The following is a 144,179-nucleotide window of genomic DNA, read 5'->3' on the forward strand; positions in this document are numbered from 1 at the left end:
GACTGGTCAAACCTCTGAGACGGACTTGAGGCGGGGAGAGAGCTGCTGGCAAAGGCAAGAGGTGGAGACAGACTTACTTGGAGTTCACCTGTTTCTCTTGGTAACTTTTTCCTGGGCCAAGAACCAAGATGCCTCTTTTCTCTTCTCAGGCATTTGTCTAAATAAGGCGTTCTCAAATTTCTTTTTGTGGTGGGAATCCTGAGAAACCTTCCCACCGATCAGCTGCCCACTTTCTACCCGGTTTTGCCCTGGGGCCACAGAAAGGGAGCCGGTGAGTCTCTGCAAGCAGGTTGGCCCGACAGCTGTGAACTGGGCTTTGTACACTCTCCCAGAGCCGGCAGGATTGGTGCTGTTTGCAAAGTTTCCGGGTGGAGGAAGAGAAAGTGGATCTGCAGAGAGTGAGGGGAGAGGGAGAAGCCCCTCTCCCCCACTCTTCCCGGGGCCGCCATGGGTAACCTCTGCCTGAGGCTCCGGCCCTGCCTGGGTCGTTGTCCCCACTGCTGGTCGTCCGAGGAGGCGGACAAGCCCGGGGTGATTGAGAACCCATGGGCTGACAGCCCTCGTGAGCCTCCCCGGCCGCCGGCTCCAGAGCCGGAGAGAAGCCAGGGCCAGTTCTTTGTGGCTCTGTTTGATTACCAGGCTCGGACGGCTGAGGACCTGAGCTTCCACGCGGGTGACAAGCTCCAAGTCCTGGACAAGTCCCACGAGGGCTGGTGGCTGGCCAGGCACTTGGAGAAAAGGGCCGACTGCTCCGGCCAGCAGCTGCAGGGCTACATTCCTTCTAACTACGTGGCTGAAGACAGGAGCCTCCAGGCAGAGCCGTGAGTACTACACAGGCTATTTCTCAACTCTCTGAGGGCGGGTAATGGGTTTTTCTTTCTTACCTAGCTGCAAACCCATTAATTTTCAAAGAGCTACTTAGAAAGTTATGAGGAAGTACTGGAAAAATCCTTCTAATTGAAACACAGCTCCCCTGAGAGGGGAGAGTGAAACTGGAAGGTAATTGTTGAAGTGACTTCCGTTACAGTGGTATACTCCACCTGTCCTAGGTACATTTTCATCAACGTAAACAAATGGTGTATTCAATACTCTCTCTTTTCTTTGGCTGTAAAAGAAGTCCGGGCTTCCCTGATGGCTCAGATGATAAAGAATATGCCTGCAACAATGCAGGAGACCCGGGTTTGATCCCTGGTTGGGGAAGATCCCCTGGAGAAGAGGATGGCAACCCACTCCAGTATTCTTGCCTGGAAAACCCCATGGACAGAGGAGCCTGGCAGGCTCATGGGGTCACAAAAGAGTCGGATACGACTGAGTGAGCACAAAAGAAGTCGTGCCACACATTAACATAGAACTGTGTTTCTTTAGCAGGTGTATCACAGGTCTTCCTTAAACCACACTTGCAAACCTAAAGTCCAGCTCTCTCTTTTTCTAAACTTTTGAAGCATCAGCTCCAGTCCTGATAGACACACAAAGCCTAACTAATGAATTAATAGAAGGTCACATTTAGAAGATGTCACCTTTTCCTAGTAAAATCATGACTGGATATTCTTCTTTGAATCCCATTTGGTTTTTATTATAATTAGAAATTAGCCAGCTACAGATGTTCAAGAGGTTTTAAAAAGGAAAATAATGACAGTATTTCTCCAGAGAAGGGGATAGTCTTTACCCTGATATTTGAATAAATCCTATGACTTATAGTGAAACCAAGGAAGAAAATTTTATGTACTTAGGCACTTATCCATCCATCTGTGCACCTATCCGTCCATCCATGCAAGTGGCAGGTGGAGCAGTGGCATGGGGAGTTGGGGGGAGGGCAACGTTATGCTAATGCTGGTTTGAATAGAAAATAGATAGAGCAAGGTCTTGACAACGGATACTTGGGGTGTGGTGAGTTGAGAAGCAGGCTCTGACTGTTACTTGCCGAAACTGTTTCCACCTCGTTCCAATGAAACCCAAGACTGGGAATGTTTCTCAGGACTCATTTTATAGAGTGGATTCTTTGTAGAGGAACCTCTGGGGACTCACTCATTTTCTTATGTGTTTTCTCTTTTGACGTGAACTGCAGCATTTTTTACTGGCCTGGGGAAAAATATTGTAGGAAGAGCTATGGTGCATTGTTGCTGCTTTCCAAACTCAAATTCAAATACAGAAGAGGGTTAGGGGACTTTGAGATTTTTTTCCAACATCAGGGGTCTATGAATGTTAAGAAGCATCTTATTTTAAACCTAAATAGAAATGAATTGAAATCTAGACTTCTGACAAATGGAATTGATCTGTTCTCAGATAAGAAAATCACTTGTATGAACATTTATTTCTGTGATAATCTATATGAAATGTCTTTATTCACTGAATGCTTAGTTATATGCATTTATAATATGATTTTTTCTACTACATGATTTCCATGTAAGATATGGTATTATATATGTTTTATATTCAGTGTAACATAATATTAATGCTAGTGCTTTGAATTCATAATATACTAGTGTTGAATATATTCAATTCATTTAACTGCTTAGGACTCCGTTTCCTAATCTGTAAGTTCTCTGGGGTCTCCTAGACCTCTAGATTTCTGTTATATAGGAATGTCATGACCTCTTTTGTTTCAAATGTAGTGGTTCAACTACATTCATACTTGACAGAACAATAAATGCTGAAGACAGCAAGTGAATTGAAATAAGCATTTCAAAAGCAATAATGTTTTGGGTAACAGGATCAAACACAGCACCCTTACTTCTTTAGATTCTTTTTGCCTAACAAAGTAAGACAGTTACATTATCGTGGCTATTTTTTGATTCTCAGGGGTTGTCTGTGGCCAAGAATACTTTTTTCCCTCTGTACGTAACTCCTGACCTTTCCTCTTGGAATTAGTTCTCAGCAGTGTTCCCATGTGTCACTACCATCCTGTATCTTTGTGGTAGGTTTTTCTTGGGATCTTCACATCCACCGGCATAAAAAGGTGATGCCCAGGAATAGAGACGCAGATGTAGAGAATGAAGCTGTGGACACAGGGGCAGAAAGAGGGTGGGGCAAACTGAGAGAGTAACATTGACATATATACCCTACCCCCTGTAAAGTAGAAAGCTAGCGGGCAGCTGCTGTGTAGGCAGGGAGTTCAGCTTGGTGCTCTGTGATGACCTAGAGGGGTGGGATGAGAGTGGGTGTGTGGGAGGGAGGCCGGAGAGGGAGGAGATATGTGTATACATATAGCTGATTCACATTGCCATATAGCAGAAACTAACACAACATTGCAAAGCAATTATACTCCAGTTAGAAAATAATTAAAAAAAAAAAAAAAAAAGTTTGATGCTCACATACTGCTCTCAGGCCTCCTGGTCAGCATGAGCCACTTGTTTCCTTTCAAGTGTACACCATGACTTTTTCCTGTGAACCCAGGTTGCTAATGAGGTTCTTGCAACCAAACGGCTAAATTGCTTCAGTGCTTTTTTTGCAGGTGGCTGTAGCCTCTAGAATTTCACCCCATTTCAAGTAGAAGCAATTTTAACTTAGTCTTCTAAGTGAAAGTATCCAAGTGATCCACAGTGCCTTAATACCCGGTGAATTATTATTTTTTTTAAAAGAAGCTTCTTTTAATAACTTTCTTATGTGAGTTTTTAAATTTCTATTACTTATGAATAAATAAACTTCCTCTTTTTCCTTATGAATTCTATGAAAGTTAATGTTTATTTTACAAGGAGCTCAGTATACAGTATTAAGTAAAGATTATTATCTTCACACGTGTGGGATGAGTGGCAGTGGGAATTCAATGAAAGTCATCATCCAGTTCCTTATTAGACTAGTTTAGCGCAATGCATTTTAGTATCTATTGTTAATGTCTTTATCCTTGACTTGCATTAATAAGAAAACAGTGCAAATACTTTTGGAGTAATCAGTGGCAGGGCATGTCAGTTAAGTTTCAGTGTTGGTTTGTTCCTTTGTTTCTTTTAATGTTAGGAAATAAAGATGTTAGAAAAAGAACTAGACTATTATTAAAAGACAAACTAATATAATAATTGATTACTAAATTCCACCTAGAAATGCTTTACCTTTTCTGAATACTTTACATTAGTTGATATAATAAATTCATTCTTAATGATTTATTTTGTTTCTAGGAAGAATCACTGTTTTATCTTCAATTTTAATTCCTAGATCCTTTCATAGATGAGTGTTTTTCTTCTACATCTTCAACATGGAATCCCTCAAAAATCTTACTCTTAGGCTCTGATTACTCGGAACTCACTGCACCCTTTTAAAATTCGATGTTCTTAGAGATATAGGTTAAGTTCTCCCAGAAAATAATGTTATGGAAATTACCTATGAATCTTGGAGCCAAGAACAATGGCTTTAAATTCTATTGCTAAAAAAATTCAAGTGATGAAATAGATTGATGAAAAGCAAAAAGATCAGTAACTGTATAATTTCTACAAAGCATCATTCATCTATGAAGGGTTTACAAGTTGCTTCCATAATTGTTTCTGTGCTTTTGGAGGTTCCCACCTTTGATGTTAAACTGGACTGGACTCACAAGTACTTTGTGAAAAGATTTTCCTACTCTTATTGCCATGTAAAGGTACATTGGACTTCCTTCATGGCTCAGTGGTAAAGAATCTTCCTGCAATGCAGGAGATGGGTTCAATTCCTGGGTTGGAAAGATTCCCTGGAGAAGGAAATGGCAACCTACACCAGTATTCTTGCCGGGGAAACCCCATGGGCAGAGGTGCCTGGTGGGCTACAGTCCATGTGGTTGCAAAAGAGTTGGACATCGATTTAAGGACTAAACAATAACAACAAAAGGTATATTGTTTACAATTCCTCTCTTATTCACCATGATGTAGGCGGCCTTGAAAAAGAGCACAAGAATAAATATTTGTAACTTGTAAATTTATTGTTAGTTTATGCTTGTCAGATAAAAGTGTTAGAATTTTATGAAGTTTTAAGATAATAGAATTTCTATTTGTTTAAGGAATATTTTTCTAATCATGCTCCTCTTTAATATGTCAGACTAAAATTCTGTCAAGATTTTATCTAACGTAAAGTCATTGCTACTGTCTGGCTTGAAGAAAGTAGCATGGGGAAATAAACTAGTATATGCTCAGAAAGAGAATTCTCTTACACCACTATCTAAAAATACAATTGCAACTTTACCACTTGGTTATTTGAGTACTGTTGAATTTAATGATAATTATCCAATATAAGTTGTACACAATGTTCCTAGTTGTTTTCAGCTTAGATGTCAGTAGATGTCTTTCTCTGCTAGGATATGAAGTCTGCATTTGAATCTTAAAGAGAGAGGAGCAATGTGTTTTAAAAATTATTTACCATCAATAAATAAATAAATAAAGAAAAAGGCATCAGGATATTCACAAATCAATCTAGCATGTCTCCTTTGAGTAGTTGAAATCATTAGAAAATCACCGATGGGTAAGCAGTCACATAAATATTCTTAATCCACACCATTTCTTTCTTTTTCTTTGTTTTAGTTTTCAGGGAAGACTAAATGCATATAGGTAGAATTGGAAAATAACATATTTTCAATTTCCCTCCTTGAAGACAAAGTATTCTTAGATCTATAGTTTTAAAAAATAAGCAAAATGTTTATTTTTATATAAAAGTAAAATGCATTATAAGAATACATGTGGCTATTTATCAAATTAAATGTTTTGGATAATCCCAAGATAAGAATTTTCAGACAAACAATTTAAATCAACAAAAGCATACTTCTATGCTGAGATTAACTGGAAAACTCTGTAATTAAATGACTGCATTTCTTATAAAATTATGATGTAATCTTATTTCTTTATCCTTTGATATAAAATAACAGTGTGATAAATTTATTGCTCAAATACTTTGTAAAAATTAAGACCCAGCAAAGCCAGAAATAAATAAATAAAATTTAAATAAAAGAAGTGAAATAAGTACTTTTAAGATTTATTAAAAAAGGGGGGAAGGGGGTTCAGGGTGGGGAACACATGTAAATCCATGGCTGATTCATGTCAATGTATGGCAAAAACCACTACAATATTGTAAAGTAATTAGCCTTCAACTAACAAAAATAACAGGAAAAAAAATTACATTTCAGGTATAGTGTTACATGATTTTTCATATTAATATGATTGTACTACATTTATGTTTATATAACTGTGTTTATGTCCATTATTTAATGCATTATATGTATTTTTTCATCATTTTTAAGAAAAATGATAATTAACTGCTATATTAAATACATTTTATAAGAACAATGGCAAAATTACAGAAATGAGGAAAAGAGAAATCAGCAGAATTTCATTAAAATCAGAGTAAAAGTAAAAGTGTAATTAATAACAGTTTAAAATAGTTGATTAATAGCAGTAAAACTTGATTACATGCATCTCAAAATATTATTCCTTTGAGAAGCAATGAAGTACCGTAGTATGGAATTATTAAAATAAGTCAGAAGTCAGTCATTTAATTGGTAAACTTTATTTGGAAGTTTCAGCTGCAACATGCCATTCAGAACCACTCTCTCTTAATAAAAGTATGGGTTATTTTTTCCTTTTCAGATTTTCAACAAATTTTTAGTGAGGGAAAACATTATATGTGCATGGAGTATTAATAACTCATAAACTACTGTGCTTCAGTCCTAAAGATTAGAACTTAAATTCCAGCTTGATTGAATTCATTCTTTGAGAAAAGAGGAAAGATTCTATTGGTTTGTTTTTTTCCAAATTGGTTTGATTTTGTTCAAGTGAATTTATTTAAAGGTTTGGTTTGTCTCTGTAGATAGATCCTAGTATTACTTTTTCAAGCATTTCACAAAACTGACATAAAAGTAGACACAACCTTCTATATAGTAAAGTAGGACTATTAAGCAACCACTGTGTCCTATGGACTAGGTCCTGAGGCTTCCCAAAGAGAAACAAACAAGACTTTGCCTCAATTAAGTGTCTGATTTTCAGCTCAGAAAACTTTGTATTTCGCAACTGCCTATACCACAGTGAGAATCTATACAGTAAGTAAAAGTCAGAGACATTTTTTAGTTCTTCTGTTGGATATTTTAACTTGGTCCAAATGTTAATGGTATAGAATTTTGATTGAGGTATAATGCTGGTTGCCCTTTTTGATCTGGCCTGTGGTGTGCTTAAAAACCAGGCTATGGGTCCCAAAGATCTGAATTTGAATCTGGCTCTGTCATGACTTTGAGTGACTTACAGTAAATAGGAATAAAAATGACCCCTATCTCATTGGATCAACATGTGACATAAATTAATTAGGTTGTTGTGCAGAAAGCACACACCATAGAGAACCTGACATATAGTCAGGGCTTAAGAAATGTTATCTGTTATTTAGCTGGTCAGCTCTTTCTTTACCTCTGCCTAAATGGATAAGGAAATGGCAACCCACTCCAGTATTGCCTGGAGAATCCCATGGACGGAGGAGCCTGGTGGGCTACAGCCCACGGGGTTGCAAAGAGTCGGACACAACTGAGCGACTACACTTTCAAATGGATAACACTTTGCACACCGCACTCCAGCCTCAACTCACAATATTCTTTCCCTATAGCAGCATTCACATGATGAGCATTTTTCCGTCTTTCTTCCATACACTCCTTTCCCTGTGGTCTTTAGCTTCCTGTGTGTGCCTGCTCAGTCGCTCAGTCGTGTCCGACTCTTTGTGACCCCATGGACTGTGGCCTGTTAGGCTCCTCTGTCCATGGGATTTTCCAGCCAAGAGTACTGGAGTGGGTTGCCATTTCCTTCTGCAGGGGATCTTCCTGACCTATGGATTGAACCTGTGTCTTTTTGCATCTTCTGCCTTCTTTACCCCTGCGCCACCTGGGACACCCCAGGAGTGGGTTATTGCGCTTGCAAACTCTCCCTCTTTTTTTTCCCTGACCAATTCTCATTCATCCCTCAGGTCTTACCTTGTTTGTTCCTCTCTCCCTGAAGGCTTTCCTGACTTTCTAGAAGACATCAGGTCTTCCTGCTCAGAGCCTTTAGTATCAGCTTTCATTATTCTCATTCTTTTCTCTAAGACTCTAAGCTCTGTTTGTGGAAGGTGGGGAGATGAGCTATTGCCTTGGTCTCTGAAACTTTGTGTAGTGCCTGTGCATAATAAACACTCATAAATGTTGGTTGAGTAAATGAATAATTAAATGGTGATTGCTTATCTGTAAATCTCAGGTCTTCTATTGAAATAAGAAGCAGCTGTCTTATGGAAATAAGAACCACCTCTTCGACTTTTTCTGCCTGAGTTGCTTTTTTTTAACCTACCAAGAAAATCTACTGAGTTTCCTCATTTGAGGGATAGACCATTTTGCATTTTTTTCTCAATGAATTGTCCATGCCTCAATTTCTGGTTATACTCATAGTCATAATAGCATAATTTCCAGGCTCCTAGAAATTAGTGGCTTCATTCGGTCCCTAAGGGAAAAATATTTAGGGGGTTATAGACTGATTTGAATATTCTATGTAATGTAGAATGAATACCAAGCCAGGAACTGATTGTGAATTTCACTGAAGTGATATCTAAAAATAGCATATACACATACCTAAACTATACTGTGGTTAATTTAAAGTAAAGGAATCACTGGCCTGAGCTTTTAATGGATGGAAAACCAAAACCCAATTTACAAAATTAATGTTGTGGGACCAGAGTTATAATTTCAGTTTTTATGCTGAACATATACAACTTCAAATTATTATGTGTATGAAATATTTTTCAGTTTGTGCATGCTGAAAGTTTGACTTTTTTTTTTACTGAATATTAGGATTGTCACTATTACCTTCTAAAACATTACCAAACAAAATAATTACATGTTTTTTTTTTTTTTACCAGCTTTCTTACTAATCAGCTGTTAATTTCTCTGCAGCATTCTCTCATTCTCAGTTCTTAGCACATCATAGCACTGGAAGGACTTTCTGGGGAAGGTAGTTGTGCAGATTAATTTCAGCTTCAATAATATTTCAGACCTCCTAAGGCTCTTTTCCTGAAGACTGCAACTTTAGCAGTTAGTCTATGTGAATGTTTCTTTGAAGATGAACATAACAGAAGAATTTTTCTAAAATGCATAGATGCAAATGTAGAACATGTGATCTGTATTACCCAACTTATTGCTCATTTGGCTAATTTCAGATACTATAATAAACTACCCTTGTGTAATACCTTTGTCATGTCATTTTTTTTCCCACAAAGTTTTTCAGTTAGATTTTTTTTTTTATTTAAAAACTGAACTAATTTTAGTGTTAGCCTTTAATTTTTTTTATGTTTTCTTTTTTACTCATATGACATTATATAGCCTTTAAATTCAGAATAAATTTCTCAATTAGAGTTTTTATCCGTTACTTTTGTGCCTTCTTAAGGGTAAAGTGAAAATACAATTCAAGAAATATTATTGCTGAGAACTTTTGAACTTTATGAAAAGTGAAAGTGTTAGTTACTCAGTTATATCTGACTCTGCGACCCATAGACTGTAGACTGCCAGGATTCTCTGTCCATGGAATTTTCCAGGCGAGAATACTGGAGTGGGTAGTCATTCCCTTCTCCAGGGGCTCCTCCTGACCCAAGGATTGAACCTGGGTCTCCTCCATGGCAGGCGGATTTTTTTTTTTTTTAAACCACTGAGCCACTAGGGAAACCCTTGAACTTTATGTTAGGTTTCTAATATGAAGAGCTTCTAGAATCTTACTTTAAAATAAATCTTTCCACAAACACAAATGTTGCATAACACATGGCAGTTGATTTGGATGATTCAGAAAAATCCTATATGTGTGCTCAGTTGTTTAGTCGTGTTGGACTTTTTATGACTCCGTAGACTATAGCCCACCAGGCTCCTCTGTCCATGGAATTCTTCAAGCAAGAATACTGGAGTGGGTTGCCATTTCCATCTCCAGGGCATCTTCTCAACCCAGGGATTGAAACCAGTCTCTGTGTCTCCTGCACTGAAAGGTGGATTCTTTACCACTAATGTCACCTGGGAAGCCTATATAGTTCCAGTGAAAGGCCAGTAATTCGATAGACTCAAGTCACTCCAGTATCACATATATCTTTTAGCCATTTCTAAAAATTAGTTACAACATACCAAGATTCCCATAAGGGAATCTATTGCAAGCTCCAGAATTGTGCTCCTTGCAAAGTCGCTGCCAGAATGTCGTCTCTGGAGGTGCCTGTGTTATTTCTGTGAAGTTGGACTCAGGATACTTTCTGCATATCTTTTCAGCATTTTTAGTCACTGAAGAAGATAGAGTCTACCAGATCCATGTATCCATTCAATACGCTTTTTGTGTATATTTACCATGTCAAAAGCACTGTTTTTTGAACAATGGAAGATAACAAAATGAATAAGACAGTGCTTTTTCTCCAGATAATTTTACAGTTTCTGGAGGTAGGACTATTAAACCAAGAATGTATGTCAATGCCTATTAGACAAAGACTAACAAGAACACACCTTTAGTAGTTTATTATTCATTACAAGGAAAGAGACAGCACCCCATGGACAACAGTGGAGCATCTCAGTAGGAGTATTAGAACACACGAGAGGATTTGGGGCAGTGACTTTGGGGAGATTTTAGGAAGCAAGACTCCTCTGGATGGATTGCTGTCAGGAAGCAGGGTAACTGTATGGTTTTGTATCTTAATTAATTTTATTGAGAAAGAGGGAAGACTAGATCAAGATTAAAGTTATGGTTGGTAAAGAAATAGCAGTCATTTATGTTAACCAAAATAGGTGGATGCTTGGTCATTTTTGTGCTTGGACAATGTCCATTTTTTTGGTGAGTGTTCAGATATGATTAAGAGTGAGCTGATCTTGTTTTTGTCTTGATCCGTCATGGTCACAGAGTGGCCTTGTGTGCTGTTGGTGTTCTGTGAGGTTGTTTATGTTCAACAGGAGAACTCCCAGGCCTAGTCTGAAGTGCCAGGCAAACTCTTGGGTGCCAGAGCTGCTTTTCTCTCTCAGCCAGCATAGGACAGATGCTAATAAATGTCATAGAGTAGCATAACTGTCTGTCATATAGCTTGCACTTAAAAATAGTGTTTTAAAGGATGTTGAAGAAATAAATACATGGATGAATATGTGCAGAGGTAAAGAGATATATTCTGGTTTGGGGAAAATCTCACCTTTCTTTCAGGGTTCTGCTCTCATGACCCCTTTCCAAGAGCTTTTTTCTAACCTTTATAGAAATAATTCATAGTTTGTTTTCCCCATAATTTTGTATATCTTGTTAGTAGAACAGTAATAAATAATGTGCACACTAGGTCTCTTCAGTTGTGTCCAACTCTTTGTGACCCTATGGACTGTAGTTCCCATATACTTTTCTGTCCTTGGGACTCTCCAGGCAAGAATAACGAAGTGGGTTGCCATGCCCTCCTCCAGAATAATAAAAAATAACTGGTATTTATTGAGACTTTATCATTATGCTATTCAAAAAAATACAAAATAATTGCACTTGTATTACCTTATATATTACAACCTGCTGAGGTAGCTACTTTCCCTGATGGCTCAGAAGGTAAAGAACCTGCTGCAATGCAGGAGACCTGAGTTTGATCCCTGGGTCAGGAAGATCCCCTGGAGAAGGGAATGGCAAACTACTCCAGTATTCCTGCCTGGAGAATTCCATGGACAGAGGAGGCCAGCCAGCTATAGTCCATGGCATCGTAAAGAATCGGACATGACTGAGTGAATAGCAATACACTTTACAGATGAGGAAATTGAAGCTAAGAGAATTTAAGCAAATTGCTCAAAGCTACACAGCTGATAAATGATGAAACTGAGATTTGCCTGCCTCCATCGTGCCTCTGGAGTCTCTGCTTTTATCATATAATGGCTAGTTGCGTAACTTCTGTCTTTCATATGTGACTGTGAAGTCTTAGAGGGCAGGATTCTTACATTTCCTGCATCATGACTGGAAAACTGTTTAAGACAATGTCTGTGCTCCAGCCAATTTGTAATCCCAGGAGGTGAGACTCTATTGTGTCCTGAAGTTGCAAATTCCCTGTAGTAGAAGCATTGTCTGATTTAATTTTACTCAATGCTTATCCATGAGACAATTCAGTACAAATTGTTGAACATGGGGGAAGGGAAGTAAAAGTATATCCAGGGAATGGGAAGTTGTGTAATTTAACTGAAGTATTTATGGAGAGAGCTATGAGAAATAAATCTGGAGAAAGAGGTTGGCACAAGGTTTTGGAAAAGACCATGTATGCCAGGTTAAAGAGTTTGGGTTTTGTTTGATAAGAAACAGATGGATAGTCATGCTTTGAAAAGACAGTGATGATGTGGAAATAAAATGGAGAAGAGAGTGGCTAGGTGGTGATAGAGAAGTTGTACCCAATGTCTCCAGCATGAGTTTATCAGGGTTTAATTTCTAATTGTGGTACTGTTAAAAAAGGAAGAGTAGGAATATAACAATTTCATGAATGAAAAATCAAGAGGACTTAGGGGAAGAGAAATAATTAACATTTTAAAGTATCTTTGATGTGCTGAACACACAAAACTGTATACATGAGCTAATTTAATCTTTGTAATAGTCCTGCAAGGCAAGTTTTCTTATCACTGCTTTTAGGACAAGAAAACTGAAACTCATATTTAAATAAATGCAAGATAAAATAAATGCAAAATATCTGGTAAATACTAGAGGCAAAACTAATTAGATGTCGAAGAAGAAAAAGAGAGGATTTAAAAATGTGTTTTTTGAGACCACGTGAAATATTAAGAGAAATATACATTTCATAAATCCTCTTTTTATTGGGGGCATGGTTGAAACAGAAAAAAAGACAATACGTTCACTTTTAAGAATGTCGAATGTGAAGTACTAATGAGTCATCCATCATCAGTGGAAATGTCCAGGAGAAATGCAAAAATACAAAAATATGGGCAAAAAGAGGTCTATCTTATAAAGATAGATTTTTGAAGGCATTCACTCTGAGGTGTTATAGATGTTACAGGAATATGAGAACTGCAGGGCATTGTAGATTTCAGAACTATAGTGTGAGAGGCTAAGAAACATGAGAAGGAGTCAAAGATTAACTCTTTAGAAATGCCCATAGTTTAGGTGAGCAGACGTGGTGAGTAGATTGTAATAATAACTCTGTTGTTCACACCTCCTTGTTACACACTCTTGGGTAATCTCCTCCCATACAGACTCTCAGTTGGCCAAGAAACTTGCTTTGTCCAGTGGAACAATTATAAACGTGACAAAAATAGAGATCGAAAAGGGCTTACACGTTGGGGCTTGTTTTTTTATTGTTCTTGGAGTTCTGCAACTACTATGAAAAAGCTCAAGCAACCTCCTGGAAGATGGAAGATTATGTGAAGAGAGACCCTGTTTGTCCCAGGTGACTCACAAGCTGAGTGAGACTCATGATCAAGCCCAGCTAAGATCAGCTGAACTCACTCCAAATTGCTCACTTTTAGATTCCTGAGTTAACCAAATATAGTCAGCTCTTCATATCTGTAGGTTCTATATCTGTGTATTGGGGTCGCAAAGAGTTGGACACGACTGAGCGACTGAACTGAACTGATTCAACTAAATATGATAGAAAATATTTGGAAAAAAATTTCCAAAAAATGAAACTTGAATTGTCACATGTTGGCAACAGTTTACATAGCATTTATGTTGTATTAGGTATTATAAACAATTAGGTATTATAAACAAACAAGAGATGATTTAAAGTATCTCTAAAGGATATGTGTAGATTGTATGCAAATAATATATGATTTTATAAATATAGGGGACTTGAGCATCCACAGATATTGGTATTCTGGAACCAACCCCCTCTGATAAGGAGGGAAGACTAGCTATTAGAAAGCAAAACCTAACTAATGTAGGGAAGAAGAGCTCCTGAAGGAAACAGTGAAGAATTCAAAAAGAAGAAAAACAAACGGCATCTTATCAAAATGGAGTGTCAAGAGGGAAGTTTTGGGTCAAAGGCTCAACAAAGGTCAGAGTAATGAGGAAGAGGTAAAGACCATTAGATTTACTGGAAGATTACTGGTGACACTAAAAAGCAGTTTTATCATGTAATTATGGATGATATCATGCACTGAAGAGTGTAGGTGAGTTATAACAAGGAACTTCACGCTCTGACTGGGACTCTGCACTGGGAGGTGTAGGCTGGGTTGAGCCATAGTTTTGTATGATAGGGCTCTACTCATTGGACTTGGGTCCATCCTGAGAGTCAGAGCTGAGGACAGACAAAATCAAAAGAGGCAGTGTAACTTAGCTGCCTCCATCTCTGAGCAGAGTATGCAGGGTCTTAAGGACTATGTTTCGTTGGGATTTTCCAAAAGTGTCACCTTCTTTAGGGCATCAGAGTTGGTAGCTTTGCAACATCCTTCGGTGGGTTAGGTATTTGGATTTGGAAGTTAAGGCAGAATGAGGGTAAATAAAGGGTTCAGCTTTAGTGCAGTTTGGGCTTCCCAAAATTGTTGGAAAAATTAAAAAATTTTCTCTTGGGTGCTATAGTCTCAAGTTTTAGGGTCATGTGGAAAGACTAAGCGTAGTTCAAGGTCTTAAAGTAGAAGCAGCAAATATGTAAATAACTTTTAAAGAAGTTTGTCTGTGAAGGAAAAGAAACATATAGGAAAATACAGATGGTCCCTAACTTTCAATGATTTGACTTACGATTTTTCAACTTTATGATGGTGTGAAACCAATCTGCATTCAGCAGAAATCATAATTTGAATTTTGAATTTTGACCTTTTCCTGGGCTAGTGTTACAGGGTCCTATGCTCACTCATGATATTGGACTGTGGCAGTGAGCCTTGGTTCCCAGTCAGCCATGCGATGGTGAGTTTTTAAACAATCCGTACTCTTAAAATCATCCTGTACCCATACTCCCATCCTGTTTTTCACTTTCAGTATATTATTCAATAAATTACATGAGATATTCATCACTATATTATAAAATAGCCTTAGATGGTTTTGCTTAACTGTAGGCTGATGTAAGTGTTGTGAGCACATAAAATGTAGGCTATGCTAAGCTATGATGTTCAGAAGGTTAAGTATAATGAATGAATTTTTGACTTACAATATTTTCAACTTATGGTAAGTTTATTGGGACATAACCTCCATCCTAAGTCTAGGAAGATCTGTATATTAAGTAGGCTTGATGATCAAAACTTACTTGGAAATACTTAGTCACTTTAAAAGTTCTTTGAAAATACTTCATACTTTATTATATATCTTCATCTACATTTTTAATCCTTCTTTTTTATGGTGTAGTTGTAGTACTATTTTACAAAATAAAAAGAATGAACTCAGATACACCTGTTGCAGAATAAAAAAACAAAATGTAGTCCTCCTTTGAATAAAAAGACTAGGTAGTCCTCTTTGCATTTTCTTAGAAGACAAATAAGGAGTCCGTTAGGTAAGCCCTGATTGTCTTCTATTATATACTATAGTTATAGGATACTCCTGGTTTAACTTCAGGGCATTATCATAGAGAGAATAGAATAATATTTCAGATAAAAAGGGTACAAAAGTGATTCAGTTTCTTGTATCTGTGTTATGCAATAGTTTATAGGCACATATTGGTTTTGATGCTGAATCACTCTGAACTCTGTACTATCTCTTATCAAAAACTTTAACAAGCAGTAGTTTAGGACAATGGAAAGTCATGCTATTGATTTTGTAGGTCCTGGTAAAAAGGTAGAAAGTGAAATAGTTACATGAGGATTAACGGACATCCAAGGATCTCAATAGACGATTTTTCTCTTATGATAGTTTTGGTGCTTAGTGAAACCACTGATAGCTCTTAAAGCATCATGGTCCACTTTATGAAAAATTTAATATTACAAAACATTCCAGTTTACCAATGGCTTTTAAAAAGTTCTATTTAAAAAACACATTTTATAAATACAAAAGAATGCGTGAAACTTAAGGTAAGATTTAAAGAATGATGAATAATGAACATCCATTTAACTAGCCAGCTCATGACCTTGACTGTTACTAACAAATAATCTGTGAGTTCTTCCCCTCCCCCTTCTCCATGGTAAATTTAACCTTTTCCTAGGAAATGTAGATAGCAATTCAGTTTCTAATAGTGAAAGACTGGCATCAATCCAAATGTCCATTATAAGAGAGGGGTAAACTGTGGTTTGTTTATCCAATGAAATATTATACATTAATGAAAATGATGAATTGAGTGGCATGCAACAACATGGGTATGTTTTCAAAGTATAATGTTGAGTGGAAAGAAAATTTTAAGAGATTGCATATAATATGAATTTCTTTGCTGAAGTCTACAAATAAAACCAAATAATATATTGTTTGGGCATATATGTTAGTAAACTAAAATAAGGTAAGGGAATGACAAACAGCTGTTGGATTTGTTTATCTGAGTCTTGTAGATTCTATGTTTCTGTTGAACATTTAAAGAAATGAGCAGAAGAGTGATTTTCATGCATCAATCAGGAAAATTAAAGGTAACAAATATGCTGGCCAAAAGGTCAAATGTAGATATTGTGATTAATTTTATATTGTTCATGACTTTGCCTTTCTCACAATATGGTGTTCACTGACTTATTCTTTAATATTGTCCTCCTAATATAAGAAAGACCTAAAAATAGAGCTTTTGCAATTACCATTGTCATTATCCACTATGACTTTTAAGATACTCCTCCAAATTTCGGTGACAATAATTCTTAACCTATAGACTGTGGACTCCTAAAGGTTCCAGAGAGGGGCCTGAGAGAGTTCATGAGCCCTCTGAAATGGCAGATAAAATTTGTGTGATATATATTTGTGCATTTTTTAAGATAAGGTGTTATAGTTTTATCATGTTCTAAAAGGAATCATGTTTTAAAAATATAAGAACCTGCCATTAAATTAGCACACATAGTTTGTTTCTCTTGAGAAATTGATTTACTTCCTTATAGCAGATAGTAAATTCTTAATTTATTACACATCACATTTTTATTCTTAGCTACGAGGAAGCTCAGAGTCCAGTTAAATGTGTGTTCATAACAACTGGATTTGACCTTAAGTCTAGCTTATTTTCTTCCTTCTCTGTCTTTCTGTTTTTGAATTCTTTTTGTATTTCTACCCTCAAGAACATATATTGAGTTTTATAGGGGTCTGTAGAGGTCTAGATATGTTTAATGTTTTAGGATCTTGAATTATAAAGAAAATAATTTTATGTCTTAATCTATTTACTGATTAAAGAGTACTTAAAAAACCTGTCTTTTTTTGAGCTTTGTTGAGAGACTAATTCTAAGCCAAACTAACAGGTTGCTTGATAGAATACAATTAAAGACTTGGCCGAAAACCTCCCTCACTGCTCCCTTACCTTGCTCCATGTTGCTTTTCTGGTTCTAACACTAGTTGGTGCTGTCTCTCCTGCCTCATACTTGTTTGTTTCATTTCTTTTCAATTTCAACTAGGGGCACATATCTTTGTCTGCTGGAGAATTTGATGCAACCTCCTGGCCCTTTCTCCTTGTTTCCAGGATAGCGGTTAGTGTGTTTGTGCACATGTGTAGGATTCATTCTGGTTTTCTCTTGATCCATAGGGCAGGCAGAAAAGTGCCCTCCCTAGAGACTTTAGCCTTCTGTGAGGCCCACATGCGTTAGAGGAGAAACACGCAAAGAGCCAAGAACAAAAGGGAAGGAAGGCACGCAGTGGTTCAAAATGTGAATAAAAAGGCAGATGAATTTTTTTTCTAACTTTTTATTTTACATTGGGGTGTAGCCAATTAACAAACAATGTTGGGACAGTTTTCAGGTCAATAGCAAAGGGACTCAGAAGAAGCGGATGAGTTTTTAATAAACCCCATCAGAAGAAGAGATGTAAGGAACAAACTGAAGATCTCATAAGCTAAAATAAAAGAATATAAATTAAAACTGGTGTTTAAGAAAAACAAAGTGAGAGTATGTGAGGGATTAGAGAGAATGGGAAAGGGAAAGAATTGATGAGTAGACAGACAATAGCATGGCTTGATTTGTAGTTGAGGAAAGACTGGTAAGGATACTTAGCATCTCCATGCTAAGAATGGAAGTCAGACAAATGTGTGTATGCAGGGAAGTCCATAATTCTAGGCTTATAGTATGTTAACTATATTAAAAAATATCCCTGGAGTTTTTGCATTTGTGTTACCTAAGTGTTTATACCAAGGAGACTATAGCCAGATGTAACTTTTCAAAGGCAGGCTTTCTGTTGGGTCCTATAGTGAAGAAAATAAAATGCTAATCATCGTCGCTGAAAGTGAGTTACATCCTTCTCTTCACTCATTCTACTTTTTTCTACCATGCAAATGATATGTTACTTTTTAGTGCTGATCATCTTTCACAATGTAAAAACAAAAGAACCCACAAAAATATTCCTCATACTGAGATGAAACCAAGTGATTGATTCAGTGACCCAAGAATGACTTGACCTCCTGCCTGAACTGTGGGCAGTTTGGGTTAAAGCAACTCCATAGTGATATAAGAAGTCTTTTGCATTCACTGATGGAAAATTGGCTGTATGGGCAAAGTAGTTAAACAGAAGACTTCTGCAGGGACTTAGAGGAATTAATAGCCTTGCTCATTCCCACTGATGGAGAAGGTCTCATAAAGAAAGTCTGACATTCTCCATTTAGGCAAACAAGAAGGATTTGTTTGCTGATTTAATAGTCAAACAAATACTATGTTCATAATAGTAAAACCACTTTTGTTCCGATGACATGTTCACATATAGACGATGAAATCTTTTGAGGATTTAAAAGAATAGACGGTTGAATATTTATCAGGTTAAGTTTACATTAGCTTCTGCACAGTTCCAATGATGATTTTTCACTTTTCATTTACTTTGTTCACCTTATCTATACATTTACATTTGTAGTTAAGAAGACTCATATTTATCTTATAAAGCTATTTCATTTATATAATGGATAAAATAGTATTTTTTTTTCCTTTTTGGAACTTTTTCAGTTTATTTGACTTTGAAATTAACTTAATAGAAGCTAATCGTCAAATGCAAAGGAAGAACATCTCCCAGGAAGTTTTGCTTAACAGTTCTGGGAATATAAAATATTTAGAAAGCATTTTGTTTTAGCATTCTAACTGCATTGTTGCAGCTGATGGAGGTCACTGAACACGCTTACTGATTTAGTTTTGTACAGAGGGTATTGTGAGAAGAGTGATCCCAAGTTGTTTTTCAAACCTATGTACTTATTCATTCGGCATATGTCAGCAACCTGTAGTTGCTATAGTTTTGGGCCATTGTAAAAAAAATATCAGTATCAGTATCAGTTCAGTCGCTAGGTAGTGTCTGACTCTTTGCGACCCCATGAACCACAGCACCCCAGGCCTCCCTGTCCATCACCAACTCCCGGAGTCCACCCAAACCCATGTCCATTGAGTTGGTGATGCTATCCAACCATCTCATTCTCCGTTGTCCCCTTCTCCTCCTGCCCTCAATCTTTCCCAGCATCAGGGTCTTTTCCAATGAGTCCGCTTTTCACATCAGGTGGCCAAAGTATTGAAGTTTCAGCTTCAACATCAGTCCTTCCAATGAACACCCAGGACTGATCTCCTTTAGGATGAACTGGTTGGATCTCCTTGCAGTCCAAGGGACGCTCAAGAGTCTTCTCCAACACCACAGTTCAAAAGCATCAATTCTTCGGCACTCAGCTTTCTTTATAGTCCAACTCTCACATCCATACATGATTAGTAGGAAAACCATAGCCTTGACTAGACGGAACTTTGTTGGCAAAGTAATGTCTCTGCTTTTTAATATGCTATCTAGGTTGGTCATAACTTTCCTTCCAAGGAGTAAGCATCTTTTAATTTCCTGGCTTCAATCACCATCTGCAGTGATTTTGGAGCCCAGAAAAATAAAGTCAGCCACTGTTTCCCCATCTATTTGCCATGAAGTGATGGGACCAGATGCCATGATCTTAGTTTTCTAAATGTTGAGCTTTAAGCCCACTTTTTCACTCTCCTCTTTCACTTTCATCAAGAGGCTCTTTAGTTCTTCTTCACTTCCTGCCATAAGGGTGGTGTCATCTGCATATCTGAGGCTATTGATATTTCTCCCGACAATCTTGGTTCCAGGTTGGGCTTCCTCCAGTCCAGTGTTTCTCATGATGTTTTCTGCATATAAGTTAAATAAGCAGGGTGACAATATACAGCCTTGATGTATTCCTTTTCCTATTTGGAACCAATCTGTTGTTCCATGTCCAGTTCTAACTGTTGCTTCCTGACCTGCATACAGGTTTCTCAAGAGGCAGGTCAGGTGGTCTGTTATTCCCATCTCTTTCAGAATTTTCCACAGTTTATTGTGATTCACACAGTCAAAGGCTTTGGCATAGTCAATAAAGCAGAAATAGATGTTTTTTCTGGAACTCTCTTGCTTTTTCGATGATCCAGCGGATGTTGGCAGTTTGATCTAAAAAAAGATAGGAGTATAAATAACATATGGTTTAGTTTGATCCAGCAGAAAGTAAGTATATTTGCTAAGTGCAACCCAAGTAATTGGCAAGGTTACTGCATTCCTGGAGCTTACCTTATCTGCTGGATCTTAGTCTCTGCTGAAAGAGGGGAGCAAACTAGTCTTATCCCTGGAGGATTTGTCATGAGAGAAGCTTTGTCCAAGCGAAGAAAGTACCTGTTATTACTTCTTAAATTGCAGCTCTATTTTAGAAACCAAGTATTTTGTAAGATAAACTTTTTAAAAAAGGGCAGATGGATCTCCTACGGCATGTCCCTTTTCTTGTACAGACACTTTTCCTGGAATGAAAAATTGAAATCATGTTTAATGGAACCTAGAGGTAGGGGTCATTGAGAAAGAGAGTCAGATGAAGGGAAAGAAAATGGAGTGAAGATAAGATGGAAGAGGTGAAGGAGAGGATAAGAAGGCAATACTTAAATTTCTATGACAGAGGAAAGTAACATGTCAAACAATCACTGTGCATGTTCTTCTCTACTGTAAACAGAAACCATAGAAACAGATATTCACCTGCTCACTATTTATTTGTGAGAAGTTGTTGCAACACAAAAACTCATTACCTGTTAGTTTAGCCACCAATATTGAAAAAAAAGTCAGTACTGTGGAGTATTAAGGAAAATCTTTAATAATAACTCTATTAAGAGGTCAATGAGTTGGAAAGCTTGATTGTAAAGAGTGGCTACACAATTTAAACGACAATTTCTCTTGCTTCTACCATTTTTTATTCAGTCATTTGTTACATTTAATTCAAATGAATTAACTATCATGCACAATACTTGGCTAACCAAGTATGTTGGCAGATTATAACTTTGAAACTGAATTTTCAATCATTGTTATTAGGTAGAAGGTTTCTGACCGTATGTTTTTGGTGAATGAATAGGAATGAATAACGGCTGTGGGCATATTGGAAAAGAATTAGCAAGTTTAGAATGTGCTTGAATCTTTAGCATTCTGTAGGTTCAACTGAAATTGAATCTATGGATATTGATTTCTTATAAAAATTCTTGACCTCTCTTAAGTTCACCACTATAATTTACATCCCAGTTAGTAAAGAATTAAATTATCTTTCAGAACTAATTTCCTCTTGGAAAGCCATGCAGCAGCAAGCAAATAAAATCAACATTCTTAAATCTTAAAAACAACCCTTCACTCCTCTCCCCCTCTGGCTATTGCACATTAATCTCCTCTCCTATACAGCAAACTTCTGAAAAAGTTGCCTTTACTTGGAGTCTTTTCTTTTTCTCTCCCTCAACCATGCTCCTCCTTTAAATGTTTTACATAGAAATTTTCAAATATTTACAAAACTATAGAAAACTGTATCCCATGTCTCATCACTCAGCTTCAACAAATTTCTTGAAAATCCTTCTTCCAACTCCTACTCCCACCCTACCAATGGGTTATTTTGAAGCAAATACTAGGCATCAGGGGCTTCCCCAGTGGCCCAAGTGGTAAAGAATCTGTCTACAATGTAGGAGCCACAGGAGACACAGATTCAATCCTTGGGTCAGGAGGATCCACTGGAGGAGGAAATGGCAACCCACTCCAGTATTCTTGCCTGGAGAATCCCATGGACAGAGGAGCCTGGTGGGCTATAGTCTATGGGGTCGCAAAGAGTGGTACATGACTGAAGTGACTTAGCATGCACGCAGTAGGCATCATATAATTCTATCCATAAATTCTTTTGTAGCTATCTCTGAAATATAATTCACAAAATACTTTTAAGAAACAAGAAACCAAACATAGTTACAATATAATGATAACTCCTAAAAATATAAAATAACCTAAAATATAAAATAACCTAAAAATATAAAATAACCTAAAATATAAAATATCATCAACTACCCTGTTAATGTGAAACTTCCCACAGTTTTATAAATGTATTTTTAATACTTTGAATCTAAATTTTTATGGATTTACTTTGTGATTTGTTCATCAATCCATTTAAAGCCCACACATTACAATTGGTTTATCTCTTTTAATATCTCTTAACATGGATTCCTCTTCTATGTCTATTCCTTGCCATGTATTTCTTTTGCTTTCCAAACTGGATTTTGCTGACTGATTCTTTCTTGAACTAACTGCAGTTAGACTTTTATCACTTGGGAAGCTGCTCTTGTTAAAGGTCTCCAAGAAAACTCTGCACATTGGTCCAATTTTCGTCCTCATTTTAGTTATCTTATCAATACTATTTTTAAAAATTAATTTAATTGGAGGTGAATTGCTTTACAATATTGTAGTGGTTTTGCCATACATTGACATGAATCAGCCATGGGTGTACATGTGTTCCCCATCCTGAATCCCCCTCTCACCTCCCTCCCCATTCCATCCCAGGGTCATCCTGGTGCACCAGCCCGAGCACCCTGTCTCATGCATCGAACCTGGACTGGCGACCTATTTCACATATGATAATAGACATGTTTCAACGCTATTCTCTCAAATCATCCCACCCTCGCCTTCTCCCACAGAGTCCAAAAGACTGTTCAATACATCTGTGTTTCTTTTGCTGTCTCGCATACAGGGTTATTGTTACCATCTTTCTAAATTCCATATATATGTGTTAGTATACTGTATTGGTGTTTTTCTTTCTGACTTACTTCACTCTGTATAATAGGCTCCAGTTTCATCCATCTCATTAGAACTGATTCATGTGTATTTTTTTAATGGCTGAGTAATATTCCATTGTGTATATGTACCATAGCTTTCTTATCCATTCATCTGCTGATGGACATCTAGGTTACTTCCATGTCCTGGCTATTATAAACAGTGCTGCAATGAATATTGGGGTACATGTGTCTCTTTCAATTCTGGTTTCCTCAGTGTGTATGCCCAGCAGTGGGGTTGCTGGGTCATATGGCAATTTTATTTCCAGTTTTTTAAGGAATCTCCACTTGTCAAAGAATGAAACTAGAACACTTTCTAACACCATACACAAAAATAAACTCAAAATGGATTAAAGATCTAAACGTAAGACCAGAAACTATAAAATTCCTAGAGAAAAACATAGGCAAAACACTCTGACATAAATCACAGCAGGATCCTCTATGACCCACCTCCCAAAATAATGGAAATAAAAGCAAAAATAAACAAATGGGACCTAATTAAACTTAGAAGCTTTTGCACAACGAAGGAAACTATAAGCAAGGTGAAAAGATAGCCTTCAGAATGGGAGAAAATAATAGCAAATGAAGCAACTGACAAAGAATTAATCTCAAAAAATACATAAGCAACCCCTGCAGCTCAATTCCAGAAAAATAAACGACCCAATCATAAAATGGGCCAAAGAATTAAACAGACACTTCTCCAAAGAAGGCACGCAGATGGCTATCAAATACATGAAAAGACACTCAACATCACTCAATATCAGAGAAATGTAAATCAAAACCACAATGAGGTACCATTTCACACTGGTCAGAATGGCTGCTATCCAAAAGTCTACAAGCAATAAACGCTGAAGAGGGTGTGGAGAAAAGGGAACCTTCTTACACTGTTGGTGGGAATGCAAACTTATCAATGCTATTTAACACACTTGATAATTCCACCGTCCTCGATACACTTCTTTTAATTGATCACAAGGACACCCACTCACCTGGCACCTGGTTTACCCCTGTCACTGCACTGTTTCTTCTCCCTGACCACTAAATATAGGCGTGCTCAGTCCTTTAACTGTGATCCTCTTCTCAATCTGGCCTCATTTTCTGTGTCAGCTCATTCAACCTGATGCGTATATATTCAGTGATCTACTTGACCTCACTATATCCTCATGGGAATTTCCAGATTCCAGGCATTTCCAACATTCCAACATTTCCAAAACTGAGCTCCGTGTTTCTCCTGTGAACCTCTCCCACCATCTTCCCCAGCTCTGTCAATAGCAATCTCTCCATTTACTCAGGCCAAATATCTTGGAATCACTGACTGCCATTTTCCTTTCAGTTCTCACTTCAGTCAGAACGTCTTTATGCCCCCATCCTCAATAAATATCAACAAATCAGTACCTCACCAGCCTCTGCCACGATCTGGTCCAACTCACCTTGATCTTTCAGTCTGGCTTACTGTGATAGCATCCTAACTGGCCTCTTTGATTTGACTGTTGCCTTAGATATAGTCTGTGCCCAACCCAGAAGGCAGAGTGTTAAAATGCCAAGAAGTTTAAATAACTTCTCGGCTTGAAACTCTCCGGCAATTTCCTATCTCACTCAGAGCTAGTGACCCCAAGTCTCCTTGAAGTGAACCCCCCCCCCCCCCATTTCCACCTTTACTTCTCTGACTTCACTCTTCATTTCTCTCCCTTTGCCTTTTACACTTCTGCCACATGATTGTTTTGGGAAGGTGCGGGCAGAGGGAGTGTGGGTCTAACTGAAAATGATTTTGTTAAGTGGTGTTTACGGGCTGGAATTTGAATTAGTATCTCTCATTAAACCTGTAAGAAATAGGGAGAAAAGAAGAACTTTGTAGATGGTCTCACAGATGCAATGTCTTGCTTTACCCTGAAACGTTGATATACAAGGTATGATTAAATTACTCCCAAATTGTTTATTTCGATATTAAGGGAGACGTCTTTCTTGGTCCATGAATATGTACATTCATCCTAAGAATATTGGCGAACATAACCAGTTTCAGTTGTATTAATTCGTGTAGGAAAGATTATTATTTTCGCTTAGATTTTCAGAATTGAAGAGTGGCCTTTTAATTAGCTTGTGCTAATGTTTCATCTGTATTTGGCATTTCAAACTGACTCTTATTAATAAGGGGCAGCCTGTAGGCCATTGTACAGTTTTGAGAGCACAGTCTTTCTTGCCCATGGATGCTGAGGGCAAAAAGGGAAAATCTGGGAGTTGAACAAATTGATCCCTTGTACTTTTAACATCAGTGAAAGGCTGTGTTATTAATAAACGGGTATCTAGATTTCAGTCCTAGGCATTTCAAAACCTTTCATATTGCATTTGCTTTTCTCTTATTTATCTCTTTTATAAGACAATTTTTCTTAATGGATTCAATGCAATGTATGCACATCTAAAAATAGCTCTGAATACAAAAATATTATGAGCAATTCTGTGTTGTCATCATGTAAAATTATCCTGTGCATCTCAAATATGTTTCTCCCTCCGCTAAGAAATTAAACACAGACATGAAATATAAATAAATGTGTGTTTGCTGTAATGCTACTTGACATTTTAGTTGTAATTAACAGGACTTCAAATATTAGCCAACATTAATTAACAATGTAAAATACCTTAAACATGAAGTGTCGTAACAATGCGGAGCACATTAGGCACATTCATCAATATACCTCATGGTTATTAAAGATTTGCTTTTGAGTACTGCATTATTAAACAGGTTTATTATGTCTCCCACATGAATCTTTGGTTTCTGCTGTATTTGTTCTGTAGATATTACTCCTTCCTGAGGCTGTTGTGGTGTTGAGCACACAGGCTCCATGGTCTGAGTATGCAGGGTGAGAGGCTGATTTGAGGTGTGGTCTTGGGAGAGGCAAAGCTGCCTTCTGTATTTGATTTTGGTTATGTTAGTATTTTATTTTTCTTAAGTGTCAAAGTGAGTGGGGCAAGGGAGGGGAGAGCAGAAGGCAGAGAGAATGACCCTTCAGGTGTCCCACAAATGCTATTTCTTTGGGTGTGGTATGCCCGGCCTCTCTATGATATTGTAAACTTACTTCCAGTGAATCCAAGAACTCAGAAAAAAGCATTTCCCAGTTGGTGCTATTTGTGGATTCTGTTCACTCATAATATCGATATCATTAGTTTTCATTCAAGGAGCGCGTGTCTAGAATGGCTTTGTGCCTTAGCCACCCATTGTCTCATGACATTATGTTACACAGTCCCTGCCTTGGACACTTTTTATGAATATTACAGTGATTTTCACTTTTCCTTTCTTGTAGATACTGGCTGGCTTCTCCCTTGAGCCCTGATCCTACTTCTGAATAGTCCTTTTTGATTAGTGTCTCCAACTACCCTGCCTTACTCCTGGGGGTGTGTGTAAGGTGGGGGGGGGGTGTAAAGTTGCTCAGTCGTGTCCAACTCTTTGCAACCCCATGGGCTGTGACCCACCAGGCTCCTCTGTCCTTGGGATTCTCAAGGCAAGAATACTGGAATGGGTTGCCATTTCCTTCTCAAGGGGATTTTCCCAACCCAGGTATGGAACCCAAGTCTCTTCTGTCTCTTGTCCTGGCAGGCAAGTTCTTTACCTCTGCACCCCCTGGGGAGCCCCCTTACTCCTGTACATTAGCATGAAAAAAAATTAAAAAACCTGCAAAGTTCTTGTTTCACTTTGAAGTTTTCTTCTTATTGATCTCAATCTTTTTAATCATTTTTTTTTCTTCTTTAAGCCATTAACATATTTTTGTTTACTGCATCTGCTGTAGACCTATAATACTGTATTAAAAATCTCCTGTTTTCGCTTTTAATTTCAAATAGTTCTTGCTTTATGTTATTTTGATTTATCCTGTTACACATATGAACATATTTTAATTTTTAACTATAATTTTTTATCAATTACAATGACTTTATTTTGATGCTATTAAAAAACTCCAAACTCCTCTTTTTCTAAATTAATGTTTTTTGAGATTAAAAAATTTAAGTGGATAAGCATCTATCTAACATTGACTTTTATTATTTCTAGGTCTTTCTACTTTCTATCTTTGGTGCCCCAAACAATAAATCACACAGTTAGGTTTGGTCTTATAAACAACCTTAAATTCTATGACTTAAAGGACCATTTAGTCTGCTTATATCCATTATTCATTAAATAATATTAATTTGCTTATATAATGTTTATTGTTATAGGTATTGTCACTTATCATTCTGTTTGACACTTTAAAAATTATAACTCCTTTTCTTGAGGGTCTTTATTTGAGACTTTTTATTTTGCTCTATTAATATGATGGATGGACGTTATTTCATCTTAAAGAATAGAAGTGCTTAAACACGGCTAGATGATTTAAATATGTTTTCTCATTAGTCCCTTCATCATGTGAAGTCATTAATACTTATTATCTTCACCACAGCAGTCAGTTTAGAATGTCCCATGGCCAGCTCTTTAAGGCCCGATCCTAACCCTGTTGTAAACATATCACTCTGCATAAGGCAAATATGATGGCCATGTGCAATATGTTTTGAGATTTATTACTCCTTATCACCCCTTCCCTGATCAATACCCTTATTTCTTGCCCCATTTGACACATCTCATCAGGTCCCAAGTCATGCCATCATTTGTTATAGGCTGTGTTTTCCTTTTTCTGGTAAATCAGTTACAAGGATTCTCTCTCTAATAACTCAGCTTTTGTCTTCTGAAAACCTTTTCTTTCCTGATTACTCTTCTAGGAAGAGTAGCCAGCTTTCTCTAACTTAAATCCTTAAGAACTTGGCTCCTTGAAGGATGTATTATTCACATTCTTGACACTTTTTCATTAGTGAAAACAAATCTAATTTTCTATTTATTGATCTATCATCTGTTAATATTACTTTCTTATGCTAACTGATGTTTGACCTACTTTGGCCCCTTTATTGTCTCTGTTATGCTTTTACCATGAATGTGGTAACTATTTAAAGAACAGTAATAACAACACCGAGCTTCCCTGATAGCTCAGTTGGTAAAGAATCCACCTGCAGTGCAGGAGACCCCCGTTCGACTCCTGGGTCAGGAAGATCCCCTGGAGAAGGGATTGGCTACCCACTCCAGTATTCTTGGGCTTCCCTTGTGGTTCAGCTGGTAAAGAACCCACCTGCAGTACAGGAAACCTCAATTTGATCCCTGTGTTGGGAAGACCCCTGGAGAAGGGAAATGCTACCCACTCCAGTATTCTGGCCTGGAGAATTCCATGGGGTGGCAAAGAGTCGGATACAACTGAATGACTTTCACTTTCACTTCATTTTCAATAACGGCAAATTTTGGGACACTATTACTCAAGAATTGCTCTAGGTACATCTCTTCTTCAATCACTTAGAATTTTCTTACTAATCAATAGGTCTTGTTCATCATCTCACTGACTTTAAACATTTAACTGGGAAATTGGAGCCCAGGAATCGGTGCCCTGTGGCTTTTTCCTTGTCATCTTTCTAGAAGTGGATGTTTCTCTTCTCCTGTTTTTTTTCTATATTTTTTTTTTTTGTTCTATCAATATATGTTATTTTTGTTTGCGGTTCCAATTTGGTTCCTTGAGAACAGTAGCAGATCAATTACAATTAATACTAATAATTTGGATACTTTTAAACACAAGACACAGTTTATATTTCAACATCTTGTGCCACAGTAATTTGTAATTGCTACAACTACTCATGCCTGTGGCACAGATGAAATAAACCTGTTTCTTCTATTAATGACTCTTTTATTTATTAAACAATAAAGCACATTGAATTTTAAGCAAGTGAGATAACTGATTCCACTCTGAGTTTTAAGAAACTGGGCAATCTGTAAGCATCAGTTTTTTTTTTTTTAATTTGAAAGACAGTTGATTTACAATGTTGTGCTAATCTCAGTTGTACAGTAAAGTGACTCAGTTTTACACATATACATAGTTTTTAAAAAGTATTATTTTCCATTATGGTTTATTCCAGGGGCTTCCCTGGTGGCTCAAATGGTAAAGAATCTGCCTACAATGCGGGAGACCTGGGTTCAATCCCTGGGCAGGGAAGATCCCCTGGAGAAGGAAATGGCAATCCACTCCAGTGTTGTTTCCTTGAAAATCCCATGGACAGAGGAACTTGGTGGGCTACAGTCCGTGGGGTTGCAAAGAGTCAGACACAACTAAATGACTAACACTGTACTTTTTATGGTTTGTACCAGGAGGTTGGACATAGTTCTGTGTTCTAACACTAGGACTTTATTGTTCATCCATTCTAAATGTACTAGCTGAAAATATCAGCTTTTGAGTTAATCATTTTATTTTGAGAGAATGGTAAGTTCACGTGGAGTGGACAGAAATTATACAGAGATACTTGGCATCTCTTGTGCCCTCTTTTCCCTAATGGTAACATCTTTCAAAACTGTACTGTTGGGATTCCCTGGTGGCTCACTGGTAAAGAATCTGCCTTTACCAATGCAGGAGACACAGGTTCGATCTCTGATCCAGGAAGATCCCATGTACCTCAGAGCAACTAAGCCCATGCGCCTCAACTGTTGAGTCTGTGCTCTAAGCCCGGGAGCTACAACTACTGAGCCCACATGCTGCAACTACTGAAACCCATGCACCCCAGAGCCCATGCTCTACAAGAGATGCCCCTGCAATGAGAAGCTTGCACACCACAATGAATAGTACCTCCACTCACTGCAGCTAGAAAAAAGCCTGCATAGCCAAGGAAGACAGTGCAATAAAAACAAACAAACAAACAAAACAAAAAAAACACAAACACCCAAAAAACTGTACTGTAATGTCAGGACCAAGAAATTGACATGGATGCTGTCAAGATTCAGGCAGTTCCATCACCACAAGAATCCCTCTTCTTATTCTTTTGGGTCAACCACTGCCCTGCTTCTCACCGGTCCCAGCCCTTCCAGCCCCTGGCCCCAACACCTGAAAACTATTAACCCCCATATCCTTAATTTTACTTGAAGAACCTTACATAACTGAAGTTATACATTTTGAGATTGGATTTTTTTCCTGACCAGTGTAGTTGCCCAGCAATTCATGTAGGTTGTTGCAGGTATTAGTAGTTTGTTCTGTTTCATTGCTGAATATTTATTCCATGATGTGGATGCACACAGTTTGTTTAACCATTCATCCACTGAAGGGCATTTGAGTTATTTTCATATTTTGGCTATTATAAGTAAAGCTTCTATAAACATTCTTATTCAGGTTTTTGTGAATATAAATTTTCATTCTTCTAGGATGCATGCCCAAGAGTACAATTGCTAAGCCTATGGTAACTGCATTTTGTTGTTCAGTTGCTAAGTCATGTCTGACCCTTTGCAACCCCATGGACTGCAGCACTCCAGGCCTCCCTGTCCTTCACTGTTTCCTGAAGTTTGCTCTAACTCATGTGCATCGAGTTGGTGATGCCATCCCACCGTCTCATCCTCTATCATCCCCTTCTCCTCCTGCCCTCAATCTTTCCCAGAATCAGGGTCTTTTACAATGAAGCAGTTCCTTGCATCAGATGGCCAAAATATTGGAGCTTCAGCCTTAGCATCAGTCCTTCTAGTGAATATTCAGTATTGATTTCCCTTAGGATTGACTGGTTTGATCTCCTTGCTGTCCAAGCTGCATTTTGGTTTTGTACAAATCAGCCAAACTGTTGTCCAGAATGGCTGTGCCATTTTATGTTCCCACCAGCAATGTATGAGTGATCCAGTTGCTCTGCATCTTCACCAGCATTTAATATTGTCATTATCTTTTATTTTAGTCATTTTGAAAAGTAGTAAGGATATCTTTAGATTTTATTTTGCATTTCCTTAGTGGTTAATGATGTTGAACATCCTTTAATGTGTTTATTTACCCTTTGTATAACCTCTTCCATGAAGTGTCTATGTCTTTTGCTCATTTCCTTAAGGGACCTTTTTCTACTATTGATTTTTAAGAATTCTTTATACATTCTAGACACTAATCTTTTGTCAGACACATGGTTTGCTTATATCACATGTATTTTCTTTTAGTCTGTAAATTGTCTCTTATCTCCTTAATGGGATCTTTCACAGAGCAAGAGTTTTTAATTTTGCTGAGGTTAATTTTATCATGTTTTCCTAATATGTGTCATACTTTTGGTGGAAAGTTTAAGATCACTTTGTGTAGCCCTAAATTCTGAAGATTTTGTTTTTGATTTTACCTTAGTGCATTTTAATTGGAGACTTACTTCCTGCGCTCTTCTGAACTGAAATCAGTAGTCTTGATTCCAAAGTCATAAACTATGTAAATAAATACATGGATGAATTAGCCATAGTCTCTATATTTGCTGGAGTCTTTAAAAAATATTTTTGATGGCTCTAGCATTGTAAAGAAATACAGAGTGCCTCAACTGTAAGTACTGTCATGAAGGAAGAAGAGCATGGAAAGTTAGGACCCTTGCTCTCCGTACCTTATAGAGCTATTGGTAGATTACCAGAATAAGGGACATCCTATAGAAATGCTGAGAAGGAAGCTGAGGTCAGAGGCCATACAGCATGTGAACATATTTATAGGCAGAGATTAAGTGGAAGACTTTGGACTTCAGCATCAATGGAGAACTTTTAGCTTGTTCTCCTAAGAGTGTTTACCATCCTGGATTATGAAATCCATGTAACATGACTCATAGTGTTCACAAAGGATTATGACACATGAAAGGTTAGTAATAGTTGAGAACATTGCTGAGAAATAGACTATCAGAGAAAGATATCATCACATACCTTGAGTGTTTGGGCCTTCTTATAAACCTGGTCTTTCAAAAGGTCAAAATTATAAAGGTGTGGTTTGCAGCTTCATTATTTCTAAAAAGGGCTTGATTATTTTGAAAACATGTTTGTGGTTCAGGCATAAGTTCACAATGACATCATCAGTAGGGGTAGTTTCCTTTTAGAACTGAAATTTAAAGTACTTTTTTTATAGTTAAATAAGCATAGAGTCCATATATAGATTTTAATATGAAACTTATGGTCATTTTTCAAAGAGAGACAGCAAACAGTGTGTTTTTGTTTACTTCCTGGTCTTAATATTTCCTTTCTAAGAAAACTAGCTAATCAGAAGCACAGCTTTGTATGACATATTGAAGATTAGATACCTGCTTTCCTGTCTTCTGGCTTTAAGCCCCAGTTTAGTCCCCTGAAAATGTATATCTATATTGTCATAATCAAAGAAGCAGTGGCAGTCTTATATGATATCATTTGACAGATGTTATGAGGCTGCACTAATCCCAACTTTACTTTACATGGAGCCTGAAATTTTTGCTGTCCTTTGAGTTAAAGCCTTCTTGCCAGAAGATTTTTTTTTTTTTTTACAAAGGAAAATAACTTACCAGGGAAGTAGATATTAATATCTTCAAGAGGTACACTTAGCCATACCCAGCCATTTCCCTGAGAATATGACCCTAAGGAAGCACAAGCCAGGACAGTTATATTCATGTGGGACATCTAAAAAGTGGGGGTTTCTAGAAAGCTGACTGCTGAAGAATTGATGTTATTGAACTGTGGTGTTGGAGAAGACTGTTGAGAGTCCCTTGGACTGCAAGAAGATCCAACCAAGTCCACCCTAAAGGAAATCAGCCCTGAATATTCATTGGAAGGACTGATGCTGAAGCTGAAACCCAATACTTTGGCCACCTGATGTGAAGAACTGTCTCACTATAAAAGACCCTGATGCTGGGAAAGATTGAAGGTGGGAGGAGAAGGGGATGACAGAGGATGAGACGGTTAGATGGCATCACTGACTCAATGGACATGAGTCTGAGTAAGCTCCAGGAGTTGGTGATGGACAGGGAGGCCTGGCGTGCTGCAGTCCATGGGGTTGCAAACTGTCGGACACGACTGAGCAACTGAACTGAACTGAACTGATGGGAGCGCAGGTACATTTTATTAAAGAGAGATTTCTGAGAAGCTCAGACTTTCCAAGTGAATCTTTTTCACAAATGCCAACCTATGTATTTTCAAGTTTAACTAAGCAAGTATTGGCATTATAAAAACTAAATAGTATTGGCTTTTAAAAAAGTAAATTTTATGAAGTACAGAGTACACACCACAAAATGCTCATATCCTAAACTTCAATGAACTTTGATAAATGTGTACTTATGCCTGTAGAAACGACACTGCAGTTAAGATGTGAATGTTCCCATCACCTGAGAAAGACCTCTCATAGTCCTTTTCCAGACACCTCCCTTCTTTTGTCTCTGGACATACACTGTTGTGATTTCTTCATTTTGCTGCCTCTTCTGCTCCTTCACATAAATGGAGCCCTACAACATTTACTTTTTGGGGTCTTGCTTCTTTTGCTCAAGATGATGGTTCTGGGACGCAACCATGTTGTTGCATGTATCATTAGTTTGATTTCTAGCATTAAGTACTAGTTCACTGTATGACTGTACCACAGTTTGCTTTTTCATTCTCTTCTTGATGGATGTTTGGGCTGTTTCCCATCTTTGCCCATTACAAGTAAAACTGCTCTCAGTATGGTCTATTTATGACCATGTTTTCATTTTTCTTAAGTAAACAACCAAGAGTGGAATGGCTGTGTCCTAGGTTTACCCTATGTATATTTAACTTTATAAGATGTTGCCAAATAGGTCTCCAAAGGGTTGTACTCTTTTACACTCTTACAACAACAGATGAAAGATATTTTGTATCTTGCCCGTGTTTGATATTCTTGGTCTTTTTTTAAATTTTAGCCTTTCTACTGGGAATAAATATCTTGTGCTAAGTTGCTTCAGTTGTGTCCGACTCTGTGTGACCCTATGGACTGCAGCCCACCAGGCTCCTCTGTCCACAGAATTCTTCAGGCAAGAATACTGGATTTGGTTGCCATTCCCTTTTCCAGAGGATCTTCCCTACCCAGGGATCAAACCTGGGTCTCCTGCATTGCAGGCAGACTCTACAGTCTGAGCTACAGGGAAGTCCCACTCACTGTGGTTTAAATGCGCATTTCCTTAATGACTAATGATGTTGAGCACATTTTCTTGTGTATGTTGGCCAGTCTTATACCTCCTTTCGTGGAGTGTCTGTTCTTTTCATCCATTTTTTTTAACCCAGTATCTAGGCCTACTTGGAGTTAATTTCTATTGACTGCATTTTTTTTTTCCCTTGAGTGTGAATCATACTTTCCTGTTTCTTTGCAGTATTGCTAACTTTTGAATGAATACGGGACATCCTTGTAGCTACTCTAGATTCTGTCACATTCTTCTGAGAATTCAGTTCAGTTCAGTGACATTCTATTTTAGTAGGTAGCTAAACTGACTGGGCTCTAGAGATAAACTTTGCCTCCTACAAGAAATATAACTGCTTGTATCTTTATTCTGTAAGATATATCTTACTAACACATGGGGTTTATACATAACTACATAACCTAACCTAATATTGAAGTCAGTGGTAAAATCAGAGTCTATGTATCAGTTCAGTTTATCAGTTCAGTCGCTCAGTCGTGTTTGACTCTTTGTGAGCCCATGAACCGCAGCACTCCAGACCTCCCTGTCCATCACCAGCTCCTGGAGTCCACCCAAACCCATGTCTATAGAGTCAGTGATGCCATCCAACCATCTCATCCTCTGTCGTCCCCTTCTCCTCCTGCCCTCAATCTTTCCCAGCATCAGTATATATATATATATATATATATATATATATATATATATATATATATATATGAATATATTCTTGGAATTATTTTACCAATATATTTTAAAGGTCCTGCATCTGAGCTAATGAGAGACATTTTTCTTGAAATGTCTTTGATTTTGATACCAGGTAATTCTGACCTTATAAAATAAATTGGAAAATATTCTTGTATTTTTTGAAAGGGTTTATGTAGAAGATTGATATTATTTCTTCCTTAAATTTTCACAGAATTCACCTGTAAAGCCTTGGGGATAGGGAGTTTTCTTTGTGGGAAGGTTTTAAATTACAAACACAATTTCTTTAATGAATATAAGGTTATTAAGATTTTATGTCTCCTTGTGTTTGTTGTATAAGATGTTTTTTATCAAGGGACATGTCTATTTCATCCAAATTGTCAGATTTTTTGACATATGGTTGTTAACAATATTCCTTTATTGTTATTTTAATGTCTGTGGGAATTTGTGGTGGTTCCTTCTTTAATTATAGATATTGATAATTTGTTTTTGATTGTTTTGTTGAGCGATATTGCTAGAGGCTCATACCTTTTATTAATCTTTTCAAAAAATCAATTTTTGTCTTGTGGATTTTTTCTACTTTTTGTTTTTCCCACCATGGTTTTTATTATTTCTTTCTGACTGTCTCTTAGGTTTAATTTTTTTTCTATTATTTTTAAAGGGACTATTTGGTATGATATAGAAAAGCACTAGAGAGATATGTATATGTATGCTTAGGAAATTTGTTAAACAGTTTTGTAATCTTATTCTTATTATCAGGGATTTCTTTTCAAGTAACCTAATTATTGCTGTAAATTTAATTTTAATTAACTACATATAATAGATACGAATATTTACAATAGAGAAATAATAAGGTATAGAGAAATAATAAGGCAGAAAAGCCTTGTTTTTTGTTTGTCAAATCAAACGCCCAAAAACAGCACTTTAATTTGAAAGTAGAAATATAGTTATGTATTTCAAGCAAGTATACTGCATAGATCTTTGTTCTTTCCACAGTCTCTGCCTTATCAGCCATTATATGTTAAATTTTGTCTGCACCATTGATGTATTGATCATACATGTCACGTTAGGGAGCACTTTCTCACAATACATTTCTTTTAAAATGTATTTCTCCAATTATCTGGCATCACAATGATGTATGATATGGTTAGGCAGCATATATTTTTTGACTGTTTGTCGTTTTATACTGGTATACATGTATGTTTTTCCAATTATAATGTAAACTTGTAAGTAAGCCTAGTCTTAGAGTTCAGTTCAGTTCAGTTGCTCAGTCGTGTCCGACTCTTTGCGACCCCATGAATCACAACATGCCAGGCCCCCCTGTCCATCACCAACTCCCAGGGTTTACTCAAACTCATGCCCATCGAGTTGGTGATGCCATCTAGCCATCTCATCTTCTGTCGCCCCCTTCTCCTCCTGCCCCCAACCCCTCTCAGCATCAGGGTCTTTTCCAATGAATCAACTCTTTGCATGAGGTGGCCAAAGTATTGGAGTTTCAGCTTCAGCATCAGTCCTTCCAATGAACACACAGGACTGATCTCCTTTAGGATGGACTAGTTGGATCTCCTTGCAGTCCAAGGGACTCTCAAGAGTCTTCTCCAACAACACAGTTCAAAAGCATCAATTCTTCAGTGCTCAGCTTTCTTCACAGTCCAACTCTCGCATCCATACATGACGACTGGAAAAACCATAGCCTTGACCAGACAGACCTTTGTTGACAAAGTAATGTCTCTGCTTTTTAATATGCTATCTAGGTTGGTCATAACTTTCCTTCCAAGGAGTAAGCATCTTTTAATTTCATGGCTGCAGTTGCCATCCACAGTGATTTTGGAGCCCAAAAAAATGAAGTCTGACACTGTTTCCACTGTCTCCGCATCTATTTCCCATGAGGTGATGGAACCAGATGCCATGATCTTAGTTTTCTGAATGTTAAGCTTTAAGCCAACTTTTTCACTCTCCTCTTTCACTTTCATCAAGAGGCTTTTTTGTTCCTCGTCACTCTCTGCTGTAAGGGTGGTGTCATCTGCATATCTGAGGTTATTAATATTTCTCCCAGCAATCTTGATTCCAGCTTGGGCTTCTTCCAGCCCAGCATTTCTCATGATGTACTCTGCATATAATTTAAATAAGCAGGGTGACAATATACAGCCTTGACGTACTCCTTTTCCTATTTGGAACCAGTCTGTTGTTCCATGTCCAGTTCTAACTGTTGCTTCCTGACCTGCATACAGGTTTTTCAAGAGGTAGGCCAGGTGGTCTGGTATTCTAATCTCTGTCAGAATTTTCCACAGTTTATTGTGATCCACACAATCGAAGGCTTTCATGTAGTCAATAAAGCAGAAATAGATGTTTTCCTGGAACTCTCTTGCTTTTTTGATGATCCAGTGGATATTGGCAATTTGATCTCTGGTTCCTCAGCCTTTTCTAAAACCAGCTTGAACATCTGGAAGTTCTCGTTTCACGTATTGCTGAAGCCTGGCTTGGAGAATTTTGAGCATTACTTTACTAGCGTGTGAGATGAGTGCAATTGTGCGGTAGTTTGAGCATTCTTTGGCATTGCCTTTCTTTGGGATTGGAGTGAAAACTGATCTTTTCCAGTCCTGTGGCCACTGCTGAGTTTTCCAAATTTGCTGGCATATTGAGTAGGCCTCAGTAAATATTTATTGTAATGTTTTTCATTTTAGAGAATTCTCAACATTTAAAACATTTTAGAATTTACTTGTTTAGTTTCTAAAGAACAAGCAGAATCTGATTTTAAAAGTTAGTGGATCATAAAATATTATTTTTAAAAACTAACATAACACCATTGAAATTTGTGTAGTTATTTTTTTCACTATAATTTTCTCACCAAATTTTGGAAACCATTTGTACTCATATCAGTTAGATATATACAGGCACGTGCTGTACTGTGCTTAGTCGCTCAGTCGTGTCTGACTCTTTGTGACCCCATGGACTGCAGCCCACCAGGCTCCTCTGTCCGTGGGATTCTCCAGGCAAGAATACTGGAGTGGGTTGCCATGGCCTCCTCCAGCGGATCTTCCTGACCCAGGGATTGAACCCAGGTCTCCTGCATTGCAGGCAGATTCTTTACTCACTGAGCCATCAGGGAAGCCCAAGAATACTGGAGTGGGTAGCATTGCAGGCGGATTCTTTACCAGCTGAGCTACCAGGGAAACCCCATATACAGGCATACCTCGTTTAAATTTGCTTTGCTTTATTGCATTTCTCAGATATTGCATTTTTCACAGATTAGAGTAAGTCTGCTAGGGCCATTTTTCCAACACCTTTTGTTCACTGTATGTCTTTGTCACATTTTTGTAATTCATGCTGTATTTCAAACTTTATTTTTATTAATACATTTATTATACTGATCTGTGATCAGTGAGCTTTGATGTTACTATTGTAATTGTTCTGGGGCTCCATGTACCACATACAAAACAGAGAACTTAATTGATAAATGTTGGGTGTGTTCTGACAGCTTTACCAATGGGCTTTCCCCTCATCTTTCTGCCTCTCTTCCAGCAGACATCCTTGTTCCTTGAAACACAACTATAATGAAGTTAGGCCAGTTAATAACCCTACAGTAATCTCTAAGGGTTCAAGTGAAAGGAAGAGGTGTATGTCTCTTGCTTTAAATAAAAAGCTAGAAATGATTAACCTTAGTGAGTAAGGCATGTTGAAAGCCAAGATAAGCTGAAAGCTGGCCCTCTTGTGCTGAACAGTTAGCCAAGCTATGAACAGAAAGAAAAAGTTCTTGAAGGAAATTAAAAATACTGCTTCAGTGAGCACATGAATGATAAGGAAACAAAACGGCCTTACTGTTCATACAGAAAAAGCTCTAGTGGTCTGGTTGGAAGATCAAACGAGCCACAACATTTCCTTAAACCCAAGCCTAATTTAGAGCAATGTGCTAACTCTCTCCACTTCTAGAAGGCTTAAAGAGGTGAGGAAGCTGCAGAAGAAACTTTGAAGCTAGCACACATTAATTCAGGAGGCTTAAGGAAAGAAGTCGTCCATCAGTGTGGCAAAATTTATTGTTGTCTTATTTTAAGAAATTGCCACAACTGTCCCAACCTTCAGTAACCACTGCCCTGATGAGTCAGCAGCCATCAACATCGTGGCAAGACCTTTCACCAGCAAAAAGATTACAACTCACTGAAGGCTCAGATGACAGTTACCATTTTAAAGCAATAAAGTGTTTTTAAATTAAGGAATGTAAATTGTCTTAATTAGGCACAATGCTATCCCATACTTTATTGTTGTTTAGTTGCTAAGTCATGTCCTACTCTTTCAAGACCCCGTGGGCTGCAGCCTGCCAGGCTTCTCTGTCTATAGGATTTCCAAAGCAAAAATACTGGAGTGGGTTGCCATTTCCTTTTCCAAGGGATCTTCCTGACCCAGGAATCGAACCCATGTCTCCTGCATTGCAGCTGGAGTCCTCACCACTGAGCCACTAAGGAAGCCCATCACATACTTAATAGGCTACAGTATGTGTAGACATAATTTTATATGCCCTGGGAAATTAAAAAAATTCATGTGATTCATTTATTATTGTGATGAGTGAGTGAGTGAAAGTCACTCGGTTGTGTCTGACTCTTTGTGACCCCCTGGACTATACAGTCCATGGAATTCTCCAGGCCAGAATACTGGAGTAGGTAGCCTTTCCCTTCTCCAGGGCATCTTCCCAACCCAGGAATTGAACTGGGGTCTCCTGCATTGCGGGCAGATTCTTTATTATTGTGATAGTCACTTTATGTTGATGGTCTGGAACCATCGAGAATGCTCAGTATCTCCAAGGTTTGCCTGCCCTACAAAAAATAAGACTTCAAAAATGTTGATAAAACTAAAGTAAGTTATTAAACTATTCTTTCTACTTTGGAATATGTCTGAAAATTGCTATAATACTAAGCTTAAAAATTTGTTATGAGTATGAAACCATAGGAAATGGGAAGCTTGTGTCTTATTGAGATTTTTTAAAGAAAATATTTCTGAACATGGGTGGATCTAGGTTTCATGAATCTACAGTTTACATAGTCTAGAGGAGGAGGTTCTCTTTAAATAAAGAATTAAAAACTATGTGGACCAAATTTGGTAAGAAGGAGAATATTTATCTAGAAGGTTAAAGCACTGCAAATTATTTAAAGAAGCTGGCAAATAATAAACATAACATCACATTTATTAGATGAACTGCCTTCTCTATGAATTTTTTCCTTCATATTTTGACTTCATTTTCTTTGATTGGTTCTTCATGTGAAAATGATTTTATAATACCATTTTCTATAGAAAGATAAGTAATAATTTAGATTTATTTTTGAAATGTCTAATCAATTTTTTTGGTTGGTAGTGTAGAAAATCTGCTTTAAGCTTCATAACTCATTATCTGCAATATCATCTATAATTTTAGGGATGTTTTGCTTATTTAAATATTTATTTGAATCTTATTTTGCTTTCCATTTTCAAATTTTGATCTTTGTGCAGCAAAAGATCATGATTTTGATCTTTGAACAACAAACAGGAATTAGTGTTTAACTTTTTAAAGGTATATTCTGTTATTCTATGAGAACATTTTTAATAAGTTGATTCACAATAAGTCTAGACTATTGAAATTGAACAGTCCTTTGTGTTGTATGTAGTATTTTTTTTAGGCAGGATGTCAAAGAAAATAAAAAGTAAATATCTTCATGTGATTTTCTTTTTTTGTAGAAAATCAGTGAAGTTGAAGAGAAATGTAAAAAATGAAAAACAAAAATACATGATTTGTTACAATAGTCCAATGTGATGGTTCACTCTGTTTAGCATCCTCTCTGGAAGATAGCATAAGAGATTATTTAAAAAAAAAAAAAAAAAAGAGATTATCTACTCACAATGAAAGGGATGTATCCCTAAATAACCCGTTTTCTACTAAAACCACATTGTGGGGACAGTTTTCTACAAATTTAGGTAAAATTTTTAAAATATCTTTTTATAATATTTTTAATCCCTTTATGCAATCATTTCTTTTTATTTCTGACCCACTCTGTAGAGTAAAATTTTGATTTGTGGACATGTTTCTTACTCCACATTCTGTACAGTGTTAGAGAAATTGCACCGAAGTGCTTTGCACATCTGCCAACACTCTGGCACTGCCTGTTACCTACATGACTTGACCAGGTTACGCTGTTTCTCTTGGCTGTAGTTTCCTCCTCCACACAATGAGGATATTGAAGCACCTGCTTTGACTACCCCAAGCTTTGCCATGAGACTGAGTGTCATGATGTAGGTATGATGACACTGTGACTTGTGGAGCGAAACCCAGGTGCTATCCTTATGGTGATTGTTGTTATTGTCCCCTTATTTGTAGGGCTGTGATCATCTGATTGGCTATGAGAATATTAATGACTGATAAAATCTGACTTACTTTTTTGTTCTCTGTTCCAAACCTTCAGACGATTCTCTCTATATTAATGTCTTATTTTTAAAAGTTATTTGGTCAACTTTAACTTCATAGGACTCATTTTAACTCGATAAGACACATCCCCAAATAATCATTTGTTCATTCATTCATGGTCTTTACTAAGAGTATACTTAACACCAGGTGTTGTGGTAGGCTCTGAGCATTGGAGTGATAAGCAGAAAAATAGGGTTTTACTCTCTTGGCACTTACAAGTATGGTAGGGAAGTGAGAATTAATCAAATAATATTTTTAAAAAAACAACAAGGAAAGGAACATGGTGCTCCTATTCACCTGGCCTGCAGACAAGGATTTCCTAACCTGAGATACTTGAGCTGTAATCCAAAGAAAGAATAGGAATTAACTGGGAACGAGGGGGTCTTATATAATTAATCTACCATCACTCAGCCTGGCAAAAAACTCATGCCTATTGAGAGTCTCAATCTTGAAGCTCTTGAGTGTTCCTGTCCTGTGTTGTCATTCCAACAGCAGGTCTTTTCAAATCTATAAGGTTTAAGAATCTCTTTTCTGTAGCACCGAAACATATACATTACCATATGTAAAATAGTAGGTAGTGGAAAGTTGCTGGATAACACAGGGAGCTCAACCTGGTGTTCTGTGATAATAACTTAGAAGATGGGATGGAGGTTGGGAAGGAGGCTTAAGAGGGAGGGGACATATGTTTACTTACAGCTGACTCACACTGTTGTATGGCAGAAACCAGCACAACATTGTAAGGCAATTATCCTCCAATTAAAAAAAAAATCTCTTGTCTGGGACACAACTGACCAGTTGGAGTTTACTATACTATATATTTCACTGAGTTCTTTAATTAATCCCAGGCTACTAGTGTTTTAGTAGCTGGAAAAGTCTTTGTATCATGAAAAGTATGAAATGAAATCTTACTGAATTACAGTTGGTTAATTAGTAAGGTGGCCATCCATGCAGGGCATAGTTCAGCTTCTTAGAACACATACCAATTTACCAATGTGTGCGTCCTCACTTGTATTGGACTCTGTGACTCCATGGACTATAGCCTGCCCATATTCCTCTGTCCATAGAGTTTTCCAGGCAAGAATACTGGAGTGGGTTGCCATTTCCTTCTTCAGGGGATCTTCCCGACCAAGAGATCTAACCCGAATCTCTTTTATCTCCTACCTTGACAAGTGGACTCTTTAACACTGATGCCACCTGGGAACTTGTATACAAATAGCTTATATGTTATTTATAAATAATATTTACATTGTGTATCATTGGAATGTATCCCCTTATTGTGACACTTTGAGACAGCAAATATTTTAACCTAATTCAAGAAATTCATTATTTTAATAAGATTATATTATTTAAAGGATAATTGTAACTGGAAGAAACTCTGTCCCTTCACCCTTAAGCTTGGGTGTGTCCTTGCCCTTGACACAAGAATATGCATAACTATGTGGCCATGCTCTGATATGGCCAGTGGTGGGAGAGCTGCTTGCCTAAGGATTTGATGTGCTGAAGAAAATTCTATTTTCAAAACTCTCTCTGTTGGTGTTGATAAGAATCAAGACCTGGAGTGCATGGACCTTTACTGAAAGAATAATTTGATGTCTGTTGGAATCTCCAGAAGGAGGCCCAGACCAAATTGCCTTGACTACAGAAGCAGGGGGTATTTCATTGTAAAACTGTAAAAGTAGGGCCCTGGATCTGAGGGAAAAGAAGGTGTTGGCAAGTTTTCTCTTTAGGGGAAAGGATATTAAAATTTTAAGAAAGAGATTTCTGGTTTGTGTGAGCTTGCTTTCTATTCTAGATTGTCCCTAAGTATTTGCTTTCAATTTTTAAATGTATGACTTGTTGGATGGGTTGAAAATAAGAGAGTGAAGTCCAACATGGGGCAGAGTGGGCCAGAGAGAACAAAGGTTTGAGTTCGAAGATACAGATGTAAGAGAAAGGCTGTCTCCTCATATCACAGAGCTGAGCGCCAAGCTGAACTCCCTGTGCTACATAGCAGCTTCCCACTAGCTGCCTATTTCACACGTGTGCATATGTCAAGCTGAAACTCCAATACTTTGGCCACTGATGCGAAGAACTGACGCATTTGAAAAGACCCTGAGTCTGGGAAAGATTGAAGGCAGGAAGAGAAGGGGATGACGGAAGATGAGATGGTTGGATGGCATCACCGACTCAATGGATATGAGTTTGAGTAAACTCGGATTTGGTGAAGGACAGGGAGGCCTGGCGTGCTGGGCTCACAAAAAGTCTGACACCACTAAGCGACTGAAGTGAACTGAACTGATACATATCAATGCTGCTCTCTCAATTTGTCCCCCCCCCCCCCCGCCCCGTCCCCCAATTCCCCATCCCATATCCATAAGTCTGTTCTAAAAAAAAACAAAAACAAACCTAAACAAGGCTGTAATTTTTAGACCCTGGGTACTTGGCTTCCTGCCTCTGAATTGTGTGCTCCGCTTGGGAACTTTCAGCATCCTCAGCTCCACCGCAGGCCTGGGGGCATTCATGTGGGACCCGCTCTGCCTGGCATTCTTATGCAGACTTAGGGGGTTGGAAACTGAGGCCCTGGAGGAAGTTAAGTGGTATTGGTTGATGTGTGTGTGGCAGAGTGGGTGTTGAATGACAGCTTTCCTTCTCTCAGATGGCCTTTCCTCCTAATAGTTCCCAGGAGTGAGGTTTTAATATACTCGTGCAACTGCCTTTTCCTCTAACTCTAAGCAGAAACAAGCAGAGAACCAATTTTCAGGTTCAGAAACATCTCCTAGGGCTGGTGGAGCCTTCCTTTTGTTTCCTGACAAATAGCTTGTTGACACTGAAAACAAAAGGTGTATTTTTTGGCACTGCTTCTGGCTTTCCTTTTGACAAGAACCAGCTGCTCTATGGACTGTTCAGCTTCTAGCATTTCAAAGTCCAGTGGGTGGCATTTATGAAGGTTATAAGCTTCAGTTATTTATGCTAGGGTTATTATTGGTAATTGTTAATTATATCCAATTTTAGTGGGTAGCTGGGTGCACAGGGTCAGATTATGGAAAGAAAAAGGAAAAGCAATGTTTTTTCTGACCTTTACTGAATTCTTTGTCTCACTCCTTGTCTGCCTGGGAACACCTGTTTCATTTAAATCCCTAAAATGGTAGTGCAATTTGTGCACACCTGTGATGGTAGCTGCAGACACATTCCCCTCCCCCCCACATATATTTACACATCCATTTCCACACATACGTGTGTGTCTTTGTGCCATGTATGGGTTAAGATTAGACAGAGATTTTGTTCTTCATTGTATATTTGCCAAATGTGAAAGATAATTTCATTTAAATAGTTTGATTTTATACGGCTTTAAGAGATAACTATGAATGAATCCTACTTTATTTATTCTACTATAATCAGAAATAGTATTTCTATCCTATGTATAGTTATTTTTCATAAAACAGTACTCTTCCCATTAAACAGGTTGCTCACTTTTCTTTGGCTAAAGAGCCACTGCTTCCCAGGAGACCCTTGGAGGATACTTGTAGCTCCTGGTGTTTTGCATTTCATAAATGTCACTGATAAAACATGAGTGAAGTTGATGGGCATTGTTTGTTCTTTAATTAGAAAAAAAATCTGCCTACAGATCTTGGCCAAATTGCAGTTGAAAAATCTGGATATTGGCTTCAATCCTAGAGTAGATTATGATCCTCACTCGTTTACTCCTCTCAAAGATGCAATTCAGTTTTTCTCCACATCTCTATTTATTTTGATTACTTTGAGTTTAGGAACACAAGGCAAAACCCTCTGGAATTCTACCTGCCACATACTGCTGCCTACTAAGAGTGATTCTAAAAATGCAATCTGCCTCTTCCTTCCTTTGCTTCTTTTTCCTTTCTCTTTTGCACATATCACCTTTGAACACACTGTATAATTACTCATGTATTTTGTTTGTTGCTGTCCTTCCCCATTAGTATGCAAGATCCACAGAGGCAGGATTTCTTTTTCCTTCCACTCTCAGCTGTAATTTTACCAGCCTGAACTGTGCATGTACAGAGTAGGTGTTTGAATGAATCCTTGTTGCTCTGTTGAGCGAAAAATGAATGAGTGGATGAATTTTATGCTGGTAGACTGTAGTTATAGCTTTGTCATCAATTCTTGTGTGAACCTGAAAAAAACCACTTAAACTTACTGAGGAAAATGAGTATCTTCTGTCATAGGCATCATTGAGAACTTAAAGAAATGATGGATTCTTGTCCCAGAAAAATGCACATACTCATTAAAACACATTTACAGTGAATGTCAAAGATTTACTCATGGACTCACATAAAAATGTCTTTCCAGCTCTAAACTTCTGATCAACTCTCCTGTGTTCCTCCCACAGAAGAACTCTTTCTTGTTCCCACACTCCATATTGTCATCTCTTAAATTTGTTCATTAAATAATTTTTAAAGTACAAATCAAAATTTTCTGTCAGTTTTGCTGGTGTGCCTCAAACTTAATACTATCTCCCATTTAAAATCTTAAGTGGAATGTCTCATCCTCCCAATGAACTTTTAAAATGTTGCTGATGATCTGCTTCTCCCATTGAGTTAGTAGTTTCCACCTGCAATTACCTGTAAACATCAAAGAACTGGTTTTCTTGCTTCTTCCTTTAATGGTCCCTGCCCCCTCACTGTTGCCAACCAAGTCAACCTGCTCACAGACACCTTGTTGGTTCTTCAGTTGTGCACGTGCCCTTGCCCTTCATTTCTTTGGACTTCTCATCTTTTCCAAACCTGTATTCAAAGTGTGTTTTCTTTAAAAAGGCTTCCATCATTGACTCACTGTTAGTTGTTCATATCTCTGACAGAGATCCCTTGGTGATTAAATGTTCTTTTTGCTTGATCACTTTCTCTTTGAGTTATTACTCAGTTAAAATGACCTTTCGTCTCTGCCTTGATACTCTAAGATTCTCAAAGGATAAGAAATGCACTCTTCCTCTTTTGCTTTTTCATCTGTTCTTCATATACTTAATGAAGTAAATATAACTGATATATTTCAGCATATAAAGCATATAGAAAATTATATCAATATTACCCTGTATGGTAATGAGAAGGTAAAGATACTTTGAAGATGTTTCCTATCTTTTATATGGAGTAAAGATTTCAATGAAAGTGAGGGATGACACAGTGCATCATTTAGAGTTAAAATGATAAGTACCATGGTTGAAAGTTAAACAAGAGCCTCTGGTTTTGCTGGTGTCTGTTCTAATAATCACTCAGTCATGTCCACCTCTTTGAGACCCCATGGACTGTAGCCTACCAGGCTCCTCCCTCTATGGTATTCTCCAGGCAAGAGTACTAGAGTAGGTTGCCATTTCCTTCTCCAGGGGATCTTCCAAACTCAGGGATCGAACCCTGGTCTCCCGCATTCCAGGCAGACACTTTAACCTCTGAGCCACCAGGGAAGCCCATTCTAATAATGGGTACCTGTGCTGTATCAGTCACAAAATATTTTGAATATAATCTCTGATATTTATAAAAAGGATGTAGACGCTCCTTCTTTTTTTCTTTTTGTATGAGAAACTTGTTATCCAGAAAGTTCAGACTGGCCTGCCAAATCCAAAACATGGCTTTATGAACCCATCCAGAGCAGGTGCCCACAGGGACCATCCACTGATTAGACTCAAACCTTTGGTCTTGTTTTTTCCATGAAGATGGTTCTCAAAGAAAAAGTTATTTTGCTGCTTTTTAAAGAATACTCAATGGTTTAAATGAAGTGGGTTGAGATAAATATCATTCATGACACTGGAAATTAAAATTCTATAAAGTTAAGTGAGTTAAAAAGTTCCTTTTAGTTTTCTGTCTTGGAGTGAAAAAGAAAATGATTCATGAAGGAAGGTAACTATTTTTGAGGGGTAGGAAACTAAATCACTCTGAAATTAGTGACCCATATAACCATTAAAAAGAAATGTTAGTACCTTAAAGTTACCTTATTCATGTAAGAAAGAAATGTGAATGAACAGGTGTGGTGTTTTGTGAAGCAGAGCATTTCCCCAGGAATTACCAAATCAGTTTACTTTCTTTGGATGTGACAAAGATAGAAACTATTTAATGTTTAACGCTTTCAACTCTAACCCATATTCCTCTAGTTTCTAGGACAAGCATGATCACAAATGTACAAAAACAGAGTACATAGGTTAAATTTTATACTTTTATTTCAGGCTTGATGAACATCTTATATGTACACATTTTGTTTTTTATTTTAAAAATATTAACTTTTATTTCCTTTTACACTGTTGAAATGGTTGGGAAGGAAAAGCAGTGCCTTGAGACTCACTGCTTGTCTAACCTTTGTTGTATTCTTCCTAAACTTTTTGTGAGGAATTGTGTACTTTTGATGACTAGACTCAGGGAAGTGGATTCAGGTTACAATCAGATGCTTTCATAAACATGTGGTACTGTACCTTCCTCAGTGGGGAAAGTACCTATTAGTTAACCTTACTTCCTCCCTGAGAAAATTCCTTCAAAAGTCCCCTTTCATGATGACTACAGAGGTGAACAATAGCAACAACAAAGCTTTATCAAATGACCCAGACAAGGAATTTCCTGGTTTTTCTATGACTGCAAGTCCTACCTCAGATACTGAAAGTGACACGCTTTCCTCTGTGCAGCCCTGATATCCCTGTGTTTTGGAGGACAGAAGAGTCAACCTCATTTTTGGTCTCTACATTCATGAAGAACTGTTCCCTTGGGCAGAAAAGAGTGGTTAGATTGAAATCTGTGGTCTGAGGCCAATTAACATTCGAATCTGTGCTGTGACTGGCCCAGAACAGATAAGGCTTCTTTCTTAAATGCTTTGCCCTCCAGACTCTTTGGGAAGAACAAATAAAAGATTACGTGAAACACAGGCATTATGTTAAGTCCAGCATTCAGTATAAATCAAAAGACTATATAAAATGCCCACACTGAGATACAATGTGTTAACTGCTTCATCAGCAAGTATTTATTTAAATGCTCCAAAAAGCATATTTGGTGTTACCAGACTCAGTCTTTATGCCAGAGAGGTCTGCAGCCTCAGGTGAACACAGGGACTAATCTCAAAATAAAAAGTAATACTGTGCAACACTAGTTTTTGTGTGCGTCTTGCCAAACCAGAGGAGTAGTGGCTGAGCACTGAAGGAATTCTGGGGAGGCAGGTTTTAAGTGATGCTACACCAATGGTGGGAAGAGGATGAGTTTAGCTGGAGCAGAATTGGTATAGGGAAGATAAGGCTGAAGAAATGGCTAGTGGCCACATGGAGGTGAGTTAATAAAGGTTTTACTCCATGAGCAAAGGGAACCCTTAAAACTTTTTTTATGTGTATATACTGGTGAGATGTACCAGGTCATGTTTTCTGATGATTAATCTAGTGGTGGTGGTAAGCAAGTGGGATAGAGACTGAGGTGATGCACATAAAACCTGTAGCCACAGTGCCTGGCTCCTTGTGTGTGATCTGCAAGCAGAAGCTATTAAGATTAAAGGTAGCAGTAAAACATTTCCATAGTCCAAATGGTGATGATGCATGGGACAAAGGTTATGGTGGCGGAAATGGAAAGGAGGGAAAACAAAGAGAATACATTGATCAGTATTATTATTATCTTTTTGTCCTTATCATATTAGGGGAGTGGGGAAAAGTGACAGGGTTAATTACTGCAAGCCAAGAGCCATGCTGAGCCAAAGGGAAGGGACAGGGAGGAAAGGGGAAAGGACATGAAAATTACCTGGACCATAGGGAACTTTGATAGAGACTTTCCTGGCAATGTTACTGAAACACAGATTAGTGCAGGCAAGTCATGTAGAACCTCCATAGCTTAAGGGGTCATGATTCCAAGCCTAAGTTACCAAAAATGGCTAAATGTGATTATGAATGTACCCTGCAAACTGTAGGTATTTTGCAAAAATGTTAGTCTCGCTGATTCTCCCAGACCACACTGGTGGGGACAATAGGTAGTTTTTTATCCATAATAACCTGTGTTACTGTGATGACAGCAATAGAAACACCCCTAACCTGCCTTCCACCAGGGGACTCATCCTCGGGAACTTTCCCATGGGTGGCTATGCCAAGTTGATCTACCCACTTTCTTTTTTGCTATTTTTGGGGAGGATACAAGTATTGGTATTAGAGATCTATTTTTTTTAGAGTCTAGCTAGCCGTCTTTAGAGTTTAAGGCTAGCCGTCTTAGTTGTTCAAACTACCATACAATTGCAGTCATCTCACATGCTAGCCAAGTAGTGCTGAAAATTCTCCAAGTGAGGCTTCAACAGTACGTGAACCAAGAACTTCCAGATGCTCAAGCTGGATTTAGAAAAGACAGAGGAACCAGAGATCAAATTGCCAACATCCGTTGGATCATCGAAAAAGCAAGAGAATTCCAGAAAAACATCTACTTCTGCTTCATTGACTACACTAAAGCCTTTGACCGTGTGGATCACAACAAACTGTGGAAAATTCCTCAAGAGATGGGAATACGAGAGCACCTTACCTTCCTCCTGAGAAATCTGTTAGGTCAAGAAGCTACAGTTAGAACTGGACATGGACTAATAGACTGGTTCCAAATTGGGAAAGGAGTACGTCAAGGCTGTATATTGTCACCCTGCTTATCTAACTCATATGCAGAGTACATCATGCAAAATGCCAGACTGGATGAATCACAGGCTGGAATCAAGATTTCTGGGAGAAATATCAATAACCTCAGATATGCAGATGACACTACCCTTATGGCAGAAAGTGAAGAAGAACTAAAGAGCCTCTTGATGAAAGTGAAAGAAGAGAGTGAATAAGTTTGCCTAAAACTCAGCATTTAAAAAACTAAGATCATGGCATCTGGTTCCATCACTTCATGGCAAATAAATGGGGAAACAGTGGAAACAGTGACAGACTTTATTTTCTTAGCCTCCAAAATCACTGCAGATGGTGACTGCAGCCTTGAAATTAAAAGACGCTTGCTCCTTGGAAGGAAAGCTTTGACAAACCTAGACAGCATATTAAAAAGCAGAGATGTTACTTTGCCAACGAAGCTGCATCTAGTCAAAGCTATGGTTTTTCCAGTAGTCATGTATGGATGTGAGAGTTGGACCATAAAGAAGGCTGAGCACCGAAGAACTGATGCTTTTGAACTGTGTTGGAGTTGGAGTTGGTGTTGCAGAAGACTCTTGAGAGTCCTTTGGACTGCAAGGAGATCCAACCAGTCAATCGTAAAGGAAATCAGTGCTGAATATTCATTGGAAGGACTGATGCTGAAGCTGAAGCTCCAATACTTTGCCCACCTGATGCAAAGAACTGACTCATTGGAAAAGACCCTCCTGATGCTGGGAAAGATTGAAGGCAGGAGGGGAAGGGGACAACCCAGGATGAGATGGTTGGATGGCATCACCGACTCGATGGACATGAAATTGAGCAAGCTCCGGGAGTCGGTGATGGACAGGAAAGCCTGGTGCGCTGCAGTCCATGGGGTTGGAAAGAGTCAGCCAGGACTGAGGGACCGAACTGCACTGAACTGACTGCTGTAGCTCACTGTTTTGGATTAGTAAAATGGACTACTGCCACCTAGTGGCGGCATGGCCTAGTCAAGACTGGACAGGCAGGACAGAGAAGTCTGTTCAGACAGAGACCTAAGATCAGGTTCACATATTCACTTGTGTTCTATCATTTCCCCAAAGGCACCGTGTCTAAAAACAAATATATAAATTGCCCCTTCAATCAGTTCTCTTAAAGTAAGTGCTATTTATTAAGTGTGAGTTTGGCCAGGCATTGATCACTTTACACACATGATTTTCCTATACTCAAAACAAGACTGCAGGGTAATGATTATTATTCCCATGTACAAATGAGGAAATACAGGCATAACTTCCCAGTGAGATGCGGTAGCTCTTACTTCTCATTGCACTCTGCCTCCTGATGTGCTGCTGAGTACGTTGTCCTTCTGTGATACAGTTTTGATACCCTGGTGTCATGTTTGATCTTCCATCTGTTTCACTGCTCATCCACTTTCACTCATTCCATACTCCTTTGAGATTTTTCTTGTAGCTTTCAATTCTAACTGCCCAAATTTCTAGTCCAGATCTTTGTAACGTGCAGTTTTTTTTTGTAGCATGTACCTGATTGATTTCTTTCAACATTTTTTTGTAAATAAATTGTGAAATGATATAACTGCATCTTATTATAAACATCTAAATTACAGAGAAGAATGCAGAATAAAAGTTGAAAGTCCTTTGTCATCATTTTTTTTCTTTTCTTTTTATTTATTTATTTATTTTTTCAGTGGGTTTTGTCATACATTGATATGAATCAGCCATAGATTTACATGTATTCCCAATCCCAATCCCCCCTCCCACCTCCCTCTCCACCAGATTCCTCTGGGTCTTCCCAGTGCACCAGGCTCGAGCACTTGTCTCATGCATCCCACCTGGGCTGGTGACCTGTTTCACCATAGATAATATACATGCTGTTCTTTTGAAACATCCCACCCTCACCTTCTCCCACAGAGTTCAAAAGTCTGTTCTGTACATCTGTGTCTCTTTTTCTGTTTTGCATATAGGGTTGTCGTTACCATCTTTCTAAATTCCATATATATGTGTTAGTATGCTGTAATGTTCTTTATCTTTCTGGCTTACTTCACTCTGTATAATGGGCTCCAGTTTCATCCATCTTATTAGAACTGGTTCAAATGAATTCTTTTTAACGGCTGAGTAATATTCCATGGTGTATATGTACCACAGCTTCCTTATCCATTCATCTGCTGATGGGCATCTAGGTTGCTTCCATGTCCTGGCTATTATAAACAGTGCTGCGATGAACATTGGGGTGCACGTGTCTCTTTCAGATCTGGTTTCCTCAGTGTGTATGCCCAGAAGTGGGATTGCTGGGTCATATGGCAGTTCTATTCCCAGTTTTTTAAGAAATCTCCACAGCGGCTTACTTGTTCTCCATAGCGGCTGTACTAGTTTGCATTCCCACCAACAGTATAAGAGGGTTCCCTTTTCTCCACACCCTCTCCAGCATTTATTGCTTGTAGACTTTTGGATAGCAGCCATCCTGACTGGCATGTAATGGTACCTCATTGTGGTTTTGATTTGCATTTCTCTAATAATGAGTGATGTTGAGCATCTTTTCATGTGTTTGTTAGCCATCTGTATGTCTTCTTTGGAGAAATGTCTGTGTAGTTCTTTGGCCCATTTTTTGATTGGGTCATTTATTTTTCTGGAATTGAGCTTCAAGAGTTGCTTGTATATTTTTGAGATTAATCCTTTGTCTGTTTCTTCATTTGCTATTATTTTCTTCCAATCTGAGGGCTGTCTTTTCACCTTACTTATAGTTTCCTTTGTAGTGCAAAAGCTTTTAAGTTTCATTAGGTCCCATTTGTTTAGTTTTGCTTTTATTTCCAATATTCTGGGAGGTGGGTCATAGAGGATCTTGCTGTGGTTTATGTCAGAGAGTGTTTTGCCTATGTTCTCCTCTAGGAGTTTTATAGTTTCTGGTCTTACATTTAGATCTTTAATCCATTTTGAGTTTATTTTTGTGTATGGTGTTAGAAAGTGTTCTAGTTTCATTCTTTTACAAGTGGTTGACCAGTTTTCCCAGCACCACTTGTTAAAGAGGTTGTCTTTTTTCCATTGTATATCCTTGCCTCCTTTGTCAAAGATAAGGTGTCCATAAGTTCGTGGATTTAACTCTGGGCTTTCTATTCTGTTCCATCGATCTATATTTCTGTCTTTGTGCCAGTACCATACTGTCTTGATGACTGTGGCTTTGTAGTAGAGTCTGAAGTCAGGCAGGTTGATTCCTCCAGTTCCATTCTTCTTTCTCAAGATTACTTTGGCTATTCGAGGTTTTTTGTATTTCCATACAAATTGTGAAATTATTTGTTCTAGTTCTGTGAAAAATACCGTTGGTAGCTTGATAGGGATTGCATTGAATCTATAGATTGCTTTGGGTAGAATAGCCATTTTGACAATATTGATTCTTCCAATCCATGAGCAGCTTTGTCATCATTTTTTATCTGTTCCTAATCTCCAAAGAAGTAAGCACATATAATTTTTGACTTGTTGGCCTTTGGAATATAAATAAAGCTATAATATTCCTAGTACTTTGCAATTTACCCTTTCATATCCAGCAATATGTCTTGCAGATCTTTCTATGTCAGGGCTATATAATTTACACACAGTAGACACTCAAATGTTTGCAAAATAAATCTTAGATTTCAATTACATACTCCTTTTGTCTAAAAAAAAAATTGTAATTTTTGCTCCATTTTCATCTAATTGAAGCATTTTTCTCCAAGGTTATAAGTTACCACAGAGCTCCTCTTCTTTTTGGTTAATCTTAATCAAGGTCTCTTTCATGGTGGATAAGGCATAGTAATAAAGGTTATTTTCATTAAATATCAATAAAATGTATGTGTGTGAGTGTGTGTAGTGTCATTTTATTGGATAGTTATTCACATGTAAGTGCCAAATCCAACTTGTTCTCAGATGTCTTAGGTAAATTTCTAACCTCTTCACTGTTTCTGCACCGCAGTAGTTCTCAGTCTTTGGTGTGTGTAAGATTTACTGGGGGACAAGTTATTAAAACCCAGGTTGCCGGGCCTCACCTTCAGACTTTCTGATTCAGTAGGTACGACGTAAAGCCTGCAAATTTCCAAGTTTCCATGCGATGCTGACCCACATTTTGAGGATCATGCTCTATAAGACTCTTCTTTGATGTTTTATAACCTCTTAGGATGTCTTGATTTCTTCTTGGCATTCACTGTTTGCTGCACATAAGAACTACAGCTTACAGAGAGCACTGCAAATGGCTGTGGTGGATGTTCTCTTCCAGAATGCGGCTGGCAAGGGCTCTGAAGGCAGAACTGAGGAGAATGACAGTTCTGCCCGAGGCTCAGGCCACAAATTAAGGAACAATTTTCACATGTGCAGAGGGTGGAACGAACTATCGAGTGCCCATTAGTCTATGCAACAGCATACGCTCTAGTGATCACAATCTATAGCAGATACATCACCTCTGAGTATGAAAGATGGCATTATAATGCCACTGCATCCAGAAATCTATTTTTATTCATTTTCTTCAGTTATTAAAATATTTATTTGCTTTTTGGCTGTGGTGGGTCTTCATTGCTGCACAGGGGCTTCCTCTAGTTGTGAAGAGTGGAGGCTACTCTCTACCTGTGGTTTCTCGTTGCACTGGCTTCTCTTGTTGGGGAGCGCGTGGGCTTCAGTAGTTGCAGAACGTGAGCACAGTAGTTGAGGCTCCCAGGCTTTAGAGAACAGCTTCAATAGCTGTGATGCACAGGCTTAGTTGCTCCAATACACATGTGATCTTACCAGACCAGGGATCAAACTGGTGTCCCTTGCATTGTAAGGCAAATTCTTTTGATCCAACAGGGAAGCCCTATTTTCTTCACTTCTTGATGGTAGCTCAGCCAAGTCAAATTCCAGATATTAAGTGCGCTGATACATCCAGTTAAATATTGGGATGGTCGAAAAGTCTGTTCGGTTTTTTCCACAAGATGGTACGGGAAGACCTGAACGAACTTTTTGGCCAACCCAATAGTTTCATGTATTTCATTGTTATTATCATCGATTTTTTTACTGGTGTGATTTGCCTTGTAAAGTGATTGTCCAAGAGTCCAGAATGGGTGAGATAGAAGTTCTTCTCTGCAAGTGTAGTAAAATGACTGTATCTTTAACCATTTGATTTACAGAACTCTTTGCTTATATGTATATTGGGCAGAGAAAACACGTCATTTTATAAACTTGATTATCCAAAATAGAAATGTAATGTTTGTATGTAAAACTTACAGAATGGAGTGTTTATTCTTTAGAAAAATGAGATATAGGAGAAATAGTTGTACTTCTAAGAATTTAATCTGCAAGATAAACTATAATTATTATAGAGGTTTACATATTTACATTTGGACCAAACATTTTAATGTTGCTGGATAATTAATGCACTGGAAATCAGGAAAATGTATGGGATTGATCAGTATATTTGATCCATGTTGCTTCTTTGCTTGAAATATTTGTCTGAAGAAATTTTTCCATTGCTGGAAATGGAGTCTAAAAAGAAATTGCCTGAGTACTTTAACTATCAGTTCAGTTCAGTCACTCAGTCGTGTCCGACTCTTTGTGACCCCATGGACTGTGGTACGCCAGGGATCCCTGTCCATTGCCAACTCCCAGAGCTTGCTCAAACTCATGTCCATTGAGTCAGTGATGCCATCCAACCATCTCACCCTCTGTTGTCCCCTTCTCCTCTTGCCTTCAATCTTTCCCAGCATCAGAGCTTTTTCAAATGAGTCAGTTCTTTGCGTCAGGTGGCCAAAGTATTGGAGTTTCAGCTTCAGCATCAGTCCTTCCAAAGAACACCCAGGACTGATCTCCTTTAGGATGGACTGGTTGGATCTCCTTGCAGTCCAAGGGACTCTCAAGAGTCTTCTTCAACACCATAGTTCAAAAGCATCAGTTCTTCAGCACTCAGCTTTCTTTCTAGTCCAACTCTCACATCCATACATGACCACTGGAAAAACCATAGTCTTGACTAGATGGACCTTTGTTGGCAAAGTAACGTCTCTGCTTTTTAATATGCTGTCTAGCTTGGTCATAACTTTCCTCCCAAGGAGTAGATGTCTTTTAATTTCATGGCTGCAGTCACCATCTGCAGTGACTTTGGAGCCCCCCAAAATAAAGTCTGTCACTGTTTCCACCATTTCCCCATCTATTTGCCATGAAGGGATGGGACCAGATCTGAATGTTGAGCTTTAAGCCAACTTTTTTCACTTTTTTTTTTTCACTCTCCTCTTTCACTTTCATCAAGAGGCTCTTTAGTTCTTCACTCTCTGCCATAACAGTGGTGTCATCTGCATATCTGGGGTTATTGATATTTCTCCCAGCAATCTGGATTCCAGCTTGTGCTTCATCCAGCCCAGTGTTTCTCGTGATGTACTCTGCATATAAGTTAAATAAGCAGGGTGACAATATACAGCCTTGACGTACTCCTTTTCCTATTTGGAACCAGTCTGTTGTTCCATGTCCAGTTTTAACTGTTGCTTCCTGACCTGCATGCAGATTTCTCAAGAGGCAGATCAGGTGGTCTGGTATTCCCATATCTTTCAGAATTTTCAACATTAGCTTTCACTAAATAGGCATTTATCCATAAAAATCTATGTTTTTTTTTAGTGTGTTTGCTTAAACTTTGTATAAATGGCATTATAATGTTATGAATCATTCTTGAATTTCCTTTTGTCCCTCAACAATATATTTGCTTTAACTCCCACATAGTAATCCATTTTATGTGCATAATTAAGTTTAGTTATCAATTCCCCTGAAGTGAACATTTAGGTTGTTTCCAGTTTTCAGTGTGAGAATTCTTTAGTAAATGTTCTTGTTATTTCCTTGAGCACATAGAGTATACAACCTAGAAATGAAATTAAGTAGTATACAAATATTCAGTTTTACCAGGTATTGCCAAATGCTCTCTGAATGAATTGTACCAATTACCTTGCCACTAGTATTAGTATTGTATAAAGGTTCTTGTTTCATATTTTTCCCAATGTCTGAATGTGAAAGTTTTAAATTTTGTCCAGCCTGAAAAGTGAAATCACATTTCACTTTTATATTTAAATATTCTTAATATTCATAATTACTGGCAATAGATAAAGGCTATACTTCCGTCCTTGTTTTTTTTTTTTTTTTACTGGTTATTAGGTTTTCTTTTCTGCCAGCTATCAAGTATATACTATGTCAATTTTTGTCATAGTATATACTGTGACTTATTTATTTTTTTAGTGAATATTGATCTCTATACAATCTGAATAGTAATCCTATTCTTGGTTATATGCTGTGCAAGTACCTTTTCCAGGTCTGTGGCTTATATTTAAAATTTATTTCATGGCAATCTTGGTGTTGTTAGCTTTTAATTGTGATGCAATAAATATCATCAGTCTTTCCTCTTAAGGCTTATATGTCTTTCGCTTCTTTTTGTATTGTTGAGGAAAACTTCCCTACTCCCATATCCTCAGAATGTTTTAAAGCTTGCTTTTTATATTAGGTCTTTAATGTATGTAAAATTATTGTGTATGCTGTAAGTAGCATCAATTAATATTTTCATATGAATTATGAATGGTACCAGCATCATTTATTGACTAATCTATACTTTCGTCACTAATTTGTATGTTTGGTTCTGTTTGTGTTGTTAATTATGTTTCATTATTCTATTTACTTATTTATGCAGTGATGGAAAACATAAATTTCTATTTTTCTATGAATTTATTCCATCACCACCTTGGAACATTTCCAATCAGTTCAGTTCAGTCACTCACTTGTGGCCAACTCTTTGAGACCCCATGGACTCCAGCACGCCAGGCTTCCCTGTCCATCACCAGCTCCTGGAGCTTGCTCAAATTTATGTCCATCAAGTTGGTTGTGCTATCCAACATCTCATCCTCTGTCGTCCTCTTCTCCTCCTGTCTTCAATCTTTCCCATCATTGGGATCTTTTCAAATGAGTCAGTTCTTAGCATCAGGTGGTCAAAGTATTGGAGTTTCAGCATCAGTCCTTCCAATGAATATTCAGTCCAACTCTCACATCCATACATGACTACTGGAGAAACCATAGCCTTGACTAGATGGACCTTTGTTGGTGAAGTAATGTCTCTGCTTTTTAATATGTTGTCTAGGCTCAAGCCCTTTATAATTTCAGTTGGGCAAACAATGGTCTATGGATATTAATTTGGTTCCTGTTATTGAATCGGTGTGGTGGTCATTAGTGTAGTCTACACAGTGTTTCCAAGGTTTCTGCCTTCAAGGAAGTCATAGGATTGCATTTTCTCTTTGCATTTAGGCATGAACATACAACTTATTTGTCCATAGGCTCATTCTTGAGCAGAAGCTTTAAATAGACGCTCCAGAAGCCAGCCTGTGATTTGCCACAGTTTCCAGTCCTGCCTTCCTGGCCAGTCATGGAAGCATGGAGATGGAAATTCTTTGGTAGACACAGAGATGGCTGTAGCACAGATGAGCTTCAGTGGATGTACAGCTGAGTACAAAATAAACCTCTGTTGTCTCTAAACCACTGAGATTTTTGGAGTTGTTCATTGCTCTAATATACTCTGGCATTTCCTGGCTAATACAGTTAATAGTATATAATTTGAAATTTGATGATTAGGAAAATGGTAAACAAACATCCTACTTTTGTCTGGAGGTAATTATATTTTAATGCCTTTTTTTCCCCCAACTTCTTCCACTTCTTCTTTTAATTATATCACCCTTCGTGCACTCATACTCCCTGATACCCATGACCTCTCCAAACAATTGGAGCCAATTTTGAGGGCCTCTTCCAGCCTGCAGTTCCTCACTCAGCTTGTATCTTTTCCCTCAAGCCTACGTTTCTTTTTGAGTGCTTATATTTTAAAAGATGATAACCTGGAAAGATAGATGTTTTACCTAAAATCTTTAATGATAAAGATCAAAATTATGACCCCATAGTGAAAGTCTATTCATGAAAAGCTGGCTATCTCAGTTTCCTCTTTATCATATTGGTGACTACTGACTTGACATAATTTTTAAACTGGCTCAGATATTTATATCCATAATTCTTTGTTGGAGTTGGTCACATTCACATTTATTGACTCTTGTAGTTCTGGAATGTTATGGATAAGAGGATAAAGATAAGAAGTGGAGTGGACACTGAGAAGATACTACCCAGGCAGAAGTATCTTTTTCATATGATCTTTCCATGGATAAAGGGGCTTCCTTGATAGCTCAGTTGGTAAAGAATCCACCTGCAATGCAGTAGACCCCAGTTCAATTCCTGGGTTGAGAAGATCTGCTGGAGAAGGGATAGGCTACCCACTCCAGTATTCTTGGGCTTCCCTTGTGGCTCAGCTGGTAAAGAATCCAACCACAACGTGGGAGACCTGGGTTCAATCCCTGGGTTGGGAAGATCCCCTGGAGAATGGAAAGGCTACCTACTCCAGTATTCTGGCCTGGAGGACTCCATGGACTATATAGTCCATGGGTCACAAAGGGTCAGACACGACTGAGTGACTTTCACTCACTCACTCCATGGATGAAAACTTCCTTCTAAACCTGCGAAATCATCTCACATTACTGGAGGAGTTGACAGCGATGGAGATGGGGAAATGTCGAAATTAAAGCCCAGAGAGGGGCTTCCCTGGTGGTCCAGTGGTTAAGAATCTTGCCTTGCAATCAGGGGACATGGGTTTGATCCCTGGTTGGGGAATTAAAATCCTACACCCCACATGCTATGGACAGCTAAGCCTGTGTGCTGCAAAAAGGAATAATAAAAAGAAGAAGAAGAACAGCTCAGAGAACTACATTTTTGACTGTTCATAGTTTGATGTGAAATATATGAATCCCTGGATTGGAATGTTTGCCTCCTAACACCTAGAGGTGTTAGGAGAGTTAGTGGACAGTCTGATGGTGATGATGAGCAATTTTGGAGCATGGAGCATGGAGCATGTCAGGTTTAACCATGTGGTGGTAAGGCCACCTTGGAAGCTTTGCATTTGACAGAAAGTGAATACAGGATTTCTCAGACAGAATGCACGTGTGAGAAGGGATGTCGTAGTGGACATCACCCAAATTCCTATTTTGTAATGTATCAAAGACTCCTGATGAGGATTGAAGACATCCAGAAGAATCATGTCAAGTATCGACAACTTCTCTTTATACCTGTTATAGTTTCACTGAAGAGTATCAAGCCTCTATGATATGGAAATACTTTCTTGCCAAACTTCTTCCTCCTTAAAAAAAATGAATGTTGATTGGCTAATTAAAGTTTATCTCTCTCTCTCTTTTTAGGTGGTTCTTTGGAGCAATCAAGAGAACAGATGCTGAAAAACAACTATTATATTCAGAAAATCAGACAGGAGCTTTTCTAATCAGAGAAAGTGAAAGTCAGAAAGGCGATTTCGCCCTTTCAGGTATGGGAATTGTTTTGTGTGATTTAAGTATGGATTTGAGAGTCTGTAGTCATGTCCTTCTGTGTGAACATGGACGTGTTCATTTTAAGTTTGCCTTCTTTATCTTCAGAATAGTACCAACAATAAATGTACTGATCCACTCAAGTAATATAAAAATTAGCAAAAAAAAATTTTCTATCTATGGTTAGTAGTATCTATAAATAGTTTCAAATACATACTCTCTAAGTATGAAATGAAAACTATATGGATCTGCCTGTGTTTTTGCACTTTTGCATAATCTACTAGCCTATCCTTCTAGAGAAATGATAAGCAAGAAGCAGAGTCTAAACTTGTCAGAATTGATCTTGTCATAATACCTTTTTTTTTTTTTTAACATTTCATTTGTATTTGCCTGGTAAATAGAAAATGAATTGAAATTCTGAATGCCAATGCATTTAATTAACCCATGACATGTAACATTTGGTCAAATGTAGTTTTCTGGCTAAGAGTCAAGTATGTGTTTACTTTATAATATCCTAGAAGACAAGAAGCATAGCGAACCTCAGAGTTATCTTTAAGCATTACAGGTGCTTATATATTAGGTAGTCATCAGTCAAAAGCTAGATTCAAAGTTTTAGATCCTAGCATTAAAAATATAGAAGAAGAATATTCCCATGAGGAAAACACAGGAAAAGTAGGATTACTTGAGTCATTTCTTTAAATAATTCCCAGGCTACAGTGACTGTTCTGAACACTTTCTAAGTAGAATATTATGGAATAAAACAGCTTTATAGGCTTAGAATAAAATTACAAGGATATTGGCTCTTATGTGCTGAGAATACTCTAGCGCTTGCCTGTGGATTTAGGAAGCTTTGTAGGCTCTACTTGGAGACCAGCATATCATTATAGATTCCTTTTCAATGAAGTCAAACCATTTAGAGTCTTGCAAACAAATTATCTGATTGCTGTGTATTCACTGGGGGGCAAGTAAATGTAGACCTTTATGTTCTGCTGAAAGGGAAATTTTCTCATTTGCCAGAAGGAGGGTGATACAGGAGAAAAATGGGGAAAACGGGTCTTTGAAATATCTACATTCAAACAAACAAATGAACGAACAAGCCAATTGCTGACTTTGATTACCACTAACGATCTTCAGGTATATCAGTCATGAATTTATTTCTTAGTGCAGTTGTCTCCTAATCAGCCTGAATTGATGGGCTTCAATTTTGCTGATGGTTGTGCACTAAAAGAAGGCAAATAATATCCCTTTTCTATCTCTGTCTTTCCCACATGAGTTTTCCTTTGAAGTATTGTCGTTATTCCTCTGGCGGCAATGGTTCCTAGCTGTCAGAGAAGAGCTTCATGAGGACGCGTGATTTATTGATGCTGGGGCAATCGCTGAGAAGCAGCCGCCCAAGGTTGGGGTGGGTGCTAATTGGCTTGTTGTGATCCTTGCAAGGCTGTCATCTCTTGTGAGTTCTGCGTTGATCTGGGGAGAGAGTTAGGGCCGTGACACCTCTCATAATGGCGTGACACTAATTAGCTGTGAATTAGAGCAGTGCTTTTGGATATTACATATTATATGTGGTAGCCAGAGAATCTGTCTTCATTAGATGCATGACAGGTAGTTTTAGTGGCCTTACTGTTATTTGTCATTGGTAGAGAATTGTTTTTCTGATGAAAAATATAAAATTCTGACTACATATCAACTGGTTCGGCTATTTCTTGACTTCAATCAATTACTTTAAAGGAAATGATTATTGTTATTGCTATTAATATTAATTTGATTTGGTGTCCCATAAGCATTTATATTATTGTTTAAGGTACACTTTCAGAAAAAATACACTTTGAGGGCTAAAAAATGACTTTCAGGTGAGTTTTTCAGAGAAAACACTGCATTGCACATAATGATTTTACTTTAGGTAACTCTGCATGGGAAAATCTCTAGAGAAGGAGAGGGAGATCCAGATTCATCCTCAGTGAAACCCTTTCAAGAGCAGATGATACTAGACTGAAGATAATAAGAAAATGACCACCCTGAGGGCATGAGGTGAAAAGGCTCATCACTAGTATTCAGGTTGATGCATCTAATAGCTGATATCATTTTTTATACTATTTCTGGAGCAAACGTTTGAGTGCCTACTCTGTGCCAGGCCTTTGTTAAATTGAGGGCATCAAGGAGAGCAGGGCACTGTCTCAGGAGGGTTATAACATGGCTGTCTCATCGTGAGATGAGAGGGGGCAGGGGCCAAGTCTAGGAGAGGGCATTAGGAAGGATTCACAGAGGCTGCATTTGTGTTCAGTTTACATCACAAGGTAGCGGAGTGACAGTGATTATTTCTGGCAAGGACAATGGGCGGAGTTGTGATGTGTCTGGTGTTATGTGGAATGGAGGGTGAGAAGGGGGAAGGATAGTGCACGGGTGTGTGTGTGTGTGTGTGTGTGTAAAGCAGTGAGGGAGGAGAGCAGGAATGGCCAAAAATGAGCCTGAAAAGTTGGAGCTAAACTGTTCATGGCCTTGTATACCAGCCTGAGAAATACGGACCTTTTTCTCTAGGTTCAAATATAGGAGAAGGTGTTAGGTAGAAAGTGCCTTGGACTAAACGGTGGTGGCAGTGTGGAAAGCAGAACGGGTGAACAATTTATAGGTAATGGTCCGGGGAGAAGGGCTTCCCTAGTGGCACAGATGGTAAAGAGTCTGCCTGCAGTGCAGGAGACTGGGGTTCAATCCCTGGATTGGGAAGATCCCCTGGAGAAGGAAATGGCAACCCACTCTAGTATTCTTGCCTGGAAAATCCCATGGACAGAGAAGCCTGGTGGGTTACAGTTCATGGGGTAGCAAAAGTCAGACATGACTGAGCGACTTCACTCACTCTGGGGAGAAATGACCCGTAAACAGAAGCATCATCACTGCTCTCTGCAATCACAGATGTGAGACAGCAGAGTCAGTCAGCATCCAAGGAGTGGGGCCTGGGAACCTATGGTTAGCCAGCCGCACTAAGGCTTTGCTTGTCTCCAGAAGCCGCACGGCCCCTCTGTTCCTCTCCTTTTTTTATGGGGCAAGTGCAGAAGTGGCCTTAGGGCCCTCGAGAGCAGCCTGAGTTTGTTGTTCTTGTTCAGTTGCTAAGCCATGTCTGACTCTTTGTGACCCCATGGATTGCAGCACGCCAGGCTTCCCTGTCCTTCACTCCCAGAATTTGCTCGAACTCACGTCCATTGAGCCGGTGATACCATCCAACCATCTCATCCTGTGTTGTCCCCTTCTTCTCCTGCCTTCAGTCTTTCCCAGCATCAGGGTTTCTTCCAATAAGTCTGTCCTTTGCATTAAGTGGCCAAAGTATTGAAGTCTCAGCTTTAGAATAAGTCCTTCTAATGGATATTCAGGGTTGATTTCCTTTAGGACTGACTGGATTGATCTCCTTGCAGTCCAAAGGACTCTCAAGAGTCTCCTCCAGCACCACAGTTTGACAGCAACAATTCTTCAGTCCTCAGCCTTCTTTATGGTTCAACTCTCACGTCCATATGTGACTATAGGAAAAACAATAGCTTTGACTATATGGACGTTTGTTGGCAAAGTGGTATCTCTGGTCTTTAATACGCTGTCTAGGTTTTTCATAGATTTTCTTCCAAGGAGCAAGTGTCTTTTAATTTCACGGTTGCAGTCACCATCCGCAGTGATTTTGGAGCCCAAGAAAATAAAATCTGTCACTGTTTCCACTTTTCCCCCATCAATTTGCTATGAAGTGATGGGACTGGGTACCATGATCCTAGTTTTTTAAATGTTGAGTTTTAAGCCAGCTTTTTCACTCATCTTCTCCTGTGAGCACACCAAAACTGCAACTAGCTGCAACATCCATCAACAGAAGGATACTGGAATTCACCAAAAAACATACTCCATGTCCAAGGACATAGGAGAAGCAGCAATGAGATGGTAGGAGGGCGGAGCCACATTAAAATCACCCACCGGGTGGGCGACCCACAAATGGGAAGAACAATAATACCAAAGAATTTCTCACGCTGTTGCAAATGTTCTAGGTCCCACATCAGACTTCCCAGCCTGAGGATCTGGCAAAGGGACTGGGACTCTCCAGGGAATCTGACTTTGAAGGACAGTGGGATTTGATTACAGCACTTCCACACGACTTGGGGAAACAGACTCTTGGAGGGCACAGACAAAACCTTGTGCATACCAGGAGCCAGGGGAAGGAGCCGTGACCCCACAGGAGACTGAGCCAGGCCTGCCTGTGAGCGTGTGAGGGGCTCCTCCGGAGGAGTGGGTCGGTAGTGGTCGCTGCAGACGGGGCACCGGCAGCAGCAGCAGACCTGGGAGGTCTGTGCTGGCAGAAGTCCTCTTGGAGGTCCTCTTTAGCTCTGCCGTGGAGCCTGCAGACCCCAGGACTGGTTTGCCTTTCCAGGAATGGGTCGCCTCAAGCCAAACAACTAACAGGGAGGGAGCACAGGCCCAGCCATCAGCAAATTGGATTAAAGGTTTACTGAGCATGACCCTGCCCACTAGAGCAAGACCCTGTTTTCCCCATAGCCAGTCCCTCTCATCAGGAAACTTGCACACACCTCTTAGCCTGATTTTGGATATCAGCTATTTGCAGGGTGGTTTGGAAAGCCCAGCTCCTCTGGGCTTTGGCACCGTGGGAAATTGTAGCTCCTCTTTTGTGGAAAAAGAAACCATAGGACCTTCAGAAGTAGAATTCAGGTGCAGCGCTTCTTACTGCTCAAAGAGGGCAGTGGGGGGACAGGCCCAGTGGGCCCGGTATCGTGCAGTTTAGAAATAGCTCCTGGAGCTTTTTGCTAGAGAGTCTTGTTTATCTCTATCAGTGATGGCTTGAATCAGGGCAGAGGTTTAGCAAATAGAGGATAGGGCATGGAGGTGAGAAATATTTAAAAGATAAAGCCAACAGGAATTGGTGGCTGATCAGAAATGAGGTAAAATAAGGGAGAATGCATAATCTAGGGTAACTGTGATTGGGGGAAACTAGTCACCTGAGCCATGATCAAGTCCATGAGAAGAAATACTTAGAGTAGAAAGAAGAGGGAACCAAAGGAAATAAGTTTAGAGGGGTTTGAAGCAATTGCAGGAGGACATAACTCTTTTTAAACTTGTGTCTGCTGAGCTGAGAACTCACTGTGATATATCTCCATTACATTGAACATGTAGGTCCCATGGAAAGTGCAGCACTTTTACAATAGTACTTTGTGATTGCTTTGAAGCCTGCTACCTACTCTTGAGAATATAAGGTTGGTCTCTGCAGCAACATAATTTAATTTTTAAAATAAATATACTAGAATTTCTAGAACCAAAGTATCTCACAAATAGCAGAACTGCCTTTACAGAAAGGATATCACTTTATGTGAAAGGCCATATCTGGGGCAATTATTATGTTCATTAAAGGCAGTTTTGATACTTGGGAGTGGCCAGAATCACTGGAACAAATTTCTGAATCATATGGCTGATTAACCTGAGTGATATCATGAGCTTATAACTTGGTAAATATTTCTGCATGCCTTATAAATTCATTCTGAAGGGAATTAAAAAAATAATGGAACAACAGCAGCTTCGTTAGGGAAGAAGTGTACCCTTTCATGTTGACCTTGTGTGTATCCTTCATGCTGAACTTACATATTCAAAGATTCATTTAAATTTATGAATTACTCTTTCACTGTGGGTAAAAATGTGCTTTTCAAACTAGGTTATACACTCCTTGAGCTGAAGCAACATACGTTTATTGCTTCTGTTTCACGCTCCTTCTCTGTCTCCATAGTTGCCAGTACAGTTTGTGAAGACGGTAGATGCTCAAACGCTCACGTCTTTACCCTGTCATCTACCAGCAGCAAAGATAAGCAAGGTCATTGTCGCTTTCTTAAACCTCTGAAGTCGGGACCATGTAAGATCACAAATAATCCTATTTGCTGTGTTTCAGACTTATTTTAGAAAGACAGCTTCTCACCTTAACAAATTAGTTGTTTCCAGGTAATAAGGCTTGTAGGGAAGACAGAACTGGAGAAGGATGTCATTGGCATTGTGGCCCTGTATCTCTCTGCCTGGCCCAGAATTCAGACCCAAACTCACTTTTCACTAACTGCTGAGATCCCACTATTGTTCCCAAACTTTCTAAGACCTGCTGACTCATTCTAATCCAATGCTGACCAATGGCAAAAGGCTGTATGTTTCATTATCAGTCCCCCAGCCTCCATTTATTTTTCATTTAAAATTAATGTGGACATAGTGGCCACAAGAGAATGTCAGGAATTCTATTACTATTAGCCATGGATGTAAATACAATAGTATATCCCAAGGAGGGGCAAGTAATAATTGGTTGGGAAAAAAGTGCTCCTTCAATTTATTATGCAATGAAATGTCTGTGGATTCTGGGAGCATTTTGATATTGGTTAGAGATGTTTTGCTTTTTAAAAAGTGCACACAGTGCAGAAAGAAAATTCTATGCTAACAACTCCAGTATCTCATATAAAATGTATTAAATTTTAAACATTGGTGCCATCTTAGAAAATGCCTTTTAATTAAAGTCATAATTTAGTTTTGTTCAACTTAATTGCAAATATCATTGCCCATAATAGCAAGTGGTGTTTTTTGGTAAGCAATCATATTATGCCTCCCTTTTCTTAACATTACTACTGATAAATTATGTTTCAGATGTTTTACTCTATAAAGTTAAATTAACATTTTATTATGTAGTACATATATCTGTGTTTATGTCTGAACACACACGCATGCACGCACACATACACACAGATACACAGGCAAAAAACTTTTTTCTCTAGGCACCCAAATTCAATATGGATTATATTTTTGGATAGTAGGACATTGCCACACCTGAGGTGTCAAACCAATTCTCTCTGGATCTTGGGCTTTGATAATATATGAACTTGATGATCTCAAACTGGGGAAAAAGGGGAAGGATTAAGCGAAGAGTTGAGCAGGGTAATACAAAAAGAGGTATAGATAAGGAAGAATGTTTGAGACATGGTGCTGAGTTTTTGATTGAACAGAAAACTAAGATATCTTGACTTTGGAAATGAAAGTCAGAGACTCACAGGCCTTCCAATTCCTCCTCCTTACCACCGGCCTTGAGAAAGTTTAGTTTATATTTCATGGAAATAATAACTAAATAAATGTTTATATTTCAAGGTTGCTGCTACTGCTGCTGCTAAGTCGCTTCAGTCGTGTCCAACTCTGTGCGACCCCATAGACGGCAGCCCACCAGGCACCCCCGTCCCTGGGATTCTCCAGGCAAGAACACTGGAGTGGGTTGCCATTTCCTTCTCCAATGCATGAAAGTGAAAAGTGAAAGTGAAGTCGCTCAGTCGTGTCTGACTCTTAGCGACCCCATGGACTGCAGCCTACCAGGCTCCTCCGTCCATGGGATTTTCCAGGCAAGAGTACTGGAGTGGGATGCCATTGCCTTCTCCTATATTTCAAGGTTACCTAATTCCTTTTTTTTTTTCCCCCAAGGTTACCTAATTCTTAAATAAAGTGTCTAAGTGGTGAAAACGTGTTATTGAAAAAAAAAAAAAAAAAAAAACCACTGTAAAATTAAGCCTAATGAGAATATTTCACATGGTGTTTACACAAACATGGATGTGGTCTACAATGCTGAATGCTATATGTGTACCTTTATATTAAAACCAAAACACCACGCTGACTTCTACTTTCTGGTCCCCCCTCTTCGCAACTGCCGCCAAGGAGGGCTTTTAGTCAAGCATGTGCTCCCTCTAGTGGCATGTCAAGAAATAGCATGCCTTTATGGAAACAATACATGAGGTTTTTTAGTTCAGATTTTCTGTTTCCACGACTCATTAATTTAAAGGAAGGATATCTGATTTTTAGTTTAAAAGAAGTTTCTAATTTTAAAATATCTCTATCAACTTGTGCTATAAATAAAACCACATCCTACTGGCAATAATTTTATTAATTTCAAAAAATTGACCAAGCTTTGTATTTTCTTAATGATTCAAGTTATCTATTTTCCGTGTCCTGATAGTTACATAAGACGTGTTCATGATATACAAAGTAAATGAAATAGACACAATCCAATTTAATAAATGGGTAGCTCTACTTTTTAAACTGTGTATTTCAACTGATACAGGTATATTAGCTACTTTATAACTATTTGTCAGCATTGCATCAATCATGAAATCATTTCTAATGCATCTTAGAAACATGCTTTGCATCAGGTTATTAGATGCTTTGGCACGGGAACTACAAATTAAGGAAGTATTCTGTTGTCTTAAAGCCTAGCCATGGCAGAGACTAAATTTATTTTCCTATTTGTTTCAGTGGGGCAGGAACCTTCCTTAAATCCTCTCTCATGGCTATCTCCTTTTCACCTGCAGAAACTTTAAAAAATCTTTTGCCAGAAGTAAAATATGGAGGAAAAAATATAAATGGAAAGAAGCAAAACTTATATTTCTATTTTCATATAATTTTAGTAAGCATCATTTTCTTTATATCTTTTATGTGTACAATCCTGAACAAAATGATGATCCAAGCCTTAAAGAACTTGTGATTTATTCATTCATTCATCAAATACTTATTTAATGCCTACTATGTGCAGTTGGTATTCAGAATGAGGCTGGGCTACAATGGTAAACAAGACAGTCCCTGCCCTCATGAAGTGTATCTTCTAGTTGGTAGTGGAGGGGAAATGCCAACTAAATAGAAAAGACACACTTTTATAGGAAAGGTATCTACTTATTTGTTGTGTTAACTCTGGTTTTTACAAGACTAAGCAAATAGTTGAAATCAGGGAAAATATTTTGATTTTCTATATTGAATAATGATGGATTGGAGTAGAAATGAGGATTACTTTCTTACATTGGAAATTTTAGAGAAATCTGGAAGCAGAATTTTATTCTGAGATTATCTAGGTTGGGAAGATGAGGTCATCAGAATGATAGTTGGATTCTCCCGTCAACAGAAAGAAGCTCAGCAGCCTGGTTGCATGGGTTTGGCTTTTTTCTCTTAGGAGCAATGTGGCTTTGGGCAAATCACTTAGCCTCTTTGTGCCTCAGGCTCCTCTTTAGGAAGCAAGCAAGAAAAAGTTGCTCAGTCATGTCCAACTCTTTGCGACAGCATGGACTGTAACCTGCCAGGCTCCTCTGTCCATGCGATTCTCCAGGCAAGAATACTGGAGTGGGTTGCCATTTCCTTCTCAGGGGGATCTTTCTGACCCAGGGATCGAACCCGGGTCTCTGGCCTTGCAGGCAGACTCTACTGTAAGCCACCAGGGAAGTCCTCTTAGTAAAATGGAGATTAAATATAGTATCTGCCTCCTGGGGTTAATGTTTGGATTAGATGGGTTAATGCATGAAAAGTGCTTAGAACACTGCCTGGCACTGAGGTGGCAATGTAGATACATGTTATTTTCATTAAAATTCAAACCCAAGCCTTTGGAGAGCTTGTCCCATGGTCCTAGCTTAGTGTAATGGCTTAATGATGGGACTCTGAAACTAACAATATGATCATTGCTGTCTGGGACGGCAGGAAGAAGACATTAGCTTTGTTCTTTCCTCTTTGAAATTTGTGGTGTAACCAGCACTTTGTTGTGTTTGTTTTGGTAATTTAGATTGCAAGAAATGAGGGTTGGATACTTTAATGGAGCTGCTATTGGGTGGGAGGGCTGCCCAGTAGACAGGGCAGAATCCTAAGCGTCAAGCACGTTACTCCACATGCAGCCCACTGTCTTTCCCTGCAGGTGCCTTTGTCATAAGGACGAGTCTTCAGAATTTTCAGGTTTTATTTAAATGTTGAAGCTTGTGTCCCAGTTTTCTCTTTTGGAAAGTAGCAGTCATAATTTTTCTATACCTCATTTGAATGTTATGATGGCTGTATTTATTTCCTTGTTAGAATGGTAGACATTAGAGAATCTGAACTGGAAAGGACTTTTAAGACACTTTCTTTGTAATTGATGGAATTGGAGACAAGACAGAGAAAGTTGCTCATCAAAGGTAACCTAACTAGATCTGAGCATAGCTAGTTCCAAAATCAGATCTTTTGGCAGCTTTTAAATCTCATTCAGAAGTCACATTGCTTTCTTTAACATGTCCTGTATCAATCAGATTTTGCTCCTGAATCTCAGTGGTTTACTCATGTGACATGTTGCTTGGTCACGCTTGGTTGATTCTGTCTCAGATAGAAAGCCTAGGTTCATTTCCATATAGCTTTCGTTCTGGGACCTAGGTCCCAGGTATGCCGCTGTCCCAGGTATGGCATTCTCCTGGTGGAGAGCAGAAGATTGAAGGGGCAAGGGGGGAGGAGACTACTATTCAGACTCTTTACTGCTTCTGCTAGGATGTGTCATATGTTGTTTGCCCCCACTCCATAGCAAGTCACACACCCACACCCTAAGTCAATGGAATGGGGAAGGATGCTGTACCTATTAGAAGCCAAGAAAGAGTGTTTGATTCACTGGCCTCATGTCTCACATAATTGTGTGTATGTATGCATACATGTATGCATGGTCAGTCTCTTAGTCATATTTAACTCTTTGCGACTCTATGGACTATAGCCCACCAGGCTCCTCTGTCCGTGGAATTCTCTAGGCAAGAATACTGAAGTGGGTTGCCTTTTCCTTCTCCAGGGGATCATCCTGACCCAGGGATTGAACCCATGTCTCTTACATCTCCTGCACTGCCAGGCGAGTTCTTTACCACTCGCGCCTCCAGTTAAATGCTATCAAAGGGCTCAGAAGCCAGTAGGAGAGGTCCAGTGTAAATATCCAGGAGCAACACTGTGGAATGGGTTCAATAGCAGAAGTCTGTTAACAGTGGGCTATGAAGGACCAAGTGAGCCACTCTGCTTGCCCAGGTCTGGAGGCTTCATCGAGGAGAAGAGCCTGAGCTGGACCTTGAAAAATGAACTTGTCTCTAATATGTAAATAGAACAACATTCTAGTTGGAGTAAACAGTTCGTGCAAGTGCGCAGAAAGAGGAAGCATCATGGTGCCTTCCAGAAGTGTGGAAACCGTGAGGGTAGGGTGCAAAAGAGAATTCCATTAAGGTGTATGACCATCAGGCAATGGGGCACACTTGAAGAGCTTTAAAAAGGAGAATCATAACAAAAAATATACATAGAAGAAAAAAAAAAGGAGAATCATAAATTCAGATCTGGGTTTTAGAAGGTGACTCTGGTGACTGTGGAAGATGGACAGAGATGTTGGAGACAGGGAAAGCAGTGGTCCAGAAGAGAGAAACTGAGGGGACACGCTGTAGGGTGATGGTAATGGGGAGTACAAGTTGATAGGATATAATGCTCAGTTGGAGATGAGAAATCAGGAAGGCAGAGGAATCAGGGGTGACCCCTGAATCTCTAGCTTTGCTGTCTGGGTCTCAGGATGGCAATGCCATTCACTGAGAGAGAATATTCAAGTGGAGAGGACACTGGGGAATACGATCATGGGAATTAAAGTTGTGACTTGGTACATCTGAGGTGCCCACAGGGGTCTGGAAGGAGCTTTGGAGAGAGAGACTGGGGAGTCATCGTACATTTAGTACAGTCAGCTGAAGCCGTGTGTCTGCAGTGTTGCCAAGGACGGTTGTGAAAGCTGAGGTGGTGGTCCAGGTCAGAACCAATGTAGAAGGAGAAGATGTAGGCGGAGAAGACTCAGAACTAGTAAGAATAAGAAAAGTGGAATCGCAGCATTAGATGGAAGAATGTTCAACCTACGTCTCCCTTAAAAAGGTGTCAGTTGCAGAAATAGACCTTCTCCGTGGCATTAGCCTCATCTCAGGATTAAATAGTACCCATAAGCCTACTTGCTCCCAGAGCTGTGAGCAGTGACTTGTGAGAGTAGGCTAAAAATACTTGCTGTTTGGCAATAGAAGGAGACAGTTGGTGGAGGGATTAAGTGTGTGGCGTGGGATTCAGCATTTTGTTGCCTGGTTTCGACTCATAGAATGAATATTTACCTGCTTTGTATCCAGGGGAAATTTACTTAATCTCCCTCTACTTTGTTTTCTCCTCTGTAAAACAATGAAGAAATATCCACATCCCTTAGGGTTGGTATGAGAATTAAATAAAATACGACATAAAAAGGCACTTAGCACAGTGCTTGCTTAAGGCGGGTGCTCAATAAAAACACAATCGGTTTTATGTTTGTGCGTAAAGAGTACTACCTTTTGCACAGGAAGATGGAGGCGTTGACCCCCCTTGCATTGAAACATGTACTTTGGACTCTTTTTCTGGGGATAGTGGTGAATCATGCTGAGTATCCATGGTTGTTCACCTGATTCACACCTGAACTAGTAAGAGGCATTAGGAAGATGGTTGGCCAGCCTTCCAAAAGCAGCCTGTGACTCGGAGATGGTTTGTCTTTATGTGACATGTTTACTTGAACATGACCAGAGCTGTGTTTGCCACCAGCTATGACAAATGAAGCCAAATCTAAACAGACTTGTGTACACTTCACCTAATACTTGTCTGAAATAAACAGCAGGAACATAATGAGCAAATGACCAAAAGTTGTCTCACATATGTGAAAACAATGAAAAATGGAAGGAGACAGTATTCTGCTATGAAAATCAATTAGTTAATACATGAGCAGGTCCTTTGTGTTTTCCCAAGGAGGTAAAACTTCATTTCGAAGTATTTCAATTGCCTTTCGTCACATTTCTCCATGACTTTCGTGTTCATTCTGTTTAACATGTCTGCTACTTACTGAGCTGGGGTGCAAAGAAGGAGAAAAGGGATTCAGGGCTTGAGTTCTCCATCACTGAGAAGGCTTCCTGAGAGTTTGGGGTGAGTTTGATAGGGAAGATAAAGGTGGTATTCTAAAAGCCCTCAAACGTTCTCCTAGGAAATCAGTCAATTATTTCTTGAAAAAATGAGAAACAAAACAGGAAACAGGAAATAAATTCTTAAAAGTTTTCTACTATTTCTACTGTCATTAGTAGGACACCCTAGATAACTAAACTTGGATTCCAGCCCCGCAAACTACTAGCAATTTATTTTGAAACTCTAGGTTCATCAGTAAAAGAGGGATTTAGACTCAGTCATATGTAAAGTTTCTTGCCATTCACATATCATCTTTTCCTTTTTTTAATAGACTAGTAGAATTTGCAAAAACTGTCTAAACTAATATTGCTTTTTCCAAGAAATCCCTTATAATTTTAACTTTTTAAGTGGAGCATTAAACCTCCCAGAAACCCCAGAGAACCAGCCTGTTCCAGTGTTGGGCAATTCATTTAATTAGAGATTCTTTCTTATGTTTGGCAGATATGCCATTTTATTTGATTATATATCATTTCATTTGTGAATGTGTTTTCTTCTACAAAAGCTTTCAAGTTGGCTTACGTTGCTGAAACAGAGCTAAACATAAAAAAATAAGCAAACATTAAAAAAAACATAAAATACAGCTAAACATTAAAAAAGACAAATCAATGAAAAAAACAGAAATAGATCTTGCTGAGCCTCTAATGGGAGATAATTATCACAATTTAGAAATCACTTTAGCTTGGGGTTCTCTTGCAGTTAAGGCAGAAATGGAACCATATTGTGCTTCTCACTGGGTTATGTGAGAAGAGATGCATTATGATTTTAAGTGTCAAGTTCAAAGAGAAATGAGTTCATAGAGGTCTTTATATAAAGAATATCAAGTATCTTAATAGACAGTCTTGAATAATGTGTGGACATTGTCTCAGGTGGTTAATTATGTTGCCTCTCTATAAAGTGGGAAGCATTATGTATATGCTTTTATTTTAAATTCAATATACTTTTATTACAGTTGGTTTGAAAAAACAGAATGAGTTAAATATTCACAAATCTGCCAGTCTAGCACAACTATTATTCTGTTGGCAAATTAAATCATCTTAGCCCTCATGCAATTACGGTTTTCACAAGGAACCTCAGCTGGGTTTCTTCAGCAGGAAAGGACCCCAGGAAATAAGCAGCAGCCAAATGTATCCTCATGTTTGCAATTATACTCTTAATTTTTTACCCCACTTATTACACTGAACACATTATATATTTTTCTTGTTACTACATAATTTTTATGATTTTATCTTTAATTCTCAATTTTAAGATTTGCTGCAATTTACCAGTCATTTCATGCTATAAAAATGTTGCATAAATATCCTTATACTTATTGCTTTCCCTGTTTTGGATGATGGACAGTGTTTAGTTTCCCATACAATGCTTTCATTGAATTTCAAGTTGGAAATTGGCTCACCTTAGTGGACAGTCTAATAACCAGCCCTTTGCAATGTGTTGATGTATTTACTCTTAAGAATGTTGACGGTGATATTGCTTATTACATTTTCTGTGTTTTTCTTTATGAGGACTCATGCGAGAAATTTCTCTCATTTCAGTATCAGAAATCATGTGTTTTTTTGAATAAGAATTTATTAATATTTTCTTCAGGGAATCAGGTAACTGAATGATTTTCCCTCACGGCTGTGAGCTGTCAAAAATGCAGAGAGCCAAATCTTTGGTGCATATCTAGCAAACATGAATGGAATGGAAATCTAAAGAATACCTTACATACAGTATACCAGCCTTGTTTCTGGAGTCATCATCCTTTTCTTTCTTTTTTGTCCTATTTCCTTCATCCACTTCCCTTAAATTTTATTCTATTTTGATGATTTATGCAAGCTTTTGGAGCTTTCTGGAACAAAGCAGAGATATAACTAGATAAATACATGTAAATACTTGAATTATTTCCTTAGGGTAAGTTTTGAAAAGTAGAAGCACTGGCTTTCATGTCACATTAAATCTTAACCTAGTGAAAAATTTTTTGTAGGAAACTGAGATAATATAATCCATGAATGTAAATTCCTGGTGATTTATTGCCGATGTAATACTAAGTGAGAAGTTAGAGTCCTGAGAGGAATAAAGAGTCAAATTGTTTCTCAGAGACTTTCTGTGCAATTTCAGTTCAGTTCAGTTCAGTCGCTCAGTCATGTCTGACTCTTTGCGACCCCATGAACTGCAGCACGCCTGTCCATCACCAATGGAGCTTACTCAAACTCATGTCCATCGAGTTGGTGATGCCATCCAACCATCTCATCCTCTGTCATCCCCTTCTCCTCCCACCTTCAATCTTCCTAGCATCAGGGTCTTTTCCAATGAGTCATTTCTTTGCATCAGGTGGCCTAAGTATTGGAGTTTCAGCTTCAGCATCAGCATCATGTCTAGCTCTGTGCAATGTCAGAGGGTGCAAATGCTCTTTTCATGTAAAATGGTGGTAGATGTTTTTAAATTAAATTATGACAAAATATTGATTGCTATAATTATGTATTAATGAAAGTGATGCTCATCTTCATATGATATCATAGGTATAAACAATAAAATTGATATTTTGTTCTGAAAATTTAAAAGCCAGCTTTGACAGGGGATTGGTCTGCCTTTATAAAGAATTAGACCATAAAGGTCTTGAGTATAAGACCAGTGGTTTTCTCAAAAATATTCTAAGTATTTGGACAGAGATGTGGTTCAGGCTCATGGATTTCTATGCTATATAATATGGAAAAGGCAGTTGATTTTTGCCTGTAAGTATAATTGTTTATATTGTCTTTGACTAAAAAGCACATCAATGGGTTTCCTGGACCAGTAACAATGCTGGAAGATCTCAGGACACAAGAGCTATCAGATGTATCCTCAAATAGCTTTTCTCAAAAAATTCTTTTTTTTTTTTCATTTATTTATATTAGTTGGAGGCTAATTAATTTACAATACTGTAGTGGTTTTTGCCGTACATTGATATGAATCAGCCATGATTTACATGTGTTCCCCATCCTGAACCCCACCTCCCACTTCCCTCAAAAAATTATTAACTGGAGTATAATTGGTTTACAATGTTGTTTTGGTTTCTGTTACATTGTTACAATGTGACTCAACCATAAGTATACATATGTCCCCTCCCTCTTGAACCTCCCTCCAATGCCCCACCCTTCAAATAACTTTTTTTAGTAAATTGTTTGAGTCACCTAATATAGATATTCTCTTAAAGAGTCTTCACTTAACCTAGCAGTTTAGTAGTCAGACTTACTGACTGATGTTCATAGCTCACTGAGTATGCCCTGCAGGGAGGCAGGTGACCTTGGGGACCAACCCAGTAGTTGAGTTTTATGCATGAAAAGAGTCAAATCTGTTTGTTCTCTTTGGTTTTGGTGGATTTTTTTTTTCTCACCAAAAAAGAACACGTCTTCTGCATGATGCCACTTTAATATTTTGAGATAGCTGTTTCAATACTTTGTTCTTTCAGAACTACTTGTACTGGAATTCTACTCTGTTTGCTGTAGAACAAAACAGTGCAAAATGGATGTTTGTTTTGGATTCTGTTTTTATGGGAGCTTCCTTGATAGCTTAGTTGGTAAAGAATCTGCCTGCGATGTAGGAGATCCCAGTTTGATTCCTGGGTCAGGAAGATCTGGGGGGGAAGGGATAGGCTACCACTCCAGTATTCTTGGGCTTCCCTTGTGGCTCAGCTGGTAAAGACTCTGCCTGCAATGTGGGAGACCTGGGTTCAATCCCTGGGTTGGGAAGATCCCCTGGAGAAGGGAAAGGCTACCCACTCCAGTATTCTGGCCTGGAGAATTCCATGGACTGTATAGTCCATGGGGTCACAAAGAGTCGGACATGACTGAGCGACTTTCACTTTCATTAATTTCACTTCTGTTTTAATGGGGGCTACAGTATAATGACTCAAATATTATTTACTTACTGGTGTAGAACTACCTTGACATAATTTCTGAAGCAATGGCATAGTAGGTGTTATCATGAGCGTAATAGTTTTGAAAAGTAAAAACCAACCTACTAAAGAGAAACCAACTAAACAGGGGTTTACATGTGAAGGAGTTCTCTCACACAGAATTTATAGCAGTTTCTTTACATAATACGTTTGGTAGCCACTGTGTTATGTAGTCATTATTGTGCAAAGAGTGGAAAATTTTACTTTGGAAGTGGTTCTCTTTTGTCGACAATGCTATTTGATAGTACTGATATTCTAATATAGTACTCACACATTGGACATTTAGAAATATCTACCATCCTTTGTGAATAATGACACTCAAACTACCCCTGTGAGAGTATATAGATAATATCATTATTTTCATTTTCTAGATAAGGAAACTGAAATGAAATTCTTTGCCGAAGGTCAAAGAACAAATCACTGGCAGAATAAGATTAGAGTAGTGAGTTCTTGATTTTCAATCATTTGCTCAATCATCTAAGTCACATTGTTTTACTCAGTATGAGAGCAGATTATTATCAGTCAGTAGGAATAAGGCTATGCCCAGATGATACAAGAAGACCAGCTAAAAAATGAAAATCTGCTCATTCAACCATTTGTTTATCTGTAAAATGCCAAACTGCTCATTATACTGATATTTTTCACTAAGCCTAATAAGTTGTCTTCATGTCTCACAGACACAGCCTTTAACTTAATGTTTATACTGCATTCTAAAGTTAATTTCTGGAGGCTCTGTCTTTTAAAAGCTTAATTTTGGAATATCAGAATTAATATGTTCTGAATAAGTTCGTCATGTGGTAAATTGAGGAAAAAACTCTTTGAAAGTGTTTTTTGATGAAATCTCACTCCTTTGTACAGTGGTAAACAAACACCTTTTCTAAGATTAGAGACTAAAATAAGATCTCACCATTAGGAGAAAATTGGGCTTTTATAACTGCCACCAACTCCTTGTAAATGCATTTGGGCCTGACATATGAGACTGAAATCATAAGACTGCATCTATATCACATGGATTTCTGCACAATCAGTTACCTTGGTTGTGAAAGTGGCCAAATAATCAGGTGACCAGTGTCATGATCCTTATAGAAGGTTGTGGGCAGAAATAGCTGAATTCTTTCAATGTTCAATAAGCCTTTATTGTACTCCACATACATGCTTACCTGCATTGCTGCAATATATCCTAATTCTTGGACATGTTCTGGTAGATTAATCAGTTGACAAGTGAAACATTTTCCCCTAGGTCAAATAGTATAAATGTGAGTCAAGACGCAAGCTTGGGATGTCTGGCCTTCTAGTAGCTCAATTCATTCAATTGTGCTGCTCCTGAGTTTGTTGATAGATGATTCCATTGTATAGCTAGCCTTGAATGTTTTGCAGTTAAACTACTAAAATACTTTAACTAGTCTGAACTCAGTAATTCACAATAAGAATGGCATGAGCATTATCATTCACTCATAGCCTGTAGAATGTAGAATAGGTTTGGTTCAATAATAAACATCACGGTGAACTAGAACAGGAATAGAAAATTCATTTTTCCTTGGTTCTGAGATCGTCTGAATTCAATCTTTATTAGGAATGGGCAATTTACAAATGTGTGGGCTCATTACTAACAAATTAAAACCACTTTAAGAAAACAACATGAATTTTGGATCTGATTACTCAGGAATATAACATTAAAAGTGCTTTCATCCTAACCCAATGTATTGAATTTACCTTAGGTGGCTTCTGTGATCTAATTTTAAAATATATATGTGTGTGTGTATATATATATATATCTTATAATCTTGCCTAGACTGAAAACTTGAATGAACTACACATATATAGTCTGTGATGTTGATGAGAGATGAAGTACACATCCTGTGTTATTGCAAAACTTAAAAAATTAGATGTAAACATGAATGATTGTCTTTTAATTGTATTTATATGCTGGGGTTATGTTTGTTTGCCTTTATTTAAAAATAAAATTCCGGGGAAGTCTTGACTTCAAAGTACTGATATTCGTAAAATTTGTTGCTGTTGTTGCTCAGTTGCTAAGGCATGTCCGGCTCTTTGCCACCCCACAGACTGCAACATGCCAGGCTTCCCTGTCCTTCACTATCTCTGGGAGTTTGTTCAAATTCATGTCTGTTGAATCAGTAATGCTAGCTATTTAATTTTGCAGCAGACATTTCAGAAGCTTATATTTCATTTCAAATCTAAAAGTTAGTGACATTGCTCATTCAACTAGCAAGTATTTATTAGTTGTTACTCTGTGTCAGGATCCGAGTAGATATTAGTTCAAGACACAGAGACCCTGTAATTCACAGAGCCACCTCTACTGAGATAAATCCACCATCACAATTAACCTGGGTGATGTGAGAGAAAGGAGCTGGAAGGGTACATGCAACAGGGTGATGGGAGGAGGCTGGTTCTGAGAATTTAAATTGAGACCCGAAGAAGATCGAGCTTTTAGAAAATTCATGGAAAAACCATTCAAGGGGTATTTAAGGTTGCAAGGTGAGAATGACTTTTTCTTTTGGTAATGTGTAGTTTTCACAATTTGTAGTTTTCTGAAAGGACTACAAAAAGAAATGAGAATTCAGAAAGAGAAAGCAACAGTTATTAGAAATGTTGGAACATTAAGGTAGAAACGTTTGGAAATTTTGAAATTTTTTAAAGCCTGCTCTTTTATTTTAATGTTGAAGAAATGGAGGTTCGGTGACATTGCCGTGTTTTGGTCATGTACCAGTTAGAAAATACTGTTTTTTACAGTTGAGAGTTTAAATTTTTATTTATAAATAGTTGGTAAACATTTACTTAGGTTTTCTCTATAATCAATAGCAATTGCCAAAGCCATATCAATCATTGGGATTTGCATCCCTTGTTGAGAAAAGCACGAGTATTTTGACACTTCAGTCAACTGTTGACTTTAGTCTCTGGCTTAGAAGTCACTAGGCCTTTTGTGATGCATTAGAAGATAATTCTTAAGTTTAATTTCCATGTAGTCCATTTCAGTTTGGAGCCAGATATGGTCCATCTTGATTAAAAAAGAATTTTTTTATTGGAAAAAAATGGTGATGCTTCCCATCATTTCCAGTTAGAGACATATTGCTTTGCTAGACATCTCAGTTACAATTTATGTACTATTCTTTTTGATAAATGGCAAACTTGAATTTTCAGGCCAACATTTATATAAACTGCAGGTATAATTTATAATGTAGCTACCTACTTCTAATATTTTTTATTGCTTTGTGGAGAAATACATTGAGGTTAATATTGTTTACATCTCTCTTTATTTTTCTTTTTAACTTTTTAATCCATATACAGAAATCCGTATGAGCTTAGTTCTATATCCTAATAAAACCCCTCTATTTGGTGATGATTATATAAGGCAATTAACATTGCCTCAAGAGTTATAGTCAATGGGAATGGTAACTTGACAGATCAGAGAGCACAAGAATGTGTTCTAGACACTTGAAAAATTATGATTTAAGAACCTTGTGTTATTTTTGGAAGAACTAAATATTTGCCTGCCCTCTGCATTTAATATAAAGAACTGAAAGTAAAATATTTTCATGTATGCAGATGATATGATTTTTTCAGTTTTATTGAGGTTTAATTGGCAAAAAGATATTTAAATGTACAACATGATGATTTGAAATACATATACGTCATGAAAGGATTCCCTCTCCCTACATCGAGTTAATTAAAATATCTGTCACCTCATATATTTCTCTCTTTTTTTTTGGTGAGAACACGTGACAATTACTCTCAGCAAATTTCAACTATGTAATATAGTGTTATCAGCTACTGTCACCATGTTATATACTAGATGTTTAGACCTTATTCATTTTACAGCTGAAATTTTATGCCCTTTTATCAGTTTCTCCCTATTCCTATTCCTCCCATGCCACCCCCACGCAGCCATTTGTCTACTCTATTTCTATAAGTTCATTTTTAAAAAATTCCACATATAAATGATACTATGCAGTGTTTGTCTTCCTCTGCCTTATTTTACTTAGCACAGTGGCCTCCAGTTTCATTCATTGTTGCAAATGACAGGATCTCCTTTTTTTTTTTTTTTTTTTTTAGGCTGAATAATGTTTTTCTCTGTCTCTCCTTCCTTCCCTTTCTATATCTGTATCTATATATCTATACATAGATTTTGTTTCCTGAGAGCACTTTTATTTCAGTGTCCATGTTATATAATTTAATGGGAGAAAATTATCCTTTGTCTCTGTACCAGAAAGAACTGTTTTTAAATATCTTTTGTGATTTTATCTTGTGAACACTGTGATTTCTGAAACTATTTCCTTCTTTACATTGTTAGAATAATACAGTCACTTTTATAGCTTGTTTTAAACAAGTATACTAAGCCTCAAAGCATGGTTTTCTTAGTGCTAACCATACTCTTTTATTTTTATATTTCCTTTAAAATATGATTTTCCCATTCTTTTTTCCTTTTTATTCTGCTATATATGCTTTTGTAAGCCTCCTGAAGCCTTTTCTGAAAGAAAAGTTGAGAAATAAATAGAATTTGTCGAAATTTTATTCCATGCATGGAACTATCATCACAAAATAAGCAAATCTCTTTTGCTTTGGCAAGTTTATTAAAAGGACTTATTCTGGGTTCCAGTTTTAGATGAAGGGGTTGTGAAACACTACAGAATCAGACGACTGGATGAAGGGGGCTTTTTCCTCACCCGGAGAAGAACCTTTTCAACACTGAATGAATTCGTGAGTCACTACACCAAGACAAGTGATGGCCTGTGTGTCAAGCTGGGAAAACCATGCTTAAAGGTGAACTGCTTTCAAGCTGTGTTCCTTAATTTTGAAGTTACTTTTTTCCTTCAGATATTGGAGTTTTTTGTCATATGATATGTTAGCTCAGGAAAAAAAAAGGTCATTGAATATCTAAGGCATGGATAGGCAAACTATGGCCTATGAGCCAATACTACCCCACACTTATTAATATTTTTATGAAAGTGTAAAGTATTAGTGGCTCAGTTGTGCCTGTCTCTTTGTGACCCCATGTACTGCAGCCCACCAGGCTCCTCTGTCCATGGGATTTTTCCAGGGAAGTATACTGCAGTTGTTTGCCATTTTCTTCTCCAGGGGATCTTCCCGACCCAGGGATCAAACCCCGATCTCCTTCTCTGCAGGCAGATTCTCTACTGATTGAGCTACCAGGGAAGCCCCAATATTTTTATAAATAAGTTTTATTGGAACATAGACTTGCTCATTCATTTACAATCGTCTTTGCCTTTTTGCTATAATTGCAGAGTTTGGTAGTTGAAACAGAGACTATATGGCTCACAAAGTCTAAAATATTTACAATCTCATTCTTTTCAGAAGAAGTTTGCCGAGTCCTGACCGTGAGCAATCACTGAACACAGAATATATTCTTTCTTTGCACTAAGACACTAATCTAACATCCTGATATTGGAGCATTTAATGATATGGCTGGAGGAGAAAAAAGTGCTGGAATATAATTCTTACTTAGATGATCTGTATTCAAGAATATTAACATGAAATGACCAGGCTCATTATCCAGTTGTCTGCATATAATAGATATCATTTAACTGCTTAACAGTTTGTTTGGCCTGGTGTTTGGTGGAAGGAGATAACATTTATAGAGTTTTTATCTACATCGGTCATTAAATTCCATTGTTTGCATGCTTTACCTAAATGTGTTTAAAGTTAGATAGTGGTTGGTCACCCTAGTTGGCCAAAGCCTCAGCTCCTCATCAGGGTTCAGGTCTCATGTACAGTCAACGGTATAGCCAGGCCTGTGGTTTATGCCTGGATGACTGCTGAAGGCTTCCTGGTGATGCCTGATTATAATTCTATAGACAAATAGAAGCTGAAGAATTCTGATCATTATGTAGGGAATTTATCGAGCTAAATCCTGCCAGATGAATATGCAATTTGGTATAAGTATATACGTCTTGGGGTATCCACAGTGGCTCAGTGGTAAAGAATCCACCTGCCAATGGAGGAGACGAGGGTTCAATCCCTAGGTCGGGAAGATCCCCTGGAGGAGGAAAATGTAATCCACTCTAATATTCTTGCATAGAAAATCCCATGGACAGAGGATCCTGGTGGGCTGCAGTCCATGGGGTAGCGAGGAGTCAGACACGACTGAGCAACTGAGCATGCATGCGTATACATCTTAGATGGTACAGAAATGACCTCATAAGAACATCTAAGCTTATGCTAAGAAATAGCTCACCTGATACCAAGACATGACTTAAAAATACTTAGTTTAACTAATAGTGTTGAATTCAGATAGGGAAAAGATTTACAAAACATAGGTGACCTTCTGTGCCCTCAAGATGCCAATGCCAGGAAATAAGATAAATATCAAATGACAGACGACAAACTAGACTATGAAGTATGAAAGCAGAGGCCTTGCCTGTTTTGTTTACACAATGAAGCCTAGTTGGTGCTTGAAAAATATTTATTTATTAAGTAAATGAATGAACAGATAAGTAAATTTAATTGAAAAAAGATGAAATTAATTATGAGAAATTTGATGATACATATGGTAGATACTATGGGTCAGAGAGTTGGGGAAATAACTGTGGATAGATGGAACTTCATTTGACCTTGACCCTTGATTTAGGTAGGCAAGGATACAGAGAGAATGCTCACCAGGTAAGTGGGAGGAGGACATCTGGGTTTGGGGTGGGACAGATGGACAGCAAGGTGCCTGATAGAGCAGGATTTGGGAGGAGAGCAGCTGGATGAGGTAATAGCACAGATTCTACCACTATTGCTTTTCATTTTAAAGTAATTGGGATAAAATTTACAATATTTTGTTTTTAAGAGTGATGTCTCTAAAAGTACCTAGGTTATTATTTTCAAACAAAAAAAATTGTTAAATATAACTTTTTTCTTACCAGTATTCTAATTATTCTGTGAAACAGATACAAGTCCCAGCTCCCTTTGATTTGTCATATAAAACTGTGGACCAGTGGGAGATTGACCGCAGCTCCATACAACTTTTGAAGCGATTAGGATCCGGTCAGTTCGGTGAAGTGTGGGAAGGCCTGTGGAACAATACCACTCCAGTAGCAGTGAAAACATTAAAGCCAGGTATGGGCACCAGGATGGCATACATTGATGTTTATAACCTACTTGCCATTATAAATGTTCAAGAGGTCATGGGACAGCTGGTTTGGACACCAAGCAAGTGTTTTGCTAGGTGACCGTAGTGCTTGATCCCAGCACCTGAGATTTTCACAATTACTGCAGATATGTGGTTTTGAATCCTAATCCTGTTGAAAACTGAGACTAACCTTTACTGTCCAATCTTATCATCTTTTTTCCAAAAAAGAAGCAGCTAGCTATCCATCCTAACATTGCTCTCTAAGGAAGGCCTTTCACAGGTCAAAAGAGAACAAAAAAATTAGATTTCTTATATTAAAAAAAAAGCTCCATGATAGTTTTCTCTCCAACAGGAATAATTATTATTGATTTACAGTGTAATAGCAGCAAACAGCTTTGGTGATTGCTTAAATGTCTTCACTTCACTGGGGCCATTAATCAATCTTCTCAGCTCTTTATTGCTTAGCAGACTGCCATGCAATAAAGACAAGCCTGAAATCAACTCCCACAGTAGCTTTGACAGGCAAAAATTAATATTTAATGTTGAATTGAGATTGGGTCTGTCTTGCTATGCAGCTGGTCCAGCTTCCCCTGCAGAAGCTCCTGATATCCTCTGGTTCCAGCTCTAGTGGATGGTCTGATTTAGCAATGATTTAAGCTTCGCTGATGGCTCAGATGGTAATGAATCTAGCTGCCATGCAGGAAACCTGGGTTCAATCCCTGGGTTGGGAAGATCCCCTGGAGAAGGGACTGGCAGCCCACTCCAGTATTCTTGCCTGGATAATTCCATGGATGGAGAAGCCTGGCAGGCTGTAGTCCATGGGGCCACAAAGAGTTGGATACAACTGAGCAACTAAAACATACACATACATAAGTGGCCTGTATCCCATGAATCTGATGACCACCCAAAGCATCAACATAGAAACACATTGTAGATAAATTGTCTGAATGAAGATCATAATTGATGCTTTCACTGGAAACTTCATGAGTCAGATTATTTGGGGGTGGGGGCAGGATCCCACTATATATGTAATTGACCATAGGCCAAACTAATTATAACAACCCTAAATGGTCCCTTATTATGGTGTGGGTGCCTCTTTTATTCTTAGCTCCATTTTGCCACAGTGATTCAAGACTTTAATCCTATTTGATTATGTGGAGCAAACCAGTGGAAACTGAAATGAGGGAGCTCAGAAAAAATTGATAGAGAAGAGAATAGGCCATTTCCCCATATTCTTCCTCTGTAAGTCCTTGCCTCTTCTCCTTAGTCAGTGAAGAGATATTTATAGTTGATCTGTTTGGTTTTCCTAAGAATATGATTGTGAATAATAGTACAAATATGGTCAACACTCATTGAACACATATGTGCCAGACAATACTATTACCCTGACATTGATTCTATGATGTTGGCAGAATTATTAGCCATGTTTTAGAGATGAAGAAACTGAGGTTCAGAGATGTTTGGTAATTTGTTCAAGATCACAAAGTGAGGTAGGGCTTGATTGAACCTGGGTAGTGAACTTTTAGAGTCTCAAATGGCATACCAAAGGATAGATTGCCTCTGTGAAATAGACTGCAGGTCACATGTAACGCTTTCTAACCAAGTATTAATGAACAAGTCAGAGTGTTAGCTTGGAGTGTCAAAGCTTATCCATGCTTGAGGTTCAAATATTAGCTGTGAAGTCTTCAAAATGAGAGAATAGGAACAAAATGGACTCTCTGAGCATCAGTGAAAATGTTTGCACTATCTATAGTGAATACGGAGAGGTGAAATGACAGTATTCCTCCAATTACATCAGTGACTCTTAAACATCATATTGTATAAGAAATAAAAGATTTTTAAATGACTAATGAAATGTAAACTCCAGGTACCCTTCTTTCTCTTAAATTCTATGTGATTGTAACTACTTGGCACTTTGCATGGTGAGTCAGAGTTGAGCCAACATAAATGCAATTTAACTTAGATAAGTCTGCAAAATTGGCTCCAATGTCTCCCTTATCAAGCTATTAAAACTCTAACTGTGGAGGTATTAATACATGAGAAAATGTGGAATGTCAGTTTCAAGTGGTGAAAAAAACACTAATTTGGGGGAGGGGCTCATGAATGTTTTCTGTTTGGTCTATACTATATGTCCCTACAAAATTAAAGACAGAAACATTGCTTTTTAGGATAGTTTTCAAACTCTTTCCACAGTGGGTACCAAGGACAGGGCAATGATTAGTCTTTGGATTCTGGGCAGAAAATCTCGCTGCAGTAATTAAACATTCAGTGTCTTTCGTGTTCATGTTAATAGACTGTCTTCTCTTTGTATTCCTAAGATGCCTGCCTTGTTTTATCAACTAGACTGTCAGTCTCTCCTTTTTCCTTCATTTTTCATATGGACCTGAATCAACCTGTCTTCACCTACAGGTCATAATATATAAGCTGCACAGCCCTGATGCACCAACACATCAGTTATTAGGTTGCCCTGGTTGAACTGATTCTCTTCCTTGATAAATCTGAAGATTTGTGACACCAATACTCTTACTTTACTGAGAGGCAGGAAGCAATCTCGGTGATTCCCACCAGGCTGCTCTGAGGACAGGAATGCCTCAATAACATAAAGTGATTTCCCCCTCTTCTTGTTTCAGGTTCAATGGATCCAAATGACTTCCTGAGGGAAGCACAGATAATGAAGAACCTAAGACATCCAAAGCTTATCCAGCTTTATGCTGTTTGCACTTTAGAAGATCCAATTTATATTATTACAGAGTTGATGAGACATGGAAGTCTGCAAGAATATCTCCAAAGTAAGCTGAAGACTTAATAAAAGGAAAAAAAAAGAGGAATTTAGTTTAGCGAATCCTATAAATGTCAATTTAGCAAGCCTTCTATAACCCAAAGGATATTTACTATGGCATATCTGTGACAATGAATGTCTTAACATTGAATTGCTCAACTACTTTTTAATAGGCTGTATACTGTGTACTCAAAGGGAGGAAAAATATTTATGTAGTGCAAGAACAAATTGTTCACCATAGACATATCAGAGTACTTACATGTAATGTGGAAAATTGAAGAATAGATGTTTTGCCTGATGCTTTATTTCCTACACTAACTAATTGAACAATATCAGTCATGGAGCAATATTTTCCATGGCCCAGAATTAGGAGATGTAGAATATTTTGGGGGGAAAGGAAGGAAAGTTACCCTCATTTTTCTCTTTGCCAGTTTTTGACAACACTGTGCTTGTTGGTATTTAAAATACTTCCAACTGCTAGAAAAAATTAGAATCAGTTCAGTTCAGTCGCTCAGGTGTGTCCGACTCTTTGTGACCCCGTGAACCACAGCACGCCACGCCTCCCTGTCTATCACCAACACCTGGAGTCCACCCAAACCCATGTCCATTGAGTCAGTGATGCCATCCAGCCATCTCATCCTCTGTCGGCCCCTTCTCCTGCCCTCAATCTTTCCCAGCATCAGGGTCTTTTCTAATGAGTCAGCTCTTTGCACCAGGTGGCCAAAGTATTGGAGTTTCAGCTTTAACACCAGTCCTTCCAATGAACACCCAGGATTGATCTGCTTTAGGATGGACTGGTCGGATCTCCTTGCAGTCCAAGGGACTCTCAAGAGTCTTCTCCAACACCACAATTCAAAAGCATCATTTCTTTGGTGCTCAGCTTTCTTTATAGTCCAACTCTCACATCCATACGTGACTACTGGAAAAACCATAGCTTTGACTAGACGGACATTTGTTGGCAAAATAATGTCTCTGCTTTTTAATATGCTGTTTAGGTTGGTCATAACTTTCCTTCTAAGGAGTAAGCGTCTTTTAATTTCATGGCTGCAGTCACCATCTGCAGTGATTTTGGAGCCCAGAAAAATAAAGTCAGCCACTGTTTTCACTGTTTCCCCATCTATTTGCCATGAAGTCATGGGACCGGATGCCATGATCTTAGTTTTCTGAATGTTGAGCTTTAAGTCAACTTTTTCAGTCTCCTCTTTCACTTTCATCAAGAGGCTCTTTAGTTCTTCACTTTCTGCCATAAGGGTGGTGTCATCTGCATATCTGAGGCTATTGATATTTCTCCCAGCATATTCAGGCTAAAAAGCAGACATATACTATTACTTTATTTTTACATCTGCTTCCTGTAGTCTGAGAAGACTTAATGGCACTGTAGAATTTTGATGTTTATTACAAATGAATAATTTAATAAACAGAAATATTATAAGCATTAAAATGAGATGTTCAAAGAAATGGAGATCAAGTACTGAGAGAACAATTCATGCTTAAAGAAGAGGCATTTTCTTTACTTTCTTGACATGTGAGAGGGGGACTGATACATTGTATGAGGTGAAGAGAGGTGAGAATAACAGAACAAAGATATCAGAAAGATAGAATTTTCTTATTTCAGGGTGACTGGTGAAGCTGGTGATATTAAATTGCAAAACTAGATAAGAACAAAGAGCATAAGACCTGCTAACTGATGTTAAAAACAGAAAATATACCTAGCTCCCTCGCATAAAGATAAAATATTTAACAGTACTGTGTTACCCACCATAGAGAGACTAACCTCAGCACTGACTCCTTTTGCCTTATCCCCAAGGACAAACATACAGGTGCCATCTCAGGTTATCTCTAACAAAAATGTTTTGTCAAATGATAAGCCTTCATGCTGTTAAATAGCACTGTCAATTCTCAGTCCTAAGAACTATCAACAGTGTTCAATTCAATGGATACTCTCTCCTTCTGGAACCACTACCTTCATTTGGCTACTGGGACATGTCATCCAATGGCCTTTTCTCCTTTCTTTCTTTCTGGTTCTTCTCAATTTATGTGATTTCCCTCATCTCCCTGACCTCTGGATATCTTGGGATTTTCCAAGACTCTTTTGCAACATCACTAGATTCCTTGCTAATCTCAACACTCTTATTGTTTAATAACATTTATGTTTTACCAATTGCCTAAATCATATCCCTCCATTACTTCAGAGTCGTATATCCAATTGCCTTTGTAATTTCTCTATGTGAATGCTGTATCAGTCTGGATGATGTGGGATAATATGGGTATAATGCAGTAATAAACTCCTGCAAATCCTAGAGGCTTGACACAAAAATTTATTCTTGCTCATGCTAACATATGAAAAATAGACTGGCTAGTGTCTCAGGTATGTTGATCACCTTGTCAGGAGCAAGAACTATGACTAATCTCATTTTGTCTCTTAAAGTTTCTGACCAGGAGTGACAGAGGTAACTTCTGTACCCTGTTCGTTTGGTTAAATAAAGTCAAAGGGATAGGGGAGCACAACCCTCTAAAGTACTTAAAAGCAAGAAAAAACAAAAATTTATAAATAGCCCTCATTTCTGCTACATATGTCTATTGGATATCTCAAAATAACATGTCCAAAAACCAATCTCTGATATTAGCCTCGGTAATCTGCTCCTCTTGAGGTTTTTCCTTCTCTGATGATGCCAACACATAGGCTTACTATCTCAATCTTCTCTACTCTCACATCCTATATCAGACCAACCAGAGCATCCCACTGGCTTGCTCTTGAAATATATCCAGGATTTTACCACTTCTCAACACCACTACTCCTATGCAAATCATCATCAGCTCTCTCCTGGTTTCTGCAGTAGCCTTCAAATTGGTGTCCCTCTTTAGGTTCTTAACCCCTTACATTTCTTCTTAACACAGTAGCTGGGGTGATAAATCTCTTCAGGTGTGTCTGACTCAGTGTAACCCTAGGGCCTGTAGCCCGCCAGGCTCCTCTGTCCATGGGATTCTCCAGGCAAGAATACTAGAGTGGGTTGCCATGCCCTCCTGTAGGGGATCTTCCCAACCCAGGGATCTAACCTGTGTCTCCTATGTCTCCTGCATTGCAGGTGGGTTCTTTACTCACGGAGCCTGAGAAGCCCCCACTCATTTTGTAATGCATGATTTATTTAGATAGCTTATTTTTAGTCTCTCCTAAAATACAACTCAGTTTTAGTGCTTGAACAACGTTAGGTGCACAGAAGGTGTGCACTAATTGTGTGTTGACTAATTGAATGAATAAATGATGAATAGATTAAGTTGGGGTTATTCTGAACCTAATCTGGGACTTGGGGTTACACTTGTTTTAAGACTCTTGATATTCAGCTTGAATGCCAAGGTACACTTATATTACGTTGCAGACTCCTTTGACATTGAGGATTTCTGTGGCTGTTGATATGTTTTACTCGGGGTTGAGCACGAATTCTGTTGTCTTCTGGGTTGAGCCATCAGGGTCGAGTTGACAAAGGCCTTCATTTGCCAGGATTCTTAGTAGCCAGGGGGAGTAAGGAAGGTGTGCTCATTACAGGCAATTCCTTCCGAATCAAGAGGGATTCATTTCAACAAAGTGATCTTAAAACGAATCTGCCACTCTTAAACAGACCATCATGATAAATATTATTAAGCTGAAAGGCTCTTGAGTAATGGAACATAATGAAAATATTTCCTTGCTGCAGATGTAAATCGTCGCAGGTCTGTGAACTTTTATATCAGTTTTGACACATGGCTGTTGTATTAGAAGTGTGCTCTGAGGTTGTACACATTTCCTAGGCCACTGCAGTCTTTCAGGGCAGGAAATGTATTACTCAATTTCCTTCACTATTGTGCCTGTCAGTGAAAACCTTTTTATATCCGCTGTAATAGGATTAGATGTTGTATTTGATAGTTGAAATAACACATTTTTCTATAGAACCATCTTTGTAATCCCTGAGCTTGGCTGAATATTTTTTTTGTAATAAACTTCTCCAAAATGGAAGAAGCCTGTCAAAAAACTTTAGCACTATGGGTAATTGATGCCTGGTATTTCTTATTGAAACTTAAAGAGGATAAATACCTGCATCTTTTAAGTTTAGTTGGGCTTGTTTGCTTTCCAATAAATACTTGTAGAGCATCTAGTATATGTCAGGATATTTTCTTTTCCTATGAATCAAGCTCCAGCATATAGTTGATCATTCTCATGGACAGTCCACCTAGTGGATTGATGCAGACAGGAATGTTTTCACTGAGATACCCTTTAACTGAACACAACTATATAGCTATTTACTGTGTGTATGAATGGAAGTCTCTTCATAGCCCCTGGCTTTTCGGTGCTCTGGAGTATAAGGCGGATTTTAGGGAGGCAGTATAGAATATATTTATGAATCATGAAATTTCAGTCTCCAATATCCTGGATTTGAATCTCTGCAACTTATTACCAGACAACCCCGATGGTCCAGTGATTAAGAATCTGCCTGCCAGTGCAGGGGACATGGGTTCGATCCCTGGTTGGGAGGATTCCACATGCAGCTAAGCCCCTGCATCACGACTACTGAGTCTGTGCTCTGGAACCTGTGAGCCACAACTACTGAGCCCAAGCATCCTGGAGCCTGTGCTCCCCAACAAGTGAAGCCACGGCAGTGAGAAGCCTGTGCACCACGACTGGGGAGTAGCCATGGGTCATGGCAACCAGAGAAGGCCCACACAGCAAGGAAGACTCAGGATAGCCAAAAATAAATAAATAAATAAATATTACAAAAAATTATTATCTCTTCCTCTGAGTGCCAGGAATCCCTATCAAACTGGGCAAACTACCTCCTGTAGTTGCTCTGAGTATGAGATGAGGTGACTTCCTGGAAATCAACCATATGGGATGGTTGGAGAGGAGCATATATTTTTAATTTTTTTCTGTAAAGACAACTATATAGCACTTACTATGTGCCAGGAATGTTTCTAAGTCATACACAAGTATTAATTTAGTTCATTCTTCTAACAACCTCATGAATTCTTAGCATTATCATCCCCACTTAGCAATTGAAGAAACTGAGGTGTGGAGAGGTTAAGTATACTAACATTCAAGGCGGTTGAGCGAGAATTCAAACCCAGGAAATCTGGCTCCATAATCCATTAAAAATTTTTTTTGTTTACTTATTTCTGTGCCTGGTCTTCATTGCTGCCCAGGCTTTTCTCTAGTTGTGGCCAGTGGGTACTCACTAGTTGCTGTGCGTGACTTCTCATTGCGGGGCTTCTCTTGTCGCAGAGCGCAGGCTCTGGGCAATGCAGGTTTCAGCAGTTGTGACTTCCCAGGCTCCAGAGCACAGCCTCATTGCTGTGGAGCACAAGATTGGTTGCTCAGCAGCATGTGGGATCTTCCCGGATCAGGGATCCAGTACGTGTCTCCTGCATTGGCAGGTGGGTTCTTTACCACTGAGTCACTAGAGAAGTCCCAGGGTCCATGTTTTTAATTGCATACATAGCACTGATATTATTTTCCAAATATCAACCTTTTATCTATTGCTGCATGACAAATTACTCCAAAACTTAGAAGCTTAAAGCAGCAAGCATTTATTTCCTCACAGTGTTTGCAATCAGGAATCCAGGTGCAGATGAGCCAGGTCTCCTGGCTCAGGGTTTCTCACAAGGCTGCAGTCTTTTTATTTGCTTGTAAACAGGATTGTTTTATTATTTTCTCTTTCTGATAGTTCATTATTAATGTAAGGAAATGTAACAGATTTCTGTATATTAATTTTGTATCCTAAATGTTACTGAATTTATTTATTAGCTCTAGGAGTATTTTTGATGGGGTCTTTAAGATTTTCTGTATACAGTGTCATGTCATCTGCCAATAGTTAAAATTTTGCTGCTCCTCTTCCAATTTCTTTCTTTCTCTTGTTGATTACTGTGGCTCAGACTTCCAATACTTTGTTAAATAGAAGTGGTGAGAGTGGGCATACTTACCTTATTCTGGATCTTAGAGGAAAAACTTCCTGCTTTTCACTGTTGAGTATGATGTTAGCTGTAAGTTTGTCATAAGTGGCCTTTATTACTAAGATCCTATTTAAATACACTGCTTGTATTAAACACACACACACAGTGCTTAGGTCTCTCTCATTTGAAAACTTTCCTTGATTCTATTTAATTTCATTTTCTTAATTATAAAAGATGATAGACATGTAGAAAGGAACATGTATAATTTATGCCCTTTAGACATATAGATTTATTCTGTAATTATAAAGTGAGCAAATAAACAACTATGCAGCCAATATGCAAGTCAAGAATAAGAATATACTCAGCATTCCAGAAACTGCTCTAGTACGTTATCAATGACAATCCCTCACTATTATGAACTTTATGATAATTGCTCTCTCTTCCTTGACTTCATTTTCTCTGCTAGCTTTTTGTTATTTTCCCTTCTTGATTAGGTTTTTGGAAATTGATTTCTCCTCTTGCTATCTTCATGTCCTCAATTCCCATTCAGCCCTTCACCCTTTATACCCCATCTCCAGTGAGATTTTCTTCCTTTCACCAGTGTTTCCAATGACTTCTTAATTGCTATATTTAAGAAATGCTTTTTGGTTCTTATCTTGCTGGGTTTATTTGACGCTGGTGGTGACTTTCTCGTCTCAAACTTTTGACTGTCAGGGTGCTCTATCCTGGTTCTTCTCTCGTTCTGTAGGCTGATTCCTCTCAGTTTTCTTGAAGGTTTATTTTTCTATGCCCACTGTAAATGTTGGCATTTCTCATGATTCTATCACCTCCCAGCAATCTCAGCAGGTTTTAATGTTTAACTTCCACCCATAAACAATGACCCTTAAATCCATATCTCTAGCTGCATGCTTTCCTTTGAGCTTCAGAACCATATGCTTGTCTTCTTTTAGACATTTCCACTTGGGTAATCCACATGCATCTCTAGTTTCACAAATCTTAAACTGTTTAATTCTGATTAGGCAGCAGCAATGATAGATAATAAGAACAGGTAGACTTTACTGAGTTCTTCCTATGTCAAGTACTATTTTAAGTGCTTCATATGTATTAACTCATTTTAATTCTCTTTTAACAACTAATCCATGCCGTAAGGGCTTCCCCGGTGGCTCAGACAGTAAAGAATCCACCGCAATCTGGAAGATCTGGGTTTGACCCCTGGGTTGGGAAGATCCCCTGGAGCAGGGCATGGCAACTCACTCCAGTATTCTTGCCTGGAGAATCCCCATGGGCAGAGGAGCCTGGTGGGCTACAGTCCATGGGGTCGCAGAGAGTCAGACACGACTGAGTGACTAAGTGCACCATGAGGTAATAATGATTATTGCTGTATATATGGGGAAACTGAGGCACAAGAGTATTAAGCAGCTTGCCCAAAGTCAGGGAGAAATCTAAGGTGGAGCCCTGATTCAAATCTGACACTCTAGCTTCAAACCAGTGTTCCTCCCTCCTGGACTGTGATTACCTCTCAGGTCAGGAGTTGTGTGTAAGACTCTTGACCATAAATTCAATGCATTTTTGGTGATGTTTGGCTTATTCAGACAAGGATAATGATAGTTTGGATTTATGTGAGACAATTTCAATTCTCCAAAAACTTGAAGACATCTATTAACAGTATAGCATCTCAACTATGCAGGGATGGCTGACACTGTTTCACATAGCAACATAAGATAACACTAATCTCTCTTTAATTATCAGACTGACTCTACTACATAAATTTCCTGTACTTCATTATACAGCATCAGGAGTAGGAGAAACTATGTCTATGAAAGGTATACCATGCCTAGAGAGATGAGCAACCTATTCTAAGAATAACAGACTAAGAAAGGAACTTTAACACATGTATCAAACTTGATGGAGTACAAATGTAATATACACAGTTTATAACTACACATATAGAGCCTACATTTTTTTGTGAGCTAGTTTTTAAGAACAATATAATGTAAGAATGAGAACTTTTCATTGGCTCAACCATGCAAATTAGCATTATTTTTAGGTTCAAAGACTAAAACAAACTATACATTGAAAGAAATCCAGAACAACCAAATAACAGTTTCCAGGAAGAGATGAGTCAGTGACATGTGGTATTCAAAATGGCAATAGCTGGACCCTTTCAGATATTTATAGCTGTGTTTGGACCATGTGGTTCTTTTGCTCCTTTCTCTCAGTAATGTTCATTTAGGGAAGGGAGGGACTCAGCTTTGAAATGTGTTTGAACTCTGAAAATTGCTGCCTCGTTAACCCTTCATAGGAAATGGAACAGCTTGTACTGATTATATTTATTTTCTCAACAGATCATCACTATGGCACTTAATCCCACTGAGAGCTCACTCATCAGAATTCTTAGAATTTGCTTCAATATTTCAAATGTTCTCCAAACTGAATCTCTTATTTTCTCTTTTTGCCTAGATGATGCTGGATCAAAAATCCATCTGACGCAGCAGGTAGACATGGCAGCCCAGGTTGCCTCTGGAATGGCCTATTTGGAATCCCAGAACTATATCCATAGAGATTTGGCTGCCAGAAATGTCCTTGTTGGGGAACATAATATCTACAAAGTGGCAGATTTTGGACTGGCACGAGTTTTTAAGGTGGATTTGGCTTTGTTTTAATTAGTTGGTAATGAGTCTAAAGGCTAACGGGCCAGTAGACTAGTAGCATTCCTGCTTTTTTTTCCTACAATATTTCTGAGAGTCCTGTGGTTCATAGATCATGTCAGGATACCACGGCTCTACAGACAAAACTAACCTCTGTTTCTGTTTCTTCACCAACTTGAAAGAAACAGGGAAAACAATGACCAACCATATGGGAAAGTATGTAATTAAGTTTGCGGTTGAATTAATGGTCAGCTTTTCATATCCAGTCTCTGGTGGCTCAGTGGTGAAGACTCCGCCTGCAATGCAGGAGACGTGGGCTCAATCCCTGGGTTGAGAAGATCCTCTGGAGGAGGAAATGGCAAGCCACTTCACTATTCTTGCCTGGAAAATCCCATGGACAGAGGAGCCTGGTGACCTATAATCCATGGGCTCTCAGAAGAGTTGGACATGACTTAGCGATTAAACAACCATAGCCTCTGTCTGCCTTTGTTTATTTAGAAGCAGCACACTTTGTACAGTTACTTTATGTATTGCTGTTCACTTTGTGCCAGACTAATATGCATGCTGCCAGAACTCAACAGCAGTCATTGGTTTTTAAAATACTGCCTCCCCCTACCTCCCTCAATTTTGTGACATCAGGCCAGAAGACACTGATATGGAAAGTGTAGTATTAGCTGTTTTTCTCTGACTTTAAATGTTTATTTCTACATTATGTCCTAAAATATGAGTGTGGAGCATGAAACACAAGTATATGATTCTCTTCTGATCTTCATGAAGTTGTCTTTTCTCTTTGTAAATTAATTAGATCCCCAGTTAGTTGATATAGTAATTTAAATCATTTGGATCCTACTTTTCAGTATTAGAAAATGGTTACATGGTAGTTCTCAAAGTCAGTGGCTCTTCAATACCAGCAGTAAATTAAAAAAACAGGCTTTGTTTTCACTTTTTTTAGTTTGTTAAAGACCAGGTATAAAACCAGTGTCCTCACAGACGAATTTCCCATATGTAATATAATGCTCCTTCCAGTACTACTTTTAACACACAGTAGGATCTCAAATGGCTTCCCCGGCGGCTCAGCAATAAAGAATCCACCCACAATGCAGGGGCCACAGGAGTCTTGGTTTCCATCGCTGGGTTGGGAAGATACCCTGGAGGAGGGCATGACAATGTACTCCAGTGTTCTTGCCTGGAGAATCCCATGGACAGAGGAGCCTGGTGGGCTACAGTCCAGGGAATTTCAGAGTCAGACATGACTGAAGCAACAGGCTCTCAAATAGGGTTTCCCTGGTGGCTCAGATGGTAAAGAATCTGACTGCAATGCAAGAGATGGGAGATTTGATCCCTGGGTCAGGAAGATCCCCTGGATAAAGGAAAGGCTACCCACTCCATTTACTCTTGCCTGGAGAATTTCATGGACAGAGGAGCCAGGGCACTGCAAAGAGTCAGATAGGACTGAGTGACGAACACTTTCACTTCAGGCTCTCAAATAATGTTTCATTAATGACTAATTTGCTACTGTACTTATCACCTGAACTAAACTCATTTTGAATCTTTCCCCTCTATATTTTAATGAGAAGTAGATTACAGATGGATGAGGGTGGCCAAAAAAAATACCACTTTAACTTGGCTTGATTCCTTAATGCATTAACAGGTAGAGAATGAAGACATCTATGAAGCTAAACACGAAATAAAGCTGCCGGTGAAGTGGACTGCGCCTGAAGCCATTCGTACTAATAAATTCAGCATTAAGTCTGATGTGTGGTCATTTGGAATCCTTCTTTATGAAATCATTACTTATGGCAAAATGCCTTATAGTGGTGAGTAATTCTAAAGCGGGCCTTTCTGCTGTAGGTCACTTACTTAGGTGTGACTTTAACTGCTTTGCCCAGACTTAGAGGGCAGAGTTATGAGGCTGACCACACCATGCGCCTGTGGGAGCATAATAGATAAAATTTGATGATAATGATTTGCATTAATGAGGTGCTTTATTGCCTCCTTATCCTTTGCTCTTGAATTTCAGTCTTATAGACAGTACTTGCTGCGGGATTTAGTCTTGACAGCCTGGGAAGAGAATGGAGGACTTCACAGTCTCTCCGAGGAAGTCAATTTGCTTTGTCCTCTAGGGTATCAGTATCTATGGATTTAAGACTTTGATTTTCAATTTGTTTTTTGTTGGTTCCATTGTATATATTTTAGGTATGACGGGTGCTCAGGTAATCCAGATGTTGGGTCAAAACTATAGACTCCCTCAACCATCTAACTGTCCATTGCAATTCTACAATATCATGTTGGAGTGCTGGAATGCAGAGCCTAAGGACCGGCCAACATTTGAGACACTGCACTGGAAATTTGAGGATTATTTTGTAACAGATTCTTCATATTCAGATACAAATAACTTTCTATGATGAACACTGAAGAGGAAGAACAAATAATGAAGCAGCAATAAAACCCAATAATCAGTTCAGCAATACAATCATATTAACCAGCTGTAAAAATGAATTTCTCTTCACATATTCAAGTAATAAGGTAAACTTGGCCACATAATATATAAAAGATTAAATGTACATTTTACCAACTGGGCAATACTGAAGGACAGTATAAGATGAAATATCATCTCCCCACTGCCTGGCCAAATCAAACGTACTAAACAGAGTTATTTTTCTTTTTAAAAGAGACTTACATTTCTATTTATTGTTTGAAATGCCGATCAAGAGGATCAACAGATGATACTCAATTTTTACTCAGTGACTGTTGTAGCATTTTCCTGTTTACTGATTAAAGTGGTTATTCATTATTCCTTGGATTGCTGAATCCCATCAGGCTGTTATTATGAAGGAATCTGATTGCTTTTCTGCACAGCAGGACCTGTGCTTTGAGATTTTTTTTTTTCTCATTTAAAATATCCTGTAACTACAATGATGGCAAAGCCATGTTAAATGACTTGATTGTACTTGGAGTAATTGCACATATTTTTTTCCCATGCATAAAAAAATGAAGCAGCTGTTGAGAAAAAGAATTAAAATTTCCCTCATTTTGTAGAAGGAAATGATGGAATTTTTCTATACCTCAATGTGTGTCATCTGAGATTCATCTACATTAGTTTTAGGCTCTTAATGTTAAGAATCAGATTGCAAAGCTGATGAGTTATTATCTATGGAAATATGCAAGAAACATCTAATAGCCTGCAAGATCTGAGAAATAAGTATCAAAATAGTTTAGGAAAATGAGAGATCAGTAGGATTGCTTTATGACCTAGGATTCTGAATAATTAAAAAAATATATACTTTTGGCATATAGGCCAGATTTTCAAACTGACTACAAAACGGGTCAAATTCTGCTTCAGATCTAGAAAATAAAGAATAAGGAATAATAAGGTTTCATAACCTTGGTTTTAACACTGTATTTTTTGTCTGGTTAGGCCAAAAGGGTTTTTTACTCATCTTAAGCTTTAATTAACCTTTGCAAGAATCTTATTTCTTTTAAGCAGTTGGTTTATCAAGTTTTGTGCCTCATTAGATAAGTATAGAGAGTCCTCAAAGAAATATATGAAAAGCTCTTTTAATGTAAAGCAATATGAATGAAACAATTCATAAGAAAATTTTGAGTACATTGAGAATATTTTGAGTATATTCTCTCATCTTTCTTTAAAGGGAAGGAAGAGCATTTCTAAGCAGTTACAGAAGCCCCAACACAATGTAGATTAAGCACTAAGTAAATCTCTAACTCTCTAATTGGAAGACAGAAGTTGTTAAAAAGGAGATAACAGGCCCCAGATGGGGAGTCGCTTGTGCTAAGCCCCATGTCAGCAAACCTAGACCTAACACTTACCCTAATTGCAGTTTCAGTCTCTCCCAAGAATGTAGCCTTTAACCAACCAGTCAACCTGGAATTACTGGGCCAGCAGGAGGGAGGTAATCTGCCAGATAGACCCCTTCCATCCCACTTAGGAGGACAACCTTGTCCAAAACAATGCATTCTTGGCTAATAACTTCCTTTCCCCACCCCCTTTCCTGTTTTTAAAAGTCCTTCCTTTTCTATGGCATGGCCTAGCTGTTTTCTATTTGTTAAATGAGATGCTGTCTTGATTCAAGAATCACTGAATAAAGCCAATTTGATCTTTAAATTTACTCAGTTGCATTTTTGTTATTTAACAAAGGAGAGATGGTTTCATGAACAATACCATTAGCAATTCAGTGATGTTCTTGTTGCCCAACTCTTTTGAGGCCCCATGGACTGTAACCTGCCTGTCTCCTCTGTCTATGGGATTTCCCAGGCAAGAACACTGGAGTGGGTTGCCATTTCATTCTCCGGGGCAACTTCCCGACGCAGAGATCCAACCTGCATCTCCTGCACTGGCAGATGGATCCTTTACCAGTGGCCACCTGGGAATCCCATCAATGGTGTTAACAAAGATCGAAGTCCTTTCCCAACCTTCCCTCTGCCATCAGCATTGTTCTCATTCCTATGATCACAGATGGCCATCAGAACCAACTGGGGTTCCCCTTTCTCCATCCAGCAAGAAAAATGGGATGTCTCTGTCTTTGCATTTTCAGTTGGATAAAAATCATTCTTCTTTTCAGGCAAGGTGGGGTCATATGCCCAGCCCTAGACCAATAACAGACTGTTTTGTGCTGACTTAGAATAAGTTCTGGGCTTCTGTGTTGGCTCAGATGGTAAAGAATCCACCTGCAATGCAGGAGATCTGGGTTCAATCCCTGGGTCAGGAAGATCCCCTGGAGAAGGAAATGGCTATCGACTCCAGTGTTCTTGCCTGGAGAATTTCATGGACAGAGGAGCCTGGTGGGCTAAAGTCCATGGGGTCACAAAGAGTCAGACACAACTGAGTGACTAACACTTTTTTTTCCCCAGAATATGTTCTGCCACTGAAGCTGGGAATATGGGTACCTTTTCTGGAGACAGGCTGGGAGGTTGGCTTATCTGAATAAAATTAGAGAAGTCTGGGTAGGCATCCATTAAGGAGAAAGTCCCCTAGAATGAAGTAGCTATGCTATATACATATAATAGTGTGTGTGTGTGTATACACTTAAACTTTTTGAAACTAAAATGGGCCATGTGGAGCTAACAATTATAGAGTCACTTGGTTCCTTTATGTGTGTGTGTGTGTGTGTGTATGTGTGTGTTAGTTGCTCAGTGGTGTCCGACTGTTTGTGATCCCATGGACTGAAGCCTGCCAGGCTCCTCTGTCCATAGAATTCTCCAGGCAAGAATACTGGAGTGGGTGGCCATGCTCTTCTTCAGGGGATTTTCCCAACTCAGGGGTTGAACCCCGGTTTCCTGCATTGCAGGCAGATTCTTTACAGTTTGAGCCACAAGGATTATTGGACAGCAAATATTTGTAAGGGAAGGTCAACACTAATCTTTCTAATTATTTGACTATGTATAAGGCAACTTCAATTACTTAAAGTCAAAGAGTCTAATGCAAAGAGCAAATGATAAATAACCAGTTATTAAAAATTAAAAGAAAACAGCTCATTCTCTTTGAGCTTATTTCTAGGAGTTCAATCCTGCTTGAACATATACAGAAACGAATTAAAATATTCCCATTTCATTGCGAAAATTCAACTACTATATCATTTTCTTTTTGTAGTAGCTAATAACAATAAATTTTTAGTAAGGTCTGATTTTGAAATGTAAAAAGAAGGTTATCCTTTCTTGTTTTTATACTACCTGAAACCCTTTTGACTTAACACGTTTGATTCTTGGAGATATTTATGCTCAAGTTTCTGTCAAAGCAATCTATTATTCTTGTTTTTACCTGATGGATCATAGAGAAAAATAATAGATTCAGTTATGAGAAGCAGGAATAGATTTTTAAACTGATATAAATTTCCTTCCCTGTATAGAATAGAAGGATCAGGAAAAGATAAGTTGAATTCTCCTACAATGAGCCAGCTCTTGTTAAATTTACCTCCCATAAATTGAAGCAAAGCATTTTCTATGTAATGTTTTATTGATGTAATTCAGTTATCTGGAGGTGGTGGTGAGGGATGTGTGTACGTAATTTCATGTGGTATTTCGAATCTCTTTTGACAAAAATCTAAGGAATTTTAAAATAGAAAAAACCTTCAAAATTCCAATAAGCCTCTCTTAAGAAGATTATGAAGGAAATAGCTTTATGTTGTCTAAGGTCAAAGGAAGCATAAATCTAAGTGACCAGAAACCTACAAACGGGGCTGTGCCCCGGGTCGTCTTAAAGGACACCAAAGAACAAGCCGTGGGGAAATCTCAGGCCGGGCGCATCAGCTCTCATGTTTTGCTCACAACATGTGTCTGCACGGTGCCTGCATGGATGACTGAACTATAGGGGCCCCAGCTCTTTCCACTCTCTGACGGACCAGTGGGAACCACTGCCCTTGGAAGGATGCCGACTGTCACCCAGCTGGTGTTTCCTGGAGGAAGCAAGGCTCAGCTGGTGCCCCGTGGCTTTGCCAAGCTTATGCCCGATCTGCAATCCTGTTTTTCATGGTGAGCTCGAGCATGTGGTTTCTGGTCCAAATGGCCTGGTTAGAAGTGTGTTTTTTGGTGACTTTTCAGGACTCGTCACAAAGATATGTGAACTACAATGGCGATAATTTGGATACTTACTCAGATTGTGTGAAAGGCTACTTAAAAAAAAAAAAAAAAAGGTAAATGAGGCTTTTATACATGGGGAGTGGAATTGCCAGTGAGTTCATCTGGAAATATTCATTTTTTGTATTTCCTGGCATCATTACAGAGAAGTTTTGGCCTACAGTCTTCAACATAATCCCCAAATTCCATGGAGTAGGCTTAAAAAAAAAGGTGGGACGTTTGATGGAGAATACTTAGAAATCTTTTAAATCCATGATTTCAGAAATATTTTAATTTTCACTGTGTCATCCTTTTACTGCCTACATTGCCCTTTTAAACTCCTTCAGATTTGCCTTTTTTATATTAAGGAACTGATGGTAAAACTCTTAAATTATTTATGACATATAGAAATGAACAGGAGAGTAAAAATAATGTACAAACCTTGAATCTCAGAACTTTAACTAGTTTAGCTTCAGTCTGCACTCAGGTGATACTATCTATATAGGAGTTATAAGATTAAGTCATAAGGAAAGAGACACCCAATTATTTCCTTTTACTTTTCTTGCTTGGGTAGTTAATCTGTTAGTCATCTGAAGCAACAGACTTCAGTGTAACATCTTTTTCATCCTCATAGAAAATACTCAACTCTTCCAGAAAAGGGCAGCGAATCTTGGACATGCCTTAACCATCTAGTTATATGTATTGCTGTGCGGGAGATTCAAATCAAATAACATAAGAATCATGGAATCGTATGTTAGGGTGAAGTGGTTAAAAGCAACTAAAATTGCTTGGTTTGGAAGGATCTAAACATTGTCTAGTAAAATTTATTGAAATTTTAGAATAGAGGCTTTAATTGTACTAATTGTAAAGGAGAAAGTTGGTTGATATTAGCCAAATTAGGTTTAATTTTTATGGTCCACTCAATTTCAGAATAAAATATGTCTTAGCTTTCAATCATTTTTCAACATCTACATTTAATGATAGATTCAGAAAGTGAGAAGCAAAGTAGATTAGACAGGTTAGTATATTTTAAAGGTATCTCAGTGAGATTTTTTCTCTAAAATATGTGTATTTCTATATTGTACCCTTTAATAATATTTATGTTGTACAATTACATGTGAGTGTATTACACGTGATTAACTTATCTGTGTAACAAAAGGTTAAAAAAGACCCTTTTAATTGTACCACTTGTTATAAAGCTATTACTTGTTGTTGTTCAGTTGCTCAGTGGTGTCTGATTCTTTGTGACCCCATGAACTGCAGCACACCAGGCTTCCCTGTCCTTCACCATCTCCCAGAGCTTGCTCAAACTCCTGTCCAGTGAGTGAGTGATGCCGTCCAACCATCTCATCCTCTGTCGTCCCCTTCTCCTCCTGCCTTCTATCTTTCCCAGCATCAGGTCTTTTCCACTGAGTCAGCTCTTTGAATCAGGTGGCCAAAGTACTGGAGTTTCAGCTTCAGCTTCAGTCTTTCCAATGAATATTCAGGACTGATTTCCTTTAGGATTGACTGGTTTGATCTTACTGTCTAATAGACTCTTAAGAGTCTTCTCTATCACCGCAGTTCCAAAGCATCAATTCTTCAGTGCTCAGCCTTCTTTATGGCCCAACTCTTACATCCATACATGACCACTGGAAAAACCATAGCTTTGACCAGATGCAGCTTCATTGGTAAAGTACTGTCTCCGCTTTTTAATATGCTGTCTAGGTTTGTCAAAGCTTTTCTTCCAAGGAGCAAGCGTCTTTTAATTTCATGGCTGCAGTCACCATCTGCAGTGATTTTGGAGGCTAAGAAAATAAAGTCTCTCACTGTTTCCATTGTTTCCCCATCTATTTGCCATGACGTGATGAAACCAGATGCCATGATCTTAGTTTTTTAAATGCTGAGTTTTAGGCCAGCTTTTTCACTGTCCTCTTTCACTTTCATCAAGAGGCTCTTTAGTTCTTCACTTTCTGCCATAAGGGTGGTGTCATCTGCATATCTGAGGTCATTGATATTTCTCCCGGCAATCTTGATTCCAGCTTGTGATTCATCCAGTCTGGTATTTCACATGATGTACTCTGCATATAAGTTAAATAAACAGGGTGACAAACAATTGACATATTCCTTTCCCAATTTTGAATGAATCCATGTTCAGTTATAACTTTTGCTTTTTGACTCATATACTGGATTCTTAGGAGGCAGGTAAGGTGGTCTGATATTCCCATGTTTTTAAGAATTTTCCACAGTTCATTGTGATCCACACAGTCAAAGGCTTTAGTGTAGTCAATGAAGCAGAAGTAGATGTTTTTCTGGAATCCTCTAGTTTTTTCTATGACCCCATGGATGTTGACAATTTCGTCTCTGGCTCCTCTCTCTTTTCTAAATACAGCTTGAACATCTGGAAGTTCTCTGCTCACATACTATTAAAGCCTAGCTTGGAGGATTTTGAGCATCACCTTGTCAGCATGTTAAATGAATGCAGTAGTTTGAACATTTTTTGGTATTGCCCTTGTTTGGGATTGGAATGATAACTGACCTTTTCTAGTCCTTTGGCTGGAGTTTTCCAAATTTGCTGGCATATTGAGTGCAGCAGTTTAATAGCATCATCTTTTATGACTTGAAATAGTTCAGCTGGAATTATATAATCTCCACTAGCTTTGTTTGTAGTGATGCTTCCTAGGGCCCATTTGACTTCACACTCCAGGATGTCTGGCTTTAGGTGAATGATCACACCATCATGGTTATATGGGTCATTAAGATTTTTTTTGTATAGCTCTGTTCACCCTTGCCACCTCTTCTTAATATCTTCTGCTTCTGTTAGGTCCATACTGTTTCTGTGCTTTATTGTGCCTATCTTTGCATGAAATGTTCCCTTGGTATCTCTAATTTTCTTGAAGAGATCTCTAGTCTTTCCCATTCTATTGTTATCCTCTATTTCTTTGCATTGTTCACTTAGGAAGGCTATCTTATCTCTCCTTGCTATTCTTTGGAACTCTGCATTCAGATGCATACATGTGCAAGTATTAAATAAAAAAAAATTAATTGTGCTCTTTAAAATACTAAAGCAAAGCCTTTTCTTAAAAGTGCATTTTACCCTAAGTGTTCTGTCTTCATTCTCACTGGATTTCTTTATTATGCTAGTTGTTTCAAATTAATTATTTTAACTTGACTTTTATAGTTGATTTTGCTGTTTCAGAGTTCAAGTTGGTTGTGAATTCACTAATGTATTTCATAGAAGTAAAACGTTTCCTCAGTTGATTTACGTCTGTATGAGGGATAAAGTACATCTATGAACCTTGGGAATATGGTCTTTTTTTTATGTCACATATTCACAGTAGGCTAGCTGCTTTATGTCACCTTTCTCAGAAACACAAACAAATGGAAAAACTACCAGCTCTTATGTTGTCTGTGGCTGTGGCAGTGGGAATGACAGTACTGGTGGGTCTCGTGTTGGCAATTACATCCTTGGCTTGCAATTCATTGGGCAAAGTGACATGACTTCGCCCAGACACAAGGAGCACGGTATGTGTAATCCTGCCATGTACCCAGTGACAGGGTGCCAGAAATACTCTAAATAGCACTAACACTAGCATGCCACTTTAAAATGTCAAGTAATATTTAAAGGATGTTGAGTCGTGGAAGGTCATGTATACTCATTTATCCATTACTTTTCCTTAATTATTTTATTCATTTCTTAAGCAAATATACATTGATTGCCTGTGAGTAGCAGATAGTGAGCTAAATGCTTGGATAAAATTGTGAACATGAGATAAATAGACCCTGCTTTCCTAAGTTTACAGTCTATCAGGAGAGGCAGATTGGGGTATGTGAACCTCAACCCATAAACCTATAAGCAATCTTACTTTCTCCTATTCTCCCTAAGGATTAATTTATTGTCTCCAATCTGCTATCTACTACTTATTCTCTCCTTGCCCCTTAACAACAGAATCTGTGTTCTTGGATCCCAGCTATAAGATCACATTTCTTAGCCTCTTTTTGTAGCTAGGAGTACCTATGAGATGTAAGAGAAAGTTGTTTGGCAAGACTTCTAGGAGTGTGTGGAGTGAGGGGGAGAGGCACAAATTAGGATTGGCCAGGCAAGTCCTGCTCCAATTGTGGGAGGCTGTGTAGTCCAGGTTAGTAATGGACAGACATTGATAGCCTTTAAACGGGTAGCATAATCAAATTTGAACTTTTAAAATATTATTGTCACTAATCTATGGAGAATGGATATGGGGAGACAATTTAGGAGGACTGATTGGGGAAGCAGTGATAATGGGTCAAGTGAGTGGATGGCAAGAGACAGAGAAAACAACAAACCCACATGAGCCTCTGGAGGTTGAAGCAATGGTGCTGTTTGTTTCTGTGAATGAGGAATACTTGGGTATCAAGGAGGGCCTGTCCTCTAGGAGAAACTAGACATGACGTAACAGAAAAGAAGCAAGTAGGGGAGACAATGATCGTAGGAGCTAATTAGCTGACTGGTCATCATAAAACATCCAACTTGAGATGTGAATTAAAGAGCTGAATATTCACACCTGGAGTTCAGAAGTGTGAAGTGTAAATTTGAAGGAGCTGGCATAAGAAAATCACATGAGGAAAGGGGCCACTGAAGGAGAGAGTGGAGAATAAGGACCAAAAAGGGGTCAGCGCTTTTCCCTGGGGAGGTGGACATTTAAATTTGGGTGGAAAAGAAGCAGCCAGAAAAGTGGTGGAAAATCAGGAGTGTTATCACAGAAGCTAAGAATTAAGGAGCAGACATTTGTATCAAATGTTAATGAGAGGTCAAAGACTTTGGAAAGTGAAAGTTTTCCACTAGTTTTTAGCAACTTGGCCCTCCTGAGGAAGTGCATTCTTGCTGGAGAAATGGAATCAAAAGGGAGACTGGAGTGGGCTGAGGCAGAAGGGAGTGATGAGTGAGGATCACGTCTAGGGGCCTGGCAGTTCTTCCCCATGCGGGGTTGTGAATGTAAGAGAGAGGCAGCAGCTCACAGTGAATGTGGGATTCAAGGTGGCGGTGTGTTTCTAAAAATCGGGGAGACCAAATCTTGTTTGGATGCCATTAGGATGCTTGTTGGACCTTATTTCAGCGGGAGTGGAGGCTGCAGTGTAGGAACATTTACCGATTCAAATAAATCTGAAAGAATAACTGCTGTCTTGCTCACTGCATTTGTACGAACTATATAATATGAATATTTCGTTGTTAAACTAAGTATCTTTGCCTTAGGGGAACTAAGGCCTGGAACCTATAAAAACACATTTTGAACAGATACATCTCTTATTCCAGGACCATTTAGTTTTAAGGCAAATGTCATGGTAAATTTTTCTTAGCTGTTTGCTCAAGATTGATCTAGTTTCCTAACATTCTGTAGTAGATAGGTGGCTTTTCTTTGGAAATGTAAGTTTTATCTGGATGAAAGAAATAGGGCTTAAAAAAAAGAAGAATTCAAGTAATTTCAACTAAAGTATCTATTCATTTTCCTTGAACATGGATGTCAGGTCTAATTGTTCAAAATATTACAATAAGGCTCATTGTAGATGAATTATGAAACCCATTTAAAGAGGTGATAAGAAAACTGGGGTTTTAATATTTCAGGGAGAAGACGTTTGAACTGCCCCCAAAGAATATAATTATAAGAAAGAATAAAAGGGAAAAAGAAAAGAAAATAAAGCAAAGAAAGGCAAAGCTATTTTAAAAAAACCTATCATCAAATCTTAGGAGAAATGGTTCTTCCTTTATTTGGTTACTCGGCTTATGAATAATGCAGAAATGCTCTTATTTGATTTTAACATATCCTTAGTTCAAACTAAGTTTTAGGACCTGCATCAAACAAGTGATTTTGCAATAGAATCTTTCCTGGGCATTATCTGCATCAATCTATTTTTACAGAATTGCAGATTTTGAGAGCTGGTAGAAACTTTGGAGATCATATTGTCAGTCTCTCAGGAGTGCTCTTTCTTTTGGAGTGAAAACTCAGAAACAAAAATAGTTAAAAGCAAAGGGTATTTAGTTATTTGAGAGAGAATTTTTTTTTCAAATAAAACTGCTTCATATACTCCTAAAATCCTTGCATAATTACTTGAAAATCTTCAGGAAAAGGCTTGGCATAAATAAGATTGTTTCAAGTTAATTATCTCTTCCCTATATTTCTGGAGAAACTTACAGCACTTAATTTAGAGAATAGTAAAGAAAATAGTAAAGAGAAAATCAAGAGTTGATTTTGTGGCTGCACATTAAAAATATTTTAAAGCTTGCAAAGTGTGCAATGTTGTGCAAATGGGAAGGAGTGCCAATCTTGAGTAATAGCAAAAGTCAAAACAACAGGATAAATGAATTCCACAAGTTCTCGAACTGGCCAGCAGGTGGGGGCCCAGATTGCTGCCGAAGAGTTTATAATTAGGAGAGAAAAAGAGACCTTAAAGTATTCTAAAATCGTTATATTTAGTCTATGTGAAAAAAAAAAAAAAAATACTGGAAGTAAGCTCAGTTGATCGTAAGTACCTCTGCTCAGACCTGCAGTGAAGACATTGATACAGACACAGTGCTCCCAGTTTTAGAGAAATTCAAGATTATGTAATCCCTTCTCACCAGACTCTAATTATCAAAGTAACAGTGCTCCTCACCAAAGTAGAGTTAATGGTAGATAGTCCTCATGAATGTTTCTTTTTTGACATACAGTTTCTAGTATTTCAGCTCTTATTTTTATATGTATTTTTATATGTACTCTGATTATCTTCCTACAATGCCCAATTATATTTCCAAAGCACTGAAATATTTTTTATGTATCTTTGCTTGCTTTCTTTGCTTATCCATTCTTTTAACAAAGAAGTATGAAGAGACTTTTGTAAAATTAATTTTAAAAAATTACAGGTGTTTAGATTGTTATTAGCACAAAAAGTAAAACATTTTCAATCCTAACTTGCAAAACTGACAACTAATCATAGTCCATTTTTTCAACCATAGGAGAGTTAAATTATTATTATACCAGTGAAAAATTGAACAATTTTCCCTACTGTGGTTTAGAATTTTGAGTTCATGAAACATTTAAAATGATATATTGTTTGTGGCATTAACTCTACTTAATTTGGAACCTTCGAATAATTTTATTTTCTTCCATTAAATCTTTAATGCATTTTCAGCACAAAATTTAAATATAATAATATTTCAAATATTGATTTTGTGTTAACATTTTAAGGCTATCTAAATCACATCAATACTTTTTGGTGGATCTGAAAACAAGTTGATCTGTACTTTATTATCTACTCAATATTATGATTTTAAGTTAATTTGTTGACTGAAGAAGAATTATGTCCTTCAAGTTCATTCGATTATGATAATCAGATTTCTAATATTGTGAAAAAGACTTAGTAAGATTCATGCGCTTTTTCTGAATAAATGATACAATTGTATTGGGTTGGCCAAAAAGTTTGTTCGAGTTTTTCCATAACATCCTATGGAAAAAAACCTGAATGAATATTTTGGTGAATCCAATTTTTTCTTTTTCACGTTTGATATTACATGGTTAAATTCTGGTGGAATATTCCTTAGTGAGAAGGCTTTAAGAAAGGAAAGCACTACTTGATTAATGCTAGAAAAATGCCAATGAAATGTTGATTTTGCATCTTGTTGGTCTTATTTCCGGGGTAAAATGGATGAGAAAATATAGAATGTTAGAATCTCAGTCTGATTCTGACAGAATGCTGTGCTAAGAGAAAATTTGCTTTGGGGGTCCATTTAAGAAAACACTTGATTTACTTGTTTTTAAAAACCTTTTTATTTTGTATTGAGGTGCAGCCAATTAACAAAGTTGTCATGGTTTCAGGAGAACAGTGAAGGGACTCAGCCATACACATACTTGTATCCATTCCCCCTCAAAGAATCGGACATGACTGAGTGACTAATACACATACACACATTCCCCCTCATAATACCTTTATAACTACTAAATATTTAGGGGAAAGACATGGGTTCCAGAAAGGGAAAGGGTGATGCTTTCTGAGGAATTCGGGGATTTTTTTTCTTAATGGATCTGACAAGGGTTGTCCTATTTCCCCTACAACATACTTCCTGTGTTTGGCAAAGGGTGGGAACGAGATAAGAGGGAAAAGCAGAAAAAGGGAAGTAGGAAGAAGAAAAAATGTAGTTAGCAAGATGGTGAGCTAGTGGAAGAAAACTAGTTCTTCTCTCCTGAGACTAAGTAGTCAGATTTATAGTATCTATTTCAGTCTTAGCTAGAGATTTACTGACAGATCTTTGCCAAATCAAATCACTTAATTCTATAAGCCATTTTTGGCTCTTGGTGAAATATTATTGTTAGTATTTATGAAATGCAATGAGGATTTCATAAACATAAAGCCATGAATATTTCATAAAGATCTGGAGATATTTGGATCTAAGTATGTGTTATTGAATACAGCCAACTCTCAAATCTCACTTAGTGGGTTATGCATGGATTTAGTTCTGGACTGATATCCCCTTGCTACGTAGTATATTTCTGAGCTGTTGCCCTTCACAAGTTAGTCAGTGTATAGTTAAGGAAAGCAATCTAATTTAATTTCAGTCGGGGCAGTAAATCTGCAATGAAGGTTGAGATATAAGGAAGTGGGGGAGTGGAGGAGGAGGAGGAACTAATTTGGGCTTTCATTCAATCATCAATCCAACACTTATTGAGCATCTGCTCCATCCGAGGGACTGGGTTAGAATTGGGAATAAAAATATGAATACTAGAGAAAGCCTGATGTGGTCATGTGGTAAGGCTTTGAGCTAGATTTGGGTTACTAGTCCTTAGCCTTGAGCATGGTACTTAATCTCTTTGACTTGATATCTGTAAAATGAGGCTAGTACCTAGGTCAGAGAGTTGTTTTGAAAATTAAATGAGAAAAGCATTTTGAGTTTGCACTCAGTATATGTTAGCTATGAAAATCAAGTCTCAGGCATCTATGGGGAATCTGGGTAGGTGACTGATGAATATAACATTGTGGTAAGTGGTGTCACCCAGACACACACGGGCTGTTAGGAAGACTCGGGAGACACACGAAAATCAGACTAGAAAGTTAATGCAAATGGAAGAGGATGTCAACACTAGATTTTGAAGAGAATTTCATGCTAAGCCAAGGACCTGTATTCTAGTCTGAAAAAACATTCGTATAAAATTTACAAGTGTCTAGTCTGAGTTTCGGGAGAAGGCAATGGCAACCCACTCCAGTACTATTGCCTGGAGAATCCCAGGGCCGGGGGAGCCTGGTGGGCTGCCGTCTATGGGTCTTGCAGAGTTGGACACGACTGAAGCGACTTAGCAGGAGCAGCAGTGGTCTGAGTTTCAAGCTCAGATGATCTTTGAAAACTGTTTCCCTTGAGACATGGAAGAACTTGGTTTTACATCTTAAGCTTTTGACTCTTTAGCCCATCAAATATTTGATTTAATTTTTAGGGATCCCTTTATCTGATCAAAATGTTAAAAATCATTTTTACATTTGACTGATTTTTATCTACCTTCATTAGCCATATTTCTCAATTTATTCTGCACATTTTTTTTTAAATTTTAAAATTAATCTCTTTATTTAGAGGATTTTGGAATTTCTTGGCCCTTGTAAAATACATTTATTTGCTTCACATTTTCCTTTTAGTATGGAATATATTGTAGAAGAGAAAGCAGTGATTTAGGACAGGTGGCTCCAGGGTAGCAATGTAGCATGTAATGAAGTTTGTGGAAGAGAAGGCCTGTTCCCTAACTCTGTAACCTCCAGCAGACTAAGCAATCACTCTCAGCCTCATTTTTAAAACTCTTAAATATATGCATATTGCATGGGATAATGAATACGAAAATGGCCAACACACCAAAGATACTGAAGAATCTAAGTTGGTTCTAGTTTGTGCTCATGGATAGAACTCCCCTTGGAGTTTACAGTGGTTTCCTTGTCCTAGAGGACGCTGGCCTCACATTACAGATGACCAAATCTTAGTATAGCACTGGCATACAGTAGGCAACTGATATATAATATTTGCATGAACAAACTAGAAAGTGAGACAATGAAAACCTCCACAACTAAAGCACCGCTTTTGTCTCCCTCGGCAGGCTGCAGGTATACGCTAAGGGCACACTGGAGACGGTGTGGTTTGCTTATACCTAGATTAGCTGGTGTCTGGTTGTCCCATGGTAAAAATGTCTGCTTCTAGTTAAGACATCATGCATTTTGTACTATAGAGCGGATGTGAATAATGTACCCTGAAAGTCAAGTCAAAAGACATTTTCCACTAGTCATCTACTCACAGTCCTGCTTCTACAAAAAAATTAGGTGATAATAAATCTTTTCTTGAAAGCTTTCTACTGAGAGACACATGATAAGGTTCCTGATACATTCATGATAATACTTGCTTCCAGAGTAAATAGAAACAAAGGGATTATTAAATTCTTTTTTGTTTAGGGCTATATTTTGCAAGGATTCTTTATCTCCATTCCCTTCTCTCAATGTGAAATCAAACAAATTAGCTGTGGTTGGGATTGATAGAATCCAAATTTAGTATAAAAATGGATCATCTCATTTACATAAACTAGATAAAAGAAGTACTTTTGTTGTTTCTATTTTCACCCACACTAAGAACAAAAGCTAAGTGCTCATGGAGTCTACCGTGGTTGATGTGTTTGTCAGGATTGTGCCTTAATAATTTGACGATATGTGAAAGTCAGAATAGGAAATGGTCTGTCAAATATTAGACTGAGAAGTTTCCATACTATGGGCTGGTTCTTAAAAAGAGCTCCCTGAATCATAAAGGAAATTTTCACAAATTTACCATTATTCCTAGATCCCAGGGTGATTCACTGTAAGTGCTTTTCTCCATTCTGAAGAGACATGTTTTAGATCAGGTTAAAGTGATTGTTCATTCATTCATTTTCATTCAGCAACTATTTTTTGAGTGCTTATTATATGCCAGGTATTTTCCAGGAATAATGAAAGTGAAGTTACTCAGTCGTGTCCGACTCTGCGACCCCGTGGACTATAGCCCACCAGGCTCCTCCATCCATGGGATTCTCCAGGCAAGAATACTGGAGTGGGTTGCCATTTCCTCCTCCAGGGGATCTTCCCAACCCAGGGATCGAACCCAGGTCTTCCACAATGCAGGCAGATGCTTTAACCTCTGAGCTACCAGGGAAGCTTCGGCAGCATGTATACTAAAATTGGAATGATACAGAGAAGGAATAATGAGGCAAACAAAATAGAGCAAGTCTCTGCCCCATATTCTAAGGATGATTTCATCCTTAACCGTACTATGACCCAGTATTCCTGCCTGAATCCTGCAGTTTACATAATCAGAAGGGTAGTATTATGGGAATACAAGTGTGTGTGTATGTGTGTGTGTGTGCTGCATCACTTCAATCATGTTTCACTCTTTGTGATCCTATGGATTGTAGCCTGCCAGGCTCCTGTGTCCATGGGATTCTCCAGGCAAGAATACTGGAGTGGGTTGCCATGCCTCCTGCAGGGGATCTTCCAACCCAGGGATCGAACCCATGTCTCCTGTGGTTCCTGCATTGCAAATGGAATCTTTGAGGCTGAGCCACCAGGGAAGCCCTATATAAGGGTGAAATAGAGCCCAAATGCTTCTAATTATGTAGCTAATCTTCAAAGTTCTAGAAGACTCTGTCTACTCACACTGCATATATGGTTGAGTTTTACCTCAAACCAAATTCCAAGGGCTTGATGATTGTTTGAAACTGGTATCAACTGTCCTATGTTGGGAAATAGAGACCTGACAATCTCATCTCTTGGTGAAATAAAGATTACTAGACTTTTTTAATCCTATACAATTTCTAGGAATATTTTAGGCAGAACTCAGGAAATGATCTAAGTGCCTACATGTAAAATTTTTGTTTTGTAAAAAATGTAACATTTAAGGCTTATATTATCATGGTGTACATTAGGGGAGCTATAAGAGGGCACCGTTAGCAATTACAGGTCTTTTAATAGAGAAACTGAAAATACAAATACTGACAAGCTTTTCACTCAGTTTTTCTATAAGGGTCTATCCAAATTTTGTCAGATGGAGTGTTTCTGCAACTATAACAAAAGCAACAGTAATTCTGTGTTCTATTAAACTCTGATCGGTAGACCAGAGCTGAAAAGGGCCTTATGAGACTTCCTGTTGCCAAGAAGCTTAGATCCTGTCTTGAACTCTGGATCTCCAAAACTTTGCAAACATTCTAATTAACTCTGTTGTAGGTATTGTACTCTAAATAGAAATTGGACTCTGTAGGTATGATTCTCTGTAGGTTTGAAATGGAACTTCCTTTTTTGTCTGTTTTCTTTTTCATGATTGTATTCCCCCCTGCTTTTCCAGCTTCTCTGATAAAGCAGATTTTGATATCTACTTACTTCACCTTTTTCAAGTTTGCTTTTATAGTTAGTTAGTGAAACTAATTTGTTTAGTGATATGGTGATTGCAGTCACTTGATTCCCGCCCCCCTTTTTTTTAACTACATTTATCATTTTTTTTTTCTCTCCAGTGGACTCAAAGGCAGAACTTCACATTCTAATAAACACCACAAGCTTCAAAATAGATGAGAAATGTGTCTCAACTGAAATGTGGGATGGGAAAGTTGGTTATTGAAAATACTCATGGGTAAAATTATAGAATCAGCACATGAAAAATAGATATGAAAAAAATGGGTGACATGCAGCAGACGTCACATTCCTTCCTTTTAACTCTTTTTCTTTTCTTGGTCCCTAAATATGGTCATAAGATTTGCTCCTGGATTTTTTGTTCATTTCTAAATATACTTCTGCTAGAAATCTGGTCTATTCTTTTGGCTTTAATTGTCATCTCTACATTGATTAAACAACTACTAGTGCTCACTGGATACTGTGCTGGTTATTCTCTAATTGCTCTTGAGTTCTTCTCTGCCCTGCTTTGTGCCATGAGCGGCTGATTGCCATGACTGCATTACCCTGGCTCCTTGCCCTGCCCTCTGGTTGTATTTAGACAATGGAAGGATGGGAAGAAAGTGAATTAGGGTCATTATATATCTTCCCTCCTCACTGTTGAACCTTGATTCTGGCTTTAGCTCTTGTTGGCCGGTCTCTTCTCTACCACCAGCTCCCACTGGGCTCAGGTACCATGACTTTCTTCTCTTGCTCTTTTGTATCTGGAGTTAACTGCGGTTTCCTTCCATTGCTAGTTTAGGTGACTTTCTCTTTTGAGACCCTTAATCCTGCCACACTTCGGATCCTGACAGTGGCTGCCTGTCATTGAGCATCAGGAATCATGTATGTGTTAAGAGATTCAGTGGTGAACTAAACAGGTTCAGTGGAATTTAACATCCTAGTCTGTGGGCATAGTTGATAAGCTAGCAAACTAAAAGTAAGAACAACTGCTACCATTTATCATAAAACTTATGGTACCAAAAAAAAAAAAAAAAAAAAGTGGTGAAAAAGCAGACAGATGTGAGGATATGGAGGGCGAGCTAATTTAGACATGGAAATATGTTCCCATGGGGGTAATGCATAAGGTAAGATATCAGTGATTAGAAGTAAGGTAGGCATTGGAAGGGCAGGAGAAATAAATCAGCAAATATGGAGAGCCTGAGGCAGAAGAGAAGTCAATGATACTTCAGTCTATACCTAGGTAGAAGGTCTCATATGTAAAATCTCTTCCTGCATCTGAAGTTGTTTACAGATGTATATTTATATAACAAAGACTTAGATTGTACTTGCCAAGTGCCAGACACTGTTCTAAGTGCTTAATATTATCTCATTTAATCTTCAATTATATCTTAAAAGCCGAGGCTATTTTCCCCACTTTATAGAGGTGGAAACTGTAGCACAGAGAAGACATATCCTTTTGTCATCTCAGACTTAGCAGATCCAGGACCGATTTTATTATTTCTCCTTTTATCAGACTTACTTATATGAATGTAATTTTCATTATTTTAATTCTATGGGGTAGAAACTTTGCTATTTCACTTTTTTTTTTCTTTCCTCTCATTCCCTTTATCAGGCATGAGCCCCCATAAATTGTTCCTTCCACAGATTTCTTACACATGTCAGTATATTTCCATTCTTACCAGCAATGCCCTAATGTAAGCCCACTTCTTCCCTGGATCACTGGATTACCACAACATCCTCTGACTGTATACCCCCTCTCCCCCGGCCACACCTCAGAAGGGTATGGTCTGAAGAAGCTACCAGATTATTTCTTCCTAGAAAAATCAATTCATCATGTTAGCCCCCCATTTAAAAAAAACTACTAAAGTCCTCACAATTTCAACAAAAAGGACCCATCATTAGAGTGCATTGCAATCTAACCTCATTCTCTTTATCCTTAATCCCCTATTTTTTCAGCGTAGGTCTTCAGTACCTGGTTTTCTGATTTCTGTACTCTTTTCTGAACATGGAGGAAACAGAAATTCCATGTATAACACTGTCTTCCACCATAAATTAGGTGAACATGTTAGTTGTAGGGGAAAACGTATCAATTTAGGAATCTTTTGTTATTTGGAAGATTCAACTAATATATATTACAAAAAGATTACACACATGTGACTGAGAACACATTTATAAATAGGAGAATTGACTCTTTCCTGCAGCCGCCATGCAGATTCAATAAGATTCAGTTCAGTTCAATCGCTCAGTCGTGTCTGACTATTTGTGACCCCATGGACTGCAGCACGCCAGGCCTCCCTGTCCATCACCAACTCCTGGAGCTTACTCAAACTCATGTCCATTGGTTAGTGATGCCATCCAACCATTTCATCCTCTGTTGTCCCCTTCTCCTCCTGCCTTCAATCTTTCCCAGCATCAGGATCTTTTCAAATGAGTCAGTTCTTCGCATCAGGTGGCCAAAGTATTGGGTTTCACTTTAACATCAGTCCTTCCAATGAATATTCAGGGCTGATTTCCTTTAGGATGGACTGGTTGGATCTCCTTGCAGTCCAAGGGACTCTCAAGAGTCTTCTCCAATGCCACAGTTCAAAAGCATCAATTCTTTGGTGTTCAGCCTTCTTTGTAGTCCAACTCTCACATCTATACATGCCTACTGGAATAACCATAGCTCTGAGTAGACAGACTTTGTTTGCAAAGTAATGTCTCTGCTTTTTAATATGCTGTCTAGATTGGTCATAACTTTTCTTCCAAGGAGCAAGTGTCTTTTAATTTCATGGCTGCAATCACCATCTGCAGTGATTTTGGAGCCCCTCCCCTCAAATAAAGTCTATACACTGTTTCCACTGTTTCCCCATCTATTTGCCATGAAGTCATGGGACTGGATGCCATGATCTTAGTTTTCTGAATGTTGAGCTTTAAGCCAACTTTTTCACTCTCCTTTTTCACTTTCATCAAGAGGCTCTTTAGTTCTTCTTCACTTTCTGCCATAAGAGTGGTGTCATCTGCATATCTGAGGTTATTGATATTTCTCCCAGCAATCTTGATTCCAGATTGTGCTTCATCCAGCCCAGCGTTTCTCATGATGTACTCTGCATATAAGTTAAATAAGCAGGGTGACAATATACAGCCTTGACGTACTCCTTTCCCTATTTGGAACCAGTCTGTTGTTCCAAGTCCAGTTCTAACTGTTGCTTCCTGACCTGCATACAGGTTTCTCAGGAGGCAGGTCAGGTGGTCTGGTATTGCCAACTTTTTAAGAATTTTCCACAGTTTGTTGTGATCCACACAGTCAAAGGCTTTGGCATAGTCAAAGATGTTTTTCAGGTAGTGTGTTTTACTTGTGTGTGATTATCACAATTTCATTTTCTTTAGTTAGCAGTGCTTTTGCTAACTTTAATGTTATATTTAACTGTGAGGAATGTATTTAAGGAAATTAAACCCAGTCATTGAATATAGCATGCTTATTGAGTCATTATTACGTGAAAATTCTGTTTTAAGACCCATAGGGAATGGGAGAATAGGATATACTTTTTCCCCTAAAGGAAATTATAGACCACCAGAGTCCAAGATGAAGCTTGTAAAAGTTCACCTGGAGGGTTACTGGTGAATAGCGAAGGAGCTGTTAGACGAACCCAGGCACCAGGCATGTAGAAACCACTCATTAATTGATACGGTATTTGGATTCACCACTTTGTAATGGAGTTTGACTTTTTCTCCCTTTAGCCTAAAGCCCTCTCTGGTTCAGTGCTTAATCTTCACTTATACCTTTTAGCATTAAGAAACTGCCGATATTTGTCTGAAATTAAGGATTGAGAAATCAATGGCTTTAAAAAAGTGCATAGTAACCAATTTCCTTGGGTATTTACTCACTTTCAGAATCACGTCTACTTCAATCAATGCAAAAGCTCTGGATTTATAGTCCTGCCTCGAGAGCTAGTTCCTTTTCCTCAGCATGACCCGTTCTTGTGTCTGCATAACTCAGTCTAGAATAATGGCCCAGGAGTTCTAGTCTGTGGTGGTTTTTGTTGTTCTCTGCACCTCAGGGTAACTAGGGGACAGGAGAAGGAGTCTTGGTGTTTCAAATCCTTTAGAATGCATTGGGCTGGTCATGTCCACCCTGATTTCAGTTCTCCTTTGAGGTCTCTCCGTTAGTATAAGTTGTGTATATGCCTCTTAGTTTTTCTCAGTGTCTGAAATAGTTACCATAGGAACACACACAGAGTCACTCCCGAAGACCAACATTAGTTCTCATAGACAATACAGTTTAAACTTGGGGGTCCCAAATTCAAATGTGCTGAGGCCAGCCAGGAAGACCCGGTGAGTGTGGGGGCACGGTGTTTCAGGGGGAGATGGGACTGTGACAACCTCTGCTTGCCTCCATCTTTTTGTTACTACATGGGAATGAGGGTCTTCGGTGTTGCCGTACAATCTGAATTATGTCAAGAGGAGCTAGAAATCCATATTTTCAAAGTAAGTAGAAATACATTTTAAGTATTGTAATGGTTAAATTTATGTGTCACCTTGACTGGGTGCCCAGACATCTAGTCAAACATTATTCTGGATGTGCTTGTTGAGGGGGTTTTTAGATGAGATGAACGTTTAAATAAATAGACCGAATAAAGCTGGTTGCCCTCCCTAACATGGATGGGACTCATCCCATTAATTAAAGACCTGACGAGAACAAAAATACTGAATAAGAGGGAATTCTTCCTGCTTGAGTGGCTGAGCTGAGACAATGTTTTTAAGCTTTTGGATTCAAACTGAAAAAGTGGCTCTTCTTGGGTCTCAAGATTGCTGGATTTAAAGTTGGAACTTACACCATAAGCATCAGCATTTCTGGTTCTCAGGTCTTTAAACTTGGATTGGAACTATACACCCTTGGCTCTCCTGGGTCTCCACTTGGTCTCCATCATTATATGAGCAATAAATCCAATCTCACTTGCTCTCTCTCTCCCCCACTCTGTATATACATACTTACACATATATACATACAGTGCTTATTGGCTTTGTTTCAAATAAAACACAATGGCATGAAGTCCTACATGACGTGCCTGGAGACCAGTGCCATCATTTTGTACTTTATATTAAATATGTAAGAGTACAGGTCAGCATTTCTTGGCTGCTCCATACATTTCAAAGTCCATTGCATCTCAAAATGAAGATATGATCTTGGGTTAATATGTAGAATAGTGTTAGTAACTTTTCTTTCTTCATCTCCCTTTTCCTTTTAGTGATATTTCTAGATCTTTCTAAAGCTTTCTAGGAATAAGAACCACTGCGTTACTGGGCCGTATGCTTGTCAGTGACTGTCCGCTTAGTGATGCAAGAGCAATGCCAAAGCTTACTGGGATTAGTAAATTCTTAGCCCAGAAGTCTCTTTCTCTTTAATCCCCATTAGAGGAGGTATTAGGGAAGCAGGGAATGGAGTTTCATTTTTTCCAATATGGTAAGTAAAGAGGCTTTACTTTTAAACAAACCCAGCCATATACATCAAAAAGGTTGTTGATCATCAAAATAGCCTCCTTGAAAAATTATTGTTATTTTAATAAAGATTCTGCCATGTATTCAAAAAATATTTGCTATTCTTTCAGAATTGCCTTCTAAAACAATTTCACAAGAAAATTTTGGACAGTGTAAATTAGTTATTCTTTGTTTTTGACTAAAAAAACATGAATAACCAAATCAGAATATTCACCTTTTCAAATAACTTTTGGTTATGAGAGAGTCAATTCCTAGGCAGATTGATAAGAAGTCTGGGATCCCCGAGGAGGAGAGAGGGGTCTAGGACTCTCGAACAGGAGATAGGGGTCTGGAATTCTCAAGGAAGAGGAAAGGACAAACATTTTTTTTTTTTTTCTCTACATTCCTTAATCTTAGTCACATAAGACATTTTTTTCTTTAAGCACAGAACTGATGATTACACAACAAACAACTCAGTTTAAACTCTGTACTAAGGATTACATAACAACAATGTATCCTGCTTGAGGACAGTTTCTCTTTCTTGAAAACCTTCTGACCAATCCTGTTATCTTAGAATGTATATTATGGGAGTGGGTCTGGTAAGATCTTTCTATTATTAGTTCTAATACCGTCATCTTAAAATGTAAATTGTGGGAGTGGGTCTAGTAAGATCTTTACAACATTGAGACATTCTTTTGATTTATTGTTAATAACTAATTTAAAAAGTATATAGCTCCCTTGCTAAAGACTACCTAGGGGGGCATTCTCTGTCTATGAGATGTCTATGTCAGAAGCTTTCTCTGTCTCTTTTCATACTTTAATAAAGCTCTGCTACACAAAAGCTCTTGAGTGATCAAGCCTGGTCCCTAGTCCCAAAGCTAAATCTTTGGAGATCAGGAATCTGACACCCAGTCACCATAAACTATCAGTTAAAAGGTAAATTTAAATATCCCCTCAAGGAAAAAAATTGCTACCACTAAGACTACATAAAAGAATGCACCATAGATGGGTTACTAAAATATTTTAAGCAATGGCTATATCACTGGGATAAATGCATCTTATGCAAAGATGGCTGCTCTGAAGGGATCCCATGGAATGGGTCGTTTTGGTGCATTTGTGTGGAACTCAGTCTTGTTACCACAAAACAGGGGTTGCAGACTCACTGAGTGACTTGGGTTGGGAATAAGACAGCAGGAAATATGGTGAGTTTGGGAATGAGGCTCTGGCAAGAGCAGGTGGCTGCTATTTAGGAACATCGGATGTTGTAGGAAGGCTCTGAACTGTGTGTTCCCACACTGCTGGTATCTCAGCCTCTGTGGAGAATGCAGAGGAGTCCGGTGACATGGGGGTGACGGGTACCACTGGTGGGTATGGTTTAGTCATGTGGTGGCCAGAACAAGGGGGAGGAAGTAGAAACCCTGAGTGCAGATTGTGCTCTTGAATTTGTCTGTAAAAGGAAGAAAATGAATCAGGACATTAGCAAGGTCCAGTGACTTTTCTTTAAGGTGGATGTAAGCGGGAAGGAAGGATTCCAAGGGTAGGAGATGAGTAAAGTGAGTGGAGAGGAAAGAGTGAAAATGTTGTGGACAGCAGGACCAAGGGAGATGGAACCAGGGAACTTGGAAAGGAGTAAAGTAAGGGTTCAGGAAGAAGGGAAGGTGGTGGGAGTGAGGAAGGAGATCTCATCCTCTGAAAAAGAGATTTATTGTGGTTGAGTGAGATGATCAATTACTTGGATAAAAATAGAAAACACACTTATCAAATCTGTGCATGCTACCAATCTGTGTGGAGTAGCTAATGTGATTGATAATAGACGTAAGATTCAAGACGTCATGCTGGAATGTGGGAATGATGAATCGAAACAAAATGAAGTTTAGTGGTGATAAATGCAAAATTTTCCCTTGATGCCAAAATAAATCATTTAAAGTACAGAAAGGAGAATAAATAACTTATACCATTTCATGTGGAAAAGAGTAGCATTTTACTTGATAAAAAGCTTACATACTAGTAATACCAGAAGGGTAACATACTTGCTACAAAGCTAATGCAAACCTAAGTTTAATGAATTGGGAGAGTATAGAGTCCACCTCAGGAGAGTCTGTAATTATGATATGTGAAATGTCTAAAATTGGGGCAGAAGGAGGACTATAATTAGGGCACTAATTAAACAAACTATGATATATCCTCAAAATGAAATACTTGGTGGTTCTGAAAAAGAATAAGGAGGCTCTCTGTGTACTAATTGGGAAGGATTTCCAGAATATATTGTTAAGCAAAAGATGAGGGTGCATGATGTACCTATAGCATGCTACCTCTTATTTATGAAATGGATAAAATAAGAGTATATAATTTTATTTTTTAAGTTCACATAAAAAATTCCAAAATAATAAAGAAAGGAATTAAAGCAATGTGGAATTAAAATAATAAAGGAATTAAAGCCCAGAGCAGGCTGAGGGGGAATAAAGTAGTTAGTGACAGGGTAGGAATAAGGTTTCTCAATGTACCCTTTTAAATTTAATTTTATTTTGACCATGTTAAAGTATTATTAAGTTTAAAAATATTTAAAACATGAAACTGGTGAAGTGGTGGTTGAAATTTACAATGGAGTACATAAGCTACAGAGACACTATCCAAAATTATATTCTTCCTAGTGACAGGGTTTACACTTCATTTATCTGTTCTTCTTCTGTAGTGTCTTCAATAATACTTGTCAGGTAGAAGGCTATCATTAAATATTTGCTGATCAAATGAGTAAATGAATGAATACATGAATGATATGACATGAGATGACATCTCTCCTTAAATGTACAAATGACTCATGTCAAATAAGACTTAGCCCTGTTTTTAGTTCTGTGTGATCAAACAAGAATGAAAGAATGACAGTTGTGTGTGTGTGGGGGGAAACACAACTGTTTGTTCTTTTAACAACCATTTTTGAGAGGCTATTTTGTAGCAGGTACTGGAATTCTCAAGCAGAAGAAGACATGATTTAAGCTTTCAAGTGGTAAAGAATCAAGGTGTCACGCTCAGAGATAATTTTATAACAAATTTTATGACAAAATGGACACAAAATGGTCATAGAAAATGCTGAATAAACCCAGGATGAAAGTGTAAGTGTGGGTTGGGGGTGGTCATAGTTTGCTTCCTGGAGAGGGCAAGTCTGAGTTCCATTTTAAAATAAAGAAAGGAATAGAAAGAAAAAGGGAAAGAAGGGATAATCCATAGAGAAGGAAGGCAAAGGCAGAGACTCAGGACAAGAGTGGAGCATGTCATGAGGAACATCAACCAGTTCATCCTAGTGGGAGCATAGAGATCAGAGCAGAAATGGCAGGAGATGTGACAAGAAAGGGGCACAAATAATTTGACCTCAGTGTAATAAAGAGGTTTCTAGCAGGCTGCATCATCCAAAATGGGAATGGTTCTCGATGGAGGTTTTCATGTTCAAGCCCAGGCAGGCTACAAATGCTATAGAAAATAAAAGAGCATGGGCTCAGAATTGAAAGTAGACTTTTGTCTTTTAAAAGAACTGCATCGCAGGAAAAAGGAGGGTGGGATGATTACATCTGAGTTCCTTGACACATCAAAGTTGCAGGTTTTCTTTTACATAAGTGCTACTTGAGATCACGTCCCCCACTGCCTGCTGGCTAGCAGGAGGGGAGGGTGTCATGACACCCAGGGAAAGGAGAGGAGACCTTGTGATACTGTGTGATGTGGGGAAGGTGGATCTTGAAGTGAGTAAACCTGAAAAAGATTGTTTGCAAAAGGTGTTGATAACATGCATTTGAAAAAAACCTTGAAACCAGTAAAGTATTAAGCACCTATCATTTTCTTGAGGCTTAAACTTTCTCTAAGAACTGTCACATAGAACTGTCTTATTGTGGAGGAGCTGATTTTTTTTTTTTTTCTTCAGAAAAGATAGTAAAGAAAAGGAATCAAAGGGTAGTATAAGGGGTTGGACTAGATGGTCATTTATGATACTTCACAGCCCTGTGCTCGGAATGTGAAAGATTGCTGTTAAAACCTGCATTAGGATTGTCTGACCTCATATCATTCTTAGAACGAATCTCTTTGAGAGGAAGGAAGGTTTTGTTTTTTTTTTTTGCTTCCCAGGACTTAATACAGAAGCCTGCTACCTAGTAGGGCCATTAAATTATTTGTTTTTATGAATGGATGTGTTAGAGGCACACCAGTAGTTCTCTGATGTCTTCTATTTTTATACTAATAGCTAAGGGTTCTATGTGCTAAGTTGTTTCTATGAATCTTTGAATACACACACAACACACATGCACACTTTTTACAGGTGCAGAAGCTGAGGAGTAGCAAGGTTAGGTGGAGAAGGAAATGGCAACCCACTCCAGTATTCTTGCCTGGAGAATCCCAGGGATGGAGGAGCCTGGTGGGCTACAGTCCATGGGGTCACACAGAGTCGGACACGACTGAAGTGACTTAGCAGCAGCAGCAAGGTTAGCTAACCTGCCTGGGATTACACCACTGGTCAATGATGGAGCACACGAGCTTTTCTAACTTCCGAGCTCATGGTCAGAGACTACCATACTGGGAGATTAATTTGGCTTCTTCTATTATTCATTCTTTTTTTATGTATTTTAGATTTTAAATTATTTTCAAAAGCTACAAAAAGGAAACACGGTGGGATTCTTTCCCCTTAAATTAAACCACAAGGTCCTCGTGCTTGTTAAGAAAGAATCTCAGGATAGCAGACTGCCTCCCATGGGTAGCCTGTGTCTGCTTTAGAGATTTGTCCTGTAATTTGAAGAACTGCTGGACGCTGACAGTGTAGTGAAAAGGGTACAATCAGCTTCCTGACACGGGAAGAAAGCCTGTTAAGAGGTCAACTCCCTGGAGACTCTGGGTGCCAAGTGTGGGACAGCGCTAACAACTTCCAGCGGGAGTTGGGGCCAGCTCTCCCTCTCCAGATGGCTCATTGCAGGATGGTGGGTCCCACTGTGGGGGGCAGTGGAAGGGGCTGTCCTGGAGACAGGAGCAAGAGATAACAATGAGGAACCCTTTCAACACCAACTGGGGCACACTATCCCTGAAAAAGAAGGATCCAAATGACTGTCGCCTCACACCAGGAAGCTGTCTCTCACACTGCTCAGCTGGACTCACCCTGGCACTCCTTCTGATTGTGAATAATTATAAATACACCAGATACAATCTTGCCTATGTTTCATTCTTTGGCAAAAGTAATTATACTAATTACTAGCATTTTGAGGCTGTGTCATTGTAGCCAGACACTTGAGGTGAATGCTTATTTTTTTACCTCATAAGAGAAGCTACAATACCCTACACCTGTGGTACTGTGTTAATGAGTTACAGAGAATATAGTTTAACTAATTTGGGCTGTTTTCCTCCTATGTCTATTATTTTCTTCCTACTCACCTGAGGGATTGTGCTGCCAAAGTCCGCAGCAAATGGAACCTTGTTGCCATCATTTCTCTAACAAACAAGAAGAAAAATCAAATATAAGTTGGTTTTGCTTCCTAAAGCTATGATTTTCTATCTTCCTCCTCCAATTAAAATCTAAGTGAAACATTACTTTCCAAGAAGGTTTTTTAGTCTTTCTAAGATTGTAATCATGAATTCAGTTTTACTTTTCAGTTCTATGCCTAACCCTAAAGACCTACAATTGCTGACATGAAATGGAACACACCTGGAAACCACTGTTTGACTCATCATTTCATTATTGCCAATTTGTCACATTGGTATAACCTAATACACGTTTTCGTTACTGGGAGGGGAGGCGGGGCCCGCCGCCCACCCTCTAGCTTTCCTGCAGAACTCACCGCCCCCCGAGGCTGTAAGACCCCTGCCCGCTGACCGCATTGAGAGCTTGGGCCGGTGTGGCCGCGGGGGCTGCCCAAAGCCCCCCAGCCCTCCCGTCACAGGCGTGGTGACCCCGGTCCAGCTTCCCAGCCCGAATATCTCAGCTACCACTCAGACGACACCCGCGGCTGAGCGCAGACCTTGCGCCTTAGGTCTCAAGGCTGGCTGAGAAGGAAACCACCCTCTCTTTTGCAGGTGAGAACACTGGGACCGGGAGGTCCAATGACGAGCGAAAGTCACACCGAACGGGGTCAAGTACACCCGGGACGGGCCAGGCTGGCCGCCTCCGAGGCCCGAAGCCGGGCGGTCTCACGAGGTCCCTGCAGCCGGCCTGTCCCCGAGGGCTGCGAGGGGGGCGCGCTGAGACGCCGGTGGGCGAGGGGTCCCTGGCTCCCCACCGCAGAGACTCCGAGGCAATACTCAACGTCAAGGCCGACCCGGTGCAGGCGACAGGTTAGGGGAACCTGAAGGAGGGTCACTAGAGTGACGCTCCTCACCTCCACTCTGATGTTCTTCCAGACTGAGGCGGAAATGGACCAGCATTGTACACTTTTAAGGCAAACGGTATCTGCTCATTTAAGTAATTAGTCCTATTTTATAGCTAGAATCTTGACTCAAGAAAGCTGAGTGACTTGCATTTTGGCAGATGATAGATGCAAACTGGGCTCTGATTTGATTCCTGTTAGACAAAAATCTGAGGAGATTTTTTGTTGTTATTTTTATTTAATTGGAGGATGATTGCTTTATAATGTGTTGGTTTCTGCTGTAGAACAATGGTGAACTAGCTATAAGTATACATATACCCCCCGCCTCTTTAAAAACATTTTTTTTTTTTAATTGATGGAAAATTGCCTTACAATTTTGTGTTGGTTTCTGTGGTAGAACAATGGGGAATCAGTCATAGTTTTGTATATATATCCCTTTCCTCCTTCCCCTCCCCCCACCCCAGTCCCTAGATCATAGACTGCCAGGCTAGGCTCCCTGTGTTATTTAGCAACTTCCCACTACCTATTTTACATATGATAGTCTATATATGTCAGTGCTACTTTTTCAGTTCAGTTCCCCTCCCTCTTGAGCACCCTCATCCCATCTCTGGACAGGAGATTCTTTAAATGTCCAGATATCTAGAGTTACTAAACTTGAGACTTTGCCCACTTTAATAAATTTTATGCTGAAATTTGTGGAAAATTTCCACAGTAAATAGTGTTATTTGTTGTTAAAGTTATCAATTCAGTAGACAGTAATATGACATACTTTACTGTTTTTTTACTAAAGGAAAATATCCACCATTTGTGAGAGTCAAGCAATTAGGTAAGACTGAGAACAAAATGCCAAGCACAGAGAAAACTTCAACAAGAAATCACCTGGCTCTATGAGAGGGGAAAATGGCTGCTTGGGAATCTTTGTGTGAATGTTGGTCTTCCTAGGTCGCACTAGTGGTAAAGAATTTGCTTACCAATGCAGGAGATGCCAGAGATGTGGGTTCGATCTCTGGGTTGGGAAGATCCCGTGGAGAAGGAAATGGCAACCCCCTCCGGTATTCTTGCCTGGGAAATCTCCTGGACAGAGGAGCCTGGTGAGCTATGGTCCATGAGGTAGCAAAGAGTCTGACACGACTGAGCACGCATGCGCTTGTTGGTTGTATTGCTTGTGAATATTTAAGGCAACAACTGGAGGAAAAACCCTAAGTACTTAATACTAGAATTTATGCTATTAGTCTAAGACTCTCAGGAAGATAAGCGGACTAAGAAGAATTACAACTTTACATTAAAACTACTGTGGCAGAAATTGTTAGCTGTCTATCCACTATCCACTTGCTCTTTTATTTATTCACTAAAAGAAATTTTATATCAATGGATGTATGTCTACCCAGTTAAAAACCATTTTCCAGCCTCTCTTTAGATACAAGCCTTAATGAGCTTTAAGTAGGAATTTTTACTAAGGGTACTCATGCAGTGATAAGTGCATTTTATGCCTCTTTATCTTTACTGTTACCTGATGTAGACATGACAGATGGAGAACAGTGGCTGTCTTGTAACCACAAGATGGCCTTCAGCATTGGGGCCGTGGGACTGGTAGGCCAAAAGAGAGACGAGCCTAAGGTATCAATAACACCTTGGCGCTTCCATGCCAGCTTTGGTGTACATTACATCAGAGGAATTTATCCCATTTATACATATGTGTATTTCATATATGTGTGTGTATACATATATCATAATCAATTTGTATATTTCATATATATATATGAAAGTGAAAGTGTTAGTCACTCAGTCGTGTCTGACTCTTTGTGACCCCATGGACTGTAGCCTACTAGGCTCCTCTGTCCGTGGAATTCCCCAGGCAAGAACACTTGAGTGGGTTTCCATGCCCTCCTCCAGGGGATCTTCCTGACCCAGGGATTGAACTCCAGTCCTGCATTACAGGCAGATTCTTTATTGTCTGAGCCACCAGGGAAGCCATATATATATATATTTGCTAAGTAGCTTCAGTGGTGTTTGACTCTTTGTGACCCTGTAGACTGTAGCCTGCCAGGCTCTTCTGTCCATGAGCTTCTCCAGGCAAGCATACTAGAGTATTCTCCAGGGAATCTTCTCCAGGGGATCTTTCTGACCCAGGGATCAAACCCATGTCTCTTATGTCTTCTTCATTGGTAGGTGGATTCTTTACCACTAGGGCCACTTGGGAAGCCTATATATATATACACACATATATATCATAATCAATTTGGTTGATTCCCTCTATTTCTTCTCCATCTTTCAGCAGTCTCTGTGATATTACACTGTTCTTTTTTTTTTTTCCTGTACACTTACTGCTTTTTCAGTACTCTACAGTCTTTTGTATTATGTTTATTGTCCATCTCTGTTAAAATATCAGCTCTACTAGGGCAGGGGTCACTGTCTGTTTTGTTTGCTAAATATCCTAAGTGCTTAGAACAAGGTCTGGCACATGGTAGGTGCTTAGGAAATAGTTATTGGATGAATAGATGTGCTTCTGCATACAAAAAATGTTAGTGAAATACTTGACAACATGAGAATAAAGTGTAAATAATAGAGAACATAATCTTCCATGCATATGTGGAATACGTTCCTGGATTTTGTGTGTAATGTTGGTTATTAAAACTTAAGAAAACATAAGGGATTGGAGGAGGACTATAGAAGGGCAGCTGGAGAGGGCTGGGCATTAAGGTGAACTTTAAAAGATTAGGATTGCATAGTTCGGCCAGCCAAGATGAAAGGAAGATTAACCAAAGTTCATAAATTCTGCATGGAGGATTTCTCCACCATGAAGTGTCTTGTTCAGTCTCAGTTGCCCTCTGTCTCCAGCTCCACCAGGCAGAGTTAGAGGCTCCTCGTCTACCCTCCTTTCTACTTTCACGAAATCTCCTGCCTTATAGAACTTTTGAATGTTTCACTTTCTAAAGCATACTCTGTGAAGCTCATGTATTAACAGGTGTTATGCAAAGAGAAATCATGTAAATAACTCCACAGAAAGTCTAAATAAATCATTTTGTATTCCTAATAAGTAATTTAAAAGAGCTAAGGCTATTTAGAATATATTGATGACTTTTGGAAGTTAATGCCTATGGAACAATCCTACCTCTCATAAACTTGTTTTGGAGTCACTCTCAGAAAAGTGTACAAACGTGAAGAACTATGAGTTTATCAATTTTTGTTTTTAAGTTAATAGGTTAAACTACAAAAGAAAAATTAAAAAATTTCCTATAGAATGTTAGCATGTAGTATCATAATCATTACTAACTCACTTATTTGTAGTTTTCTCCTTTGGCTTACTTTTCATACTTCTGTGAGGAGAATTTGAAAAATTACATTGCTCTGTGCCTGTTTTTTTTTATGCCAATAGGACAAAATGTTTAGCTGCACAAGTATTTCACAACATGTCTTGAAGTTTGTTTCTATAAATGCCTTGGTTTTGCGTATTTTTAATAGGCCATATTCTAAAGGAAGATATTGTGGCATTAATCAACTGTTTTTTGAGAAAGTATAACATGGTTGCTCTTGTTTAGTCACTAAGTCATGTCTGACACTTTTGTGACCCCATACAGTGTATGTAGCCCACCAGGCTCCTCTGTCCATGGGATTTCCCAGTCAGGAGTGCTGGAGTGGGTTGCCATTGCATTCTCCAGGGAATCTTCCTGATCCAGGGATTGAGCCCGTGTCTCTTGCATTGCAGGCAGATTCTATACCACTGTGCCACCTAGGAAGCCCTCTAACATGGTTGGATTTACATACATGTGCAAAGATTATTTATATAGAAATGGTCTCAGGGACTAATGAATCCATTCTCAGGCACTGAGGTATATTTACCTCAACAAATGTTACTATTAATGATAGGGACCTTTTGAATCCTCATTGGCTACATCCAAGGAATGACTCTGGTTTCTAGGGGTGATAATTTGATGGGGAGTATATTTTCTGCAGGTGGTTCTTTGCCAGTATTCTTCAGGATGGTCTTCATGCAAAGAAAATTGGCCCTACCTATAAGCCAGTAATGTGAAAAATCATTATTAAAAAAAGGAATGGTCCTTTTGCTAGCTAAAGAAACTAATATTTTTTATCCTTTATCCCCCTCTAGTCACAACGATAAACACATTAATTCACTGCGTACAAAGGGCATGCAGCTCAATTATTTACTGGAGGCATAAATTAAATGCTGAACATAGTTCAGGAGGCAGAGCATCTTTCTTTCTTGAAAAAGTAAAAGGAGAGAGAAAAGCTTTAGAAGTTTCTAATGTTGCCTGTTCATATTATAGTGAACAAATCAAGTTTAATCCATTTCACTGTTGAGCTTTAAATTTTTATGTTTTCTACCTGTTTTTCAGTAGAAACCGGCATGCAGACCAGCCATAGAGCTTGTTTCTTTTTATCAGAACAAATGTCTCCATTCCCACCAAAGGACTTGTGTATTCTTTACCCTTTCTCTTCCAAATGACCTGTCAAAACTCAGAAATGTCATGTAAATGTTTTATGGACAGACTATTGCAGCTGCTTCAGGAAATGGCAGCATCCCTTCAATAATTTACATGGTGTTTCTGCTCTGCTTTTTCTGGTGTCTGTAAAGTTTCAGCAGTGAAAAGCCAGACAGCAGTAGGGCTTCTAGGCAGCGTGTTTGGCTCTAGAGTTTTGTCCACTTCTAATCCTACTTTTTCCTTCTTAAATAAAGCCGAGCAATTTCCGCTTTCTAGTCCAGTAGGAACCATCAGTCACTTTTAATACAGGGGCTGTGTTTCAAGTTCATTTTGTGATTCAAGTTTCACACTTGTTTTTCCCTATTGGATTTATTAACTGTACTTTGTAATTAGCAACTTACTTTACATGAACTTGTTCATCAACGATTCCATCCATGAATATCTTTGTTTCCTTACCTTGAAGAAAATGTTCTGGCTGAGAAGAGAGTGGTTATTTCTTCTGTGCTGGTTTGATTTATTCATCTAAAATCTGGCACATTAAAGACCCAAGTATTTTTCAAGCTTAAAAAATAGTATCATGAACAAAAGATGCATTTGGTTTAAATATGGTGTGGTGGAAAGAACAAAGGCTTCACAGTCATGAGGGCGAGAATCAAGTTCTAGTTTTGTCCCTGACCTTTTGGGAATCATAGTCAAGGATCGCTTTTCATCTGTGAGTTGGAATTCTAATAATTGTCTGACGTCTCTGAGGACCTGCGTGAGGATAAAATGAGATGTTGTATTTAAATGTTTCATAAATAGAGGATCTTTAATCAGATCCTTTCAGTCTGTGAGTCATACATTTTGACCTTTGTACCAACCTTTCCAGGCCTTTGTGTTCTGAGGCAACACAAGTCCAAGTGGGCAGGACTTATTAGAAGTAACAGCCTCCTGGCTTCTGAAGTGTGAAAACACCTCCCAAACTGGAGAACCTGTAGCAGAGTGAGTGCAGTTTGGTGCAGTCTTGCGTCAGAGAGTGTGAAGGTGTTAGTAAAACCATTTCTGCTAATTTCCTCCTAATAAAAGAATGCCCTACACCAAGGTCTGTTCATCTTTTTCTAAACTCTCATTCTGAGGCATTTAACAGCATATACATTTTTTGGAGGAAGAACCTTAAACTTACAGGTCTTTAGTAAATATTTTTTAAATGAAAGAGCATATACTTTTTTTAGGGATTAATTTCCAGAGCAGGTTAGTTTCTATGCATAATCTAAAGTCTTAGTTTATAGAACAAAAATCTAGCATCCATCAAGAGGGACATATTTTCCATTTTGAAATGTGTATTTGGAATTTTACTTTACATATAGACTTTTAAACATACTTTTAAGTATCATGACAACTGTATGTAAATCTGAATGCATCATCTTATCTTATGATTTTTTAATTGCCCTGTATCTAAATGGTTTGCACATAGTTTCAGAGATTTCCCAACTTTATTTCTAGTATTATCTCCCTTACCAAAATGGGTTGTTACCTGGATATGGAGATAGTAAGTAGAGGTTTAACTTACATACATGGCATTTATAGTCAGCCTTATTTCTGAGCTTATCTTTCCTTTGATGTAGGGAATTCAATCTTGTTTTCATTAGTTATGTAATTACTTGAACGTTAACTGATGAATAGATTCTTGTAGAAGGAATAAATAACTGTACTCTGTACTATCTTGACAGAATGATTTTTTCCTAGAAGATTTTCGTAATCTTGTCCTTTCAGCACTTTACTATGGCAGACTTAGAGAGTCTAAACTCTTGGGCCTGTTCAGTGTGAATTCATGAGGCAACTGATTTCGTGTCTCCAGGTAATAAGTGTTCTCACCTATAGAGTGAGGATACTAATGTCGACAGTTCTCGAGTTACCGTAAGCTGATTCCATTGCTTTTCTTATCATTCAACTCAACGCGAGCTCCCTGATTTAGATGCTGTTACTCCTGCCTGGAATCTCTCATGTACGTTAGGGCACACACACAATCATATGGAGTTAATGACTTTATCATTCTATCTGCGTCAAATTTCCCTAGGTCTTCCTTGCACATTTGAAGTAGAAATTAGGTGGAAGGAGGAATGTATGTGTTTGCGTGTGTACAGAAATGGGAAAATTGTTGCAAAAACAGACTTTTGTTGTCTGTAGGTGGACTGATTCTTCTTATCTAACAGAAGAAAAGGAAATTAGTTTGTGGAACCAATAAATGATGATTTGCTGAGTTCTTAAGAATTATACTACTACCTGCAAATTAGGATACTGAGACATGGGAGACCTACAGCATCTTGGAGAAGATATCTGCAGAGAATAGGGAACCTGTGTACATTTGGGGGGGGATATCCTTCTTAAAAATATGTGATGTAAATAACATTGTTTATTCCAAGGCAATGACTCTTAACAGTTCACCTGAATATGTTGCTAATACTTGCAAGTGCCGTAACTTTAAGTTCAACATTTTTATAATGGGATGTATGATTACAAGTGGAGTTGGTTATTTTTCACTCGTGGTTCTTTTTGCTCCTATTCTCCATGGCAGTGTCTTGCTGCCCACCCTCCTGCTAACATTACAGTAGAGAGAAATATATTCCTGGCAGTCACTGTGAGGATGTTTATCCTAAGTGTGTGGGTGCCAAGGCTCTTGTGTTGCAGAGTTCCAACTGTTAGCTCTCAATTTTGATCTTGGCTTAAGGAAGGACCACCCCCCATCTGCTACTTGCAGGAAAAAATAAACCATTCTCTGTTGCTGCTCCATGACTGTGTCAGCAGATGTTACTACTGCCTGGAACGGGCATGATCCATAACATTTATTTAATGAAACAACTCATGTTGTAAAATAACCTATTTGGTTTTCTGTCTTATGACTTATTAAAGAAATGAGCAAACAAGAGACTTTGCCTTTCCAGAGGGAAGTAAAGTGGAGACAGTTACCAATTTGGTTGTCTGTTAGAATAAAATAATTAAACCTAGATAAAAAATATTATGGGTCACTGTTATAGAAAGTGAGGCATAAATATTAGGTGTTGAGGACTTCTTGAATGCTAAAACACCTAGTTGTGACATCTCCCTTTTAAAGGAAGCTGGGCACTAAGAAGTGTGCTACACTTTTGGCAGGAAGTCTCTGGCTCAGTCACTGAGCGATTTGGTCCCAGCTGCGGGTTGATTGATGGCACTGCGTCAGAGAGCACTCTTAGGGGAGCTGTTTACCCCCATCTTCCATCTGGAGCTGCTGGGATATACTTCACTGTGATGATGGCTACTGAATGAGCTGCACTGGCGGCACTTCGGAAGGATGGTGGCTGGGGAGCCGGCCCAGAATCAAAGGATGTCAGGGTAATGAATGGAGCTGAGCACAGAACGGCCAGCACTTCTCAAACATGATGGGGTGGCAATTGGAAAAGAAGGATGGCGTTCAGCCTTTAAAACTACAAAGCAGAGAAACGTAACATTCCTTTGTTCTTTCATTTAGGGATCTTTCTAGAGATTTATATCCATTCGAGGAAATATGGCAGTTATGACTGAAATACAGTGACTTTGTTGACAACGACCTATTGTTTAAAATTCATTTGACCATGTTAGATTATAAGCTTCTTTTAAGGAAGGTATTCAGTATTTTGAGGGGCACGTAGACAACCAGTCTTAGAGGGTGCATTCCTGATCCACAGCTTCTTTAGGAATCTGTAATTATTATGTATTATGGAAATTATATATATTTCCATTTAATGGGAAATGGTACAGAAAGTCCATAAAAACAATACAGAAATGATAGTATAGAAGAGCATTTCTAAGAGGTGGATGCACGCAAGCACATACGTCACCAACCACAGGTGCAATTGAGGTGAGTGCTAAGTATTACAGAGAGGCTGTTGTACAGGTGAGGACATGCCTGGGAATGTAGCCAGCAGGCCAGGGTCTAGAAAATCTCTGTGGAAGAGAGTTGTAAGGCAAGATCTTGAGGAAGGAGAGATGTGAGTTTCCAGAGTTTTTTGAGGGGCTAGTTTATCCTGTGGCTTATAGCTACATATTATCACTCTGGCACTCAAGTTTTTCACAGTATTATTCGTAACCTTTCCTTTTAATAATAAAATCCGTTTCCTAAACTCTGCTGTTACAGAGCATGGCATGTAAAATATCCCGGAGATGAAAAATGTAAGACTTTTAAGAAGAGTGAATACTTAGCTAGATCCTGAGTTGGGTTTGAACTGGGGCAGTTTGGTTGGAGGAATAATATCTGTGAGCATTACTTGTAACTTGATAGATGATTGCAGTGATGAGATCAACATGGTAACTGAGGAAGGTGGTCCTAGCTGTGTTGAGTTCCTTAGGATTGTTTCTGGAAAGGAGGGATGGAAGGAAAGAAGATCCTTAGGGAAGGAGGTTTGAAGGAAGGAAAGGTGAAATCGTGAGAACACAGCTGAAGTATCTACACACCTTGGTTCTAATGCAAGCAAGGAAGGACCAGTCTGAGAGAGTTATGTTTGTCAGCATGTTCTTTTATGAAATCTTTGTTCATCTTGCTATTCAGAGTTCATGGATTGACTGTTTCTTGTTATCCCGACTATGCCAAATATTATCACTTTGCTTCCCATTTTTGCACAAAGTTAATGTACTTCCAATTTTTTTTTTTTTGCAGTAAAATCCATTTCTTAAACCCTGCTGATTAGGTAGAAGAATGTGTTTTTTGGAAGTGAAATTGCATTGTGTATTCTTTTGCTTGGTAGGCAATATTTTTTTAAGGCCTGCACTCATAGACACTGAGATTCTTATTAACTGAGGCAAGTACAAACAGGCTCAGAATCATTAACACTTGAAAATCAGTAAAATTACCAACCAGGCACCTAATTTTTGCCCACTGCTTTGTATTTGCCTGCTTATTAACCTCTCCACAACAATACCATGATGTAGGGATGTAGTTAGTGAAAGGATGAGCAGAGATGTCTGAGTGGAAGCCCACCTTTTATCCATTACTCAATTTTGCTTCGATTTTTCTATGCTTGATGGTCTAGAGGTTGAGTTTCTCAAATTTTTTGACATCCTACCAGCTTCTTGTTAGCTACCTGCCCCAGGGAAAATGAAAGAAGGTAGGATATAAAATTCATAATTCTTACTACTTAGTATAACTCTGGTAAAAAGTTTTGCTAAAGAGGAAATTAAAACAAATGCCTCAAACTAAAAGTGGGCTTAGTAACTATAAAGTTTAAAAATTTCCTTTCTGATGTATAAAACTGTGACTCAAAAAAGGAGTCACAATGTAAAACCTATGAGTTTAAAGTCAATATTTTAAAGGAATAAAAGTTTTCCATTCTTTCTTATGCTTGCATAATGTATGACTAATCCTGTTTTATTAGATATAAGTATTGCTAGATATACTAAACATTCTTTTAAAGCATTTAGCTCAAATTACAGTTTTTTAAAAAGATGTTTTTTCATTTTAAATGTGCTTGCTGTTTACTTTCATCTTAAACGGTGTTTGGGAAGGGGGTTGTGCTTTGCTTGGGTGGGGTTAGAATTTATGTACTAATTTTGGCTAACCTATAACTTGGCACACCAGTACCTGTGGACTCAGGCAAAGACACTCAGCAGGTTTCACCCGGGTTTTTTCTTTTTATAGAAATTGAGTTGCAACTTTCATTCCACATCTTTTTAAAAAACAAATGTGTCAGTACATTGCTTCCCAGGTGGCTCAGTGGTAAAGAATCCACCTGTCCATGTGATCCCTGGGTGGGGAAGATCCCTTGGAGGAGGAAATGGCAACCCACTCCAGTATTCTTGCCTGGGAAATCCCATGGACAGAGAAGCCTGGAGGCTATAGTACATAGGGTTGCAAAGAGTTGGTCACAACTGAGCGACTGAGCACATGTTTACTTCTGAAAAATTTATGGAAGATTATTTTCTGAAAAGAATTATGCAGAAGTTTGTATTTGGATCTGTTCAGTACTTTTGAGTCAGACATTTGTTGTGGGCTGGATTGTGTCACCCTGAAATATATGTTCAGATCCTAACCTTTGAATGTGACTTTATTTGGAAATAGGGTTATTGCACATGAAATTAAATTAAATTGAGGTCAAACAATTACAGTGGACCCTAATTCAGTGACTGTGTGTTTATAAGGAAAGGAAAATTTGGAGTAGGCACAGAAACACACAACGGAGAATGTCACGTGAAGACAGAGGCAAAGATTAGAGTCAATTGTGTCTATAAGCTAAAAGACAGCAAGAATTGCCAGCAACTCCCACAGTATATGGAGAAGGAAATGGCAACCCTCTCCAGTATTCTTGCCTGCAGAATCCCATGGACAGAGGATCTTGGAGGGGCTACAGTCCATGGGGTTCCAAGAGATTTGGACACGACTGAGCAACTCACAACAACCAAAGTCTAGGAGATAAACATGGGACAGACTCTCCTTCAGAGCCTCCAGCAGAAATCAACATTGCTAACATCTTGAGTTTGGAATTCCAGCCTCAGAACTATGAAAGGATAAATTTCTGTTTTTTTTTTTTTTTTAACGCCACCCGGTTTGTAGTACTTTGTTCCCAAAGTCCTTGGGAACAAATACAGATACAAAAAAAAGCAACAACAAAAGTGCATTTTCCTCATCCATTGGGTATTTTCTTTTTCCAGTTTTATAGTTTTTCTGTAATGATATTGATAAACTCCTAATAGGGAACAACCAAGCAATATACATATATTCCTTCAAAAATTTTTTTTTGAAGGCAAAACATTTCCTAGTGTAGAGGCATTTCCAGCTTCATGGTTCTGAGTCCATCTGGAATGCATTTTAGTTTTTATATAGCTACCAGGTTTTTTTTGTGAGGGGGACTTTTAAGACTTCTAGCAATTTTCAAATATGCAATACAGTATTAAGTAGTTTCACTATGGTGTGCATTGTATTTTTCTTTAGGAATGGCAAAGGAAGCCTTCCTGGTTCAAGATAAAAGGATTCAAAACATTTGTATGAATTCGTAAGCAGTAAATATCATCTACACAGTAAGATGTAGTAGATGTGCTACTGTTAGAAATCAGTGTGTGATCCTGTCTCTCAGAAAAGAGGAAGGTGTTGGGAAAAAGGATGGTGGACACATACCAGCAACGAGACACTTATTTTGAAAAATTTGAATCTCCACACTTAACCAACCCTGCTTATATTTTGTCATTTATAGCTGGGGAAAAATATCCTTCACTTGAACATCAGTTTGTTGAATAAAGAATGACTAAAACCAAAACTTAAGATAGCTATAACTATTAAAAAAAATAAAGCCTGATTTAGGAAACTGAATACTAGTTGGGTACTATATACTAGTGCTTTTGCATATGTGGTCTTATTAATTCTTCAGTATGCCCCATGAGGTTCAAAGATCATGGACAATTTCCCCTATTATTTTTTCAGTCAAGGAAATAGCATCAGGGATGTTTAATGACTCAGTTGAGGCGGTACAACTCGTCATTTGCAGGGTCAGGATCCAAACTTGTAATCCAAGCCTTCGGACTCAGATAGTCACCAGTTGCCTCTTTTATGCTAAACTTCATTGAGATGATCTCTCCATTCTTCTAGAATATAGAATGTTTATCAAACATCCAGACTGGAAGAAAAAGTTTAATGAAAGAGATGCAGAAATGGCTTCTTACTTGGGGACCAGAGACTTGACCTGAAATATCCGATCAGGTCTATGTAGTTTACACATTTATATGAATTAACTTGACCATTTTATAAAAGGATCTTTCCTTAGTGCCCACACCTACACTAACTAAGGAAAAGTGTAAATAATCAGCAGACATAAAATGAACCACATGCAATGGGTTCTGATATTATTTTTTAGTTTTTGCTTATGAAGAGTTTGCTGAAAATGCATTACTTGAGGCTGAGATTTGTCTGCAGCTGGTCATGTGGGTTCCTCCATGAAGTGCCTCAGGGAATTCACTCCTGATAGGGTAGTTTGCAAGGCTTTAGGCATTTAACTAAGTCTCAGTATTGACTTTTGCAATGGACCCAGCTTCAGAGAATTGAGTACTGGGTCTTGACCAACTGACACCCACAATAGTGGCATAATGGCAAAATGCACTTATTATCCATCATGGCCTAAGTTGTGTATGTTCATGTTCACAAATGCCCTTTTAACCCTTCACCCAAGATAGAACGATTTACAGACCCTCTTCTCTCAGCTTGTCTGAATATTCTCTTCTCTCCTAAGCAAAGAAAGCTCACCTGAGATTTTTGCCCCAGCAAAGGTATATTGACATATAAAAATACCTTTCTTTCTTCTTTCTGTTTCTCACATAGCCTTTTCTGAACTTTGTTGTGCTTATAACAGACTTGTCCCCTTTTGCTTTGACTGTGTCTCTGCAGGAAGGATGCTTCTGGTCATTGCAGTCAGACTGCACTGCCAAAAACATCTGGGGTCTCTGAGTGGGTCATTGCAGCTATTACTTAGGTTCCTTTCACCATTCTGAAGTCAGTTTGTTTTTTAATATATTTTGTATGAATCTAAGTCCATTTAGACACCAAATTTTCTGATTTTCTATTCACTCTTCCATTGAGAACATATTCACCCCTAGAGAATTTATTTTCTTATGAAATGTGCAAATTTTCAGAATTCTGTACATTAAAATAGAAGATGAAGCAGAAACTAAAATATACCTCCCCCCTCCTCATGGAGAGTTCCCACTAGAGGGTGTCATTGAGCTGTTACGGTGTACAATGACCCACTCCCACAGAGAGTTTATTGCCTGACAGTCTTGCTTCTTGAATGGACAGTGTGGATAGTCTGACATGCAAGTGGGGAAGTAGTGATACTCTATGGTCCTAAGATTCTACATGTCCAAATGGGAAAAAAATGAGGGGTTTTGTATATATTTTTAAATTTGCTGAACAAACTCATGAGGCGACTATTCTTTACAAACAAGTACACACTAGTACACACACACACACACACAAAACTGCATAAAAATCTAAAGATACTTGGCTTTAGTAGAGGTATTGTTTTCTCTAGAGCTTGATGATTCTAAGACCTGAGGTACTGTGTTTGTTCACACAGATCGATGCATTTTTTACCAGGAAGATTAACAGAAAAGTTTCCTGAAGCTTTACTGTATATTACTTCCTGTTGCCTGGCCTAGAGAATTCCATGTACTGTATAGTCCATGAGGCTGCAAAGAGTCAGACATGACTGACTATCACTATGCCTAATTACTAGGTTAGACTGTAAAAATTCCTATCTGGATGTTTCTTTTTCATTTCTTGTTTCAGATGCCTTAATTTTCCAAGTCGTTAACATCAGAAACGTAGGGGTCAGTTCCACTTTTTACTTACCTTTAGCCTATTTGGACTAATTAGTCTCTAAGTCCTATATCTCAAATATACTTCCTGTCCAGCCTTATCAATAACAGACAACTGCCTAAAACTAGTACCCTTTTCCCTTTAAGTGTGTATTCACCTTCCATTTGCCTTCTAGAGTTAGCTTAAAAAAAAAAAAAACAAATCTAGATAGTATAAAGGTGACCTTGGATTTCTGTGTTAGTGTTTTCATTATAGAATATTGTAAATAATGTTTAAATAAAAACACTGCATTTGGCTATAAAGAAAGATAGACCATATAGTGTGGCATACAGCATGCTCTTGATAAAATTTTAAAAAATCAATTCTCTCCCTAAAGCCCTTGCCATTTTATTGTATTCATTAGGCGATATGTTAACTTAGTTTTCATTTCATTCCCAGGGCATAGCATAATGTCTGAAACACAGTTGATGCATAATAAGTATTAATTGAGTGAAGAAAAGTTTAATTTCAATTATCTACAAATATAGACTTAGTTTTATTGCCTTTCATATTTTCGGTGTTTTAATTCTTAAAGATGCTACTAATTATCAGATAAAATAGACTATACTAGTTTAACAAACATTGCATAACTATATAAAGAATTAAACCATGAACATATTGCCCTCAAGTTGGCAAAATCCCTAACCCATTTTTAAAAATGCACTTCTTTAAAAGCCCTAAAGGAGCAAAAGTCTTAACCTGCCTGTAAATGGGCATAATAAGGGGTGCAGAAAGCTCCCAGAACTTCTGAAATTATTATTTAGTGCGTATCACCGATGCATTTTTGTTTTGGTGGTAGGAGTAAGGAGGAAGGGTCAGATTCTCAAAAAAAGAGCTGTGACCAGACAAGTAATGACCACTGTAACAGGAAATGGCCGGCAACAAAGTACCAGGGCTTGTAGGTCCCGGGACAGCCTAGTGAGATGTATTTTTCAGCAGTAAGCAGTTTTGGAACACGTCAGATCACATAATGAAGGCAGTTGTCCCATACTTAGAATGAAACTTTGAAAATAGATTATCTGAAGTCCATGACCTTAAACTCAACTACTTGACTTCTGAGCAGGAGCCAACAAATAAAACTATTAACTCCCAGTCTTAATTCTATTCGTGCTTATTCAGACTGCCTCTTGGGTTTATTGCCAGCCCTGCTAGGGTTCACACAGAGCCTGTCATGTTCGTAACCTTGGGTTTTGTTTCTTTGGTATAAGTCTCCTGACTTTTTCTTTCATTCTTTATGTATTCTCAGTGTGATGCCTTTTCTTTTTTATTTTTAGAATAGAAATCAGAATAGATCTAAAAATAGAACATTATAGATTCCCCTTTTTAAAAAAGCTTGGGCAGAGAAAAAAGAGCTGTTATTTGATCTTATAATAGCTTTTGGAAAAAAAATGTTTGCCACATGTTTTTATCATGCTCCTTTTGAACTCTGTACTTACTATTTAGATAGTTTAAAACTGTAAAATATTGAAAGATTCACTTGGATGAAATATAGAGTCTAAATGTAAGGTCATAGCCAATGGGACAGGAATGGGCAAAGTCTAGAAACAGTGAAGAGAATGCCAAAACTACCCAGAGTGAGAGTTTCAAACTAGTACCTCTGATCTGAAATTCCCCAGGCATGGTTCAAATACCAGACTAGATTAGAATCTAGGGTTGGGCCCCTCTCCATTGGGCATATGTTTCCATTTGCCCAAGACAATCAGCTGATACCCATTGTCCTCCAATCCTGTTTTTTTTTTTTTTTTCACTCTCAAAAGTGTCTGTTTGGACAGCAAATTATATGGACTAGCTCTCTCTCTGCCCCAGTGTTCAAAGCCTACTGATGGAATTTCCCTGGCAGTCCAGGAGTTAAGGCTCCACCTTCCAATGCAGGGGGTACAAGTTCCATCCCTGGTTGGGGTGCTAAGATCCCACAGGCCTTGTGGCCAAAAAACTGAAACATATAACAGAAGGAATATTGTAACATTCAAGAAAGACTTAAAAATATTCTGACACTTCTATAATTAGGTCCATTTGCAGTACGTATTAAAAGTGAAAGAAAATTGAGATATTCGGATGGTCAGTCATTATGCTCCTTTTGTAGAGGAAAATGGCCGGCTAATACTCATAGCCTGGAGAAAAGGCCATAGACTGTGTCGTCTTAAAGGTTGAGCATTATGTTGGAGACATGAAGCATGACTGTATAGAATAACCTGACCTCATCATTTAGTGTGTTCTTGGTGGACAGCCCGTGGCTCAGTGGTCTGTGCAGAGGGATTATGTTCAAGATCTTGTCAGCAGAAAATGGAGAAATGCCTCAGTGGCTGCCACAGTCAGCCTTTTTTTCTTGTGATGTATTTCATTATAGCATGCGTGCATGTTTGCTGAATTAACTTAGAAGACTTGAATCTGTGATGAAGTTGTGGGACCACAGGTGACCTCTGGTACTCCAAGAGGTCTGATTTATAAAGATGTGTTTTAATCCAAATTCCCCAATTATCTGTTTTTCCTCATCTGTGGCTTCTGTAAATAAAAAGTAGACCACTGTGTTAAAATGTATCAAAGTGAATGTGTTGCTAAACACTTTAAAATTAATGCATGTCTTGAAATAGGTTAATGGGAACAGCTGCTTTTATATGGTTGTTGGCCTTTCTGACTCTCTACTGTTTACATTCCCGGTCCTCTCTTTTTTCATGTCTGGCTTCAGAGAGAGACATTTTGGGCTGTTGTATTTATCAATTGCTCGCTTTTTAAACTCTGCTGGAGTATCTGTGGCCCAGGTCTGTGAACATCCTTGGTTCCACTTCTGGCTGTGAGCACACTTGTCCATCAACCAGTCCTGAAGACATATGGGGCAGACAAGTGGTTGAGTGGGATGTGATTCCTCCTAGGTTGGAGACTCCTTCTTAGACCCACTTTATTTATTTACTTTTCCTGTGAAACTAGAAACAAATTTCATACTTGCTATCAGTGGATTTCTATTTACTTTAGAATTTTTACTGCAAGTCTTCTTTCCTTCCTTTTTGAAGAGAGAAATAGCTCCTGACTCTTAATGTTGTTTTTACTGCCTGTCACTGGAGTTCATGTATGTTGAAATTTAAATTCCTTGCAATAAATCTTAGTCACAGCCTCTTTTCAGAAACAGACTGCATTTTGACACAGAGCTTCTAGTTTAGGCACTGGATTTTAAAAATGAATAGCTTTTAACCTTGCTTGATTTAAATATTGGTTTTGAACAGGTTTAGTGCTGTTTTTGTTTAATGCTGTTCTGTTTTCTTGAGGTATTTCATCCATGCTTCACATTCTACCAACAGCCAGGAATATGTTCCTTTCTTTTCTTTTTTCCCACTTATTCCTCCGAGTCAATATGGAATGGCTGTAAAACCTGTGACTTAGCCATGTCCATATGGGCAAAAGTGTTTCAGGAACAGAAGAATATGCTGGCAGAGAACAATTAAATGTGGGAAATATTGATTCATACTAATATTAGTAAGTGATAAGGAGTGTGACCCTTTAATGAAAAGCCAGCTAAGGTTCTCCGAGAAGCTCTAAGAGGTGGGGGATACTGGACAGAACTCCTTAGCATGCTTGCCTGTGGGAATCTTGTCAAGGGATATCTCTTTGCTTTTGAATATTTCATGGGAGCAGTGGTGCACAGTAGAGATTTGGGGAAATGCTGTGTTTTTATTGAGTGAAAACAGGTGTGGTAGTTGCATATGTGTGAATACTTCTGCATGCATCAAGGTTTGGCTGTGTGTGTTCATGCATGCATATATCTATCTATAATGACTGTCTGGCTGTGGGAGGCATTATTCTCTTGGCTCCCTATCTGCATGTGTGAATTGATGCCTGCATGAGGGAATGTGTCACTTCTTGAGTGAGTGTGCAGGTGGGTGTAGATAGATATACTTTATGCCAGTAGTTCCTGTGTAAGACAAGGTGAGAATCGGTTTTCAGCATGACTGGTTTCAGGCCAGCATAAGATGGTGACTGGCACTAAGCCAAGAATACTATTTCTTTACCAAATTTCACATACAGATCTGCTGGCATATAGGATTTATATTTTAAAAATTGCAAGAAAGTTAACTGTGAGTTTAAAGTGGAAATTGAAGCTGTGTTGAAGAGAACGTAATGTAATTGAGGTACCAGGGGTGCCAGAACCATGGGTAATTGTAGCTTCGTTGCATAATGGATGTGAAATTTGTATGGACTAGGGCAGGATTATTCCTATTTATGCATTTTCTTTTGTTTATATGGGCAATGACACACCAATTATCACCGTTCAAATCACTTAGTGCTCCCATTACCATTCATTCTGAAGTGTGTGCTTTTGATTTCAGCGCCTAGATCAGAGGGGAACTTGGAAAATTATGTTGGGCTAACCCCTAAGAGCTCTCTCCTACCTCCCTCTTTTGATAACAGTGCTGCCCTTATTGTGTGATTTTGTACGAGGGAAGCGAGTAAGTTATCTGACATAAGGGCCTCCAGTGCCTTATCCCTTGTGGAATCTCAGTGTCCGCCTGTATTTAGAACCCCTTTGGATCTGTGACAGATTATATAATCACAACTGGGTCCCGA

The 144,179-nt window shown here is 38.4% G+C and overlaps 1 protein-coding gene across 2 annotated transcripts; it reads left to right on the top strand.

Annotated features, from left to right (window-relative positions):
- Nucleotides 1-434: 434 nt before the first annotated feature.
- FRK (fyn related Src family tyrosine kinase) lies at nucleotides 435-99,010 on the top strand. 2 transcript variants are annotated; one of them, XM_061131932.1, is made up of 8 exons: nucleotides 435-821; nucleotides 59,879-60,000; nucleotides 81,313-81,476; nucleotides 83,606-83,774; nucleotides 86,418-86,576; nucleotides 94,946-95,127; nucleotides 96,785-96,950; nucleotides 97,330-99,010. In XM_061131932.1, the coding sequence occupies exons 1-8, from the start codon at nucleotides 448-450 to the stop codon at nucleotides 97,536-97,538; spliced, it is 1,545 nt and encodes a 514-aa protein (XP_060987915.1). In that variant the 5' UTR covers nucleotides 435-447; the 3' UTR covers nucleotides 97,539-99,010. The 2 variants fall into 2 exon arrangements, with proteins under 2 accessions (XP_060987915.1, XP_060987916.1); XM_061131933.1 differs by lacking the exon at nucleotides 86,418-86,576.
- Nucleotides 99,011-144,179: the final 45,169 nt, after the last annotated feature.

Source organism: Dama dama, chromosome 28, assembly GCF_033118175.1.
Source record: "Dama dama isolate Ldn47 chromosome 28, ASM3311817v1, whole genome shotgun sequence".
Classification (NCBI taxonomy): Eukaryota; Metazoa; Chordata; class Mammalia; order Artiodactyla; family Cervidae; genus Dama; species Dama dama.

What these genes read in the sequence shown, in the direction of transcription:
- FRK (XM_061131932.1), top strand. Translation starts at nt 448, where the DNA reads ATGGGTAACCTCTGCCTGAGGCTCCGGCCCTGCCTGGGTCGTTGTCCC. An exon ending in TCTGCAAGAATATCTCCAAA is followed by an intron (nt 86,577 to 94,945) that starts GTAAGCTGAAGA and finishes CTTTTTGCCTAG; the next exon opens with ATGATGCTGGATCAAAAATC. An exon ending in GACTGGCACGAGTTTTTAAG is followed by an intron (nt 95,128 to 96,784) that starts GTGGATTTGGCT and finishes ATGCATTAACAG; the next exon opens with GTAGAGAATGAAGACATCTA.